This window comes from Phyllostomus hastatus, unplaced genomic scaffold (assembly GCF_019186645.2).
Source record: "Phyllostomus hastatus isolate PE091 unplaced genomic scaffold, TTU_PhHast_1.1 phas_contig_38, whole genome shotgun sequence".
NCBI lineage: Eukaryota > Metazoa > Chordata > Mammalia > Chiroptera > Phyllostomidae > Phyllostomus > Phyllostomus hastatus.
The window spans coordinates 26,131,043-26,270,500 of record NW_025333869.1 but is presented as its reverse complement, the minus strand read 5'-3'; the positions used below and the strand labels follow the sequence as shown (position 1 = coordinate 26,270,500).

The window sequence follows — 139,458 nt, the reverse complement described above, 5'->3', positions numbered from 1 at the left end:
CCATGTCAAAAGTGCTCTCTCTGGTTGGAGCTCAAGCTATTAAAACCAGGCACATGCCACTGCATGCAGTGTGGCCTTAAGCATACTGTCCACTTTCACCTTGCAGGCCAGAGGTAATATAGGGAGGGCTGTACCCTATGAAGAATCTTCTACTAAATATTGGGATGTGGAGAAAGAGAGACAGACAGACACAAAGGTGTTGAATTGTAGTAAACAGGCAGATAATAAATTGGCTTCAATGGAGGACTTTATGATGCCTAAGGAATTTTGAAGAAACCACTCCTTGTTTTCTGAAATCTACAACTACAGACTTTTGCCGGCATCACCTGACAAGAATAACAAAGGAGAAAATGCTGAGACTGAAGCACCGTCCCCTCTGGCACACATGCTGCTTTCCTACCTGGTCCTCTTCTCCCAGCCTCATGGCCATTGGCACCTTCCTGGACCTGATTGGTGCCTAACCACCATTCCCATCAGCCCGACCATAGCTGGGTCTGATATTTAGTCCTCTGGAGAGCACTCTGTAAATGAGAGGTTCCTTCTTTTATTTTTCAGGTGTGAGAACACGTTCAGAGCTCACAGTCATACAGCAGGCAGGTGGAGAGCAAGTATTTGACCCAAGGCATGTCTGATGTCGAACTCTGTGCACAGTGCACTGTTTCCGACCACAGTGAGGGGCTAGAGAATTTCTAGAGATACAGCAGGTGACCTTGGGCAAACTAGCTTCTCTGAGGCTACTTCCTCATCTGTAAATAGGCATAACACCTATCCTTTTATGGCAGTTAGGAGTATTAGAGATAAGATCTCTAGAAGGCCTAGTAAAGCACCTGACTCAGCCTAAATGCCTATATGTTATCTATAATTATCACCACCTTTTGAACATGTTCTGTCTCTTATGATTTAGGAGCTCAGGAAATGGATTCTGCTCATCCCCCAATGAGTTCAGTAGATGTGACAATAAAGAGCGGGTGCCCAGGGAGCATCTTGTCCTCTTTTTAATGCAGGAGGCCAGCAGGTGCAGGAGAAAGAGCAAAGGATGGCCAGCCAGAAGCTTGAGCACAAGTCCCAGCTGTATGGGTCCTGGCTGTGTGACGTCATAAAAGTCATAACCTCTTTGAGCCTCAGTTTATCTACGGAAGATAGATAAGAATAATAAGGTACTTGCTTCCATCACAGAGCTGTGGCTCAGCTTAACTTGAGATAATGGTCTGAAAGTGCTTTGGAAAAGTGTTATCCAAAGGTAATGGGCTATTTATGATGATACAGATCTAGTGTGGGTGGCCTTATTATAGAGGGTGGGGAACAGCCTTCCTCTGCCCCTGGGAAAGACAGAACCAGAGAGAATAGAGCACAAGGTGACTACAGGGGAGTCGGAAAGAGTGAGTTTTGGGAAGCCAAGGGGGTTAAATAGTGGGATAACAGACTATAGAAAGAGCACGCCTGGGCTGGAGACACTCAGGCCACTTTCATTTTTTAAAACTCAAGTTATACTAATAAATGTTCAAAGTTCCAAGAAAGGGCTGCTCCGATATGATATATTTTACATGTTCAATCCTAGCAGTACATCAGTTATGGATCTAGGGGGACTGTGTCTGTGAGGTCCCAATTGTATCGGCAGCTTCCCAGTCCCCAAAGACCCAGATAACATTCAAAGATAAGATTCTTCTCCCAGTTCCAATGTGTGGGTTTTTTCCTCACCACCAAGCGAGTCTGCAACACCAGCTGGGTGTCCTACAATTCAACTCAATTCTGACACTAACTACCTGGAGACAGTGTCAGATCCCACAGGTTATGGACTCAGTCCTACAAGACTGTGCTCTGCTCCCTCACTTCAGATGCCAATTACAAGCCCAAGTTGTCACCTATGCTTTTGATAGAATGGCTGTAGATTGGAGATTCCAATTACTCCGCCCTTTGGTTTAATTACTTTGCTAGAGTGACTTGCAGAACTCAGAAAACATTCTACTTACTAGATTATAAAAGGATATAACTTAGTTTATTATAAAAGGATACAACTTAGGAACTGCCAGATGGAAGAGATGCATAGGTCAAGATACCAGGTAAGGGTGCAGAGCTTTCACTCTCTCTCTGGGTGTGCCCCCTCTCCAAATCTCCAAGTGTTCATCAACCTGGAAGTTCTCCAGACTCCTCTCCCAGCCTCCAGTCCTTTTTGGTTTTTATGGAGTCTTCATGACAAAGGCATGATTGATGAATCATGGGCCATTGGTGATCTCAATCTCCAGTCCCTTTGCCCTCCCCAGAGATCAGGGGTGTGGGACTGAAAGTTTCAACCCTCTGCTCACATGGTCAGTTTGGCTCTCTGAGAAGTGAAGGAGTTGCTGTTTTACTTGGGTTGAACACATGTCTCAGCCTCCATTTCCTCCTTCACAAAATGGGAAAATAGCTATGTTGAAGGTGCCCATAACTATCTTTCCAATTCTGTCTTGGGCACATTGTGGGCAGAGCCAATGCTGCTTAGAGCAGCAGTTCCCAAAGCGTGGTCTGGAGAACCCTTGTGGTGAGGAGGTCCCTGAGACCTTGTCTAGAAACCTGTGAGCATACCTCTTTTTCAACTACATACCTGTATAAGTCTGGGTTTTCTCCATATACCTGAATCAATACATCACAACAGACTGAACGCAGAAAGAGATGTGAGACTCCAGTTGTCTTCTACCAAGCAGACATTAAAATGTTTGCAAACATGTAAAACAATGCCACTTTTCTCACTTATTTGGGGGGGGATATAAATTTAAAAATAAAATATATTAACATATAGTGGCATTTTATAAATTAAAGAACATTTTTAAATTCTGTTTTAATTTTAATACAGTAAATAGATATAATCCACACAAACAAAAGCTCTTTGGGATCCTTAATAATTTTTAAGAATGTAAACTTTGAGGCCAAACTTTCAGACTAAAAAAGGATTCCTTCCTGGAGGAAAGAATAGGGTCTCAGATCTAGATTTTTTTCAGGTACCTCGTGGTCCTAACCTTTCCCTGTGTTCAGTTTATCTCTAACTCAATACTCATCCTTGTGACATGGATCGTGATTACCGGTTATCTCTTTCTTTTCTTAATGCTTCTTTGTTGCATTATGTGTGTATATAGAGGCTGGCTCCAGAAGGATACACAATAAACTGGTACTAGTGTTTCCCCCTGGAAAAAGGTATTGGGAAACTGGGAGGCTGTGACTCCGTAAATCTTTCTGCTCTGAGTTTTTAATACATCATGCATGCATTGCCTATATTTATTATTCAGCAGTTAGAAGTAAAACTACACTTTTGTTTAGATGGTTAGGAAGCAGAAGTCGGCTCGAGTAAAGTACTGCTGATTGACAAAAACGAAAAACCAGTAAAGTTTTTTGTGCCTAACTTCACGGGACTCACAAAAGCTACGCGCAGGTCCCCCCCCGTTAGCCTCTGGCGGGCTGGGAGCAGAGGTGGGGAGGAACGGTCTTCTCCGCCCACGGCCCCACCCCTCGTAGCTGGGGTCCCGCCCACAAACGTCACTTCCGGCAGAACCCCTTCCCCGAACTCCCTCTGGCTCCCGCCTTCGCCCGCTTCCGGTTGTCGTCGTCGCCGCTGCTGCCGCTGCTGCTGCTGCTGCTGCTGCTGCTGCTGAAGCTGCAGGCGGAGGCCGGAGGATCGGGCGGCGGCGGCGGCGGCGGCTGAGAGGGCGGCGGCGGGAGCGAAGCGGGACGAAGGAGCTAGAGGAAGCCTGAGAGGAACGAGCGGAGCGCGCTCAGCTCCGCCTGCTGTCCCGCGCGCCTGAGGATCCCGGAGTAGCCCGGGCCCCCAGCCGCCGCCGCCGCCGCCGCCGCCCCCCGCTTGCCTGCTCTCCTGCCTGCCCGCCGGACAAAGCCCGAGAGCCCGCGCCCAGAGCCATGTCCTCGTCCGCCGGCAGCGGCCACCAGCCCAGCCAGAGCCGCGCCATCCCCACCCGCACGGTTCCCATCAGCGACGCCGCGCAGCTACCTCATGACTATTGCACCACGCCTGGGGGGACGCTCTTCTCCACCACACCGGGAGGTGAGCGCTCGCCGCGGCGCCCGGCACCGTGCGGTCCACACCGCGGAGCCTGCAGCCGGCTGCCTCCTCTGTCCCACTAGTCTCCCGCTGCGGTCCTTTAACTTAGGGCGTGCCCACGCTGGGCCTCTCCCTTGGGCCAACTCTCCCGACCCAACCCTGCCCAGCTCCACCAAAGCCCCGTGGGACTGCTTTCGGGTACCTTCGCATTCTCTCTTGCCCGAAACTCGATTGGGCGCGCGTCCATTCTGGAAGAGTGGCTGTCCTGTCGCGGGTGGGAAAAGGGCCCCTGTTCCCGCTTCGTGGCAGATTTATGCACTCGACCTAGTTTTCTCCCCCCTCTCCTCCTCCTCCCGGGCAAATACGTCTACACTTGGCCTTGCACTCCCTCCTCATTACTTCTGCTGCTTACATGCTGTGCGTTTGTGCACGTTAATGCTTGATTTTGGAGCTGTCTCCTAGGCCTTTTTAGAAAGGAAGTTGGGAAGAGTAATTCGCTCGTGGGACCTTGCGATGGCTTGTTTTGCTGCTTTCAGAACACGAGGAGGCTGGAATGCGGAGTGTGGAAGCCTCGCCCAGCGCTATCCTGCTTTGACAGCATTGTTTACTTGGCGGGCGAGGCCTCACGGGGTTGGGGCGGGTGAGGCGGGGGCAGTCCCCAGGCTGACGGAGAAAGTGATAAAGTAATGCTCAAGTGATAGCCAAAGGAAAGGAAATGGGGGCGGTAGAGCGCGGCAGACTTAGGGTAGGATTTTGGTAGCGGCGCGTTTGGAGATAGATCGAAGAGGCCGTTATCAAGAAGGACACCCTGGTCAGTAGGATTGCCTGATTTTGAGGAAGGGGCAGTGCAGAGGGAGGTTCCTGGCCATTGCTTTCCGAGTACGACCAGGAGCTGTTTACAAGGAAGCACACTGGGGTAGAGGTGAAGTTTTGAATTGGTCACGGGAAAAGGGAGCTCAAAGGTTGTGTGTTCTCTGCCTGGGCTGTTCTCCAAAGGGAGGAAACTGGAAAGAGGGACCTTATTGAAGGGAATGGTGCTTCATTTTTAACTTCAGAACTTTGCCTTCTTTTGGTGATGGGGTGCCCGGTCACCAGAGGGCTGGGACTGCAGTGGCAGCCCCTGCATTCTCCGAGGTTGCTAGATCGTTCCTGTGGTCTGAGCTCGCCAGTCGTGCTGCAAACAATCCTGTGCAGTTAGACCTTGGCGATCCTTGAATCCCTTGCACAATTGCAAGGAACCTTAGAGTAAGAAGACCTCCTTGCCAACAAGGGATAAAAATCTGAGTGCTCCATAGAGGAATCTAGCCAGGCCATTCTAGGGAAGGGGTGGCTGGCTCGGGAGACTTTAAAGTGACCCAGGCAGGATAAGTTCATAATGTGTATGGAGAGCTGTGTTTAAGGAAGGTTGAACTGCAGAACAGTGGAGTTTTTAGTGAGGTGGCTTACCTCATTGGAGAAACCTCCCTCCTAACCTGATCTATTCAAGGCCCACCCCTGAGCATGTTTTTAATCATGAAAGAGTTTGGCAGACCAGAATCTGCTCCAGATAGTGTTGCCTTGAACTTGAACTGACAGTTTTAAGAAATGGATATTGTTTTCTGAGGTGATGGAAAGGAATTTATAACTTTCAGAATTCTTTGTGGTCAGTAAATGTCTGTGCTTCCAACAGACATTTCTGTGCTTACCATATGTCATAGTAACATTTGCAACTGAGCTATGTATTTGGGGAAGGGATTAAACTTTTAGCTATATAGTAGTGATTTTTCAACCTTTTTCACCTCATGGCACACATAATCACTAAAATTCCGCTGCACACCAAAAATATTTTTTGCTGATCTAACAACAACAAAAACATATAATTTTGGTTCATTCACACCAGATGGCTATTGTTGTGTTGGCTGTTGTCATTTTTTTGACAATCTAAGGGAAAAGAGGTCAGTGCCCCTGACTAAATAGTCAGGTATTGCATATTGCATGCTTTAAAAGTTCTTGCAGCACACCAGTTGTCGAAAATTGCTGCTAAATAGTAATCATTATTCCCCTGAGGGAAGAGACACAGAGGGGCATCCTTTTGGCATATTTCTTTTAAAATAAAGGCATAGTCCTTAAGCTTTACTTTAAAGATGGAATCCAGTCTAATGGTCTGGATTGGTTCTGAAAATGCTTAGAAGACACCTGCCAGAACTACTGATTCAGTTATCCTTCCTCCCAACACACACCACTGCTTTCTCAAATATCACTTAACCTGTCTCCGGATAGTTTCTACACTGTTTTTTGTTTGTTTGTTTGTTTCAGATTTAAATACTTGTCATGTTAGCTCATATATTATTACATTAAGCCTGTATTTATTGGTAGAATACATTGTGCTCTTTGGATTTTTAACACAAAGACTTACTTAATGTGTGTAGAGAGTATAGCACTGTTGCAATTGGATTTAACCACTATTTTATAACAGTTAACACAGTGCTGTTTAGCTGTTCAATAACTTACTGATTTAATTTTCCCCTTATGATTTGTTCATTTCTCTTGCTACATTCTTCTTCCCTGTCCCCATGTAATTTTATTTCCCAGAACCAAGGTAGGATAGTTTGTTGTTATTCCATTTCCTCCAGACAACTGAATTAATGCTGTTAGATGTCTTAAGTGAGCCTTGTGGGCCCAATGCAGAGCAGTGCACAGAAGGGATTCACAGACATTAAAGTAGGATATGCAGTCCTTGCTCTGAATGGTCTTCATTTTCTTGATGAGTGTTGAGGATGGATAAGATTATTAGTTTTAGAACAAAAAAATTGAATAGAGTTAAGTGCTAGCTTATGTATTTCAGACTTGAAAACGTTTAGAAAAATGAGTCAGTAGACTTGTGTTGGAAATCTCTATTTACTGGTAAGGAAGGGAATTAGCATTTCCTGTCTCAGGAGTATGCTACACGTGTCAGAGCATTCCAGAGTAACAGTTGGTGTGCTGAATGCCCAAAATCACAGGCGGTAAACCCAAGGCCCGCGGGCCGAATCTGGCCCTCCACCTTGTTTTATCCGGCCTGGCACCTTGTTTCTACCCAGCGGCAGTGCCGAGCTCTCGCTTAACAGTTAAGGAATAGTTACATTTACACAGTCCTAACATTATATTTGGCCCTTTGAAGGCAACCTCGAAGCTGATGCAGCCCCCAGTGAAAATGAGTTTGACACTCCTGCCCTAAATGATCACACTGGGCAAGGACATTTGATTCCCCCTCCCCCCCACCACCACCACCTTTAGTTCTTTATTCATTAGGGACCAGAGAATATAGTCTACCCTTGAAAAGGTTTCTCAAAGTTGCCTTCCTGCGGTTTGAGAAACGAGAAGTGGGTGAAAACACACTTGCTGTAACCTCTTAAATTTCTCATGTTACTTTTCTAATTATTAGGGAAGAGGAAAATTTTTGTTACAATAAATTCCAGGCCAAAAAAAATGCCCTTTGATTTTACTTTAATTTTGGTTCTTTGAGAAGCTATTCCTAGCCTCAGTGGAAGGTAAAGTTATTATAGTTCGCTTCACTTTAATGACACTCTGGTTAGCTGAGAGAAACTGAGGCTCAGAAAAATTAAATAGCTTGTTAGCGAGTGTCAGACTGCTAATTAATAGCAGCAGGTAGCCTCAAATTTAGTGTCCTCTCCTATCCCAGTTTCCTCCTTCACTATCATAAGACATTTATTTTACTGAGAAAGGACGTTTTCCAAATATTTAAAGAGACTTTTCTGTCTCTTGAATGCTAGCTAATGTGATTCTTTCTGCTACCTTATTCTTTTCGTAAATTCTCAACTGTCCTTCATGGAGACTTGTGCTCTGGGGAATTAGCAGAAACATAGAGACCTCTTTTAGCCTTTCTTGCTGCCCTTTTCCCGCCTTGCATAAGAGCATCATCAGCTGTGGAAAAGTATGCTGTTGCCATAACAAGAGCACCAGAGGGGAACTAACAGTGATGCTCTGAACTCTTGTTCATGCCTTTATTTTTTCTCTCTGCCAGCTGGAAAGTTGCTGTGGTTGGTTCACTGGGCCAGAATTACCTGAGGCCATTGAAAAAGTCTGTAAATAAAGGAGAAGACAAGAAGAAGGGGAAAAGAATCTGTTTGGATTATTAGTAAAATAAGTACTTTTGGGGGAGTCCTGAGTTTTAATCTGGTTCATTTCTTAGAGATTAATAGAGCTCTTTGTGTAGATATGAGAAAGGAGGTCAGTTTCTTGTTGTTGTAAAATTTCTAACTCAATGACCTTGGGCTGAGTTTATTCTAGGGCAAAAACTTCTGAACAGACATGTACTATTTGGCTCTCTAGCTTTAGTTAGTTAACCAAAGGGCTTCATTATTACATGTGAGAAGTGCATGAAAAACATAATGAAAGGTGTTCAGTCATTTTGCTTTGTGTTCAAGGAAGGTGGTATTTACTTATCTCAGAGTAACACAAATTAACATGTGTTTTCATTCCATGGGAGTGTCAGCTTCAGTCTCATATTCATCAGCTGCCAAAGTGTATATCAAGGAAGACATAGTTCATTTTTTTATGTTGGGGGAGTTTTTCTGATGTGAAACTGAAGTCTGAGCCTGGGGAAGGCAGCAGCCCTCATCTCCTGGCTCAGGGCAGCGCTTTAAGTCAGGTGCAGATTGTCAAGTAGGTGGCAGCATGCACAACAGACCTGTGCACGGCTGTCTTCCGCTCTCCTGAGGCCGGTGATGAAATAGGAAGGATGAAAAGTAGCAGATTGTAGACTAGCACTCCTGGGGTTAGTTAGCAGATGTTGAGGGCTGGAGTCTTAGAGACATTTTTATAGGAGGGAGTCTTGCGTGGTTTACAGACACTGTAGGCTTGGTCACTTATGTGTGTAAAGGTTTGCAGATCAGACAGGGTAAAGTTAATGTGCAGAAAACTAGTTCATCTGGTTGGAGAGGAAGAGAGCCTGAGCAGAACAGTTTGTTGGTGAATGGCAGAACTTCGTCTTGACTCCCAAGACTTCAGATGAACAGATTAATATTTAAAAGATTTTTGTTTCCCTGGCTGGTGTGGCTCAGTGGATTGAGCGCCCACCTGTGAACCAAAGGGTCACCAGTTTGATTCCTAGTCAGGGTATATGCCTGGGTTGCAGGCCAGGTTTCTGGATGGGGATGAACGAGGGGCAACCACACACTGACGTTTCTCTCCCTCTCTTTCTCCTTCCCTTCCCCTTTCTCTAAAAATAAATAAATAAAATCTTTTTTTCACAGAAGATTTTTGTTGCTCCATTTATACTAGGATAAAAGTCATTTGAGACTTGCAGTCATTCAATTTACTGAATAGGTGAAGCCTAGGTTATCATTTTCAAATATTTTTTGTCATGCAACTTTGTTTTGTGAAGGTCCCTTAAAACCTGTATGCTCCTTACCACCCAGCAGCTTTTATCCAAAATGTGGCTAATGTTTAAAGATCCTCTTCACCTGGTTCTCAGGTCAGAGCTTCAGGCCAAAAGCACAGAATTCTTTGAGTGCTGACAGATAAATAAATTATCTTTCACATCTATAGGACAGCTAGCCTGACAAATAGAAGCTGTTCATTTCATTGAGTAGTTTAAAAAAGTAAAAAATCTTAAGAAGAAGCAAGGGTATTAACTGGAAAATATTGGGTTAACTGGAAAAGTTTGTTTTTTTTCCTAGGATGGCTCTAGTAGCACTTAGTTGTCTTTAACTTCATTTGAAACAATTTTGTTAGATTGTGTTGTGACAGCTGTCATATCAGCCTGCATGTAAAAAAACTTAACAAAATGGGTAAATTTTTGTGCAGCCATTTTAATACTGAAGATGAAAGAAAATACGTAACATTTTCAGCATATTATGCTTTATTATTTCAAAAAGTAAAAACACAACTGAAATGCAAAAAAAAATTGTGCAGTGTATGAAGAAAGCACTGTGTAGATGTTAGCTGTGGATTTTTAAGATACTTTTTATCAGGTTGAAGATGTTCTCTTTCCACTCCTGATGTGTTCAAAGGGGGTTGGTTTTGTCAAGTGCATTTTTTTGTGTGCATCTTTTGAGGTGATTGTGTGATTTTTATTCTGTTGATACAGTGGTATTACATTAATTGATTTTTGGATGTTGAACCAGCCTTGCATTCCTGTGATGAATCCCACTTGGTCATTGTATATAATTATTTTTATGTGTTGCTGAATTGGGTTTGCTAATATTTGGTTGAGGATTTTTGCATTTGTACTCATGAGGAATATTAGTCTGTATTTTTCTTGTGTTGTCTTTGTTCAGAGTGTCAAGGTAACACACCTCATTCAATGTTAAATTTTTAAGAACTAGCCTGCCATTTTATAGCAGGAGTGCTGACAATTTACTGGTGAGAACAGACCATGGCTCTCTACGTTCTAAGAGGTATGTATCAGAAAGTGTGAGAGGCTTGTGATTCATCATTTTAAGATGTTACAGTTAGTTATTTGAGCCTTAGAAAGGAGCTCATCTCATCACCAGAGACCGTTTGTGTTGAGTTGGGCTGCTTTTACATTGAAGTGAAAATGCTCTCAGATTTGAGAAGTCCCTCAACTATTAGGTATCAGATAAGAACAGTGACCTAGTCCAGTGATCTTCTAGTAGGCTTTTGTCTCTTATAAACTTTGTTGATAGAGTCCAAGTTCTTTACTGCAAGTAAAAGTTGGTGTTGATAGATACGCATTGTTTTCTTATTTTTAAAATAAGTACCCATGAGGACTGAACTTATGAGGAAAGCACATAGTTGGAATGAAAGCCAGATTTGAATCTGTGTGCTTTCCCCTTACCAATAGAATGATTCTTCATTAATTATTAGCATTATAGACAGAGGCTGAGCCGTATCTGTGAAATCTAGTCCACAGAGAATGGATGCAGGATGCAGTCAGGTCCAGTTGGATCCTGGGAGATCAAACCAGGATTTCTTGGAACTTGGGCCTGGCTTTTCTTGTGGAGAAAAAATATTTCCAGATGAATGTTCAGGCCCAAACAGAAGAGGACATATTTGGTATACTTTATTTTGATCCAGATTTTCTGATGGCCAAGGTTAGACAGACTTAAAATCAGATGGCATTTATTTGAGATTGGTTTGTGATTTACATGCCATTTTGGATCTGGTGCTACCTTAAAAGATCACTTGTTTCAACTCATTTTGCAGTCAAGACTCAAGAGAACCATACTTGTTTAGAGGACTTTGCTTATTTGTATTGATTTCCAAACTCCTGGGTCACTGTGTGATCTTTCACAAACACTGTTAACTTCTTGGACATTAGTATCTTCATCTGTAAAATAACAGGCTTCCTGCATGCAAGATGCTTTTTAAGTCCTTTTTCAACACTGGACCTTCCGAATAGGAGCATAGTCATCATCAACTTTCCTTTTATCCTAGGAGTGTCTTCTGTGATAGCAGTGTCCTAAGTGATTGGGCAGGGAGCCATCATTCTCCTTAATATCTTGGAAATCTTGATCCTGGAAGTTATTGGTACATGGAGTTAGTCTAAGGACAGTAGGGTTGGCTTTGCACAGTCCTTGAATATCTTCCATTCACCACAATAATTTAATCATGCTAAGTTATTAGGTCACGAGGCTCCAGTTGTACCTTTTGTTGATATAAAAATTGTCCCTTTTTTGGTTTTATTAGCACTTTAGGGATTTAATGGTTGCACACACTGAACGTAGGTCAGCCACCACCCACCTCCCTGGAGGGTACTGAGTTAGGCAGCAGCTTTGAGATTCCTCTGGGTTCTCTGGCTTGAAGCTTTCAAGAGTCTGTCTTTTCATCCAGAGCCTGCGTGAAGAACAGATGCTGAGAACCAGAGTTTGTTCAGCAGTGAGTGTTCTTTAGTCCAGTCAGTCAGACACGAACTCTTATCACCTTCCCAAGTTGGAAGAATAAAAAGCAAAGGAAACTACTTTCTTTATAGTTCTGTCTGCATTTTTACTTATTTTCTTTTTCTTTAAGATTTTGTTTGTTTATTTTTAGAGAGACTGGAAGGGAGGGAGAAAGAGAGGGAAAGAAGCTGTGCGAGAGAAACATTGATCAGTTGCATCTCACACACTCCAACTGGGGACCTGGCCTGCAAATTAGGCTTGTGCCCTGACTGAGAATAGGACCGGAGACCTTTGGGGTCACAGGCTGGTGCTCAATCCATTCAGCCACACCAGCCAGGTCTTCTTATTTTTCCCTTAAGAGGGAGTGTGGCAGGAAGAAGCTGACTTCCTTTCAATAGAAGCACTTTGCTGCTTGTTCATCTTCTATTTCTTTCTTTTTTTAAAATATATATATGTTTATTTTTAGAGACAGGGAAAGAGAAGGAGAGAAACATCAAAGGGCAACAGAAACATCGATTGGTTGCCTCTCACACGCCCCCAACCAGGACCTGGCCCACAACACAGACATGTGCCCTGAGGGGGAATTCAAACCACAGATCTTTCAGCAGGAGGACACCCAACCCCCTGAGCCACACCAGTCAGGGCTGTTTTTCTTTTAATCCTCACTCAAGGGCATATTCATTGATTTCAGACAGATAGACAGACAGACAGACAGACAGACAGACAGACATCAGTGTGAGAGAGAAATACCACTCTGTTGCCTCCCATACGCACTCCAACTGGGGATTGAACCTGCAACCTTTTAGTGTCCAAGATGATGCTCCAGTCAACTGAGCCACCCAGTCAGGGCCATCTTCCTTCTGTTTCTGATCACTTGGTGGGCTCTTACATGAGGCATAGATGCAGAAATCTCCAGACTTCCTAATGGAATACTGAGGTTACTTGCCAAGTGCTTTGTTTCTTTTAAATTCATTTTCTAGTTTTGAAGGATACCTTCCTTCCTCGTGGCCCCTGCTGCCAGTAGGTCTATTATGTATATATATTCACAAGTACTTTGGGGTCACCTTTTTAAAAATTCCTTGTGATTTTTAAAAAATGTTTTATATATTTACTTTTAGAGATGGGAGAAGGGAGGGAGATACAGAGGGAGAAGAAAAACATCAATGCAAGAAAGAATCATCAGTCGGTTGCCTCTTGTATGTGCCCCTACTGGGGATCGAACCCACAACCCAGGCATGTGCCCTGACTGGGAATCAAACTGGCAACTTTTCATCTTACAGGAGGATGCCCAGACAACTGAGCCATTCTGATCAGGACCCTTGTAATTATTTTTTTCCACTGTCCCTTGATCTTAAAAAAATTTGTAGGGGAGAGGCTTTAAACAATGGAAATTTATGCTCGCATTTTTGGAGGCTGGAAGTCTGAAATCAAGTTTATTTTTTATAGTATTAAAATATACATAACATAAAATTTACCATTTTAATCTTTTTTTTTCAATCCTCACCCCAAGACATGCTCATTGATTGAGGGGAAGGGAGGGAAAGAAGGAGGAGAGAAACATTTATGCAAGTGTCGCTGCCTCTTGGGCCCTTCCCGACCTGGGATCGAACCTGCAATCCAGGCATGTGCCCTGAGCACTGGGAATGGAACCCTTAACCTTTTGGTTCACGGGACAACGCTCCAACTAACTGAGCCACACCAGCCAGGGCCATTTGAACCAGTTTTAAGTGTACATTTTAATGGCATTAATTACATTCACACATTGTTTTGTAACCATCTCCACCATGTACCTCCAGGACTATTTTATCTTCCCAAACTGAAATTTCATATCCATTAAACAATAACTCACCATCACCCAGCCCTCTCAGCCCCTGGCAGCCACCATTCTACTATCTGTGTGAATTTGACTACTCTAGGTCCCTACATAAATGAAATCATTCAATAATTGTCCTTTTGTGACTGACTTCTTTGATGCAGCATAATATCTCCAGGATTCATGTAATCTCCCTTTTCTCTTTCTTTTGCATTTATTTTTTTAATACCTATGAAAGTAAGGTTTAAAAGTGGTAGTAACATTAGGCTAATAACAAAAAGCAACATTCTCATGCCCCATGCACCCCCTCTAATCTTCATTTCTACTCTTTAAACTCTTTTAGCTGTTTCTTTTAGTGTTTACCTCTGGATTTCTGAGTAACATGATTTAATGCTATTTCTCTGTTTTTGATATTAACAATTAGCTTTCTGTGAAAGATGAGTGTTTACTTACTATATACATCCTCCCAATACAGGAGGTCTGTCCAGAAAGTATCCAGCCAGGCGCTATGAAAAAGAGACACTTATTGAAGAAGATACAAGAAACATTGTACATAGGACAATAACGCCTCAGTCCCCTTCAAAGTAGGCATCTTGGGACCTCACACAGTTCTCCCAGTCACCATCAGCTGCCCCATCATATTTTCTTGAATCTCATCTATGGTCTGAAATCTCTTCCCTTTCAAAGGTGATTTTAGTTTTGGGAAAAGCCAGAAGTCACAGGGCGGCAAATCTGGGCTGTAGTAGGGCTGTGTCACCTAGGTGATTTGATGTTTCCCCCCAAAACTGCAGGATATGTCATGCACAAGTGGGTACATTGTTGTGATGAAACTGCCAATCACCAGTTGCCCAAAGCTGTGGCATTCTGAATCATCCAAATAGTTTTCACAGAGTAATGTACAAGCTTAATGCAAAATTTGATGGAGAGTTATTGTTCTACTCACTGAGTCATTTTGAATGGGGTGGCCACACAGTACACATGCTCACTCAACAGCGTCTACCACCCCCACTGACTAGTCTAGTGAAGTCTTCATTGTTCATGCATGCGCATTCCAGTCCTCTCGCCTTGGCTGCCCGATTGCATCAATGTCATGCAAACCATTCTTGTTATATTAACAATGGTTGGACTTTTTCCAGACAGGCCTCATACATACTTCTACCTCCAAACTTGCTAATTTAATTTTTAACCCATTTTGGTTAAAATAATAATTATTAAATTTAGGTAAATATTAAACAGATGTGGCTGACACTGTTGGTTTCCAGCCCAATAGTTATTCCACCTTCTTCCGTGCTACCCCAGATTTCCTTTTTTTTTTTTAAGTGATGGTATGCCAGGACCCAGGTGTACACCATGACTACTCTGGCTTCCCCAGTGTCCATTCTGGTGGGCATCTGACCCAGTTCTGGCCAAATTAGATGGGGGGAGAAGTTGCCTAGGGTTTTCAGAGAAAGAGTTTTCTCTTCAGTGGAAAAAGCCCCTTAGGGAAGTCCCATTTGATTCCACACTCTCCCTGCCTGCCTGGGACACTGTTATGTAAGGGTGTAGATCCATCTCAGTTTTGTCACCATGTTATTTAAGCTCTACAATTGGGCGAGTTATGTTTCTGTTCCTAGCTGTGTGTTTGCATGAGTGTATGCTTAATTCTGATTCTGAAAGCAGCCTTAGTTAAACAGAATTTTATGATGGGGTCCCTGTGAAAATAGGATAACTCCCACCTTGTTCATTAGTTTTACTCTTGTGCTTGCTAGTCATGTCGGCACCAAGAACATGCTGGCTCAAGGTGGTAGATTTACCCTAATATCTAGTCACCAAGGGATGAAGAAAATTTGTCAATATATGATAGTAACCCTAGCTTTAAAGGTTTTTATTTGTTCTGATATCCAAACATGAAGACTAAAGTAATAAGTGCATATGTTAAAAACAGAATAGGAAAAGAAATATTGAACAGAAGTGCATAAAATGCAAAGTAAAGTGTCAGTAAACAACTATGTTTAATAGTTTCTGTTTATAGTGCTTTTACTGATTACCATGGTTGCTGTAATTAATGTGAGTATACTACAATTTCTTAACATTAGATAATACCGTTGACTTTCTGTTATGAAAGATGAGGGATCCAGGATACTTTCATTACTTTCTACTGCATTTCCCCTCTCAATTTACCAATTCCTGTACATTATGTTATCACTTTTGGTTCTTTTGAGTAGTTACCTTTAAAACTCTAAATAATATAGTTAAACCTTTGTGTTTATCAGCTGTAGCTCTCCTCTGCATACAATTATACTGCCATCTGTCCTACCTGTCCTTTGCCAGTAGGCAAAGGACACTTTCCATTTTAACTTCTCAACACAAAACCAAGGGGTATGATTATTTTCATAGAAAGGGAAATGGAAAATTCACTGGAAGGAAAAAAGTTTCTCTAGTCAAGGTCAAATGATTTTTTTTTAAACATTCCACCAATTGATCATAATCATGCCCTATTTTATCTTGTGTTATATGCAAGCTGTGGGTTTCTTATGTGGTCTTTTGATTTCCCTTAAGGTAACTTGTTTCTAACTATAGAGGTGATGGCTGACATTAAGTCAGGAGGACATAAACATGACAGGCAGTTTGGAAGAAAAGTGAATTACTGGGAGGTCTTTGCTTCAGAAAATATGTCTCTGTGCATGTGTATAAGAGACACTGAGTGTTTTAGGTTTTCTAATTGGTTGTCTTGGATTTATGCAATTTCACAGTAAAAACAATATTTAACAAAGGAAATAAAGGGTTTTTTTCCTGGCATTTTATTCATAGTTGAGTCTTAATGTTTTTCATTGAATAGTTTTGGTTTTTTGAATGTCATATGTTTCTGAATTACCCCATAGACTCTTCAGTCACTGAGAGGTTGACTCCTCTTTTATTGCTAATTGTCTGCTACAATTAATTGTTTTTAACTTGCAGTGATCTAAAATTCAAACACGTAAAATACCATGCTTTTGTAATCATATTTTCCCTGGCTGTATTTGAGACCATTAACAGCATCATTTAAGACTAGTTCTTCAGGGTGTCTTCCTTTCTAAATAGTTTATTTTTTTTGCATTCAAATCCATGTATCCTAGGAATCCACTAAAAAAATTATTAGAAGAACTATTGAGTGAATTTAGCAAGGTTACAGTGTAAAAGATTGGTGTACAGAAATGAATTGCATTTCTACACACTTGCAATGAGCAATACAAAAACAAAACCAGGAAAAACAATTCCATTTGTATTGGCATAAAAATAATAGAATACATGGGAGTAAATTTAACCAAAAAAGCTAAAAACTTATACTATGGGAACTGTAAAACATTGCTAAAAAAAAACTTTAAAAACCCTAAATAAATAGAAAGGCATTCCATGTTAATGGATTGGATGGTTTAATATTGTTAGGATGGTAAAAGTTTCCAAATTTATCTATACATTTAGCACAATCCCCATGAAAATCCCAGTTGACTTCTTTTGCCAAAGTTCACAGGCTAACTCTAAAATTCATGTGGAGCTTTTAGAGACCTTAAAATAGCCCCAAAAATCTCAAAAAGAAAAACAAAGTTGGAGTATTCACACTTCCTTATTTCAAAAGTTATTACAAATCAAGACACTGTAGTATCAGGTACTGTCATAAAGATAGATATAATAGAGGAATGGCAGACCAAAAATAAACCCTCATGGTTATGGCCAGTTGATCTCTGACAAAGGTACCAAGACAATTAAATGGTGGGGGTGGGGGGGGGGGTTCCTTTCAACAAATGATACTGGTGTATTTGGATATCCACATGCAAAAACTGAAGCTGGAGCCCTGCCAGGTGGCTCAGTTAGAACATTGCGCTGTGCACCCAAAAGTTGGGAGTTCAGTTCCTGGTCAGGACACATACCTTAGGTGGTGGGTTTAATTCCCGGCTGGAGTGCTTACAGGAGGCAAGGGATTGATGTTTCTGTTGCACATATGTCTCTCCCCACCCTCCACCTCCTCGTCTCTCTCTAAAATCAATAAACATATCCTCTGGTGAGGATTTAAAAAAAAACAACTGAAGCTGGATCCCCATGGTTGAAAGACTTAGCTGTAAAAGCTAAAACTATACAACTTTCAGAAGAAAATGGGCACAAATCTTTATGACCTTGGTTAGGCAATAGTTTCTTAGAAATGACACCAAAAGTTCAAGCAACAAAAGAAAAGATGTAAATTGAACTTCATCAAAATTAAAAACGTTTTCCCTTCAGAGAACACTGTCACTGAAAAGTGAAAAGGTAACCCACAGAATAGGAGAAAATATTTGCAAATTGTATATGAATAAGGGACTTGTATTCATCATATGTGAAGAACTCGTAACTGTGGTAAATAGACAGCCTGTTAAAAAATGGGTAAAGGACCTGAATAGGCATTTCTTCAAAGAAGATATGTGTTGGAATGGTCAATAGGTTTGTGAAAAGATGTTCAAGACCATTAGCCATCAGGGAAATGCAAATTAAAATTAAACCACAATGAGATAACCACATCACACCCACTAGAATGGCTATAATTAAAAAAAGGTAAGTGTTGGCTACAATGTGTATGAATTGGAACCCTCACACACTGCTGTTAAAAATGTAAAATAGCCCTGGCTGATGTGGCTCAGTAGATTGAGTGCTGACCTGTGAACCAAAGGGTTACTGGTTCGATTCCCCATCAGGGCACATGCCTGGGTTGCCGGCCAGGTCCCCAGTGGAGGGTACACAAGAGGCAACCACACATTGATGTTTCTCTCTCTCTCTCTGTCTCCCTTCCCCCCTCTAAAAATAAGTAAATAAAATCTTTTAAAAAATGTAAAATGTCTGGTCACTTGGAAAGCAATCTGGTAGTTCCTCAAAAGGTTAAGAACAGTTACCATATGATCCAACAATCCTACTCTTAGGTTATAGGAGTAATATCCAAAAGAAATGAAAATACACAGAGTGGGGCAAAAGGAGGTTTACAGTTGTGAGTATGCAAAGCAGTTTATTCTTGTTATTGATTATTGTATTTTTAAAATTATTTTAAGATTTTATTTTTTTTTATTCTTTAGAGAGGAGGAGGGAGAGGGAAAGAGAAACATCAGTGTGTGGTTGCCTCTTGCGCACCCCCCCACTGGAGACCTGGCAGGCAACCCAGGCATGTGCCCTGACTGGGTATCGAACAGGCGACCCCTTGATTTGCAGGCTGGCACTCAACCACTGAGCCACATCAGCCAGGGCTACTATTGTATTTTTTATATAAACAACTGTAAACCTACTTTTGCCCCACCCTGTACAAAAACTTGTCCACACAAAAACTTGTACATGAATGTTTAAAGCAGCATTATTCAAAGTGGAAACAACCCAGATGTCTGTCTACGATTAATGGATAGAATGTGATATATTCCTACAATGGAATATTTGGCAATAAAAGAGAAATGAAGTACTGATAAGTGCTAAACACATATGAAACTTGAAAATATTACTTAAGTGAAAGAGGCAGACCATAGTATATAATTCCATTTATATGAAATGTCCAGCATAGGCAAATCTAGAGACAGAAAACAGATTAGTGGGTTTCCTGGGGCTGGAAGAGGTTGGAGGAGAAGGAGAAGGGACTGCTAAATGTACGCAGGTTATCTCTGTTGATGACAGTGTTCTAAAAACTGATTATGGTAATGGTTGTACATTTCTGTAGATATACTAAAAACTATTGAGTTCTACACTTTGAGTGAATGAATTATATCTCAACAAAGCTGCAAAAAAGTACCCTATCACCTCTGCAATCAGAAGTTCTTCAAAGTTTCTCTTATATCATCTCACACATATAGATAGTTCTATTACTTCCTAGTTATTTCAATTAGTTTTTTTTTTAATCCTCACCATAGGACATGGTTTGTTTGTTTGTTTGTTTGTTTGTTTGTTTGTTTAGAGAGGAAGGGAGGTGGGACGAGAGACAGTGAAAACATTGGTTACCTGCTGTATGCACCCCAACCGGGGATCAAACCTGCCACCTTTTGGTGTATGAGACACACTACGACCGAGGTAGCCTCCCAGCCAGGGCCCACTTACAGTTTTTTAGTGCATGTGTTATTGCTAAATTTAATTTAGAAATAGAAAGCTTTTATCTTGTGCATTTTTCCACCACTCATCTCCAGTTTCCAAGCTTGGTGTATTGCAGAAATGAGAATAATCTTGGTCTGACTTGCAAGTTGAATGTTACAGCATTTCACAGTGAAACCTCGCCCTTCTGAAACCTAAGGATAACATCAAAAGTGTGTGTGTGGAGGGGTAATAGCAGATGTGCAAAGTCCATCCACTAACCCCCCTTCTCTCTGTTCATTGGAAAGCCATCAGGCCCCCTCTCAGCCCACTTGCTCTTATTTTACATATCCTTCTAGAAAGCAGACCACTGATTTCCAAACCCAACAGATTAGGGGTTTTAAGTTTCAGTGGGTGAATGGTGTGCTATTAATAGAATCATCCCCCTCCCCATTCATATGTTGAAGCCCTAGCCCCCTAGGTGAGGGTATTTGGAGATGGGGCTTTTGAGAAGTAATTAGGTTTAGAATAGGTCTTGAGGGTGGAGCCCTCCTGATGGGATTAATGTTCCTGTAAGAAGAGACTCTGGAGAGCTTGTTCCCCCTCTTCTCCTTTTGAGAGTGCGGTGAGGTGGCTGGCTGCATGCCCACAGGGGAACTCTCAGCAGAAACCGTTGATGCCGGCCACCTTGGATCTTGGATTGCTCAAGAACTGTAAGAGAATACACGTGTGGTTCTGTTTAAGCTATGCTGTCTATGGCGTTTTGTTATGGCAGCCCACACTGACTAAGGCTTGGGCAAAAGGCAGTTCTTAGCCTAAGAGTAAGGGAGGAGACAAACTGCGGAGGGAGGGGTACGAGCACAACCCTGGCAATCTGAATTCTGTGCAATGTAAGGAAAATAAAGAGCATCAATTGAATAGGCCCTGAGACTTTCTAAGTGACAACATAGTATTAAAAAATGATTTTCCAACCTGGCTGGTATGGCTCAGTGGATTGAGTCCAAGCCTGTGAACCAAAGGGTTGCTGGTTTGATTCCCAGTGAGAACACAAGCCTGGGTTGCAGGCCAGGTTCCCAATAGGGGGCACGTGAGAGGCAACAACTCTGATGTTTCTCTCCCCCTTTTTTTCCTTCCCTTCCCCGCTCTCTAAAAGTAAATGAATAAAATCTTTTTAAAAAAGTGATTTTCAAAATCATAACCCGATTCATCAAGAAAGCATTGAATAGTTTTCTGTTTAAGGTAGTAAAATATTTTAAATCCATATTAGAAAATTTTTTATCTAAACTACTTAGAATTATTCACTTTTTGAAAGTTGAACTGTTCTCTGCCATCTAAAATGACTCATAATTTCCAGGTGCCTTTTTGAGTTGTTACAATTCTTATTTTTCAAAGCAAAGAGGTTGGAGGTAAATTTCTGCATTCCTTCTCCTAAAATTATATTTGAAACAAGATATAAGACTTGTGTCTTTTTTAAATAAGGAGCAAATGATTTCCAGTTTTTCTGAGTGTTCTAAGGCATTGGAGGGAGGCATACAAAACTGTTCCGCTAAGGTTAGGATCATGGTCCGTCACAAATGGACTACAGGCCTGTATGTGTAAATATTTCTAACAGTCAAACTAGGAAGCTAATTCTAGCCCACTCTCAGAAGACCTAGAGATGTCCTTTGTGAAGTTTTGTCCTTTTTCTGTATCCTTTAGCCTTATAGGTGAAGAAGCCCCGCTAACAGCAGTTAGAGCTGTTAGCCTGGTTTGCGCCATGCCGTCCTTCAGAGATCAGCATCTCTACCAGCATCTTCTTTTATTACCAAAGTTCGTGATGCTCCTTTAGTATTCTGAAATAAATTTCTTAGGTTATATAACCTACCTATTCACATAATTTTTAAAATTGTGTATTTCTCTTTCATGTAAGAAGAAATACAGAGATTAAGTAATTTCTAAAATGTATAGAAAAACAAAAACACCCTCCATCACTTCCCTTCACCTGATCTTGAAAAGTGGTGTGTTAGGGCAGATGACTGGTGGTCTGTGTTACATAAACTGCCTGCCACACCTGTGCTTGTTTACCCTGTTATTTATGCTGAGTGGTATACCCCTCCACTTCTGACAGCTCGCTTCCACTCTTGGAGATCATAGTGACTGAGGCGCACGGGAAAGGGGCTGGACTGGGAGTCAGGAGACCTCAGCGTCAGTTCAGATTGTGCCCTGGTTGGCTTTGTGGCCTTGATTAAGCCACTTTTCTGAGTCTCAGCATCATCCATCAAAGTGATCTCTATTGCCCCTTCCATCACTGTCTTACTGATTCTGTCATATTTCATCTAGTCTCAAAGTACTGTTTCTAGGGTTTGGGAAGAAGGATGAAGCTGGGTTCCTAACTTTAAGGAACACTACAAGACTGGGGAACCTGAAAAAAATATTAATTTCCTGGTTCTAATGCCAAGGATTTGAATTCAATTTGAATGTTTTTAACAAGCATCCCTGTTGATGCTCATACAGATAGCTGCAAAAATGCTATCTTGGTAGATTCTAAATATGGTACCGTATTTTTCTTAATTTATTATAGAGAGGGTGAGAGCCAAATATTTTATTTTCACATCTTATAAACTATAACTATGACTGTGTGCAGTGTAGTTACAATAGAACTAGACAGTAAAAAAGAAAGTTGATAACCTGTGGAGTTGGTTTGAAAGTCTTAAAGATTTTTATTTTAAAATGCCTTCATATGCTAATAGATTCCCATCTGAATCTGAGACTTAGTGATTCTTTCCTGGGACAGATTTGCAGTATTAGTGAGAAGAGAGTGTGGCTAGTACTTAATTTTGATTGTTAAAGCAAGGCTGGTCGGGGGTGGAGGGTAGTGTCTCTGTTGGCCATTTCCTCACCTAGTTTGACACTTTTCCATCTCATGGAGAGGAAATTATTTACTGGCATTTGCATAAAGTATCACGGCACCACTGCAGCTGTTACTCCCAGGAAAATTACTGAGTTTATAGCTCATTTCCCAACTGTTTATTTAATGTTGGTATTATTTATTTAGATTAAATATTCATTTCCTTCCTTTCTGGGGAAGACCCCAGAGTTGTCATTCCTCTGGTAGTAAATGCCTTGCTTTTTCCCACTTGCTTACTCACATTTCAGCTAGATTAGCTGGCTGTTGTGCTTATTCTTCTGTTTCCTGGGCTATAGCTGTCACCTGTTATTTGAGGAAATCTGCCTGAGCCAGACTCTCCTTGTTATAGTATGACAGGATTCTTTCTTTTTACTTGGAATCTAAAAGCATTGATCAGCAGATAATATTTATATTCTGCCTCTTTAAACTATGTAACTTTGTACACAATTTTATTTTCATTCTCTTTAGCCTAAACCCTTAAATCAGGTTTTTCTTCCCTAGATTTAAGCCTAGTATGAGCAAGATGCCTTCACATGACTACCTCCCTTTGTTATTTGGCCAGGGATGGCTAGCGTTCTGGTCCGCCACTGCCCCTCCCTCCTCCCCTGTTTGACAGACACCACCTCATGGTCCCCACATTCTCTCCTCCTGAGCTTACTGGAGTCTGAGAGTGGGCAGCGGAGCTCCAGGCATCCACTGCATTAGGCCATCATCAAGCATCTCTAAATTGTCACTTAGTTTTTTGTCTTATTTGTAGCCATTACTACCTTGGGAAGACCAGGAAAGAAGAAATAGATAGCAGCAGTTTTTCTTAACTGTTTATCAGGTAAAGTGCACTCCAGAACTGTTACAAAATATTTTGGTAGCACTTACTTGTAAGCAGACCCCTTTGTGAAATAGGGGACTGGCTGCCAATTTCATGTTCTACTACCGCTCTGTCTGGGAAGAATGTCAATCTCAGTGCTTTTAACCTAAAGGTGGCTATCTGCCAACTTTATTTCAAACTCTGTTGGAGATCTACTGAATGAGTGGGACCTGCATCAGACATAAACAAGCCCTGGCCCTGACATAAGGAACTCACAGTCTTTAGAGGGGCAAACAGATAAACCACCGTCCTGCAATAGGTCATGTGCACTGAGTAAGATGGGGGGAAGAATGATTTTCTAGAGCTGTGTAGAGGAAGCGATGTTGGGGCTGAGGCTCGAAGGATAAGCAGGGAGTTTCCCCAGAAGGCGAGGAGGAAAAGGTATTCCAGATGGCAAAGGGGCCAGGGTGGTTAGAGCCAGCCCTATTTCCTCGATTTGCAAAATAACCCCTTAATTTATTTAAAACTCTTTCCAATGATGTTTTCCAGGAACCCGAATCATTTATGATCGGAAGTTCCTGTTGGATCGTCGCAATTCTCCCATGGCTCAGACGCCACCCTGCCGTCTACCCAACATCCCAGGAGTCACCAGCCCCGGCACCTTAATCGAAGACTCCAAAGTAGAAGTAAACAATTTGAACAACTTGAACAATCATGATAGGAAGCATGCAGTTGGTAAGAGAATGCCGGAACTGGGAACCAAGGAGGGGGCCCTGGAAATTTGAATGCCAGTCAGCTGTAGTTGAAAAATGCCGAAGCCTCAGTTATAACTAATGTTCAGTTATATGTCTCTAAGATTCCCACCTCCCCCTAGTCCCCTCACCAAGGTGAATTGAAATGTTCTGGAAACCTTAAGTTTAAATCAGACTTCATCTACTGGGTGCAAAGGAAAAATCCAAAATCAGGGAGTGGTACATTCCAAAGATGACTCCTTGAACTTAGGCTTTATGGGACTAGGGAGAACACATACCAAACACCTCAAAACCGTTCAGTAGTCCCCATTTTCATCGTTTTTATGGTGTGGGGAAAAGCAGTATGTTTTTTCCCCTCTTTTCTAAGATTGCCTACAATATTTAAATAGCCCCTACACACACACATTTAGTGATGAGTCCTCACTGTCTCTGGCAGCAGGAGCGGGAGGTGGAAACAACAGCCGGCCCCTGAAGTCCACTGCAGGTTGCACTCCGTGACCCACGTACATGAGCCAGCACGCTGCCTCCCCAAATTCCAGATGAGTTTTTAATGGACAATTTGTCAATTCAAAGCAGGGCCAAAGTTCAAAGCCTCCAGCAGAGTGTGCCAGTGTGATAGATGGCATGCCCTGGAGCTCCTGCTTTGCCAGCCTGTGGAGAAAGGGACACTGAGGAAATTTTCACTAGCATCCTTTTCTTCAGATGCTCCTTCCCATTGGAGATTTAAAAGCTGTTCTTTCTTTCTTCCCCCAGATTAAAAAACCCAGCCAAAGTGAAGCAGGATAATTGTTTTAAGGTAGCAGAAAAAAGGGACAGTTTGAATTAATTTTTGACCCTCATGCAGAGGAATGACAATTAAAGCTGTTCTGCTTTTCCTTTTTGTCTTCTTCTTATCTTTTTCATTTGAAAAGATAAAACCTCTTATCTTTTTCATTCTAACCAGGAGATGATGCTCAGTTTGAGATGGACATCTAACTGTCCTGCAAGGATCAGAAGAACAGCAGCAACACTGATACCTGTGTAAACCTGATGTGGCCCGTAGGATCAACAACGAAAACACAGAGGAGGCGGTACCAGCGGTGCCCGTTGCAGTCTCCACCTCCTCTTCCTCTGGGTGCCAAATGATGCGAAGATGAGCTTCATCTGACCATTTCCTCTCCCTGTTTCCTGTTCCCCTTCCCCATTAGATTAGATGGAAGGCCCATGGCATGTTTATGTAGAACTAAGCAGTCCACAAAGGAAAAGAGTTGAATTCTGACTTCCCTAAGTCATTTTCATATTGAGAAATACACCACCCACCCCCCCAAATTTTTTTAATCCCAAATCAAATACCAACCTATCAACAAATGCCAGCAGGGAAGTCTGGGTTCAGCATTGTTTGTGTTCTTACCCTGTGTCTCTCCTCCTTGTCTCCAGCCCACGGTTCAGTGCTACAAGAGTCTGGGTTTGGGGTCTTCAAAACAAGAGGGGGAAAAACAAGAAGAGAGATACTGTCCCTCTTACCCTGAGGTGTTTGTCCTTGGGGCCAGCACAGGTTGAGCAGCTCTTGGTAGTACTACCCCGTGACTCTGTTCGGAGCTCTGCTTCCCCTCCACCTTCTGTCTTTGGTGTTACAGTTCATCTTCCCACTCCTTTCCTTAGCACAGGTGTGCAAAAAATTCTAAGCCCTCTGCATGAGAAGGGGGTTGTCGATAACCAGCTATTCTTTCCTCTCCTTTCATTCCCCCCTGCTTACATCATGTTGCTTGCCGTCCTGGTGTGCTCTGAGCATCCAGGTGATTTCACTGCTCCCAGAGCAGGTCCATACCAAGTGACAGGCATTTTGGATAAGGCCTGATCAAGTATCCTGAAGATGATACTTAAAAATGATTTTGGAAGAGCATTGACTCATTTAAATGACTAGTCTCAGTGGTCATTTTTCAATCCAATGACTATTGTAATGCTTATCTCAGGTTGTAGTTTTTTCTATTTTGAGTTTAGGAAAGAACTAACCTTTTTTCCTTTGTGGACCTACTTTATTTGGCTGCTGAAGTAGATAAGCATGGGCTTCAAAATGTGTTCCTCCCCGTTTTCTTGCCTTTCCCATTGTACTCCGAATTTTTCCTTTCTTTTCCTTCCTCCCTGCCTCCTTCCCTTCCTCTTCTTTCCTTCCCCTTTCTCTGCCAGCCATTTTTCAAATACACATCAAAGATACCTCACATGTTGGTATCTGATAATATCTGTCACTTCTCTTATCTGAGGAGTGACGTTTTATTTTTTAAGATGACTACAGACCTATTTTTAGATATGTTTTCAGTACAGTTTTGAACAGCAACTTTTTAATCACATCTTCCAGTGTCAGGAAGGTGAGGAATGTCTGTAGGCGAGTCTGCTGTCCCCTTTGACCAGCCTTTGTCTCCTGCAGCTCTCTCCTCCCTCTAGTTTTGGGTGTGCATGTTTGGCATTTGTAGTGTGTGGCTTGTACAGCTGGACCATTCTGCTTTGTCGTGGGTTGTACATGAACACCTCCTTCTTGTCCCTTACCCTGCGCTCTGTCATTCCCCCTCCCTGGCCGCTCCCCTGACTATGGACTGGCACAGTAATCCTGGGAGAGTGACTCCCCGCTCAGAAAGACTAATGCCTCTGTCCCCTCATAGAAAGACAAGTAGCCTGGCAATTCCTATTTGGATTCAATGCCCTGAACCCTCGTATTAAGAGATCACAACCCAGGGTGAGGGTAGTAGGCCAACTGGCTAAGAAAGAAAGCTGTTTTTCTTTTGAACTCTGAAAAGATTCTGTTTGCAAATACATTTTAGATGAGAGAGAGGGTGTGAGAGGGACTTTGTTCTGTTTTCTGCTATGAAATGTGAATAGTTCAGAGTAAGACCTTTTGTGATGGTTGATGTCTCTCAGGAATAAGCTGGACCTCCAAAGTTTTGGAGATGCTTTCAGTCTCAAAAATTAATGATCAGAAAAGTACGTTATGTCTATTTGTTTACTGTATTCCTATTCTGATTATTATTAAACTCCAAATTTGGCTTTACATTCTCTTGGAAAATCTCAAATGGCACTATATTTTGCATAAGAAGCTTGCTCAGGACCTCTTTGTCCCCTGGGAGCATGATCCTGTGGGAATGGAGCTTTTTATTCCCCACCCCCTAGCCTTGGCGTCCTGTGGAGTCTGGCTCCTGCAGCCAGTGGGTCTGTCAGTGAGCCAGGAGAGCATCCCCTTCCTGATCTTCATCGTTGCGCACGAAAATTCAGCTCCCTCACCAAACAGTGGGGAGTGGAATTAAAACATGACAGCATGAGTAGTATTAAGACACCATTTTTTTTTATTTTTTCTTTTTTGGCCATCTTGAGCAAGCTACACATGGCCGCCTAATCAGAAGCTACGTTTCTAGGGCTCTTGGGAGTGTCGGCTGCATGGTACAGCAGCAGCCCAGCCCCTTCGCCTTCCGTGCAAGGGCTTCCTTCTTGCTCAGTGCGCTTCCTGGAGGCCGTTTCTGCCCGAGATACTTTGACTTCATATGTTGATGTTTTAAAGATGATTTCACAAGGCAAAAGATAAACTTTCAGCAGATGACACCTTTGGCCATGCCTCAGAATTGTTTCCAGGGCAAGCCAGAATCCAGTAGGTGGTTTACTTCTGGATGTTTGGAAGGAAATTGAGATAAAGCCCAAAATGAGTTGTCTATCCTGGCTTTTTCTTGGGGAGGAAACACCCTTAGGGTACCATTTGAGTGAGATGGTTCTTAAAATCTTAGCGTTTTTTTTTTTGTTTTTTTTTTAATGAGGAAACCATGTTTCTGTATTTCTGGGGACAGTACATCTTCAGCTAAATGACATCTTCCTCTAAATTCCAGCAGGCGACATGCATTGTCATGGTTCTGCCTTCTTTATAGTGTGGCTTCCTGAGCTCACCACTTCCTCGTTCTGATTAAAAAGCTACCACATTCTCAAGGGCACAGTTGTAGGGAAACTGGCTTGTAGGTATTAGGCTTCCAAGCCTAGAGTTTTGCCCTTCTGCCTCTGTTATCTATTGCTGTGTACCTACCCCCGACCTTACAATCTCAAAGGAACAAATATCATCTCTCAGTTTCTATAGGTTAGGAATGCAGAAGCAGCTTAGCGTTGTGGTTCTGGCACTGCAGTCTCAAAGTTGCAGTCAAGATATTGTCAGGGTCTGCAGTCAGTCCCTTTCTAAGCTCGTGGTTGTTGGCAGGATGCCTCAGTTTCTCCCCATGTGGGTCTCTGTAGGGCATTGTGCGTGTTCACACACCATGGCCGCTGGCTTCCCCTGAGTGAGTGATCTGGGGGGAGGGAGGATGAGGGGGAATTTGCAGTGCCTTTTATTGACATTCTGAAAGTACACACCTTTACTTCCTTATTTTATTCCTAAGAAGCAAACCACTAAGCCCAGCCTGCACTCAAGGGCGGAATTAGGCCCCACCTACTGAATGGAGCATATCAGAGAATTTGTGGATACCGCTTCATCCCTAACAGGATGAAACCAAGCCAATGGCAGTAGGGGTTAGGTTTAAACTAGATGATATGTTGAGAGAGACATTGCTACTGGAAACAGTTCTCGAAGGTGTGTGTCACCAAACTGGGATAGAAGATAGACTTTCTTTCCTGAAAGCTCCCTGCTGATTTTGAGAGGAGTGGCTGGATATGGCAGTTCCCAGAACATAATACCTGTACACTTGCCTGACTACCAGCAGCCCGTAGATGCTGCTTTGTAAGTTCTAGGCTTGGTGTCTCTAAGACTCGATACCACTTACATGCTCTCACTCCTGGCCAGGAATTGACAAAGGGAAGTGGATCCTTGTAGCCGATCCACTAAAGCTGACCTAATCGGAGTCAGGGTTGCCCAGCAAAGGGCGCAAACCCGAATTAGATGTTGAGTTGCTGAGCTGAAGGGAGGCTGTACAGGAACGCATCTTGAGTGGATTTACACTCTGCCTCTTAGCAGCACTTTCTTGTCTGTAGCCCTGTTTTCTGCAGAGTTCAGATTCAGGGTGGAAGAGATGGGAGCGTCTAGACCAGATCCACCAGAGTTGATGCCTGACACCTGTTCTTCAGCTACCCCAGCCGAAACCGTCTTGGGTCAGGTTTCACCCGAGAAGCTACTTGTCAAAGTAGGGAACATCTGGGAATTAGGAATGGCTGTGCTTCATGGTTCCTTTAAGTCCAGTGCACAGGTTAACTCTGGGCTTCCTGGTGGAAGTGGGTTTTCAAAAAACCGGTCTTGTCTTCACCCCTGAGAGAAACTTAGGGGTGAGGCTCGTCAGTTCGGCACATACATTCTCAGTGACTGCTGTGTGGCTGGGCTCCCACACCCGCCAAGTCTTTAGAGAGTTCCGACATCTCAAATATGTAGGCTCTTGTGTGGATTTACACTCTGCTGCTCACCAGCACTTCCTTGTCTGTAGCCCTGCTTGCTTGAGAGTAGGCTTGAATGAAAGCATCGCTACTGAGGCAGCTGTGAGTAAAAAGCTATCTCTTCCAGAAGTAAGGAACTCATCTTTAAAGCACCTTCAAATGAATCTTGCTTTCCTCCTGATTTTAAAGTGGAGTCAACATAGACAGTGATTTATTTTTGCCGTTTGAGTTCCCAGCTCTTTGGGATTGTTAGTACTGACCTTCCCAGTTCAGACATTTCCATTTCAGTGCAGCCTGCTAAACTGCGTAGGTGTCGCCCCCAGAGCCCAGCACTCAGCCAGTGTGTATTGAGCGCCTGCTTTGACTCAAGACCACTGGTGTAAGGGCTCGTATTGACAGCAATATCCCAGAAATTGCACCTTTTTCCCTTCTCCCATCTTGGATCCTCAGTGGGGCATTGAGCGTCTTGGCTGCTGAAGCCCAAGCCCTCAGCCCGTTGCAGTTTCCTTCAAAGAGGAGGCCCAGTGCCTTTATGTGAGTCAGAGCTTTCCCTTGGCATGTTTCTGGCCTACATGCATACAGGCAGCTATTTATTAATCTGCGAAACCCAATCACCCACCCATGGCCTCTGGCATGGGGCACTAGTTGTTTTGTTTTAAAGAAGCGTTGTTTCTTTGGGAGGGCAGTTTCTGTCTGTGCTTGGGCAGGGGACATGGTTACCACACATACGCCCCTGCCCCCGGGCCTGTCCCCCCATCCCTCTCAGCTTTTAATGGAAGAAGTCCTAGTTTGACGCATTGGCTCTCAGTCCTTTAGAATGCTTGGACCCTGGGGGCGTTTCCTGATCTAGTAAGGGCTTTCCAGTTTAGTATTGGAGTTTCCATGGGGCTAGGTTGCAAAAATTTTTACTGAAGACTAAAGATGATGGATGTGTATTTTTTCAAACAATCATTTACGTCACCTTTCTCATGCTCTAGAATTCTATTTACATTTCTTTGGGTTATTCCTGGCAGTTGATACATTTTGGCAAAGCTTAGATTCAGAAGTCTTACAAGGCCCTCTTCGGATGGTCGGTGGTTTCTCTCTGCTTAACCTCTGCGTGCGGCCTAGCAGACCACACTGTGTGGACGCCTGATGGGAAAGACTATCGTGACGAAGACACATTCTGGGGTACTTAAACCCCAACCCTGCCACCTTTCTATCAGCAAGAGGTGCTGCAGAATCATTTGGCTACGTTGAAATTTGCAAAGGGAGCTCTTGTCGGTTCTTAAAACCAGAATTCTTAAATCCTTCAAACTTAGAGAATTCCATGAATCTAGCACAGAATATCCATTTTTGCCCCATTATAATCCTGTTCATCTTAATCGTAAGAGGGGCGGGGAGCAAAAACCAAGTCCCGGCCAAGGGTAATTTTCCCTTGGAACTGGGAGAGCAGGGAGGAACCCTGCAGAGACGAGGGGTGCGCTGTGCAGGGAGCCGGCACCATGCCTGCGCCTGAGGGTGGAGGGGTGGGGCCCATCTCTTCCCACCGCGGTGAGGAGACCCTGCTACCCAAGGGTAAACCTTAGAGAACGTGGCTTGGAGGGCCTGGTGGACATACATATTCAGATGTCCATTTTAATCATCTTTAAAATGTTTTATATGTTAAAAAATGCCCTTCCCAGTCTTAGTGACACCAGTGGCCCAGCTCCAGCCCCAGCCGTTCTGTTCTGAATGGAAAAGCGGAGACCGCCAGTTCCTGCATCTTCCCTCCGTCCCGATCCCTCCTGTCCGCTTCCCTGCCCTGGACGGTGGCAGAGGGCACCCGTGGCAGAGGGCACCGTGCAGCCCTGAGGCAGTCCTGTGTGATTCTGTGATCAGTTGTTTTGGGGGTTTTGTTTGTTTCGTTTTTGTCTAACTGTCCTTCCAAACCAGCAGGTGTTTGGAAAATTAGGGGAAAAAATAAATTCTCACCAATGGTTGCTGTTACAGTTAAATCAATAAAGATCTTGAATATTAACTTGGTGTTCTATGTAATTTTTTTAAACTACAGGTGAAGTCCTGTTGGTTTCACATTCTGAGGGTCTTGGCTGGTGAGGTGGGTGAAAGCAGTTGGCCACTTCATGTGTCTGCTCTCGACACTTGGGGAGCACTGGCTGTCCCCTGGGCCCTGTATGTGCAAGAAGGTGATGTGTCCCCTCGGGAGCTTGGAGGTGAAGGTGTATATGCTGGGGCCAGGCGGACAAGAAAACTGGGGGCCGGGCTCAAGGGGGCCCTAACAGCTTTTCCTGAGGAGGGCTGCCGCTGCCTCTCAGGAGCACTTGCTAGAAATCCATCCTACCTGATGACTTAAACCGGGCTGTGCTGCGTGAGCTTCAGATTCCTTGCTGTTATTAATGTAGTGAGACTCGCATATTAGTATTGAGAACAAGAATTCTATCCTTCCGTGTTTTAGATGCAGTAAACAAGTCCACAGAATAAAACTGGACTTGGGAAGTGTTCCCGTTGGGACAGCCTTGACGTGAACAGCCTTTGGATGATAGGCTGCTCCCAGCTCTGCTGCGAAGTAGCCGCATCCTTACCAACGGCAGTCTCTCGGCCTTGTCTTTCCTAGGTGGTTGTGAGGCTCAGGTAAGATCATGGAAGCACTTAGCCCAGTGCCTTGTACATTGAGTTTATTCAAGGGCTCAAGCACAACTCAGCTGGTGCGACACCAGAGCTTGGTCAGCTGGGTCTCCTTTTTCCTCTAGTGCAAGTTTGGGAGTGGAGCAGGCTTGCGGACAGTAGCCCCCATCTGGTGGTGGGACCTCCAGAAGGACTGAAGAATCTCTTTAGGAAACATGGGGCTCGATAATTTTGAAAGCACTTTCATACATCCTTTACTCTGCCCCAGAGGCAAATAGGATATTAACCTCAAAGGCAACTTTGAATAGAGGGATAATGGTTTTGCTGCTAATAAAAAGGGGGCTTTACAAGATTGATTTAAACCCTGAGAGTGCTGTAACAACTGCCTCCCAACTGCTGTATGTCCTATTTCTGTTTGTTCGTTTTTCCGTTTCTCCACTCCTTCCTGCTGCCAAGCCACCACCCACTTCCCCAGCCAAGGAGAGTCATGCACACTTCTCCCACTGACCTACTGACTTGGCACTGCTGTAGAAACAATGGAAGACCTTTGCCTTCAGAGCAAGGAAAAATACAGGTACCTCTGACATCTATAAAAGCCCCCTTGGCCCCCTGGCCAGGGCAGGACTGTTCTGAGGCAATATTCCTTCTGACTTACAAAGCATTTACCAGCACACCCGGTCCAGACCACGGAGCTGCGTTCCTAGGTTTGGCCCCAAATGCCTCCACCAGGCAGCAGACCCAAGCTTTCAGCAGGGGTCAGCAAAGTAGTTTCTTGGCTTGGTAGGAGGCAGTGCCTTGTCAGGGAGGTCTGTGCTGTCAGAGCCGCCAACTGAGCACTCCCACAAGCTGTAGCCACAAATAGCCTGACCTTTTGCTGTCCTGGCCCCAACTGTAGAACTGTTTGGCACCTACTTAATAAAGATGCCCTGAGACTCTAGGATGGGATTTTCTCTCCCAAGAAATTCAGTTTGGTGGTGGAATTGAGATTCACATCTGATTCCAAAGGCTACAGCCTTGACCCAAAACTAGGGGGCAAAGACCTCTAAGAACTAGTAAGGACAGTGTCCCTGAGGCTCCAGAGACCAGAGCCACTCCTAGCTGGGTGGTCAGGCCCCTGGGCCTCTCGGTGGCCTCATTTAGGAAAGAGAGTAGGACGGAAGCTGACCTCACCAGGCCTCCCCAGCTCCACTGTTTTCTGAGCAGAGTCAGATGCAGAATCCTATCATGACCCTGAAGTGTAGTTAGGGCAGGTCTAGTTCCACTCCAGGAAGTGAGCAGCTGGATCAGCTGTTTTGCAGAATCAGAGCATTGTAGTTTCTCAGGTCCAGTCCTCGCTCCAGCCTAGCCAACCCTCCTGGGCAACCAAGGCTGCAGTTGAATCATGTCTAAACTCAGCAAGTGTCCTCACTCGAGATCATGTTCCAAGGGCTGGGTGGAGCACAAGTCAGGGGGCTTCTTGGGAAAGCAGGGGCAGATTTACTGTGGATTTGCACTCCCGACAAGATGGCCCTCTGGCCCTGGCACACACACCATATATATATATATATAATCTCTCTCCTATTCTGGCAATGCTGGTAAGAGAAATGCAGAATTTCTGCCTTTAGGGTCTTTTCAGCCAGAAGACAGATTTGTGTGTTTGATGGGAGAGCCTCCTGTAAGAGAACTTGGGTCCCTTTGCTGTGCTATGAGGAATTTGAAATTAAGCTAGTCTTCGGACCCTGAGCAGCAAAAGCTGATAAAGGGTGGGGCGGGACTGGGTTAGCAGGCTTTATAGGGAGATGTGGATAAAGCCCAGAGGGCAGTCTTCTGAGCCTGCCAACAGACATTTCACTGGCATGCATTCAGGTCCACCTGCTTTCGTGTCTCAGGATGAGGATGTGCAGTGAATTATCACCTGAGGGATGAGGGTCACACAGCTTAGTGGCGGAGCTGTGACTGTAACTCAAATCTGCCATGCAGGGCAGGGCCTTCACCCCTACAGACAGGAAGCTGAGGGGCCTCGCGCACAGTGAGCACTAAGAGGGAGGTAAACCGTCACCAGGCTTACGAGACTCGACTGTGTCTGCTGAAGCAGACCATCTGGAGGGTGGCTGAGGGCTCTGGCTTCTGCAGTGCAGTGTGGCCAGTTCTCATGGAAGCATTCCTGCCTCTCCCTTCAAAGGCACCAGCTGGCCTAGAAGGACTAGACAATAGCTTTATTGTTTGTACAACTCATTAGCAGAGACACACTTCAGGGAGCCTGGACAAGGCCGACAGAGCCCAACTGGCCAGCCAGAAGGGTGTGGGGCCCCTCACCCAGCCTGAGGCAGCGAGAGCGCCGAACTTGTCCATGTAACACGGTGATGCTTAATCTTTGGGGGTCGGGGTGTCAAAGACCACTTTGTAGAATACATAAAAGTTATAGACAGTCTTATCCCATCTCAAAAATACACATATGCCCCAACTTTGGCATACAACTTCTGGAGGCTCACAGGTTTAAAAAACTCAGGTAAAGAACTCTCACATTAGTGCTTTTACTTGCCACTGTCTGTTCAGTAAAGAGAAAACCCAGCGAGGCTGCTGCACAGGCTTCCTCCTCCCTCTCCCGGCGGCCTCTGTGTTTAGCCAGACTCCACAGGGCCTTCACTTACAGGCTGGGCAGCCCGTCCTCCTCCGGTCCGGTGGACAGAGCAGCTTTCCCCTGTTATTTCTCCTCTTGGGATCAGATGGTTGTCATGCCTTCAGGAGCTTCCCAACCTCCCAGGGTACAGGCAAACCCGGCACCGCTCCAGGACCTCCTCAAAGGCACCCACATTCTTCCACAATCATGTCTCTGTGATGGTCCAGAAGGACTCTGCCGTTGTCCACATACAGCATGCTCAGCGGCCTGGTCTTCACGGGGGCACAGCAGGTGGAGGGGACTCGGTGGGGCTGGTACCGTTTCAGCAGACTCTGTGAAAGGGGCGAGAGGGGGGGTCAGTCCGCACCCCAACGGGCAGGTCAGAATAGTGTCGTTTCTGGGTAGAGGGTAAAAGATAGAATCTAAATCACTCTCTGGGTGTAAACATAGAGGAAAATTGTTTTCAGAAAGAATCAGCATGCCAATACATCATCAACTCTAACTTCTGAATAATTTTCTCTTTTTTTTAAGCATCTTTTAAACAGAAGGTCCTAAAAGCTGTTTCTGGGGAGAATGGTGGCTAACTTATATGTTTTCCTATTGTTATAGTCTAGAGTGAATACCAGTTTTAAAAATATTCTCAGAAACTCCTGGTTTAGTTCCAAGAAAAGAGCCGTGTGGACATTCTTGAAGGATTTTCTTCGTTGCCCAGAGAAGGGCAGACAGAGTCAACGGGAGAGAAGGCAGCCACCCCTCCGAGTTCTGGAACTGGGCTCTGTCCCTGTGATCCAATGACAGGTTGAGTTGGCCACTGGTACTATCTGGGTGTCTGTGGTTCCCTCTGATCTGCTGCAGGCAGGTTAGTTGGGAGAGGTTCGTGAGGGCCTTTGCCCAGGCCAGGTTCCCTGAGGAGCTGGCCCCCACCAGTGCAGGGTCAGCTCACATGCTCCCCAGAGCCTCTGAACCCTGCATGGAGGAGGCACTATAGGACCAAGGGGTTCTCAGCCTAGACTTCTTGGAGCAAATAAACACACATTGGCCCCTTACGACCTTTGAGAGCAGGGCAGGGCGCCTGCAACATCAAGGCCGCTAGATGAGCCTCTGTTCCCTACTTTCTCCATCTTCTCCTCCTTCCACTCCTTTCCCTCCACCGTCTTCTAGGACTTGGGCTGATTGGTGGCACCTGGTGGTGGCCTGCGGCCTTTCTATTTTAGGCAGCAAACGTACAGCAGCTAGAATAGTAGTATCTCAACTACAACCCCATAAATGTGGCCCCCATTTCATGAGTGAACCTCAGGCTTCTAGTAACGATAACATCAGACATGCCTGTTACCTGCCAACTCCTGTACATGTGGTATACATAGCACCTCATTTAACCCTGTGACTTCCCTATGACATATGGCACTGCTGTCCCCATCTCACAGGTGGGGAAACTGAGGACCGGAGAGAGTAAGCATGTTGATCGATATTGCACAGCTAGTAAGTAGGAATCAAACCCAGGCCTCTCTATTTCTAAACTCCAGATGCTGAACTTCCTTTCCTAGAATGTCAGGGCTGGGGAGGAGGTGAGACCCTCTAATCTATACCCTCCACCCCTAATTTTATGAAAGACAAGGACAAAGTCCCAGGAAAGTAATGTGTTCAAAGCCACCCAGGGGGCACGACTGCATGGAGGCTTTCTCAGGATGACATCACTGGTCCTCTCCATATCCCTAGGCCCTGGCCCCTGGCCTGGCCCCTGGAAGGTGCCTGGATAACTGTGCAGGAATGAATGCAGTCATTTAGTAGCAAGGCGGGAGTCCCGTGCCCCTGACCTGGAGTATAGCCCCTTCTCCCCGAGACTGCCAGCCCTCCCCCAGGCTTTGGCACCACACCTGGATGTACGCGTGGTTCGTTGGATGGAACTCCTCCCCCACGGGGTTAGGACACTCGCCCTCACAGCGATAGGCATTGTACTGCTTGGGGTAGATGATCCAGGCGCCCCATCCAATCAGGTTGAAGTCCACCTGGAACTTGACCTTCCGACACAGTTGGCTTCTGTCGGGCAAAGGATGTCGAGGGTGCCTCCTGCCCCTCTCCCGGAGGAGCTGTCCCTCCTGGGCCCTCCAGGAGTTCTCGGCTTCCCGCAGCAAGGTGGGGCCACCCAGCCTCCTCTGCTCAGGAGAGAGGTTGGAGTAGAGCAGGAGCAGCACACTGGTGACAGGTGGCGTTGGAGGCCGCTGCCAGCACTCTCGAGCCAAACTGGACATCTGCTCCTTCAGCTCCCTGGGGTGCTTCAGCCACTTGGAGAGTGGCCTGGTCACCTCTAGGACCATACTTCCAGAGGAAAAGGTAACCTGGGACAGAGTGACAGTGAACAGTTCCATCCGAAGACGTTTCAGGCAGCTGGCTGGGTCCTGATCTGCCTCCAGCTTTGGCTGATGGAAAATCTCAATGGAGAACGGGACGTCAGGGGAAAGGTCTGCAGGGCTGGATAGCTGCAGCCGGAGCTCAGCCCACTCCAAATCCTCTTTTTGGCTCAGGAAGGAGAAGTCAAAAGCAAAGGTCCAGTTCTGTCCGTCCACCTCCACATCTGCGGGGGGGGTGGGGGGGACATAGGAAGGGAGCAGGGTGAGCGGGGTCCTGCCGTCTCAGCGGACATAACAACAGCCACAGCTCCTGTCTGAGCTCTCACCTCCTGCGGATCACCTCCCTGAATCCTCTCCTTCACCCTATGTCTTGGGAGTGTTATTGAACCCACTTAAATGAGGACAATGGAGGCTTAGAAGTTAAATTGCCTGCTTAAGGTTTTATTCTTGGCGGGTGGCAGAGCCAAGAAAATGAACCTGGATTTGTCTAGCTGAAAAGCCCAAACTCCGAATCACTGTTCTGCTACTCCCCCTCAAGACCCTCCGAAGCCAGAGAACGATTGGTAAAAATTGGACAAGTTCATCTCCCCTCCCCTGTACACACACACACACACACACACACACAGCCTAAGGCCATGCCCTGAGCTTCCCACCTAAACCCTGGGCTTGCACAGACCCTCTAACCCTGGCTCAAGCCATCTTCCCAGGCCCTGTTTTCTCATTAGAAGGGTGGCCCACTTCACAGGCACAGTGAAGTTGGTGTGCATGTCGTGGAGAGGCGGGGAGCTCCCAGGGAGGCACAGGCAGCAGAAACCACACACCAGCCACCCCCTTCCCGGCCCGTTCCTCAAGATGGAGGCAGCAACTGCACAGGGTTTTGGCAACCTTACAAAAAGGCTTCTCAAGGCATTCTAAACTTGACTTTGCACTGACCTCGCACTTTACACCCAGTGGTTTCTCCTCTCTACCTGCAGGGCGCTCACCCTCTCCTGCCCCAGGTCACCCACACACCCAGGGCAGACTCAGCAAGGGCACACGCGTGCACGCGCGCACATACACACACATGGCCCTGTTCCCCTCACCCACGGCAATGGAGCCCGAAATGGATGCAAAGGAGCAGGAAGCACATTCCGTTTATTTCAGTCCTGGACTAATTTGGTCTGATGTCTGGGAATGACATAAATTTATAAATGTTCAGGTCACCTAAAAGTGATCTTTAACTTTTTCCAGCCCAATTTCTTCTTCTTTGTAATGGGAATGCCTTACTCATATCTGCATTATTGGACCCAGGGAAATTAAGAGATTTGAGGGTTTATTGCTAAATAAAAGTCAAGCGTTATTCATTAGAAACAAAAACAGTAACCCTTTCTGCATAGGTCCTAAATCTCTGATTTAAGTCCTTCTGGACAGACCACATAACCGTTTTTTGTTTGTTTGTTTGTTTGTTTTGTTGTCTCGCAGGGCGCGCTGGGTCATGGTGAGTGAATTTCTCCGGGAAACCCAGCCTGCATTAGAAGGGCCAATTCCTAGGCTCAGCCTCTGGAAGCTTCTCCTGGCCACTCCCCAGCTGCTCCTTCTCACTTTATTTCCACTTCCCTCCTCATTAGCACCTGCAGGGGGCAATAACCGGCCCCAGACTGGCAGCTCTCCCCAGAGGTGTGGGGAGGAGGGTGACAGTACCTGTTACCCATTGGAGCACCACCTGGCCCCCGGGGGATGAGGTGGGACATGCAGCAACTCCGGGCACACACGCCAGGAGTTAACTAACATCTTATCTCGAGTCTCAAGTATCCACAAATGGCCTTTTACAGGAAGGCCTTCCAGCCAGTGGTTCAGAGCAGGGGCCCTGTTGTCTCCGGTGATGGTTCAAATTCTGCCATTTGCTGTTTCACAGTGGGCTGGTTACTATCTGAGAGTTTCTGGGGCCTCGGTTTCCGTCTTTGTAAACGGGAAGTGGGGACAGCATCCACCGCTGATGTACCGAGACGTGTGTGAAGAACTTTACGGAGCACAGCCACCAGAGTGGGACGCCCGCGGGCCACCGTCGACCATCTCCGTGCAGTCCAGAGTTAGACATGGAGGTAGAGGTGGACAGGGACCTGGCCGGGGCCGGGGCCGAAGCTGAGTGTTACAGGGATGGGCAGTGGAGGGGAGGGCAGGGAAATGACTCCTTCCCGCTGGAAGAGTCTGGGACCCACAACCCCACCCCTGCAAAGGGCCCCCTGGGACACAGCACTGATAGGTTCCCCTGGATCTGGCTCCGGTTCATCTTGGAATAGGGGTGCTAATCTTTTCAGGGGTCACCGATGCCTGACCAAAGCTAAGAAAGCTCTCCCCAGGGAGGGGGGGAAACTGTATCTCCCACTTAAACAATAAATGTGGTTGTGGCTGCCCTCATGGCAAGTGTTCTATAAACACTGTCTCCTTTAACCCTCCACCTGCAGCCCCATCTGCAGGTGAGGAGCAGACCGTCCAAGGTGGAAGTGGTCAAACGGTGACAGACGTAGGTGGGAGGGCACCTGTGCACCCCACCCTGGTGCATGCAGCCTTCCAGTCAGCCCAGAAGAGAAAGGAGCTGCTCGGGTCGCATTGTCCGTCAGTCCATCCGTTTCCGTCTCCCTCCAGCCTGGCTCTTCTGGCTGCTCTCACAAAGTGAAGCCCATTCACAAAAGTGTGAATGCGCTTGATATCACTGGACACTTGAAAATGGGTAAAATGGTCGATTTTTGTTATGTATATGTTTTTCCATACACACACAAATGAGGCAGAAAGAAAGCCAGGTCCCTGTTTTACAAAGGAGGAAACTAGAAAAATCAGCTGAAGTTTCAGGGGCACAAAGGGAATTGGGAAGTAGGGTTTGGCGGGCCGAAGCCCAGTTCTCCAGTCCCAGACTGACTGACTCACCTTGGGGAACTCTCCGGGAAAAGGAACTGGAGAAGTGCGACCCGCTTTGCACAGACGCCCCCTCCCCAACGCCCCTCCCCCACCCCCGCCGCTTTCTGGTGGAGGAGACAAGCACTTTCAAATTGCCCCGCTCCCCGGGGTGTCCCTAGTCTGGCTGGTCCCCGGATGACCCTCACGGAGAGGGTCACAAGCTGTCTGACCCGAGTCTAGGCAGGCCAGGGACCTAGGAAGCCCCACCCACAGACCCCAAGGGCCAGCGGGTGGCAGTCAGATCAGATTATCGGATGTGGATTTCGCCCGGGCCCCGGGGAGGGGCCGTCTAGCCCCGGCCGCGGCGGGAGGCGCGGGGCGGCAGGGCTCCCCTCACCAGTCCAGGATGTGGATTGCGCGGGGTAAGGGGGCCTCGCGGGAAAGGCTCCCTCTGCGCGACACCCCCATGCCCGCCGAGCCCGGCGCCCAGACACGCTCTCCCGTTCCGGAGGGCGAAACTCCCAGGTCAGCACGGTCACTGACTCCCCCAGCCCCCTCTAAATCTGTCCCTGAGCCCGGTGTAACCCGGGACACTGACACCTCCCCAGCCGGGCCTCGAGTACCCAAACTCGCCCCAGTTCTCGACTCTGGGGTGTCCCATCTCCAATCCAGCTCTCTGAACCCTAATGCCGGGTGTTCCACGCTTGAGACCCGGTTTGGAAGCCTGCTCTCCTCCTGAGACACACTCAGCGCCAGACCCGGATACCTGGCCACCCTCATTCGCGAAAAATAAAAAAAGGCGATAAAGTTACTGTAGCAATATTAACGACCTTTTTTTGTCCTTACGAGGTTTTTTGTGCGTTGTCACCTAGATTTACGAGTTTTTTTGTGCTTCGTCACAACAGACTTATGAGGGAGGTTCTGTTAATCCCAGTCTACAGGTGCGCACACCGACGCGCCCCTAATCACGTGATCTAGCAAACCCGCACAGACGGAAAGTGGCACAATCTGGCTCCCCCTTACAGTACCGCGCTTTACCCGCACGACCCGGGACCCAGAGGTCTCAGTCCGTGACACACCCGGAGAGCCGCGACCCCGTCACCCGCCAACCCTGCAGCCGAACCAATGCCGGCGTCGAGACACCCCCAGACCCAGACCCCTCCGGGCCCTCCGAGCTCGTGGGCGCGTCCTCAAACGCGGCGTCCCCGGCACGGACCCGTAGCCCCCAGCCGGCTCCAGCGCCTTCCAGGGGCCGGAGGTAGGATGGGCCCCGAGGCGCCCTGGGAGCTCAGCGGTGTGGGCAGCCTACCTTGCGCCTGCATGCTGCGGATGATGTCCGCCCGGGGCGGGTCGCGGTAGAGGCTCAGCATATACGCCAGAGGGGACGGCGACGAGGGCTGCCCTCTCGCGCGTAGGAGCGCGGGGGCGACTGTAGCGGCGCCCGCCTCGAGGAGGGCCCACCAGATATGCAGAAGGAGGAAGTGGAGCCGGTGGGCGTGCATGGTGGGCTGGCCGAGCCTGAGAGCGGCGCCTCAGTCCTTATATCCTGGGCCTTCCTAGCCGCCCAGCCCCGCCCTTCCTCCTTGGGGGAAGCTTTCAGATCATATACACGCCCCCCCCCCCGCCCCATTCTGGGAGATGTCCCCCAGAGAGACCCCCTACTCGGGGCGGGCGGGGCCTAAGCCTGGTAGGGAGGAGACCCACACTGCCCCCGGAGGAGCCTGAAGGTCCGGGCCTCGTCTAGTTTGTCAGGTGTGGGCATCGCGCCCTTCTAGGTCTTAGTTCTGAAATGGCGCAGGCTTGCAGCTTGCACCCAGGTGGGAGCTGTGGCTTTCTTACTCTACCCTCACCTGGGATCCCAGCCCTTTCCTGTCCCTCCAGCCTCCAAATGTATGTCTGGCTCAACAAGGAGCATGTAGGGGGTGGCGGTGGACCCCAGTGGCTACCAGAGAAGGTGTGGACCCACACTGGCCTGGGATGTTTTAGCCTAGCCTGGCCATCGTGGCCTTCCTGGAAACTGTCCACAATGGCCTCCTGGAGCACCCCCAGCGTTACCTGGCAGGGTCCATCTGGAGGGCTGGCCCCGGGGAGAACACTGGGTACTCAGAGTTGCGGGAACAAAGGTGAGCTCCAGACCAGAGCCCATGGGGTCCTGCTTCAAATATGGAAGTCATCTCCTGGGGAAGATGGAGGTCCAGAGTGACCAGGATTGCCTCATGAAGGCCGGACTTCTTCCTCAGAAAAGGGAAGTGGTCAGCAGAAGCTGGAACCCAGAGCATAGCTGACAGGTGATGCTGGCCCCCATGAGGGGGTCCTGGTGCTGGCACCAGGCTCTTCCCTTCACAGGCGCACATCACCTCAGTGATTTTAGGGGAAGGCGTTGCCCGTGATGTCCGTGCCCACAGCCCCTGCCCCCCTGGCCTGGCAGGAGACCCAGCTTTAGCTCAGGACCTCTCACTCCTGCCTCTCTGGGCCCTGCTTTCCTCACCCGCTCAAGAGGGATCCTTGCCTGGCCTCCCTTCCAGGTGCAAAGGCAGGTCTGTGCTGGAAATACTGTTAAAGAAATGGAAATTCCCCTAGCTGGCGTAGCTCAGTAGATTGAGTGTGGGCTGCGAACCAAAGCATCGCAGGTTCGATTCCCAGTCAGGGTACATTCCTGGGTTGCAGGCCACGGCCCCCAGCAACCACACATTGATGTTTCTCTCTCTCTCTCTTTCTTCCTCCCTTCCCTCTCTAAAAATAAATAAATAAAATCTTAAAAAAGAAAAAGAAATGGAAATTTCTGCCCGTCAGGCTGAACTGCTTTCCTTCACACAGGAGGGCCCCCCTCCACCCCCAGGTCCTGTTCCAGCCAACAAGTGCATCGGCAGTTGATCAGCATTTACTGAGACACTCACTGGGGACCCCGCACGCCTCAGTCCCTTTCACAGGATGCCTCCGGCCCCAAAGAACCACAGGCTCAGCCCTGAGCAAGTGTTAGACTGTGGAAGGAAGCCCAGTGGGCTCCTACCTGCATCCAGCCAGAAGCCAGTCCCACCAGCAGGAAGGGACATTGCCTGGGACAGACCTGGGTGGCAGATCCAGGGACCTGGACAATCTATCTGCTTAGCCGACTGTTGCTCTTCCAGGCTGGGGACTGTCGTGTTCATCATGCTCTCTCCACAGTGGAGACCATAGCTGGGACCCCATAAGCCTTAGCTAAGTAAATAAATCAGTGAATGTGTTTGTTGCACTTGCCCGAAGATAGATAAGTATCGTCAAGGGTGTTTGTTAAACTACTGCTTCTTGAGTCCCGATCCCGACCTTTAGGATTAGAACTGGAAGAGAGGGTTTTTTTTCTACATATGTAACAGGTACCCCATGATTCGTGATTCTTATCAGACAACTTTGAGAACCTGGGTGAGCTGGGGCTCTGGTTGTGGGTCGGAACCCAACTCTCCTGTTCAGGTTCCTCAAGCTTAAAGCATGATACCTCCTTCTGTGCAGATTAAATGAAGTAAATCCTAAAATGCTTTGCACACTCCAAAACCTGGTGTATTTGTAAAGCTTTATGCATTTGTGTATTAGTGGGATTGTCATCCAACTTCCCCAGCCTGGGGGCTTGCTGGCTGGCTGTTGTCAGCCCCAGCCATCTGCAACAGACCCCTCCTCAGAGGCAGAAGGCATCCTAACCCAGGTTATGAATCTATAAATAAAAAACAACGGTAGATCGTGGTTAGTGCTGTGGGGGTCCCGGACAAGGACATGGGAACCAATAATGACAACACAGGGGAGGTGCACACAGCTAGACAGAAGTATAGGAGTCAGCATCCCCAAAACTCCGATCTCACAAGTCCCCTTGCGTCCTAGAATCCAGGTGGTCCCTGTTTAAACGGGGACATTCAGCACAGAGCAGTTTATCCACCACGACTGGGGAAGGAGCAAAAAAGAGGACACATCTGCTTCCCACCCTGGACCAGAAGCTTCCTGGAATTAAGGACAAAGCCTTTGTCATCCTGTGTCCCTTGCACTATGTGGCACATAGTAGGTGCTCAATAACTGTATCAGTTCAAATAAATGCTAATAACAATAATTGATACTGTCTAGAGAAAATGGTTTTAACATACAGAATAAATAAAGCAAATGTAGAATCCCTAAACACGCATCGGACTTCCATTTCCAACTCTGACGTGTGAAGAGCTCATCGATTATCCCTCCTATCCACACCAGAAAAAGTCAGACAGTCTGACAATCAACAATTTTTCTTCCACCCATCAGAGAACAATAGTTAATATTTACTGAGCACCTAATGCAATGGGCATTCTGCTAATCATTGCATAGCTTTTCTCATTGTCCCCTCTTCAGACATGAGGAAACAAGGTAACTTGGCCAAGACCGCAAACTGACAGCAAGGAGTGGCCAGCACGAGACGGGCAGGGCTGCTTGTTAACCAGACTGTGCTTCTAGTCCTATAGCTCCCCTGCAGATGAGAGGGTGAACACGTGCCTTGTACTGAGACCCAAAAAAACTCTCAAATAACAGTCTTGCCTTCCCGGGGCCACAGCCCGGAGCTGCAGACAGAGCTCCTTCCTGATGTGTATTGGCCCAGAGCCGTGCAGAGGCCTGGAATTACTCTGACCAGTGAATTACTCTGACCAGCGAGAGCGACTCTGTCAAAGCCCATCTATCTCTGATTGTTCTCCAGCTCTAGCGCCCTGGAGGAAGCTGAGTGTCCGTCACCTCCTCAGGACAGAGGCTAACAGTCATCTTTCTAACTTTTTAAAAGGTATTTCTTAATTTAGGGTCTGTTTCCTACTAGAAGGACGAGAAGTGCCCTCTTCCCAGGAAGGGAATGACGCCTTCTCACTTCCCCTGCCCCAAACGGACTGACCTGGGAGATAACCACTGAGGGCCATCCCAGCTGGCTGGGGGGTGGGGGGTAAAGTCCCACAGAGTTTTCAAATGCTTTCCATCAGGCCCTCCGTCGGGACCCCCTCTTGACGTGAGCAACACTATGCGGCCAATTCAAGTGCTGGGGCTCTGAGGTTAGGCTTCCTGGAGGCGGGATCTGGAGCCTTCTTTCTCACTACCTGTGCATATTAGGCAGTCTCTTCCCATCTTCAAGCCCTTGCTTCCCCTCTGTAAAATGAAGATAATGGATAGTATCTCCTTGACAGGCACTCGGTAAGTACTGTGTGTGTCAAGCTGTAGGGCATGCAGCATTTGTGTATTCACTCACTGACCAAAGCTGCTTATCTAGTGAGCTGATGACAGTTTAACTCCAAGAGCTATTCTCAGGGAGTCAAGGCAAGAGGCCATTTCAGTTAACTGCACATAGTTAACGAGCATTTCCCATATGCCAGTGTGAGCCCGGCTGTCCTCCCAAATATGTTAACCCTGTAATCCTGTTCGCTCCTCAGTGAAGCTCTGTGAGGTGTGTAAAGCACTCCAGAGATGGGGAGAGTGAGGTACAGAGAAACTAAATGGTATAAACTTCGTTAGGGTGGAGAGTATCTGCTTTATCTTGCCCCCCAGTGCCTAGCACAGCCTCTGGCACCCAGGAGCTTAAGTACCAGTCAAGTGATTGACTGAACCCACGTTCCTGCAGCGGGCCGCAAACACACCTGCGCATTTCACACGTTTCTTCTTCTGCATGCAGCCTCCTGCCATTTCCACTGTATTCTCCTGGGAATTCTCCTGTATTCTCCTACTCATCTATGAAGACACAGCTTAGAAGTCCTATCCCCTACAAACCTATCAGTTACTCCCCAGCAATTTGGCCAAGCCCTCTTTCTAGTAAAGCATCCCAGAGCAGTGGCCCACACTGTCTCCTGTGGCCAACGTCAGACTGTGAGCTCCCTGGAGGCAGGAACTAATCCTGATTCCTTCCTCTTCAAAGCCCAAGCTCCCACTTCATGACTGACCATCGCTTGCTGTGATTTTCAGCCTAAATGGATGAAAGCAATCCTGGAAATGGTCATGGCGGGTCTAAGCACAGACTTCTGGCGTCCACCTTCAGTACTTGTCCACTCTGTTACCCAACCCTGCTGGTCTCAGAGGCCAAACCCAGAGCCGAGAGGGACTGGCTAGAAGCGTCTGCTGGACACATGCGGCTATCTGTGACCTGGAGATAGAGACCACAGCCCTCCCTCATAATCCCCATGTACCCCAAATGCACTCCAGCTCCATGGAAACACCTTCCCCTCCCCATAGTTCTTCCCTCGCCCAGAATGACTCTGCCCTCTCTTCATTCACACAATCCCACTCAAGGGTCTCCTCTTCCACGAAGCCTTCCTCATGGGGTCTCCCCATCCCTGCCTCCCCTCCCCATTCAGGGTCTGATCCCAGCCATTCTTTGTTGAGCAGCTGAGGTCCTTGAGCCCTAGGAGTTTTGCACTGGCAAGCCCGCCGCTCAGCTTGCCCTGCATTCCTCAGAGTGCTGCCCCTCGATGCACGGACGCGGCAAGCCATGCCTACAGCCCGCCCGGGCTGATCCAGTGTTTTCTCCGCCCCCAACAGTACTTTGAAAAGTTTTTATTTAAGTTGCCAATATGGAAAATTCTCAAATTGTGCATAAAATAGCTTTCCTCCCATTATTTGAGAAGTGGAAAGGTCTAGGCCCTTATTTCAGCGTGGCAAGCTTTCCCTGAAGCTGTGCAGTAGCTACTTCCTTTAGGCAGGGTTTGTTCTGTAAGGTGTGCCACTGGTCCCCCACTCCTGACTGACTGTACCCACTCGCCTGGCCCTAAAGACATGTGGGTGTGACCCCCTGCTGTATGTGAGAGGAAGGTACTGTGGAATCAGCCTGGAAACGCAGACTGGGGAGTGTTTGGGTTGGGCCACCCCGCTGTCCTCCACAGGGACTAACCCATGAGTTGTGGGTGCCCGGCCCAGGCTGGAGGAGATGGAAATAATCTATTATTTAACACGTGCTTATCATAATGTGTTGCATTATCTAGTGTAACCCTCCCATCAATCTTATAAAGCAGATTGGATATTTTTTCCCACTTGATAGGTGAGGAAACCAAGGACCAGAGGGGTTAATCAGCTTGTCCAAGGTGGAACACCTAGCAAGTGGTAAAGCTGTGATGGACCCTGAGTCATTGTGGCTTTTCAACCCAGACTGGATGCTACCACGTCCCAATATGGTCATTTATCACCTCCCTGACCAGAGGGGCCGTCCTCCACTCACCCTGTCACACTGATCTCCCGCCCTCTGTCACTCTGTCACACCACCTGCTCACTTCCTCCGCGGCCCTGCCACAGTTGGATATTAACTTGTTTTGTCTGGGGCTGTTTGTTTGTTTTTTGTCTGTTCCTCTCCCCCAGCACTTGGCTATAAGCCAGATTCCCTGTCTGTTCAGCTCACCACCTAACCCCCAGTACTTAGCACAGCCTTTTTTTTTTTTTATTTACTTTCAGAGAGAAAGGGAGGGAGGGAGAAAGAGGGAGAGAAACATCATCAGTGTGAGATGGGGTTGCCTCTTGCACTCCCCCAACAGGGGACCTGGCCCACAACCTAGGCATGTGCCTGACTGGGAATCGAACCAGGGACCTTTCAGTTCACAGGCCGGCAGTCAATCCACTGAGCCAGGGCAGCACAGTTTTTGATACATACACTCAGTGCATATTTGTTGAATGAATGCATTTAACCCAGTCCCTGGACCTGGGGTTTAGGAGGACACAGAGGAAAGAAGGTGAGGACAGGGGACATGCCTTTTGATCTAGTGACCACCAAAAGGCCGTAAACATGGCAGGTGGCCAGCTTCCTGTAGTTTCAGGTTCTTCCACATCACTCTCCTGAGCATGTGGGTACATAGTAGGTGCTTAGTAAATGCTGTTTTGACGTGCTGATGTCGTGACATCAGCAAGAGAATGCCTTCTCAGTGAGGGCTCCCGGCTCCCGCTCTGATGAACACGGTTCACGTCGCTGAGCCTTCTCCGTATTTCACTTATGCCGCACTCCCACATCCGTTCTCTCTCCTGATCCTTGCAGGCGCTGTGCCACCCGAGCAGGGCAGGTGTCACCCTCAGGGAGAGTGACTGGCCCGAGGTGGCACAGCCGTCAGGCCCTGTCTGACTCTGAGCCCCTGCTCTCCCCAGCTGCCATTGTCAGGGTGTCACCCTCAGCCCCTCCCGGTGGAGTCCGGCCCGACTTGCGCTTCCCACAGGGTCAGGAGGTGAAGGCTCAGCCTGGCCTGGGAAACAAACAGAGAGACCACCGGCAGGACGCCCTCTCCTCCCACCCCAGAAGCTTCTCAGAGATTCCCACAGCCCGGCCAGCCACCCCTGCCCCTCCCACCCCCGGCTCCTCTCCACCGACAGACCCCAGTGCTGGCTGATGGTGAGCTGGAGACTGGTGACCCAGTTGAGCCCAGTTGACCCAGTTGCCGTGTCAACTGTACCTTACTCAAGTTGTAAAAATGAATGTAAATTGAATAAACACCAAAATATAAACATTACTCAAAGTCCATAAAGCTAAATAAGCAACAAAGAAATTTGGATAATTAAAATCAGATGTTCTTTGTATGTGTGTAGCATGTCTCCTTGTGAAACGGAAGCAAACTTAACAGACTCTACTTCTACTGAAGTACATGAAGACCTTTGGGATGCCAACCTCTTATTGGTCTATAGACTCACTGGGCCTGGAGTGAGACCCCAAAGTCCCTGCCCTTTCGGGGAGTCTTATTAAGTAACACCACATCATCTCTTTCTCTCTTCTTTTTCTCTCTCTCTCTGGCTTTCCACAAACCCTTGAGGCAGGTGCTTCTGTTGGCTTCTATCGGTGAGATACCTGAAGCTCAGAGAGGCCGGTGGCTTGCTCGGGGCCAGGCAGGCAGTTACAGCAACGCTGCAATTCGGGCTCAGGCAGTCTGGCCCCAACATTGCACTTGGGGTAACTCGGGCAGGGTGCATGGGTGGGGCTGAGATCTCCAAACTCCTTCAGCTGACCACAGGGTTGGCAGGATTCTAGGCTGGTGCACACCCCACTCACACCAAAGGGCCCCAGACTTCAAAGGCAGCTGGAGGGGAGATGCACAAACCTGGCCGGGGAGGCGGGAAGCCCTCCCGACACGATCACCCAGGGAGAGCTAACATGATCACCCAGACACCAGTAGGGCAGCAAGAGTCTGCAGGGAGCAGATAACCCGATGGAGCACATTTCCACCCAACACCTCCCCGCAGAGCCATTCGCTCTGTGACCACTAGCAGATCCTCAGGCACAGGGGAACTGGAGGTGAAGGACGGGCCGAGCCAAATGTGTGCCCGGCTGACAGATGGACAGACATGTTGGAAACCAGCTTTTACTAATTTTATGCCAGGCATAATGCTGAGCGCTTTGGATACATGCCTCACGCACAACTCTAAGGGGCTCCTTTTATGTTGTATTCTGTAGCTGTAATTGTTCCCATTTTACTGGTGAGAAAACTGAGGTTTGGATTGCATAGGTGCTTGCCAGGATCAAGCTGGTGCTGAGCAGCTGAGCTGGATTTGGAGCCCAGGTCTGTTTTGACTCCAACCCTTGTTCTCCACCCCAGAATCGGGAGGGGACAGACAGCTAAGAAGACCCCAGGGTGTTCTGGCCTTTGCTCCACCCTGGTGAGACGGCAGCAGGCTCCGGAGGCAGCACCGTGCCTGCGTGCCCACATCTGCAGGGAACAGGGCCTGGGCAACCCACTGCCGAGATGATGTTCTCATGACTCAAAATGTCATTAAATCACAAGTCCCCCTCACCTCGTCCTGTGTCTCACATCCACCCCTGTACACCAATCACTCTCCCACCCAGTCACCCTCTGACAGCCAGCACCCCTCTGATGCCCCCTTTGCTGTTTCAGAGCCAGGGGACCGGGGTCACGGGGCTGAAGGAGGCTCTGTGCCCTCCGCTCCAGTCTGGGCCACACTGCCGTCCCTCCCGGGTGGGGGGGGGGCGTCCCAGCCCAACCCCCTTCCCAGCCTACTTCTGGCTCCCAGCACCCTTGGCCTCCCCACTCCCACCCCCTTCCACAGCTCCCCTTGTCCATCCTCCCTGTGGACTGCACCCCTCAGAACCCTGTTTCTTTGACACTGGTAGGTTCTAAGATCACGTGACCCTTTTTCTGCTTGTACTTGCCTCAGGTCCCAAGGCGACCTGCACAGGGCTGGAGGGACTGGCAACAGATTGAGGGAGGGGGTCCGGGAGGGACCCCGGCCAAGGAAACGGGCCCCATCCCCACTCAGGGACAGAGGGGGAGAGGGGAGGGGACCAGTTACGCCTGTGGTTTGTGCGTGTGTGGCTGGGGGGTGGCAGGAAGCCAGCCCAAACAGCCCAATCCGCCCCTTCCTTAGGGCCCATACATCATGCCCCCATCACCCACCTCCTCTAAACCTCTGAGCTTGTCTTAAACTCTGAACAGGAGTCTCCTGTGGATCCCTGCACTCAGTGCCCAGGCGTTAACCAGGGGGGCTGAAAGGGTGTGTCTGTTACCACAGAGCTTGCTTTCCTGGGGAAGGTTGGTCGTCGTCACCTACAGGTGGCTGAGGTGGAGGAAAGGAGCACTGGACTTGAAGTCAAGGTCGTGCCCTTCAGCGTGCGAGCCTGCCTCTGGCTCTGCTTTGACGTTTGTGGAGAAAGGTCTTAACCGGATGTGAGTGAGCCGATACCCAGTCCCACCGCCGCACCGGGCACTGCGATAGCACACCCTGGACGCGACGCCCGGGAGGCTTGCGGACTGGCAGGATGACGCCTGCTGCGACGTGAGCTGGCCTGGCTGCTCCGCAGGGCCCTGGCAGAGGCTCAGGCGCCCGCCCCCGTGGGAAAGCGCTCGGACAGCGACCCAGCGACTCTGCCAGCGACCAGGGTGTTCGGCGGGCGGTGCGAGGAGCCGGGTCCGGGATGGGGAGGGGGTGGGGGCGGCGGTGAGTGTCTCCGGGACTGGCTGGCGGGCGGGGGAATTGCCGCGAGTCCACAGGGCGGCGGGGTTGCTCCTCCCAGACCCCACCCGGAGCGCCCTTTGGGTCGTGCCCGACGTGTCTGCCGAGCCCACCGCTTGGCGCTGGCCCGCGGGCAGCTCTCTGGTCCTGCTGTCCAGCCACTGGGTCCCGGACTCCATCCTCCGCACAACAAAAGGTGAGCCCCCGCCTGAGCCGGTTGTCTCAGGGTTCTGGGTTCAGCTGGAATTGTCCCCTTCCTACCCACCCCTTCTTCACTCTGGACCACTGTCCAATAGCCCCATTCTCCTGCTGTTGGTGGGGAGGGGTGGTGTGTGCAAACTGTGTAAATTGTAAACTGTGCGGGCTGGAGGATGAAGTTATAGTTCAAGGCCATCTGCAAAGCCCCCACTTGGTGCCACGCTGGCTCAGGGGTGGGTCACACACACCACCACAGCCTTCTTGTCCTCAATGGTGCTTTGTATACCCAGGACCCCTGGGCTCAGGGAGAGCAAAGGTTCTTTTCCCCCCACCCCACCTGCCGCAGGGGAGCCCAGTCTGCAATAACCACGGCCACAATTTGTCAGCCGGGACCTGGGAGACAGACTGGTCGCACACACTGTACACAGTTATCTCACACAGTGCTTGTGACTCTACAGAGTGGGTACTGAGAGGTGATGTCATTTGTTAGAGGTCTCAGCAACCACAGCTGGAGTTACCTTGAGGCTAATGAAACATGAGCTTCAGACACTTCCAAGGGGCCCTGCCCTAATTTGTATTTGCGTTTTTGTATTCTTTCCTTTAGAAGCCCCATCCCACAACGCGCAACGGTATGAGGCTCAGGCCCCATCGCAAGTGGTCTCCTGAGGACCTGGTCTGTCTGCTGTCCTCTGCCACTCTGCTTGGGGTGGGTGGAGGGAGGGGCTTGCAGGGGGCCTGGCTGTGGGGGCCTGGCAGGGAAGGAAGGGCACCCAGACCAGGTCAAGGGGCCCACACGACCTCAGCACGATCCTCGGCTTCCTGAAACTCCAAACGGCCTGGCACCCCCCACCCCACCAGCCCTTTGCCGGCTATGGCAGGACACAGCTTGGGCAGAGTTCTGGTGTGACCTCAGCTCCTCTCTGGGGTTCAGTTTCCCTCATGGAGGAAGGGCTGGTCATTACAGGGGTGACCACAGAAACCAGGGTAAACGTGGGAAGGAGCAGACAAAAGAGGCTCCGGAAAGCTGCTGGATCCTGCTGTCCTGCTCTGTTTTCCATCCCCCCCACCTCCCCTCGGCCGTCAAGGCAACCTCTGCGCCCTGTGTGCACAGCAGTGCACCCTGGTCCCTGTCCAGCGGCAGCATCCTCACCCTTACGGTGCCTGCAGAGCTGCCTCTTCACTCTCCCCGACCCCCAGTCACTCTTCATGGCCAAGGGCCCTCCCGCAGCTTGGGCTGTGGGACACTCTGTGTTGTCAGATTGGTTTTGGCTTTAACTGACCTCGCAGCAGCCTTGACACAGTATAAACGCTTCCCTACCCCCTTGGCTTTCGAGCCACCAAGCTTTCCTCCCACCTCCTGCCACTGCTGCTCAGTCCTCTGCTCCCTTAGCCTCCTCCCCCTGTCCGGCCCCCCGCCCTGCTCTGAGGGCTGGCCTCCCCTCCCACTGTGTGCTTCTCCTGGAGGGTCTCACCATCTGAGGCTTTAAAATGGCGCCCTGCCTGTCTCTACCCCAGCCTGTTCTTCTGAGCCTGGGCCCCTAATCAACCGCCCCCTGAGCATCTCCTTGCACTCCCCGTGGGCATCTTAGGCTACCCCACCCCAGACAGAGCTCTTTGTGTGTTCCTTGCTCAGTGCTCCCACTTCACTCACGCCCCTCCCTCGACCAGGTACTCAACCTGACGTCCTGGTTTCGTCTTCCCCTCAACACCCAACGTCTAATCCAGCCCTCGCCTGTGGATTCTGCTTCCAAAATCGTTCTCCAGAACACAGCCGCTCCTCTCCATCTCCTCTGTTCCCATCCATCCTGTCTCTCACCTGGACAACCACAATGGTCTCCCTGCTGGCCTCCCAGCCTCCGCCCTGCTTCCTCCCCTTCCATGCACGCCCACAGGAGCTGCTGCCCTGGGTGGGCCTGCGGCGCTTCACCCCCCACTCCCTGGCAGAGCCCTTCAGAGCCTCCCATTGCCTTTGGGATGAGTGCAAGCCCCCGCAGCCCTGCCCTGCCTTCTTTCTGTTCCTGAAGGTTCGTGAGCTTGTTCTCACCTCGTGGCCTTTGTCCTTGCCATCCCCTGTGCCTGGAATGCCCTTCCTCCCACTCTGCCTGGCAAACCCCGAGGAGCTTTAATTCTTCATTAAAATATGATCTCCTTGGAGAGCCCCCCCCCCCCCATTACCCTGTCTAAAGCTTTTACACACCTTCAGAGCACTTATCGTCAGCTGTAGTTCATCTTTCCTTGTGGGGCTACTGGTTCATGTCTGCCTCCTTTATAATTCTATAATGGCTGTCAGGTTTACTGTCTGTGTTGTTCTGCATCCCTGCCCTTACTTAGCAAAGAGTAAGGGGGCAACTCAGGTTGCCAGCTGTGGGGAAGAGGGGGGGCCAGCAGCTGAAGCTGTCCTCCCACATCTGTCCAGCAGGTGGCGCCCCAGGGCAGAACTTCACTAGTCCTCTGCTACCAGGACAACTCCCACCCCCATCCCGGGGCCCTGCTGGAGATCCAAAGGGCAGATGGGGAGCTGGGCTGTCCTCTTTGCCTCCCTGTCCCACAGAACCCCCCACACTTCTCTTGGTTTGTTGGAACTCATGGCTCTGCGTCGTGGTTATTTTTACCAGCATCTACTGCGGAGCTAGTGGCAACTTGAAACCAGAGACCAGAATCTAACCTATTTATTTTTCGCTGGTGCCCATTCAGAGCTCAGAAAACTGAATAAGTAATGGGAAAACAAAGTGACTTCATTCTGTGGAGGGGTTATCCTTCTGGCAGCTAACGTGAAGGCTTTGGAGCCCAATTCCCTGGGTTCTAATCCTGACTCTACTACTTACTAGTTGTGAGACTTTGGACAAGTTCCCAAACCAACAGCCCCTCATTTTCCTCCTCTGTAAAAGTGGGAGCAGGGCCTGCCTCCTAGGGTGGGCATGAGCCTGGAACAAGGAAAGACATGGACGTTATCTAGAAAGGTACCTGGTGGGTAGTAGGTGGTCGGGGAACAGCAGCTTTTATTGTTGAGCGGGAACCCTCAGCCCCAGACGTGGGAGAGACGCCCTCTGCCGGACTGGCTTGAGCATGGCACGCACACGCACGTGCGCACACAGAGCCACAAGTGCAGGAACAACACACAGCTCTCAGCTGCCACTTAGGCAGGCCCAGGGGCCTCCCTCCCCAGAACAGGAGTCTGACAGGTGCCCCGTCACCTTCCTGGCACTGTGTTTTCTGCGCTCAGTGCCATTGACTTGGCAGGACAGGTTTCCATGGCAGCAGGTGACCAAGCCTGCTGGCAGGGAGAGTGGCTGGTCTTGGCTGAGCTCCCTGGCTTTTTAGAAGGGGGTGGCTTCCTGCCAAGGCCCAGGGCCTTCTGCTGCCCAGACATTCAGCTGGCATGGGAAGTCGTGGCCACACCCAGGGCCCAGTGTAGTCCCCTGCCCTGGGAACCGGGAGGCTGGCCCAGCCACTGACTTCTGGGCGTTCCCCTGGCCCTGGGCACATGCGCCTTCTGCCTGTTCCTCACACTCTGCTAGAGAAATCTGGCATGAGCCTTTCTCCTTGTCCCACAGTGAACCCCTCAAGGTTGTACTCAGCACATGGTAGGCCTCTCTCACATGTTTATGGGGTGAATGAGTACATAAAAAGTGAGTCCCCGTCCTGGCCGGGTGGCTCCATCGGTGGGAGCATCGTCCCATACACCAAAAGGTTGCAGGTTTGATCTCTTGTCGGGGCACATACCTGGGTCGTGGTTTGATCCCCAGTTAGGGTGTATGTGGGAGGCAACTGGTCCATGTTTCTCTCCCTCTCTTCCTTGCTCTCCAAAATCAATAAACATATCCTCGGATGAGGATTAAAAAATACCAGTTCCTTCTCATCACCTTCAAGACAGTGAAGTTGTGAGACATACCTGATCTGACCTAGAGATGGCCTGTTCATCTACAGCTGTTTACTTGGCCCCTCCTGTCTGAGAGCCATCGCTCTAGGCGGGGCCCAGAGTTCAGCCCTGACAGACATGCTCCTGCTCTCACAAGCCGACATCTTTCGTCCCTGTTGGGGGAGAAAGACAGTAACAGACAAGCAAACAGAACAGGTTCAATATCAGATCATGACGATGCTGTGCTGAGTATTATGACAAGGTGATGTCATAGCGAGAGAACGAGTAGCTGCCACAGGTGGGGGCAGCCAGGAAAGCCTCTCCAAGGAAGTGACATTTGAACACAGGCCTCAGAGGAAGAAGGACGTGGAGGAGGAGGGACCAGCAAGGGCAAGGATCCTGAGGAGGGACCCCGGCTGGCCAGCTGCAGGAACGGAGAGACTAGGCTGCAACTTGGCAGGTGAAGGGGATGGAGGTATGTGCAGTGAAGGGCGCTCACCTTTAGGTCACAACCTGATGGGTTTTCACAGAGGCAGCCCCTCCCCAGATCCAGGCAGCGCACATCCCCAGCACCCCAGAAGGCGCCCTCAGGCCCCTCCCAGGCAGTGTGACCCCTCACTCAGAGGCGACCACTCTTCTGGCCTTGATCACCACCGGCTGGCGTGTCCTGGGCCTCCATCTGAGTGATGGAAGCTTATCCTGTGTTCTGATCCGTATCTGGCTTTTTCACTCACCAAGTCTGCGATGTTTATCTATGACGCTGCACTTATGTGCTGGTGGAGGGCCAGTTAGTTCGACCCTTTCATTTCACAGGTGGGGAAACAGGCCCAGAGAAAGGAATGGACTTTCCCTCCGGTGACCCAGGCCATCAGTGACTCAGGGGGGACACTGTGTGAGGCAGAGGGAAGAGCAGAGAAAGAATATTTTGGGTACCTACAGCATTTCAGGCCATTTATGGGTATTGTGTCATTTGCTGTAATCCTCAAAAGAACTCCACAAATTATGTATTAATATGGCCATTTTACACATGAGGGGCCTAGTCTAAGAAACGTATTTACAGAGGTGGGGTCAGGACTCAGGCAGGCCTGTCTGATTCTAAAGCCTGACCCCTTCATGACCCGCTGCCCCCCAGGGACAGGTGGAGGCTCCATGTGCCAGGGCTGCAAAGTACAGAACCTGTGGGGACAGGAGATGCTTGAGGGGTCCCTGGGCAGGATGGCGTGCAGCCGGGAGAAGCAGTTTTGAACCCCTGCCAGCCCCGAACTGGCTGGTGTTTCTCTTCTGAGGGCAATGCAGGGTTGGCTCCGCTCATGGGCCTGAACCCCAGCTTCCTGGTTAACTGGCTGTGACCTTGGGCCAGATATTGCCTCTCTGTGCCTCGGGGACCTTCTAGCTCTGACCTTCTCAGTTGGGGCTCAAACTGGGGGGTCTTCTGGCCTCTATTGGCCTGAGGGTACCTCTTGCTCCAGGGCTGCTGCCAGAGAAGGCTGAAGGAAGAGGTGGTTTGGGGACTCCTGGAACAGCCCACGGGACAGTGTGGGGTCTCTGCCTCCCACAAAGTGGCCTTGCTGTGCAGAGCTGGGCCTTGGCCACTTGGGGTTCTTGGGGAGGCTTTGTGTGTATGTGGTGGTGGGGGCGGGTAATTATTTTCTCCCTTCTGTGGGTTGTCTTCTTTTTTCAAACTCGTGATAAAATATACGTAACATAAACCTGACCATTTTAACCACTTGTAAGTAAACAGCCTTTGAACACGTTCACGCAGTGGGGCGGCCGTCACACCTTCCGCTTCCAGAGCTTCTTCATCTCTCCCAGCGGGAAGTCCGCACTCACGAAACACCAGCTAGCAGAGGCGTTTTGAGTGGTGGCCTGGGGAGGGACAGTGGGGCAGCCCCCCCTGAGTGCCCCGGGGGCGGCTATGAGAGGAAGTGAGGGAATGCGGAACACGCTGGAGAGAAAAGGTGAGGATTTACGGGAGAAACCAGGGCCTGGGGCTGCAGAGTCAGCGTGCTCACCTCTAAGACCCTCAGGGCTTTCCTGAAATTCTCCCCACCCCCGCTGGGGGCAGTTTATTTCCTTCCTGCCACCCCCACCCCTCAGCCTGGCCTCTCCCCCTCTCCCTACAAAACAGTGGGCATTTTCACCGCCTCACTGTCTCCTGCCAGCAGCAGCTCCGTGCCCCCCTTCAGAGAGTTGGAGTGGGGGTGACAGGCTGGGGGGTGGTGCGGGGCACATTCCAGGAGACTTGTCCACAGCTTTCTAAATGTCAGATGTCAGCTAGGTGTGAAGTCAGAGCCGAGAGACCAGCTTCTTGGGGGGTAGGTGGGGTGCTGAGTGATGAAAGAAGAGCTTCATGCTCTTCTTGACCCCCTTGAGAAAGAACCCCCCAGGGTGTCTGGTGGCAGAATAAGAGTTACGGCCTCTCTCGTCAGGGAGGTTCCCACAGGCCTTTGAAAGCCCTAGGGATATGGAGCCAGAGAAGAGGTCTGGGGCGGGGCATGAGGCGGTTGTCCTCCAGTATTTGAAAGGAGGAGGCCCACACTTGCGCCTTGGTGGTCCCATGGTGGGGGACAGGACCAGCTGGGGCCTGAGGGGCACACGCATGCGCCCTGGTGGTCCCGTGTGGTTGTCGGGCTCACGTGAGGAGGAGGAAGGACATCCCAACACCCGGGGCCATTCTGCGGGGAAGTCTCCCTGGGGAAGTTAACTCCCGTCCCTGGAGGATTCAAGTTAGGCAGCAGCTTCGAGGCTGAACACGAGAGCTCTGGAGTCAGAGTGGGCTGAGGGGCATGGGGCAAGTTCTCCAGCCTGTCTGTGCCTCAGTTTCTTCATTCATGCAATGAGGACGGTGATGAAATACGCTTTTCAAAAGTGCGGAATGAGACTGTGGATATAAAACCTAACACACTACCTAGCACTAAGAAAACACCCCATAGCCCTGATCAGGTAGCTCAATTGGTTAGAGCGTCGTCCTGATACACCAAGATTGTGAGATGGATCCCCGGTCAGGGCAGGTACAAGAATCAGCCAGTGAACGCATAAATAAGTGGAACAACAAATCGGTGTCTCTCTCTCCCTCTACCCACCTCTCTCCCCCTTCTTCCTCTGTCTCTGTCTAAAATCAATAAATAAAAATAAAATAAAATAAAATAAAATAAAATACTCCATATATAGGACAAGGGTACTTTGGGGTACTGTGGGGAGTCCCTCTTGGGTGAGGTGGGGTGTTGATTAAATCCTTACCAAGATCCCTTCAGCCCCGATGTCCCATGGAAAGAGAGCCATGGGACTCATTCTGACAGCGTCCCTAAGTTGTCTGAAGTTTGTCACCTGCCACTGAATGGGCACTTTGTCTACCTGCCCACCAGGTGGGGTCCAGGCGGAATGCCTTGTGTTTACGTGCAAGGCAGACATTACTCATCCACTTTACAGATGACGAGACTGAGGCCCAGGGGCCCAGGGCCCAGAGAGGTTCCCCGACCTGCCCAGTGCAGACTTGGTAAGGCAGGACCTACATTAGGGCTTGGGCTCTGGAAACCTGGCTGGAAGCTCTGACCACCCAACCCGTCTGCTCACGGCCCTTATAAAGCCTGAGTCCTTGGCTCCCACTTGGTTAGAGAGGCTACCTGACTGTCTTCCCAGGAAGAAGGTGGGCCAGGGGCACCAGGCCAGGTTTTTAAGGAAGCTTCCTTTTTCCAGGGCCAGGTGCGGAGCTCCCTTCCCTGCCTTTACTCCAGAAGGAGCCCCTGCCTGGGGGCTCTTGGGCCTTCGGTAGTAGGCAGAGCACAGTAGGGTTGGCGTCAGGGCAGCCATCCTGGGCGGGCAAGGTCACATCTCTGAGGCTCAGTGCTTCGGGGAGGAGGGCAGGGGCATCTGCTTCCCACATGATAATTTTGAGAAAGCCCTTTGTATTCCAGAAAGCACGTTACAGACCTTGGCTTCAAGCTTTACATATATAGTAGGTACTCAGGACTTGCATTTCGTCCTTGTTTCTCTGCCCGAACCTGCCTCTTAGAGTGGAAGCTGCTACCCTGCTGTGGTTGGAGGGTTGGCCTGGCCAATTACACAAGCATTTTTTAAGCTCCTAGTTTATGCCCTGGGCTGGAGCTCGGAGATGAACAGTGTGCATTGCTCTGGCATCAGGAGCTCATTGCTTAGTGACAGAGGGGCCAGCAAGCCAAGGAATCCTGCCGGTGGTGGCGTTGGGGCGGGGGGTGGGGGTCAGCCTTCAGAGTTGCTGCTTTGAGCTCCCTTCCAGAGAACTTGCTACAGGATGCAGTTAGCTGACTGTCCCCAGCTGCCTCACCTTCAGGAACCACTGCTGCATTCACCACCTCCCTGGGCCAATCCTGGCCAGTGGCTGAGTCCAGTGGGGGGCCTGGAGGCAGGCCAGTGGGGGTGCTAGAGCCAGGCCCCACTTGCCAAATGCAGGACTCCTCTAATGAGCAGTCTTTGCTCGGGTGTCCCATCAGCCAGGCTAAGACATTCTCAAGGCCACACCGGGTCCAGGGCTCTTCCTTCCAAGCCCCTTGCTTCCCCCACCCTTTCACAGGCGTCAGACCTGCAACTCGGTGTGAAGGCTCTCCCCACTCAGCCCTGCCCCGCCTCTCACAGGCATTTCACCAATAAACATCTGGCTCTGCCAACTTTGCCTTGGAGTCCGCTGCCAGAACATTGGAACCAGCACGTGGTGTGACGTGCCACATGCACCGATGGGGCGTTTGGCAATTCTGAGCACACCCTTACCGCCCTCATTTTTGGGGAGCAATGGTAAGGCCAGAGGGGCATCAGATCTTTTGTTTGGTTGCTGGCACAGGGGGGTGCAGCCAAATGTTGAGGGTGAAGAAAGGTGAGCTTTATTAAAAAATTATTTATTTTTAGAGAGAGAGAAAGGAAGGGCGAGAGAGGGGGAAACATTGTTCATTTGCCCCTCTCACACACCCTAACCAGGGACCAGCCCTGCAACCCAGGTGTGTACAATGACTAGGAATTAAACCGGTGACCCTTCACTTTGTGAGACAATGCCCAACCAATTGAGCCACACTGGTCAGGGTGAGAAAAGCGGGCTCTTAAAATTTTTATTTACTTATTATTGATTTGAGAGAGAGGAACATTGATTTGTTGTTCTTTTATTTATGCATTCTTTGGTTGCTTTCTGTATGTGCCCTGACCGGGGATCAAACCCACAACCTTGGTGTATCAGGACAACACTCTAACCAACTGAGCTACCCCACCAGAGCAAGAAAGGTGGGCTTTGATGTCAGGGTGCCTGGTGTGACTCCCAGCTCTGCCTCCTGCTAGCTGTGTGCCCTGGGGCCGGCTGGTCCATCCCCCTGAGCCTCAGTTTCCTCATCTGCTGAAGGAAGACAAGCTGCTTCCTGCCTCCTGGGTGGGCTTGAGGCTTCAGTGAGTTAATTCGCATGGACTACGGCAGAGTAAACACTCAGTGTCTCTTCTTCCTTGGAGGAGGAAGACTGTGGAGGGGAGGGGGCAAGGTACCACCTCTGAGTCCACTGCCTCTGGCCTCAGAAAGCACACTGAACTTGAGGGCCGCATGTGCCTCTCCCGTACTTGGCCAGCGTGCTCTCAACAGCAGGTGGCACCGTCTGGTTCCCTGCCATCCTCAGGTGGGAGCATTGCCCTTCGAGCTGTGGGTGGGAGCGGGTGATAGCCTTGGTACGGGGCAGGTGGCTGAGTTGAGCTGGCCCACTGCAGTTGGAAGAGGACTTCAGAGTCACTTGACCCAGTGGTTCCTGAACACCAGGCACTTGACAGCCGCTTTAGAGCCACCCAGAGGGCTTCCCCGGGCTCCAGCCCTGGAGCTTCTGGCCTAACAGAGCTGGAGCAGAGCCTGGGGATCTGCAGCTGGGCCCTTCCTGCTGGGGATTCAAATGCACACACAGGCAGGCCAGGGAGCAAATGCCCAGCTCTGGCCCAGGGTGTACGTCTGATGGCCATGACAGAGAATGTCTGTCTCAGGTGGCCTGGATGGGGGTGGGAGTGTCTTGAGAGGACTTCCAAACCAGCAGAGACTCAGTGACCTCCAGTTTATGTGAATGTGCATGGTGTGCCTTTATGCTTCTGAGTGTATTTTGGAGAGAAATGGACTCTAATGGGCTGGGCTCTTTCCCTGGTTCTGCCCTCTGCTGGGTGCTTCCAAGATAGCAAAGACAGTGAGGTGGTGCCTAGGGGCGGGAAGCCTAGCTCTAGCCCATTAGGACAAAGACAGAGATGGATCAGATAGTGAATTCCTCATCTCTGGGAGCAATCAAGCAGAGGAAAGGACTACCACTCCTTGAGGATGTTTTTTGCACAGCATTTAAGTATTTTTATTGCATTTTTCTATTATCATTTAGTCCCCTTACATACCCCTCCTCCTGAAGTCCCCACACTGCTGCCCATATCCATGAGTCCTTCTGACTTTTTGCTCAGTCCCTCTACCCCCTAACCTCCCCCACCCAGCTGCCATCCTGCTCTCCATCTATGAGTCTGTCTCTACTTTGCTTGTTAGTTCAGTTTGTTCATTAGATTCCACATATGAGTCAAATCATATGGGATTTGTCTTTCTCTGACTGGCTTATTTCACTTAGCATAATGTTCTCCAGGTCCATCCTTACTGTCACAAAGGGTAAAATTTTCTTCTTTTTTATGGTTGAGTAGTATTCTATTGTGTAAAGGTCCCATAGTTGTTTTATCCACTTATGTACTGATGGACACTTGGGTTGCGTTCATACCTTGGTAATTGTAAATAATGCTTCCAGAATCTTCTCCTGTCTAGGTAGAAGAGTTGCAGCTATGTTTCAACTTGCAAAGAGAATTTTATCCTATAGATCATCAGGAACCCCTGGGCTCCGGCAAAAGTGGGGGCGGAGTAGGCTAGAGGCGCCTGAGGACAGACTGGGTACAGAAGCTTTGGGGAGAGGACCCAGGGAGTCCACACAGGGATCCTGGCGCTGAGTCATCGCCCCTGTGGCAGCAGCCAACCCTCAGGCAGAGCCCCTTGAGGGTGTTGTGCAGAGTGTCCCGCCAGGCCTGGTGGGGTACATGGACTGGTCTCCAGACTTTGTTTCTGCAAACCGCCTTTATTATGTCTGTCACAGTCTGGTGTGGGTAGGGGTGAACTGGTGTGAGGCCCGGGGGTTGCTTTGAAACGCTCCAGCAAGAAAACCAGAAGAAAAAAAGATAATGGACGTGAAACGTGCGTGGCAGAACCTTGATAATGGCCTTATGTGGATGGTGGGTATATAGAAGCAACGATACCGTCCTCTGCCTTTGTGCATATATAAAATGTTCAAAATAAAAATGAAAAGTGGATTATTAGAACAGGTCATAGAGGCACAGGGTAAAAAACCCAGCTGCACGGCAGGTTCGTGAGCGGGAGGCAAGCTTGCTTCCCGCCCTCTGGCCCTCCTCCTGGTGCCTTCCACGCATGGCCTTCTAGAGACTGGCTGTGCGTATACAGCCTGTGAGATCAATTTTTTAATTATTAAAAAAACAGCAGATCCATGTGGAGCAAAATTCAAACGCACAAGAAGGTATACAGTGAAACGTTTCCCTTCTGCCTGAGCCCCACCCACCCAGTTCCCCAGGGGCAACTGAAGTTCCTGGTTCCTTCCCCACCGTTCAGAGACATTCAGTGTGTGTGTGTGTGTGTGTGTGTGTGTGTGTGTGTGTGTGTGTGATACACACATGCCACTTATACGGCCTCTAAAGTGCTGGAGTGTTAGACACTCCATCCTGCGATCTCCTCTCCTGGCCCCTTCTCTCCCTCCCTCCTTCTTTCTTCAGCTGCAGAGCTGAGTGAGTAATTTTCCTTAATCCGTAGCATATCATCATCATCATCATCGTATGTGAGGACTTCTGTCACGTTTTTCTCTTTGTTTTGTTTTCCCTTCATCTTATTTCTTTTTCTCATAGACACCATAGAGGAGTGTTTGATAAACACTTTCACACAATGTACATGCCCTCATTTTTGAAACCCATGGCATTTTTCTGTGTGTGGCGTTGTCGCTCGCACATGGCCGATCCAGCTCTGTTTGTGACTTGACACTTGGGATGCTGTGTTTTCACGCTCCCTCCGCGTCTCCTGGTGTGCCCCTCGGAGGGTGGGTGTCCCTGGGCAGGCTTTCGAGGCTGGAGTCCGTGTGTGTTATCCATTCCCCTGGGGACCCCAGGGTGACTCCACCCTGACGGTCCTTGTCCCTGCCCAGCTCCGCAGATCGTTTGCCGTCAGCCCCGATACGTCTGCCTCGCGTTGGAAACAGGCGCCCGGCGTTTCTGGTTTCCGGGTGTGCCGTCACCTGTCTGGCTGCTGTCTCCCTGTCGACAGACCTTTCAGTTGTTTCCAGATGAACACGGTTCCCGTCTGTCCGTGTGCACCGTCGGTGGGAACGCCGACCGGACCGCCACTCTGGAAAGCAGTATGGGGCTCCTCAGCAAACTGAAAATGGATCCGACTTATGACCCAGCGATTCAGCTGCTGGGTATTTGTCTGAAGAAACCTGAAATGCTCGTTCGAGAGAAACACACACCCTGTGTTCACCGCGGCATCATTTACAGTGGTCCGGAAATGGGAGCAGCCCGGGGGCCCATCAGGAGATGACGGCTGGATGTAAAAGCTGCCGGGCATGTGCACAACGTGTGGTACTTGGCCATAAAAAAGAACGAAGTCTTACCGAGAGCATATTAAGCTCAGTGAAATAAGTCGGCCAGAGGAAAAAAAAAGCCATATGATCTCACTTTTACGTGGAATCTAAAGAACAAAGTAAACCAGCAGGCAAAACTGTAACAGACGCAGACACCGAGGGCAGACTGGTGGTGGCCAGAGGGGAGAGGGTCTGGGGCCCGGATGAAGGAAGGGGTGGGACCGAGGAGTGCGGACCGGCAGTTATAGGGCAGTTGTGGGGTGTAGAGCACAGCGTAGGGAGTACAGTCAGGATATGGTAATGACTATGGATGGTGCCGGGTTGGGGGGGACTGGAGGTATTGGGGCCACTCTGTAAAGTGTGTGATTGTCTAACCACTATGCTGTCCACCTAAAACCAACACAAAATAATATTGAAAACAAAGTGTAACTGAAAAGAAAAAAGAGCACAGGTTCCTGGCCCCGTTTCTGGCATGTGCGTGTACGTGTGTGTGTGTGTGTAGACTTGCTGGGACTCTCGGTGCCAGGATGGTGTCTCAGAATCAGCTCCATTTGACATGCTGCTCTCTGCCCAGAGAGGGAATCACAGTCCACAGGTCAAGGGCTCAGTCCCTCCACGTTAGATGCCAGTCGCCAGCCCAGACTGTTACCTGTGTTTCTGACTGCCCGGCTACGAATCAGAGGTTCCCATGATCACCTCGCCCTCTCAGTTTCGATTAATTTGCTAGCACTGCTCACAGAAGTCAGGAAAACCCCGTTTACTCTCAGTGGATCACTGGTTTACGCAGGAATCAACAGCCACATGGAGAGAGACAGAGGGCAAGATCCAGAATGAAGGAGCTTTTGTCATCCTGGAGCTTGGAGCCCGGCTTGGTGGAAGCTTTCTGGTTCCTCACCACAGAAGCTCTGAAATAAAATGCTGTCCTTTTGGGGGGGGCGGTTTATGGAAGATTCGTTACCTATCCATGATTGAAAAAGTCAATCATTGGCCATGGATTCAACCTCTGGCCCCTCCCCCCTGCCTGGAAATCAGGGGGTGGTGCTGAAAGTTCCAGTCCTCTAACCTCTGGTCGGTGCCTATCAGCTCACCCACCCCCACACCACAGTCACTTCATTAACATCACAAGAGACACCACTGTCACTCTCACCCCTTAGGAAATTCCTGGGGGTTTGGGAGCCCTGAGCCAGGAACTGTGAGGGCGACCAACTATATCTGGTAAATCGCACTGTGGAACCAATCTTTCTCCATTGAAAACTGTGACTAATTTTGGGCTGTCGCCAGTTTGTGCCTGTGCAAGCACGTGACTAGGCTAAGTTCCTAGAAATGGAATTGCTGAGGCCAATAGTCTGTGCATTTGCCATTTGGATGGATACTGTCAAAGAGTGCCAGAGTGTCCCTTTCCCACCCCTCTCCGAAGCTATCTTTTGGCACCAAGGTACTTTGAGGTCCAGAGAGGGTGGGTGACTTGGCTGGGCAGTGAATGTCGACATCCAGACTAGAGCTCAGGAGGCTGAGCCTGGGCCAGTGATCTTTCCAAGGCACTTGGCTGCCTCGTGTTCCAAGCTTCATGGAGTCTGGGACCTTCTCTGTAAATCCGGGGGGCCTCAGCCTCTCCTGGAATGTTTCTGGTCATCAAGCACTGCCACGTGCCCACGGGCTGGGGGAAGGTCCGCCCCGGAGCTCTGTTCCTGGGGACCAGGAGGTTGCCACAGGAAGGCCCTGGGGAGCAGCCGAGTCAGGCCTCTGTAGCTCCCTTGACCCCCCTGTCCTGCCCCTACCTCCCCTGCAGTATCTTCATGAAAGGCCCCGTCAGAATGAGACATCCTTGGGAGCCTGAGTGGTGTTGCTTGGAGACCACTGGGCAACAGATCTAGATTATTTAAAGGAGCGAGGGTGGGAGGGAGAGGGATGACAGCCTGTTTATTCAGGGATGGATGGTCTCCCTGCTGCAGGGTTTGGCAGAACCCCTCCAAACCCCTCCCTCCCCACACCCCATTCTTTCCAGCGTCCGGGGCCTGGGATTGTGCAGTGAGACCCAGCAGAAGGCCACTGGGAGCTCCTTTCCGATAGCAGTGGGGGCAGGGGATTCCCTGCCTGTTCCGGGAGCACCGGGAAAGCGCTGGCTTGGAGCAGGGGAGGGGAGGGCAGCGGGACGAAACCTCAGAGGGGTCTCTAGTGATGATGGAGTCACAGCTACTACTGTGTGCTGAGCATCCTATCCAACAGCTGTTTGTTAAGAGTTTTAAATGTATTCATTCACTTACTCTCAAAATTCTGTCAAGGTAGGTAGGGCTATTCCCATTTTATAGGTGTGGAAACAGAGGCTCAGAGGCTTGTCTGAGGTCATGCAGCTTCTAAGAGGCAGAAGTGAATGAAAACTCATGTCTGTCGATGCCAAGGGAGCAGTGCCCCCGAAGGATGTCCATGTTCACCCTGAGCTGACCTGGGAGGTCGAGTTGAGTCCCCCCCACTTCCAGGGCCCTGGTCTCACCTCCCCACCAGGAAACACATCAACCTGAAGCTCTCAGCTTAGTCTGTCTCTGCCACAGGTCTGTGAGCACCTAGGGCAGGGAACACAGTAGGTGCTTAAAAAATGCCCCAGGGAGCTCAGCTGTTTAAGCGGCTCTCCCTGAAACAGGGGTGCTGGCTCTCTCCCCGACAGCCCTGCCTGGACCAGAGGACAGTGTCCCGCCCTTGACCCTTTTCTGCTCCAGCTGGACAGGCTCAGAGCTCTCAGCATTTCCTCAGGGCTGGGCTTCAGAGCTCTGCCCTCTGCTGTCTAGCTGAGATTCAGTACCATGTGCCTGGGCAGGCCTGGTCTCCTCAGTGGGAGTCCACCGAAGCATGGGCTGGGGTGGGTGGTGAAGGCTGCTGGGTGTGGGGGCATTTGCCCTGGGTGGTCTGGGACACTCACTAGCAGTTCACTAACTCCTCAGTGCCCTAGGTTTTAAAGAGAGGGCACCTCAAACTGGGCTGGGCTGAGCTGTGGGGTGGAGTGGGAGTAGGGAGCTGGGGCAGAAGTGGGAGGACAGGCCAGGAACCCGGGCACAGGGATAAGTCCATCCTTGTCTGGCTTCTGGGCTTGTCCTGGAGTTGGCACTGTCCCCTCACCATCCTCAGGACCTCAGCACTATCTCCTGCTTTGTGAGACTTACCACAGCCTATCTTCAACCATAGTTGTTTATCTGTTAACGATGACAATAAAGGGTGCTGCTTTAAATTCATTGTTGCAGGTAACCCCATAAGCACCTGCTCAGGTCAATGCCATTGTTGCCCCGAGTTAGCTGAGGCTCAGAGACCTCTGTCATTTCTAAAGCAGCCCCACCGGTACACTGCTCTACACCATTCTGTTGTGTTATCTTCTCCATAGCAGGAGTCACTCAGAAATGACCTTGTTTCTGTTTATTACTTGCTTATTATATCCCTCACCCCTCCCCACTGAAATGTCAGCCCCATGAAAGCAGGACCTCATCTGCCTCGTTTATTGCTTGGGGCCCAGAACAGGGCTTGAAATATAGAAGGGACTCTGTTAATGTTTGTTGACTGAATGAATGAATGAACGATTTGTTGAATGAATGAGTCAGGATTCCTTGTCCCTATTTTCCCTTTTGCTGGAGCGCTCTCCCTGCAGTACTTGAGGGATGTTCTGGAGACAGAATCATCCTTCTCCCACATCTCCTGGGTACTCTTGAGTCAGGTGTTGAGTGGTGCTAGGGATGGGAGGGGAGGTCCCCCTGCCCTCAGGGACCTCATCATTCTGCACAGCATTTTCAAACTGCAGGTCACAGGCAAAATCAGTTTTGTGCAATGCAATAATCAAAAATAAAAATAAATAGGACAGTTTAGAAAGTATGAGAATGCATCACACACAGTATAGCTAAGCATGTGTGCGTGTGTGTGAATCACACACGTATTCATTTCTCTGAGGAGCTGGTGATCTGATGTAAAATGCATTGTTTACTTCAAGTCATGGTCAAAAAAGTTTAAACCTAGTGTGTGAACTTGAGAGGTGGGAGATTGCATCCGTGGTCCTGGAAGGCACAACCAATTGAATGAATAATCCTGCTTTTAATTATGATCCAATTATTGAACATATATTCTGTGCCGTGCAGGGGTGCTCAGGTCCAAGACTGCTGCACAGAGGTGATGCGGAAGGAGCCCAAGGGCAGACAGAGATCTTGTGAGCCAGGAAGACTGCCTGGAGGAGGTGAACCTGAACTCAGCTTCAAAGAACCCCTCTGCCCTGGCAGGTTGAGGACCGGTCCGTGTGTGAGCTCAGGTGGCAACGATAGTAACAATGACAAGAGCTGCTGTGTCAGTGAGCTCTGGTCGAGTGCCAGGCACCCCTTTAATCCTCCAGACACTCCCAGGAGGCAGAACTGCTCTTTGTATAATTTTACAAATGAGAAAAATGAGACTTGGAGAAACGTGATGACTTTTAGGGGAGGGGGTTACATGGTGGTAAAGGTGCTGAGGTGAGGTCGGGGGCAGGTGTAGCCTGCTCGAGGCCAGTGTCTGTAAGCCCTGGACTGCGCATGGAGTGGGCCTGGATCCCAGAGACTGGGCAGTGGGACTGCAGGGCGGACGGTCACAGCAGGACCCTGAGGCAGCCAGGGCAGACGGAGATGGGTCTGGGCTGGGACTTGGGCAGTAGGCACACAGGCCTGGGGCTCGGGGATCATCTGCTTCTGGGGAAGACTGAAGGCTCCATGGCACCCACCCTGGAGAGCCTACGTGAGCCGGGTTCTTGACAGTGATGTAGCCACGGGCATCTGGGCCAGATCGGCTCCCTGTGCTGACCCTGTGCATCCCTCCAGCCCAGTGCACCCGCTTGGTGGGAAACAAGGAGCAGAAAAGAGTGGCAGGCCTGTTTCTTATCTTTGTCAAGTCTCATCCTTGCTGGTTCAAACCCAGCTCCTCTGCCTTCCATCGAGGCATTCATGCCTGCCAAGAAATAATTCTGGGCTTGATCACCACCATGAAGGAACTAGGGGGTTCCCACAGCTTGTTTTTCTGTGCAGGAGCTAAACTTGGGAGTTCTCCCCCAAGAGCACCAGCACCTCACTTGCTTGGGCGGAAGGGGCTGTGGACGGCTGCAAGCAGTTCTTCCGGAAGTGTGAGACACGGGGTTGTGCACTGTTCCGTGCCCCAGCAGCCTGGTTTGGGCTGCGGTGGGTTGGTGTGTGCGTGCTGCACATACATACCCATGCATGCTCCTTCGTATGTCCACACTGACATCTATTAGGTGCTTGCATAAACATGTACTTCCTTATGCACATCTTTGCACACGTGAGCTCCCACATGAGCAACGCAAACACATATGTGTGCATACACAAGCACACATTTGTCCACGGGGCTCTGGCGTTCTTTAGACAATAAGGTGGTATCTCGGGTGCTTGTGCGTGTGGAATGTGGGGTGGCAGTTGAGCTGGTAGGGTGCTGGCTGAGTGGGTGGCAGTCCTGTTCTGGGACCATCGATCCTTTCTCAGGTACTTTTGGATTTCTGCCCTGAACTTCTGGGCCTCTTGAGGAGCTTCTGTGATGGTCTGGGCAGATACAGTTGGCTCAGCTTATTCCTCCTTCTGCCTGGGGCTGGGGAGAGTGCCTTCTCTTGGGTATACCTAGGGTGGCTCTGTGTCCCTTCTTTCTTCTCTCCCTCAGGATTCAGCTTCCTCCCCTCCCCAGGCTCCTAGTGGGGTAAATCTGGCCCTGAAGCCTTTCTTGTTGTTGGGGGCAGCCCCGGCCCCTTGGCCAGCAGGCAGCTGGGGACACAGGGCTCCCTGCACTGAGCAGGACTTGGCAGAGCTTCAGGGGCGGGGAGTGGGGGGCGGTCTGATGAGGCTGCACGCTGTGTCTGGATGCAGTCTGTGGGCTTGTCCTGGAGTCGCCTCCAAGACACCAGCCCTCTACTTCTTTCTTTCAGGTTCCAAAGAAGAGTTTCACTGAAAGCACGGTGAGGAACAGGAGGAAGGGAGGACACACTAACGGAGAGCGCGTGTCCCTGAACCGCTGCTGGGGTCTGGTTCTGTACACAGGCACAGAGTAGATTTCGTGCCTTTCCAGGTTCCCACTGTGGCCCAGCCCTCTGATTTTGGGGTCTGCAAGCTGAACCCCAAGTTGTCTGTTAGAGCCAGTAGGGCTGTGATTGTCGGCTCTCCTGGGGACATCTCTGCCCTGGGCTTTTCTGCTTAATTCAACAAAAACACCAGCTGTTGTGTGGTGGACACAAATGAATGAACAATGATGTGGTAGGTACCATACAGGGGACCAGAGGTGGAACTTTGTCCTCCAGGAGCTCAGTCTGGAGAGAGAGCCAGCCACATACTCCAACATCTGCCAGACAGTGAGGGAAGGGGAATAGTGTGTGTGTGTGTGATCGCACATGCTAGTACTACGCACACCCTCCCTTAGTCCTGGCTGCAGTGCAGGATTAGTCTGGAATGTAGCATTCTCAGGATGGCGGGTCATCGTTGGGAAATCTGAGTTGGAGGGTAGGTGATGGGGTTGTGGTGGGAGGAGGGAGGGGGAAGGGAATGGTGTCCAAGGATGGGGCCCACGATGTGACACATGCTATGCCAGGGTGTCTCGTGCCTTTGTTGCCTGGCTCTTCAACACCTCTTTGAAGGGGAGCAGGCCATCTTTTGGATGAGGAACTTGGGGATCAAAGAGCTTATGTCACTTTTCCCAGACCATGCAGCCAGTAAACCATGAGCCAGTCAGAGTGGAGCCGAAAGGCTGATTCTGAGGGTCAGACCTGCTTCTCTGGACTTTCTCTGCTCTTCTCCTCTTGGCGCACTTTGGGCAGAGCAGGATAAACCTGGAGGTGAGGACAAGTCTTTCTCACCCACTAAGTTTCCTTGTCCACTAAAATAGGGATACTAAAAGTACTTATAAAATCATCCAAGTGAAGCACTTGAGACCTCAGTGCCAGAGACTTGGTAAGCACCACAAATGACAGCCATTTCTCTTGTCTCTTTATTCTGAGGACTCACAGGGTTTTGCGGGACTTCAGCACCCCTCTCCTAGCGCAGGGCTTTCTGGCTTGACTTTGGACAGAGGTCAGGCCTGAACTGCCTGCATTGTGGGAGATCTGGGATCCATTCACTCCCTCTCCAGCCCTGATCTAGGGAGAGGCAGGTAGTGACAGGTGGGGAATGAGGATTTCCCCCGCGAGTGTGGAGTGGAAAGAGGAAGTGACTCACCAGCCACAGCAAAGCCCATCTCCTGGAGAGGAAGCCACGGTAGAGAGTGAACGCACAAGGATGCCCGCGGGGGCGTGCGAGCCAAGGGCGAGCCTGGGCTTCTGGGCGTCGGGTAGGCCTGGCTGGGCTGCTGCGCAGGGACAACCTCGCGCCGCGCTGGATGCGGGCGGCAAGCTCCCTTAAGCAGCTGGTATTGTGCGTGTCACCGATGGTAGCCTAGGGGTACAGACACAGGGACCCTCTTTCCTCACAAAGTGTCTTGTCCCTTTTCGCTTCCGAGGCAAAGGGGGCACATTTCCCTGGGTGTTCAGGGCTTGGGAGAAACCCACTATTGAGCGGACAGTCTGCTGTTTAAGGGCTCGCACATTGACACTTGGGGAGGCTGAGGCCCAGAGAAGGCAACCGCCTAGATCAGGTTGCACAGGACAGTACGGCCCGCTTGGCATTAAAAGGCAGAGAGAAGCGACGGAGGCCCAGGCTCGAGGATCTCCCCGGGAGCTGGTGCCTGGCAGGGGGTGTGGCGCCGGCAGCGTTTGCTTCTTTCTTCAGCCAGGAGGGCTGGATGTAGGGTTTGGGTATCTTCCAGAACGAACCAAATTAATGACAAGGGAAGAGGAACCGGCTTTCCAGGCAGTCTCCCCCGCCCCAAACTTTTCCTCCCGAAGCTGGGTGGGCGGACGAAAGGAGGAAGCGGGGCTGGGGAAGGTGGGGCTAGACATTCCCTTCTGACCTCGGAGCCGCGGCTCTGGACGCCTAACCCGACGCGGCTTGGGTGAGTGTGTCTTTAAATCTGAGCCCCCCGCCCCCTCTTCGGCTGGGGCCGGGGCTCAGGCTGGTCGGGCGTTGGCGCGAGCGGTGATTGGAGGCCCAGCCAGGCCCGCCCCTCGCCATTGGGGGCGCGGGGCGCCGGGACCACAGAGGCGCGCTGGGGTTGGGTCGCGCAGCTCCCACCACCGCCGAACGCGGGCTTCTTGCTCTGGTGATCTTGCCTCATAGCGCCCGGCCTGCCCGCCTCCGGAGTCACCTCTGCCCACGGATGGGCTGGGGAAGTTGGGAGGAGCGAGCCGGAGCCCGCGCCGGGCTCGCCCCGCCGCTGCCTGATTCGGCGCCCGCAGTCCCCGCGCAGCGCGCCTACCGCAGGCTGGCAGGTACCGATGCTGGCGAGGGTAGGGCAGGTCCGGGAGTCTTCTGCTCCCCCACTCCTCCCGGCTGCTGCGACTACCCCCTCCCCAGCCCCCGGAGCTAACGCCTCCCTGGGTTCCCGGGAGAGGAGAGGTTCCGGGCCCCCACCCAAAATCACACGGGGTTAGTGCCTGGGAGAGAAGCGGGACATCGCGTACTAAACATTGAGCAGATACTGGGACATTTTGTTTGTCGCGCCCTGGGCTACCCCCTCTCCCGAGGTTTTCCTTGATCTCGGCAGACGTGGCTGGCAAGACTTCCACTCTTCATGGCTAGGGTTGCGGGTGGCCCTTTAGCCGGGCTTCCTAGGGGAAGCGAAGCTGTTTCACGATCCACATTCGGGGTCCCCTGGGCTCATATTTAAGGGGCTTGAGGCCTATGGAAGCGAAAAAGCCCAGAGGTACCAGTGGGCACAAGCTTTGATTCTGGGCCACGTAGGCCTGGGTCTCCCAGGAGAGCCTCCTTTTCCTCTAAAGAGGTTTTTCCTGAAGAGGCAGTGGTCTGTCAGAAAGCAGAGTATTGTGTGTGGGAGACCTGCTGGCCCCACTTACAGCCGCAGGGATGGCTGGAACATGCGCTCCTCTCATGCGGAGTCAGAGACGGAAGAAGGCATCCTGGTTTCATCAGGCTTCTGGGATTATTTACTCTCCCAACCAGAGGCCCAACGACTAACTCCTTGGCTTTTGTGCAGAGCAACCAGACCCAGTGACCAGGTGCCTTGCAAATGCTGGGCCCTGGGCTCTGCCCGGGAGGATGGCAGTGGTGGCAGGAGCTGGAGGGCTTTGTCCTCTGGTGGCTCAGCCCCATGGGGACGACAGGACATAAACACACAAAGTTTGCTGATTTGGGGTTTCCATACCAGTTCTGGTCTAGTAATAATAGTGGGAATGCCAAGAGGCTGCACATGATTAGTTGCTAAATGAGTGACATAGGCTGTGTTGTGGAGGGGGGGAGGGGGCTGGGGTTCAGTACTCATGCAGTCATGCAACTGTGCCTAAGATGTTTCAGCTCCATACCCATCCTTTCTAATTATGCTGCTAGTAACGAGGACCTCCCCCCACCCCCAGGGACAGGGAGCAGCAGGAGAGCTCAGGAAATTCTTCATATATGTGCCCCCAGTCCCGATCCATGTGTTTTTTTCCTGCTGGTAGATTTCTGAAGAAACCCATTTGATTTCTGGGGTCAGGCTGAGCATTGGACTCTCCCAGCTGCCCTGGGGCCCCTGAGGTTTGGGGTCTAGATCCAGCCTTATTGGAGGTTCAGAGGCCAGCAGGGAGGAAGTCCTCACTTCCTTTCTGAAGAACCTCTATTGCTGGTGGCTGGGGATGAGGTTGGGAGCTGGAGGAGGCCCTGGACCAGACAGTTTCCTGTGAGCAAAGACAGGCACTCTCCCATTCTCTGGCCATTGGTGGCGGAGTGGGGGCGTTGGAGGCTGGTGGGCTGGGCAGGGCGGGCTTGAGGTGGGAGGTACCTGGGGCAGCACTGACCTCATGTCTGAGGTTTCTGTTGTGTCTGGGGCTCTGTCCCTCCCCCAACATCCCAGGCAGATTTCTGCTTTTCTGGAGCACTTTGCGGAGGTGGCAGTGTGCTCGCACCATAGCCTTGGGTGCTGTCCTGGGAGTAGGAGTTGCCCAGCTCACCCTGCAGCCCTTGGGCAGTGCCGTGAGCACTTGGGTCAACGCACCCATCCACTTCCAAACAGGTGGCACACACAGGGCCGCCTTGGTACAGGTGGGGAATGCTGTGTGCTCAGAGAGGTGCACGCACTCAGGTTCCTAGTGCTGGATGGAGGCAGACACTGGATGGAGACATGATGAGGCCAGACGGAAAGACAACGGAGGTGGGGGAGGCGTGCGTGTGTGCGTGGGGTGGACTCGGTGAACACGGGGACAGGGGCCGCACACGGGCACAGACGCTGTGTAGACAGGTCTGCACCTTCACGGGGACGTGCACCTCCCCACGTGAGAGGCCGACGTGTAAGTGGGCAGACACGGGAGCTTCTGATGTGGACGTGAGCCGACATTCTCGGGCACAAAACACGGAGTCATATGGAAGTGGCAGACCTGGACTTGGCTGTGGGCTCCCTGGGGACACAGACACATGCACCTGCTGAGCCACCTGGTCGAGGGGCCAGGACACGCACCGAGGTGGGCACTGAGGCGTGGTCTGAGCTGTGTGCTGCTCAGTCACCCGGTGACGCCGAGTGGAGTGGCGGCAGTGCCTGGGAGTGGCCGTGTTTGGGGGATAGTGCGGGTGCTCCGAGGTGCGGCTTCCTTTGTAGACCCTGCTCTGGGGTTCGAAGACCCCCGGGGGTCAGTAGTCTCTGTGTTGCCCTGAGAGTCATTCGACCTCCTCAGTCCCTAGGAGCAGGGCTGGCTGCATGTCGGAAGCACAAGCAGGGGCTCCCTGGACCTTTGAGTCTCATCTTCCCTGAGTCTCCAGAAGTTTCCTGAAGTGCGGCTGTGTGTCCTGGGTAGGGGAGCAATCTGGCGGGGGGACTCTCCTTCTGAGCCCAAGCCTGAGGCTGTCGGGCAGGGAAGGACCCATCCCTGGGGGTAGAGAGAGTGGCCTTGCTGTGGGATCTTTGATGAAACCTTTGTTCTCTGGTGTGGACTGCCTTCTCTGTTACCCTTGGCTTGGGCCCCAAAGGGGCCCCTTTCCTTTGGCTAAAGTTGCCTCTCCTCTGCTTGCCCTGGAGGCTGGGAGCCAGAATCTAGATGCAGCTTGACATCAACTCACTGTGTGAAGCTGGAGAAATTACTTAATGCCTTAACTCACCCACTTAAAATGAAACTCCTCATTTAAAAAATGGGGCCATTAACCCCTGTCCCTTGGGGGTGTTGTGAGGGTGAAATGCTGGAAAACTCATGGAGAGTGTGCGGTCTGGCCCTGCCACAGAGTGAACACTCGGTCAGTGGGACTTCGATCGTGAGCCTGTGGCCAGGGCTCTCCGGAGCTGCTCCAGCAGCCGGGTGGCTGGCCCTGGGAAGTGTGAGAGCTGGAGGGCTTTGTCCTCACCCCGGCCCACCAGCCGCCCCTCAGCTCTGTGGGACTGCCACACAGGGTCAGGAAATGGCAGGCAGGGCATCTGGAAGCTTGGGCCTGCTGCCTTCTGGGCCTCTGGGAGGGGAGCCAGTGGTTTGCTAAGAATAGCCCCAAGTCATGGCTCTGCCTCCCAGTGGGCAGCCGTGCACCTCCCTGGTCCGGGGCCAGGGAGGGAGCTTGCAGATGGGCCTTCTGTGTTTCCTGTAACTGGCACTCGGAATGGGGATGGGCCCGGTCTGGGAGGAAGAAGGCCTTGCTGCACATCCTAGGTCTTCACTGGGACCTGAGGAGAGAGAATTTTCCTCTTCCACTCAGAGCTTGTCCTGACAACTGCCCCCTGATCATCTTGCCTCCATGATGGATCTGGAACCATACCAGTAGGGGCCAGATTTTAGCTCTTTCACTGGCTGTGTGCCCCTGGGCAACTCACTTACCCTCTCTGGGCCTGATTCCCTTATGTAATGGGGTTAATGATAGTAATTCTCTTACAAGAATGTCCAAAGGATGAAAGGAGGTAGTGCATGGAGAGCGCTTGTTAGAGTGTGGCTCATAGTAAATGCTCAATAAACTTTAGGGGCCTCTGTTACCACCATTCTCTCAGCGGAGGGAGGGAGAGACCTGTGAGGCCAGAGACCAGGGTGCTTGCACAGTGCCTAGTGGGGGGAAGGTACCGGGATGCCTTCTGATTCGGGTTCCTGGCCTGGGGTTCAGTACTCGGTGTGGGGGGCGGGAGGTGAGTGACACTCCAGCCCTGCCAGGTGAGAGAGGCAGGTATGTACATCATACCATCCCCCACTGGTACCTTCCCGGGTTCCGTGCTGGCTGTGGGTGGAGGTGGAGGGAGGGAATGGCTCGCCTGGGGGCAGGGTGATGCTTCAGGTGGCCTTCGAAGGGTGGCCAAGAGTTTGCAAGTTGAGGGAAGGCTTCCCTAGCAGAAGGAGAATCCCGTGCAGAGGTGTGACACAGCTTGGCATGCATGGGGGGCACGAACAGGTCCGTGGGTCTGGGGAGGGGGTGACCCCTCAGCACTCCAGGCCTGTTAGGAAAGACCCTGCGTGTTGGGACCTTCTGTCCCTCCCACTCTGGGATCTGAGCTTCCGGGTTAGGACACAGGCTGGAGGCCCCCCAGAATTCCCCCCACTTTCCTTTTAGGACTCACATTCTCTGTCCCCGATTCTTCAGGTTTCCCCCTGCCCACTTATAAATGCTGTCAGCCCTTCCGAGGGCCCCTCATTTTTGAGCTGGGGCCCCAGACTGCCCCTACCCCAAGATCAACATGCCTAGTTTTGCTCTTAGTCAAGATACCCATGGGTTAATAAATCCTTCTCCCCTTTCTTTCAATGAGTTGAAGCCTTTGAAAACTCCTTGGGCTTTCCTAAGGAGTGAATGTCTAATAGTGGAATTTCTGGACTTCAGAAATTATTTTATATATTTCCTGTAACTGATATGTGTACTGGCTTTAGCTCTGAGGGCGTACCCCTGTTTGTTTGGGCTGGGGAGCTCTACGAGGGAGACCTGGGTCATCTGGGGTTACCTACGTGACCACGACAGGCAGTGGGGTGAATCTGAGAACTGGGTGTGTCCCTGATGACCCTGCAGACTCCCAGGGAGCTAGGGCTTTCAGAAATTCCGGGAGGGGAGGGCGTGGGCGTGGTGCTGGGAGGGCTGCGGATCTACCACTGGGTTTCCCCGCCCTCGCCCACCCCCACGAGGCTGGGTCAGTTTGGGGCTGGGAGGAGAGGTGGCTGCCCTCAGATGACCTTGGACAGTGCCAGCCTCTGTAGCCCGCTGAGCCCCAGAGGCCTGCCTGTCTGCAGGTGTGCGGCCTCTCCCGCCACCCCAGGGTGGAGGACAGGAGTGCTTGTGTGTTTTGAAGATTCTGTTTAAAAAGCACAGAGGGAATTTCTGCTGCCCTTTTCCTTTTCCTGGAATTGTAGACCCCATGAGAGAGTTAACCCCTCTCCTGCTGGTCACAAAGTGGCTGGTGGCTATGTCCCCTTTGACCGCTGCCCTGTGGTTACTGAGTCCTTCCTCCTGGGTCCCTGAGGTTGGTGCTGACCTCTTAACTCTCCGGGAGCAGCCCTCTGGGAGAGCCCCAGGGCCCTGTTGGCAGGGCCTAGAAGAGCTCCCCCAGCCTGGATCTGATGGGGCCCCCCTGACACGCATCCTCGCCCGGTGGTGCTTTAGCCTTAGTTTGACCACCTCCTTAGTGGGGGTTCACTCCCTGCCCCCCATGCGGCCCTGTCTGCCGACGGAGCGCATGAACTTTGGGAGTCTCCCGCACGTGCCGCTCTGCTGGCTCACTCCAAGACCTGTTGGGAAGCTCTGGTTTCCAAATGCCGCAGAGACAAGGACCCTCTCTGGGGCCTGGACCCAGCTGCAGAGCCCTTGGGGGAGGTGCAGGGCAGGCCTCTCCCCTCCTGAGCTCCAGACCAGGCTGAGGTGCAGGCAGGTGGGTCTGGGCTGGCAGTGACTGCTTCCTCTGAGGGCACTTTCTCGTCTGCAAAACGGGTGTCATAATTTTTCCTTGTCTGCCTTTAACATTTTTAAAAATTGAGATGACTTTCATTTGACATAAAATTAACCATTTCCAAGTGTACACTTCCGTGGCAGTGAGTACATTTACAAGGCTGCGTGACCACGGCCTCTCCCGATTTCTAACACGTCTCCTTACCCCGAAGGAAAGCCCGCACCCACTGAGCAGTCACGCCCACTCCCTCCTCCACCTGACCGCACATTTCTGTGTTGAGGTTTCTGTACCGTAAAGTCCGCCCGTTCTGAGAATGGAGCTGGGTGGGCGTTGCTGCGTGCCGGGGATGTGTAGCCACCGCCTCGGCCAAGCCTGAGAACACTCCCGTCGCCAAGATGTTCCTCACGGTTTGCCGGGTCGGTCGCCACTCCCACCCTGGTGCCGGGCCCCCTTATTTTCTTCCCGTCACCGTGGTTTGTGTTTCCTAGGGTTCACATAAACGGACTCGCAGGCAGTACTTTATGTGCGGCTTCTTTGCTCCACACGACACCTTGAGACGTGTGCACGGTGCGTTCCTTCTCACTGCCGTGTGCGTGGTGTTCCCATGTGCAGGGGAGCTGCTTACCCAGTTCCCAGCTGACGGACACCTGCCCTGCTTTAGAAAAAAGAATGTCCTTGTTTTTTTTGGGGGGGGGGGTGGAGAGAGAAGTGAAAAGAGAGGGAGAGAAATACCCAAGTGAGAGGGAGACATCGACGGGTTGCGTCTTGTTTGCGTCCTGCCCAGAGACCAAGCCCGCAGCCCAGGCAGGTGCCCCGACGGGGAAGCCAGCTGGTGACCTGTCACTTTGCGGGGTAGCACCCAGCCGAGTGAGCCAGCTGGCCTGGGCCCACCCTGCTTTTGAAAGTGTTTTCAATTAAGAACCATGTGCCTCAGTTACCTTTAGGAAAGATTCAAGCCGTAGCTTCACTGAGAATAAGATGTAAAAAGCCCCCTTTCCTCCTCCTTCCCTCTCTCTTCGCCAGGGGCTCACACTGCCAGCACTTACTGAAAAGCCCGCAGTCTTTCCTGTGCCTCTGTGTGACTGGTGTAGTTTTTAGTTCGGGCGCATCAATGGGATCACACTCGGGCCATGGCTCTGGGACCCACTTTTGCACTTAGCCATGGGCCCCCACCACTGCCACTGGAGTTCTGAGCGCGTTTCCTGGGAACCATCCCCCTGAGCTGAGGGCTGGGGGAGGGGGGTCCGTCCCCCCCGCTCTGAGCTGGCGCCAGGTGAGTCTTCTGGGAGACAGGACGAAGCCTCCTTGGAGGTGCCAGTTCAAAGCAGGCTTCTGGAGGAGGCAGGCACAGGAGTGAAAGGGGTCATCCCGTTGTGCGGGCAGACAGGTTGGTGTGCGAGTGGACGTATACTCTGCCACTGTCTCCCGCCCAGCAGCCAGCAGCCAGCAGCCAGAAGCTGGGGCTTCCTCTTCCTGTCTCCGTGAAGTGTCTCTGGAGGGAGCAGGCCTGGGGAGAGGGTGATTGGGTGGGGTGACGTAGGGCAGACCCTAAGGCCTCTCTTCTGGCCACAGTGGCGCTGGCTCTCGTGGAGGCAGACCTGGGAAATCGCTTGGGGTCCTCCTGATGGGACCCTGTCTCGAGAGGCAGGCTGTGCCTGGTGTGTGTGCAGGGGGTGTCACCAGCCCCCTGAGGAAAGGGTTGGCGGTGCTCAGATTTGCACACCCCTGGCCCGACCCTGACCCCAGCAACTGGGTCATGGAGACTCTGACTCCATACTTGTGCTCCTGTCTTCGACATGGCCACCGTGTGTAAATGGTTCACAATTCCTGCACACTTACTGACACTGGTGATTTTCATCCTTTTAAGATGTTCTTAGTTTAACAATTCAAAGTGGTGTCTTACTACGGCTGTACGGAGTGAGTCCAGGAGTTCCAGGGCGGCCCCCGCCCGCCCGGGACAGCCTTGTCTCAGGACTTGGGGTGTCACCTTAGCCTCCTGCTCCGAGCCCTCGGGGGTGGTGTGAGGGGCGGAGGGGGTGGGTGGGCCTGGGAGAGAAACCGTCAATAGGTGGGTGTGTCTTCTGTGATTTCTCTGGCTTAGTGCTACTCAAACCTGAGTAATATGTCACCCCCCCCTTCTAAAAATGGATTTATTGAGCTAGAATTCACATGCCATGTAAAGCAGAAGTTCAGTAGCTATCAGGAGGCTCAGAGCGTGCATCTGTCACCACAGTCTAATTTCACGGCACTGTCGTCGACCCAAAAAGATAACCTGTCCCCTCAGCTGTCACTCCCCGCCCCCAGCCCACTCTCCACTCGCTGTCTCCCAAGCCTCATTTAAGTTTTCTTATTGGAATATAAGTTAAATGTGCACAAATATAAACTGGATACAGTGTCTTGGATTTACATTGTTTTTATGTAACCGTAAAATAAACATGAACTATTGATAAAACCAGGGAGACCACCCATTTCAAATGAATAATGTTAGTTTACTGGGAGGGTGTGACTGGCAGCGACACTGCCAGTGTTGGGTGGACAGCAGGAGTGGTGCTCCCGGGCCCCTCTCTCCCTGTGCCTGTTGCGTGACCCTGCTGTGCAGGGTGACGCTGACAGTACTGGGCTGGCTGGACAGTCCGGGCTAATTCTGACATCTCTCACTTGAGCCCAAACTGCAGCGTGTAACCCCAAATGTCTGCTTCATTAGGGCGCCACTTGGCACCTGGCGAGCTGGCTCGTGTGATGGAAGATGAGGGTGGAACAGTGGCGTGACTGGTTCTGTGTGGGGGAGACCGTGAACCACTTCTTGTGGGAACCAGGACTTTGGCACAAACAGAGACGGGCTTTGCCAGTTCACACCGAGGGTCCTGACGTGAACATGGTCCCGACGGCTAAGAGGCTGAGCCTTGAACTGGGTGCATCCGGGCTGCACGGGCTCTCTCGGTGGCTCAGTTCTCTGCCCCGCCCCCTCTTCCACTCGAACCACGACCTTTGTGCTGTGTGCAGTGATGTCATCTGGCCTGAGCGGAGAGGGACCTGGGTGGTGGACACAGGACCCGAGCCCCAACCCGCAGGCAGCGCAGCGCGCAGATGGCCCAGGCGGTGCCCTCCTTCCCTTTTCCTTTACATCGAGGTGAACTCACAGAACGTAAAAACGAACTCTTTTAAAGTGTGCGGTTCAGTGGTAATCGGTACACTCACGATATTGGGCAGCCAGCCATCACCTCTGGCTAATTCCAAAACATTAAAAAACTTTGTTGTGGTAAGAACACTTACCCTGAGATCTACCTTCCTGACACATTTTTAAAGGGCACAGCCCTTGACTTGCCCACAGGGACAGCGCTGCCCAGCACGTCTCCAGAGCCCACTCGTCTTCGACTGACGCTTCATTCCCTCTGATTAGCAGCAATCATGTGCTCGCCCCCAACCGCCCCCCTCCCCCGCCCGCCCTGGCAGCCACCTCTCCGTCCTTTGTGTCTGTACAAATTTGACTACTTTAGATTTCTCATATAAATGGCATCTTGCAGTGTTTGTCTTTCCGTGACTGGCTTATTTCACGTACTGCAGTGATTTCCAAGTGGTGTTCCTCGGCACGCAGGTGCGCTGCAAGAATTTCTACAACATGCAGTACCCGGTTGTTTAGTCAGGGGCACTGACCTCTTTTTCCTTAGCTTTTATCAAATAAAAAAATGACAACAGCCAACACAGTAGCCATCCTGTGTGAATGAATCAAAATTACACCAATGTTTTTGTCAGATCAGAAAAAGATACATTTTGGTGTGCCACAGAATTTTAGTAACTAGCTTACGTGTACCGTGAGATGAACAAGGTTGCAAATCGCTGTCTTGGCATAATGTCCCCAGGGTTCGTCTGTGTTGTAGCATACTGCAGACTCTCCTTGCATAAGACTGAATAATGCTCCACTGGGTGTGTATCTGTGGGTAAGGAAAATGTGGCATATGTGTGATATATATAAACACAACCGTAAATCTACTTTTACATACATATACCTGGTCCGGCAGAAGTAAGGCCTGTTTGTGTGTGGTTGGCAGGGTAATAATACTATGGGTGTAATAATTTATAATTTTAATTTGAACATTTTACCTAAAATGTCATATGTGTGCTTGAGTGTGATATTGTTATGTTACAGAATTATATGCTTATGATTTTGTAATAAAAAAGGGGTGTTATTTTTGCTGGAATATATTTATACATATAGGTATATATATGTGTGTATGTGTGTATACGTGTGTGTGACTATATATATATATATAGTGTCCACTGCTTGCCCGTTGTGAACAGTGCTGCAAGGAATGCGGGTGTACTAGTATCTCTTTGAGTTTCCGATTTCAAAGTGGATAAATACCCAGAAGTGGGATTGCTGCATCACGTGGTAGTTCTATTTTAAGTTTCTTGAGGAACTTTCATGCTATTTTTCATGGTGGCTGCACCATTTTCCATCTTGCCGACAGTGTGTAAGGGTTCCACTTTCTTTACGTACTTGCCAACACTTGCTCTTTTTTTTTCCTGACAATAGCCATGACAAGCAGGAGGTTATATCACTTTGTAGTTTTGATTTGTATTTCCTTGATTAGTGATGTTGAACATCCAAACATTTTTATCGCCTCCAAAGGAAACCCTGTATCATCTATTAAGCGGCCACTCCAGATCCCCCCAGCTCCACCCTCCTTCCTAGCTCCTGGTAACCACTCATCTGTACTGTGGTCTCTGGATTTACCTGGCCTGGGTATTTCATATAAATAAATTACACAATGTGTGACTTACTGTGTCTGGCTTCTTTCAGCTGGAATAGTGTTTCCAAGGTTCATCTACATCGTAGCATGTAGCAAGCTTTGCTTTGTTACTTTTTATAGCTGAGTACTGAATAATGATCCATTGTATGCACACACCAAATTTTATCCATTTATCAGTGGTGGACCTTTGGATTGTTTCTACCCTTGGCTTTGTGAATGGTGCTACTATGAACATGGGTGTACGAGGGGGGACCCCAAAAAATGCCAGAATTACCTTCTGGAGGGCAGGCCCCTTGTAGTTCAGGCTTCCCCCACTACGTGAGTGTTCTAGGAACCCATCCGTATCAGTGTACCAGATGGCATTGTTGTGAGAGGCTGTGTTTGGCTTCAGTGAATTTTTTGGAAGACTTTCAACATGTTTGCCTGTTTCATAATGGGTGGTTTGTGAGCACACCTGCCCACACTGTGCTGAGTGTTGAACAGTTTTTGACCAAAAACAGCACGATCTCCATGCTCACCCTCCTTATTCACCTCATCTCTCCCTGAGTGAGTTTTTTTTGTTTGCCCAGATGAAGAAAGTCCTCAAAGGGAAAGGTTTTGCCTGTGTGGAAGAAGTGAAACAAAAAACGGCAGAAGCACTAAAAGGCATCCAAATTGACAAGTTCCAAAACTGCTTGGAGCAGTGGAAAAACGTCCTGATGGGTGCAGTGCATCAAATGGCGAGTAATTGGAAGGTGACTGAAGTTTAAACATGTAAGAATAAATACACTATTTTTTATAAATAAATTCTGTTTTTTGAGGTCCCCCCTCATACAAGTATTTGTTTGGAAACCTGTTTTTAATTCTCCTGGATACATACCTGGAGGTGGAATTGCTGGGTCATACAGTGGTTTTATGTTGAACTTTTTGGAGGTTGCTCTTCCGGAGGTTGAAGTGGTGGTCACACAGCACTGTGAATGTACTAGAGGCCACTGAATTGTGTACCTTATTATTTTGTTAATTTTACTTTTCCCATTACTTTTTATCCGCCTGATACCCTCTTGCACCTCTATCCGTGCCCCTCCCCACAATCGCCATGCTGTCGTCTGTGTTATGAGTTCTTTTTTGCTTGACCCCTCTACCTCCGGACCCACCCCCTGAATTGTATACTGTAAAAGGGTGAATTTTACGGTATGTGAATTTTTAAAAAAGAGCTTACAGATACCAAAGCAGACATCCATGGAGTCTGGGCTGAGCCATGTTCTTGGCTCTGGAAAACCCAAAGCCCTGAATCACCCCTTGGGACTCTGCAGACTTCCTGGGTGCTGGGGGCGCTGGGCCCCAGCCCCACGGCCCTTGTTTGGGGTGGGGGCTGTAGGAACCAAGTGGGCTGGTTGGCTGCCTTCCCTGCTCACCCCCTTAGCTCATTCTGGCCCTTCCTGGCTGCTAAGTGAGAGGTGATCACTGTGGCAGTCAGGGCCCTCAGTTCTGCACCTGTGACGCAGGCCTGTGGGCAGCAGCCCTGACTGGGTCCTGTGGCCAGCAAAGCTCCTGTGGGTTGAACGTACCGTGCCGACTTGCCCTCTGGACCCAATTCTCCCTTCCTGTGTTGTGTGCTCTGACAACCTGCACCGGCCTTGTTGTTGGAGGTCTCTAGGGGCTGCCACCGTCTTCTGAGGTCCTAGCCAGGGCCGTGGCCCTCTGTCTGTCTGTCTGTCCAGGCCTCGATGCATACTCCCCCTCAGTCTGCCCTGTCTCGGGTGGTGGCAGCCCCATCCCTCTGGTTGCTCAGGCTCAGCACCTACGTCATCCATGGTTCCTCTGTGTCTCCCAGTCTGCAGAAGGGACGTTGGCTTCACCTTCAGAGTAGATGGGTCCCGGGTGAGCCCTCCTTCGCTTCCCCGCACCGCTGGCCCAGGCCTCCGCATCCCGTGCACGAGTGCAGCAGACTCCTGGCAGCTTTGTGGGCTTCTTCCCTGTTCCCGTACAGACTCTCCTAACACAGCTGCCTAGGGTGACCTTGTTAGAATGTGAAAGTCAGATCAAGGCTGCCAGTGGCTCCCCATTACCTCACAGTGACACCCCTGTGGCCTCGAGGACACCCCCATCTAATGCCGACCACCTCATTCTCCTTGTTCCACCCAAACCAGCCACCTCATGGCTCCTTGGACTCACCGGGAAGACCCTACCTCAGGGCCTTTGCACAGGCTGTTCCCTCAACCTGTATGCTTTTCCTCCAGGGAGCCACATGCTCACCATGTCACTTCCTTCAGGTCTCTGCTCAAATGTGAAGCTTCCTTCGGGGACCCTGTCTAACATCTCATACCTCATCTCCACAACCCTCTTTTTATCATGTATAGCCTCCTGATAGACTCTGTGTTTGACTAATTTGTATAGTTTGTTTCTGCTTCTCCAGCGGGCGTGTACGAGGCAGGAATTTTTGTTCTGTATTGTCAGCTCCTAGAATAAGGTCTCGCACGTAGTAGGTGCCCCAGACATGTTTGCCCCAGAATGGCTGCTTGAAGAGGAAATGAATTAGCCCATTTCATAGATGAGGAAACCGAGTTCCCAAAAGTTGACTTGAACCTAATCTCGTGACTCCCAGCCTTCTCTTCCGCCGAGAGCACTTCTCTTACGCTGAGCCAGCTTCCACCTCCTTCTCCCTGCTGTCCCTGTGTCTGGGGACAGCCATGCTAAACCTGTGCGTCTGAGCCTTCAGAGGCCCCCTGGGGAGTCCCCCGGTTAGCCTGGTAGTGACGGAATTGGCAGTTGCCTCCTGGCTCACGCACAGAACTGACGATAGCAGCCTGCTCCCACTTGTTGAGCATCCACTCTGTGCTAAGCGCGGGCGCAGCAGGGTCAATGGTTTATTACTCACTCAAAGCTCATAGCCTCCTGAGGGGGAGGAACTGTCGCTTACCCCACTCTGCGGACAGGGACGTGGAGAGATTTCCTATGTGCAAGATGAAAAAGCTTGATAATTACTTGAACCCATGAGGATATGGGGAAATCGGCCCTCTTAAGCAATTCTGGTTTCTGTGTGAAATGCTACGACCTTTTGGAAAAGTAACATAGCAGTATTTTCTATAGTTTTTAAAAGGTACATGCCTTTTTATCTAAGCAACCCACATTTTGGTAGCTTGTCCTAAAGAAGTAAAACTGTCAGGATATAAAGCCCTGTGCACAGGATTCTGGGGGGTGGGCAGTGGAGACCACACTGTCTTGCTTCAGTTCCAAGTTCTTCCCCACCTCAGAGCTTTTGCCCTCGGTGTTCCCTGTGCCTGGTGCGCATTTTCCTTCGGCCAACACCTCCCTGCTCTTCGAGGTCAGCACAGGCCTTCTGGGACTATCGTATCCAACGTGTCCTTTTCAACTACCTTCTGCGTTTCTTAACCTCAGCATCCCGGCCCTTTGTAGCCTATTTCACAATGTAGAGAACATGTCTCATTGTATTTTGTCTTCTTTTTTCTTTATATTTTTAAATGAAAAATATTTTTTATTGATTAATTTGAGAGAGAGAGAAACATCCCTTTGTTGTCATTCATTGGTTGATTCTCATATGTGCCCTGACCAGGGATTGAACCTGCAACTTTGGCATACTGGGGCAATGCTCTAACCAACTGAGCTACCCAGCTAGGGCCTGTCTCTACTGTATTTCTTGTTGATTCTTCCTCCTTTTTCTTTCTCTTGTTGGAATGTATTTCATGAAGGGCTAGGACTGTGCCTGTCTGGTTGGCATGATGGATACTTAGTGTCTGTTGGTTGAATGAGTAGTGATACAGTGACCTGGCCACCATTAGACAGACAGGGTCAGAGCTGTATGCACCCACCGGGAGGGGTGTTCGTGTTTTCTGTTAAGGGAAAAAAACTTGTAGAAGGAAGCTTAAGAGGTGGGCTTGGAGGGGAGTGGGAAGCACATAAAGTTTTTATTCATCTTTGACTTGTGACAATAAGTACCAATTACTTCTGTTATAAAAAATCCAGTCAACAACAACCAAAAATCAAAACTGAAAAAAATGTATCCAGTCAGTGGAGCATCAGGATTGGAACCCTGGTCCTTCTGACTCACAGCCCATGCACCCCACCCCGTCTGTGGCTTTTCTGCACACAGCCTGTCTGTATCACCTCATTGCATTCCTCAGAGAAAGGCGGAGTATGAGTTACCAGCTGTTTGTAAACTGAAATAAAATTTACAGACAGTAAATCAGGATGTAGTTTGAGGAATTGTTACTGGTGAATCACCTGTGTGACCCCTGCCCAGATAAAACTACCAGACGTTTCCCGTGGCCTGGAATGTCCCCGGGGGCCCAGCCAGTTACCCGGCCTTCCCACAGTCTCGGGTGGCCGTGCTGTTGAGCGACTTCCCAAGGGTTAGTCTTGCTTGTCCTTGGGGTTTACGTAAATGGAGCCACACAGTATAGGCTGTTTTTAATCTGGCGCTTCTGGCTCCTTTCTCCCAACACAGATTCTGTAAGGTCCATGTGTGATACCGTCGGCCTCGGCAGTTTGCGCCTTTTCGTTGCTGCGCAGTGTTCATTGTGAGGGGGTGCCACAGCGTGTTTCTGCCCCCGTGGGTGGGCTTCGGCCTTGTTTCCAGTTGTGGTGATTATGAAAAAGCCGATGAACACGCTCGCCTGCCCCTGGGTGCACTCCCACACTTCCTTCTCTAGGACTGGTACCTGGGAGTGCTTGCTGGGCCCTGGGACGGAATCCTGGTTTTACCAAGAAGGAAACAAAGGAGGCCTCAGGCGATCCTGAAGGGGAAGTGACTGCCTGGTGCACATCGTGACTGACTCACGGTGCAATCTAGGCCAGGGGTCCCCAGCCCCGGTCTCCAGCCTGGGCGCTAGCAGAGCTCACTGGAGCTCCACCTCCTGTCTCCTGCCCAGCCACAGCCGGCAGTGGAGCTCACCTGAGCTCAGCCTCCAGTGCCCCCACCGTCTCCCACAAAACTGGTCCTGGCGCTGAAAAGTTTGGAGACCGCTGATAGGCCATTCCTCAGGCCCTCTCACCTCCAGTTTCACCCACCTCCCACCCCAGGCTTCGGCCTGCTGCTTCTCACCCCAGCCCGTGGGGAGGGTGGTCAGGCGGGGGTCTCTAGGGATGGCATTTTCTCTGTGTCTCCTTGCACCGGGAGTGCCCTCTCCTGGCCCTGGAGAGGGCGGGCAGACCACACTTTGCCTTCCGTGGTGGCGGGCGCTGGGAGAGATGGGAGGCATTATTTTTTGTTGGATGTTAGTTCCTGGGCTGGCCAGGCAGGGGCCAGGATTGGCATGTGGGGCTGAACCGGCATTTTCGGCCTGAGACGCTGTGCGGGTGAGTGGGGCCTGTCTGTCTCACACTCACGGTGCTCCTGGTCGGTGCAGGAGCCCGGAGCCGCTCACTCAGACTGCCTTGTACTGGAAGGAGCCTGGGTAGGGGCTCCGTCTGGGGCTGGGGCACGCCTGCCTTGGGGCCACCTCCTCTCGCAGCGTCCCCAGGCCCCCGGAGGCAGCACATGGGTCTCAGCTCCCACCACCGGGTTCTCCGCTGGTGCCGACCCCCCGGGAGTCGGGGCCTGCAGCCCGCCTGCCTCGCCTCTGGACCCTGCACTGCCCAAGGGCAGGGGCAGAAACGAACGTGGGCAAATAAAAACCCTTTTTTTGAGTTGGCCCCTGATTTTTTTATTGAGGTAAATATACGGGCCATAAATTTGACTCCTTTAGCCACTTTTAAGTGCACAGTTCAGTGGCATCAAGCACGTTCACGTGGCCGTGCCGCTGTCACCGCTGCCGCCCGAACTCTTTCATGCTCCGCACCTGGAAGGGGGGGACAGGGGGGCGGTCAAGCCCTGGCTCCCCACCCCGCTCCTGCCCCCGCCCTGGCAACCACCCTCACTGTGTGTCTCTGAAGCCCACCCCTGCGGGCTCCTCGTATAAGAGGAACCACACAGCATCTGTCCTTTTGTGTCTGGCTCCTTTAAACACTTGGCATGACGTCTTCAAGGTCCATCCATGCTGCAGCGTGTGTCAGTTTTGTTCCTTTTTAAGGCCGTCACGGTTCTTCTGAGCGCATTTTAAAGCCCCTCCGATCCTGAGGATTGAGTGAGGAGGTCCGCTGGATGGTGGGAGTGGGGACAAACACTGCTTATCTGCATTTACCAGGCGCCAGCCTTTCCCCTCGGCTGTCTGTCTCCTGGAACCCTCGTCACATCCTTATGAAGAAGTTCCGGCAGTGTCCCCGTTATCCAGATAGGGGAGCTGGGCCCAGAGAATTTCAGTAACTTGGCCAAGGTCGCGCAGCGAGCCCTCGGTCGGTCGGCCAGGACCGGTGCCGGGTCTGCCCGACGTGCAGCGCACTCCGTGTCCCCAGCCCCAGCACAGTGCCTGGCCCGGCCCAGACTCCTTTCCTTGAATCCTTCTCAGAACCCTTCTTGTCGCCTCTTCGGCCAATCAGAGCTGAGTGTGCGGCTGATCGGCACCACCTGGCTCCGAGGAGACAGACCCTGGCAGCAGCCCCACCTCCCTGGCTCAGGCCCTCCTTCCTGGGCCCGGCTTCGGTTGAAAGCTCCCTTTATGAAGCAGGCTCCCCGGTTCAGGCAGGGGCCTGGGGGCATGTGGGCCTCAGGGCCTCCCCACCCCAACACAAGGCCGGTAGGGGCTGCCTGGTCCAGGCCGGCCCATGGCAGGATGTCGCTGTTGGCAGAACTCGCCCTGAACAAACAGCTAGCTACTAGGAGCGTTGGGATCCAGAGGATAGATAAACAGGAAGAGGGAAAAACATGAAAATGTTTTTCTTCCCCTCCTGTGCCCTGGTGTTCTCTTCCTGCTCTTCCCTGTGCCCCAGGGGGCTTGAGGTGGGGAGCTCGTGGCAGCCAGAAGCCACTAGGTTTTGTTTGCCTGATGGGCTGGGATAAGTCTGGGCACTGGGGCCAGATAGGTTGTGTTTTAAAAAAAAGTTTTTATTTGTTTACTTTTGGGGGGGGGGAGAGGGAGAGAAACCTTTGCTTCTCGAACGCTCCCCTGTCCAGGAACCTGGCCCGCCACCCTGGCGTGTGCCCTGCCGGTCTGCAGGCTGGCGCGCAGTGCCCTAAGCCACACCAGCCAGAGCTTGGCTCTGCTACTTCTTTGCCAGAACGCCTTTCTTGCCCGTCAAATGTTGCTCATCCTTAAACGCCCAGCTAGTTGGGCTCCTCTTCCAGGAAGCCTTTCCCGAGTTGACATCTCCCTCCTCTATGCAACTTTGTGTAGTGGGAAAGGTCGTGGAGTTCCTGCCCCGTTGTCTGCTCTCTGAGCGCCAGTCTCTTAGTGGGTTGGTTGCAACAGGAGTGGGGAGAGGGGAGAGCCTGGATTCTCTTGCCCTGGCCTGTGTGGAGTTAGCCGGGGCCGGGGAAGCACGGCTCTCTCAGGGTTAACTCCCTCCCATGCCAGGGGCGGAAGCGAGGAGGACAGAGTGTGCATGAAGTCACTTCCCTGCCTGGGGGTCTCCATGTGCCTGGCCTTCCTCAGTAAATCCTGTTTCCGCCCTGGCCTCTGCATGCCTACCCACTCCTGGCTCCCATGACCCTGAAGGTCACCAGCAGGTGGGGCTCCTGATGGAATGTTGGCCTGTCATTCATCCTCTGAGGTCACTTCCTTTCTGGAGGAACCATCTACCTTTCCTGCCACAGCCTTCCACATGGGGGTTTCATGGGAATGATGGGTGTGGGGTTTGAGGGAGGCCACCAGAGGTCAAGTTCAATGTCTAGCCAGCTCTTTGCTTTGGGGGCATTGCAGCCCAGGGAGGGCCGGGCACTTCCTGAGGTCAGGACCAGGAGGCAGGCCTCCGGGTCGCACTCCAGTTGTGGGAGCTTGATGGGCGTCCCCCGGAGTCACAGGCTGGTGGTGTGAGGAAGCCGCTCAGCCTCCCCGGGCCGCCGTTTCCTCTGTGGGCCCGGGGCCCTGAGTGTCGGCACTTTCCTCAGCACTGTCAGGCCCGGGCTGCGTGACCTCGTTGAACCCTCACTCCACTGTGGGGAAACCGAGACCTAGAGCGGCCCAGGAGCCAGCCTGGGCTTCCGGCGGGGGACTGTGCTGGGGTCTACCCAGGTCTCTCTGACTCCAGTAGACTAGTTCCTTCCATGGGAGGGTGTTAGCTTCCCGTCAGCGGCAGCCCAGGAATACCCTCAGGCTTCGGACCTTTTCCTGTGGGGTCAGGGGCGCTTGGGGGCTGTGAGGGGGATACGGAGCCTGACTGGCATCAGAGGCCATACTGTGGAGGTTTTTAATTCTTTTTTTCTATAAGTAGTGTAGGTTCATTTTAGGAAAATCAGCGAAAATGAAGAAATGCAGGAAGATTAGAAATCTTATCTGTGATCCCACTTCCCAGCGATGACCACTGTTCCATTACCGTTTTGAGATCTAGCCTTCCAGGCATCTTCCTTGTGTGTGTGTGCACTTGTATACAAGAGGCCTCACTCCTTCTTAAGGGGGCAAAACTCTGAAAAACTGTTTGGTATCTTTTATTTTATTTTTTTTAAAGTTTTATTAATGATTTTTTAAGATTTTATTTATTTGTGTTTTTAGAGAGGGAAGGGAGGGAGAAAGAGAGAGAGAGAGAGAAACATCAATGTGCAGTTGCTGGGGCCGTGGCCTGCAACCCAGGCATGTGCCCTGACTGGGAATTGAACCTGCGATGCTTTGGTTCGCAGCCCACGCTCAATCTACTGAGCTACGCCAGCCAGGGCGGAATCTTTTATTTAAAAAAATTTTTATTTACTTATTTTTAGAAAGGGGAAAGGGAGGGAGAAAGTGAGGGACAGAAACATTGATTTTGGAGAGAAACATCACGCCCCCCGCTGGGGACCTGGCCCACAACCCAGGCACGTGCCCTGATGGGGAATTGAACCGGTGACCTTTTGGTTGCAGGATGACACCCAGCTCACTGAGCCACACAGTCAGGGCTGTTTGGTGTCTGTAAAAAACTACATACAGTACATATGTTTGTGTGTCAGCAGATACACTGTTACTTCTTTCTTCCGGAACTTGCACATCGAAGTTCTGCACGCACAGAAGAGCGCACACGTCCCAAGTGTGCGGCCTGGGCCTGGGCACAGCGAGCACGGCCTTTGCAGCCGCTCCCAGGCCAGGGGCGGACTGGCCCAGGAGCCCGACTCCTGTGCCCCGTCAGCCGCCCTCCTCCCTGCTCCAGAGGGGGCTTCTCGTCTGACTTGTAACAAACACCACGGGCTAGTTTGGCCTGTTTGTGAGTTTTAATCAGTGGACTCACAGCACTCTTTTATGCTGACTTCCTTCCCTCTGCGTTCTGTTAGCGATGGTCCTCTGGCGTCCTGTGCGTTTTAATGACCACACGAGGACATCCATGATCCCCTGCCTTCGACCACTGTTGGTATGCAGGGCGTTTCTAGTCTTCGGCCAATATAAATAGAGCTGCGCCCAACACCCTTCTGGCCATGTCTTTGACTATTTCCTTTGAAATCAATGGATAGAAGAATTGCTGAGTCAGAGGGCTGTATGGTTTTCAGGTGTTGAAAATTACTCCCAGGGGCAGAGCTGGCTCGTACCGCCGTGGTGCCGGGGAGGGGCCGGCCTGGCATGCATGTGGCACGGGGCCCTCGTCCTGCAGTGCCTGTGCTGCCACGGCAGGTGGGTGGGCGGGTGTCTCCTCGTTTCCAGTGTTTAAATGACAAACGAGGGTGGACTTTTTCTCATGCTTATTGGCCATTTGAATTTCTTTACTGTTTTTTTTTGGTATATCTCAAGATATACTTGTTTTTTCATTTTTTTAAACGAAAGACTATATTGAATATGATAAATAATAAAAATATGTTAAATATATTTTTACCCAGTTTGCCATTTGGCTTTTAACTTTGTGGTTTTTTGTGCAGTCTGACCTATTGGTATTTAACTGTTTGTGTTTGGCATTTTGCGTATAAATTTCTTTACCACCCCAAGATCATGCCGGTGTTTGCTTACATTCTCCTCTTTCACCTCTGTGGTCTTCTTTGTGGCATGCTATTGTTCATCTCTCTGCTCTTCCTTTGGGAGCATAATGCGGTGGATGGGGTGAGGGTCACGGGCGTGCACTGGGAAGCGCCCGGCCGCCCGTGTGCCCTTGGGCAGGCTGCTCAGACTCTCTCTGCCTCAGTGTCTGCTCCTGCAAAATGGAAATAATGCTGGTGCATGAACCCAAAGGCTTACTGTGGGGGTTAAATCACAGGCATGTGCAAACCTTTAGTCTCGGGACTCCTTCCTTTATCCTCCTAAATTTTGGAGGCCCCAGAGAGCTTTTGTAATGTGGGTTATATATATATAAATTGATATTCACAATTTTAGAAATTAAAGCTGAGTATATTTAAACACATATTTATACGTTTCTTTAAAAATGACAATAGAATACTCATTATGTTAATATAAATACATTTTTTCCTGAAGGATAACTATGTTTTCCAAAACACAAAATATAGTGGGAAGAGTGGCATTGTTTTGCAGTTTTAAAATCTCTTTAATATCTTGTTTAGTAGAAGTCGGATTCTCATATGTGGTCCTGCTTTCACTCTGTTGTGATATGTTGTTTCGATTAAAAGTATATGAAGAAAATTCAGCTTCACACAGGTAAGTGGTTGAAAAGGGAAAAGTATTTTATTAGCCTATAGATGTTTTTCTTTGATACTGTATAAAAATTTGACAGGTGATAATTATTTTTAACTGTACTTCTTAGCTTCTTTTTTTTTTTTTAAACTGATTTTAAAGAGACAGAGGGAGGGAGAGAGAGGAGCGTCGGTTTGCTGTTCCACGTCTTCGTGCGTTCACTGGCTGCCACCTGCGTGTGCCCTGACGGGGGATCGAACCCGCACCTTGGCGTGTCAGGACGGGACGACACTCTAACCAGCTGAGCTACCTGGCTGGGCATGACAGGCGATACTTTTTTTAAGTTTAGTTGAAATATAGAATCTGAAAACGTATTGATGAACTTTGCACGTTTTGTTAGGTTAAAATCCGTTGTCCTGTCTCACACTGTGAATGGATCTTCGCCTCAGACGTGATCTGGTAACACCGAATGTTGGAGGTTGGGGAAATGCCGGTTCGCTGGGTCATACAGATCTTCCAGATGTGGGCACATTTCACTTCATCATGTCCAAAAGCTACATACAAGGTGGGGCAAAAGTAGGTTTCCAGTTGTTCTTACAGAAAATAATACAATAATTAACAAGTAACAGTATAAGAATAAACTCTGTGTCTTGCATACTCACAGCATAAACCCAATCTCGCCCCCCTCTGTATATGGACATCACCCATGTCGCAAATCCTTCATGTGTTGGGGAGCCATCCAGCTCACAGTGGCTGATGCCGGTTTTCCAGAATTCTGTTTTTTCCCTTGAAAACTCAGACTTTACCATTGGCAACAAATGCTGTCCGTGGTTTTCCAGGAAGAGGCAGGCTCACTCTGTTCATTTTTGAGAAAGTGTCTGCCTGATCCCCTGTTCTGGGTAACCGACCACCTTTTGTCAGTCGGCGTTCTTTGAAGCAGACTGGCGGTGGGTCGGTCGGGGACGGAGCGGCTGCTCAGCCGCAGCCCGGGCTCCCAGCGCCTTTGGTCAGGCACCTGTGGTGCCGGGGAGCCCGCCCGAGGCCGCTTCCCAGGTCACCGCACAGAATGTTAAACAGGTGTACGCAAGGGCTGGGATTTGGTGAAATTAATCAGCTGTACTGCTTCCTCAAAGGACACTCTTAGGTGACACTGGCATATTTTGTCACCGCGAGGGATGACCAGCCCAGTCAGGGTCCGAGCTGTGCCTCCTGCCAAGCCTCTGGCGGACTCCGTGCTCCCACAGTGAAAAGAGGGGGCAGTGATTCCTGTCGGTGTCCTGAGAGCAGGGTTGGCCCCGCAGACCCTGAAGGTGGTCTCAGACCCTGAAGTGCTGTCAGAACTGCAGGCAGGGCAACAGATGAGTGGACGGGGCACGGGCCTGGGCCCCCCTCTGGGTCTGCGATGGTTTGCCTGCTGCCATTGTTTTCCTCTGCCCCTAACACACCTGCCAGGGGCAACCTGGGGAGTGGAGAAGTGAGCCATTCGGGGTTAAACACTCATCATTTGTGATTTCAAATCCTACTCAAGCTGAATGTGTTTGGCTGTCAGGAGTAAGTGAAGAGCTCAGGGCACTTTTTAGGTGCCCCACTTGTCTTGCCCCCCCGCCCCGCATAGGGAGGGTGTGACTCAACAGGGGACCCTCAGAATCACCCTCCCCGCTTCCCGGCCCAGAAGGGGCCTCCATAGCCTCTGGCCTCCGCATCCCTTCCTCATTAACCTTCCCTACTGTGTGGGGTCCCGGGGTTGGCATCTGCCTAAACTTTCTATAAAGCGGTCGAGACTGGGCTGCATTTATGGAGTGCTTATTGTGTGCTGGGCCCTGGACTACGGCCCCACCTGTATTGTTTCATTTATGCTCTGAACATGGATACCCGTAGAGTTGATCTTTTTGTTGTCGTTCTTTAAAAATCTTCCAGTTTTGTTCATTCAAGTGGTTATTTTGTGCCAAGCACCAGGATGCCAGGGAAGGCCAGCCCCAGGCCCTGCCTGCTGGGCCCTGTGGGGGCGACATCGTGGGGGCCACATTGTGGGGCAAGGTGGCTTGGGGCAGGTTAAGGAGGGCGTCCTGGTGCCCGGGGTTGGAGTGAGCTGGGTGGAGGGGGCAGGGCAGGAAGATGTGGAAGGAATGTGTCTTAGGCTGCAGTGGCCCCCAAACTTGATCTGCCACTTGCTGAAGAAGCAGTGGCATCTGCTCTGTCGCCGGAGGAAACTGACGAGGGGGACCAACAGAGAGCTGGCCCAGCCTTGTCCTCCATGGGCTACAGGATTTCCAGGGACACAGTTTTGGCCTTACGTAGACTGTAGGATGCCCTACCCCCAGCTCCCTGGCCTGGTAAGATACACCTCTGCTTTATTATTATTTTTCTTACTGTTGTGATTTGCAAAGGCCTGTTGAGATACTGTCTGTTCCAGGGATGGTAAGAAGTTCCCTTTGGCTGGGGTCCAGAGCCCAAAGGTGGGAGCTGGGGGGCGATGTGCCTGAGAGGGCGGCTGGGCTTGGGAGTCATGGGTCGCCATGTGGTTCCTCTTTGAGTCTAACTGGAGTCCTTTACGAACTCTGTCTCCTCTGCTTGGTGTGCGTCGTGCCGTGGAGCAGGAGAGCTCTTCCTGGTTGGGGTGTTCCGTGGCCCTGGGGGGACCTGCTCTGTGAAGCAGTGGCAACATGGCTTGGTACAGGGGAGATGGGTAGGAGAGCCCTGGCTGGCCCTGCTGTCCACGGTCTCCGAGACTGTGGGCGGGTCTCCACCCTGGTCGGGACCTCAGTGTTCTCTTCTGTACAGTGAGAAGAAGCCTAGGGTCTCCAAGGTGCCTGTGATTCTAAGATACATGGTGGTGCCTGGGGGGGGATTTAGACTTCACTGTGTGTGTGTGTGTGTGTGTGAGAGAGAGAGAGAGAGAGAGAGAGAGAGAGAGAGAGAGAGAGAGAGAGAGAGAGGAGTTGGGGGGCAAGGCCCAGGGCAGGTGGTGGGCTGGTCTGAGCCCCGTGTCCTGAGACCTGAAAGTTGTAGTGACACCTCACCCCCCAGCTCTCCCCTGGCCTCGGAGGAGGGAGCCTGCAGCTCGGCGACTTCCTCCGTGTTTGTTCTGCAGCTGAGGCAGATGTTTCCTGCAGCTGGTCACTCAGCCTTCTGCCCTATTTTTAGCTCCATTGTTACCCACCCTGGGCATCTGGCTGCCAGGGGTGTGTGAGAGGCTGTGGTCCTGGGAGGGACACTCTTCTCTGGGTCCAGCTTGTTCTCTTTCCTCTACCAGGTCCCCTGTGGAAGCTTCCCAGTGTCTTTTGGGAGAGCGAGGGTGGTTCCAGAGGCACTGGGAGAGTGGTGGCCAGGTGACGCAGCAGAAAGAGCCCAGGTGGCAACACCAGAGGCCTGGCTCTGTTGTGGCATCACATGGGGAACTCTCTGAGCCTCGGTTGTTTCCATCTGCCAAATGACACAATAGTCTGTGCTGTGTTTCTCGTAGGACTGTTCTGGAGCTGGAATGAGATAGTGAATGTGAAATTCATTCACAAAACAACATTTGGAACCTACAACTATTGTGGTAGCCCGATACCACAAAGCATATGATAAAATTTCTGCCTTATGTTGAAAGGCAGAAATTACACCTTTCTACCTTTCTAGTTGATGACATTGGGAGACTCTGTCATCAACTTTGTGGGGGCCCCAGGGGAGCATCAGATCCAAAGTTGGGCAATAATGCATGTGCTTACGAAACACCAGGCCAGGGACTCAAGGCCAGGCTTGTGTGGGGTATAGGCTGTGCTGGAAGGCTTGGAGGGGGAGGGGCGTTTCTACAGGATGCGGATGGATGGGGTGGAAGGGTGAGGACGGCGATGGTGTTCCTCCTGGTTGTGGGACCAGGGCAGGCAGAGGCGTGGAGGCCGGGAAGGCCGGGAAGGCTGGGGTGTGTCCTGGGGTGTCCAAGCAGGGAGGGCCTTGGACATCTCTGGCCTCGTCTCCCCAGTGGATGGAGCAGGGCCTCCCTAAGGGAGGCGTCATGGTGGGGTTCGGGGCGGGACACTCCGCAGCCCCCTTCCTGAGCTGGCAGTCGGCACAGAAGCTCTGCTTCTGGCTGCTTCACACACTGAACTTTCGTGAAAGATTGCAGGGTGATGAGGGTGGGGAAGCGGGTCTCGCATGTTAGGTGAGGGGGCCTAGACTGGAGGCAGTAGGGGTGGAAAGGGATGGGAGTAGACCCCAGAATTTGGTCATAGTTCTCCGCATCTCTTTGCCCTGACGCTTCAGGCCCCTGTGAGGTTGCTGGAGGTGGGAAGTGGAGTTCAAGCAGAAGTCCCCACTGGTCCTTTGGGCACAGCCCCTGGAAGCTGCCAGGAGAGTGTCGGCAGGGCCGGGGGGCTCTGGGCGGGGTTTCAGGAGACTCTAGGTTTCTCCTGGCCCAGAAAGAACCAAATGCCCAGCTTCCTGGAGCTGAGCAGGCAAGCATGTCTAGGTACTCTTACCCCTGTTCTCCCCAGGGTCCGAGCCCCCTCCAGGCTGCCTGGAACCTGGCGATGGGCAGGAGCTTCTGGCTCTTTCAGGAGCAGAGTGGCTGCCCTTCCAGGGTGGACTGGCACCTTCACTGGGGCTGTCTACACTCCCCTCCTCCTGCTCCTCGCTGGAAGAACCCAGCAGGCAGGGTCCCTCCCATCCAGGTGACACCTGCTTGTTTCCTAGGGAGCTCCCCTGCTTGGAAAGGCCCAAGAGGGACAGGGACAGACGGAGAAACCCCAGATGGAAAGACTGTTCTCTCTCTGCCTTTTTGGAGCAGTGGAGGCCAAGCGTCCGTCTGTAGTGTGAAGCAGATTACCACAGCTGCTTGGAACTTCCTAAATCTCTGCAGCTGACTCAGGGAGAGCTGCGGCTCCACGCCGCTCCCGTGGTCACTGCGTGCATCTCCCGTGGGCCCTGGTGGCTGGGGATGATGCCTCTTGTATTCTGTGAGCCCCCGGCCCCTGTGTGGGCTGGGCTCCCGGGACCCTGGCGTTGCTCTGCCTGGGCACGGAACCGCCGGCCCCCAGCACGGCTCCACATTCACGGTGGTGGTGGGGGGAGCGTGAGGGCGTCCCGCAGGAGGGGAAGCAGGGTCCGTCCTGTCCTGCTGCCTCATGGTGGGTGACCTTAGGGGGAAACCTAAAAATAACGGAGTGCGTTAGTCAGGATCAGATTTGGCTGTGAGCAATAAAAGCCAAACGACAGTGGTTTACACAAGATGGAAGTTTATTTCAAGGTCCTTTCCGAGCCAGAGCTTTGTGGCTCAAGGATTCCTCAGGGAACTCGATCTTCACCATTCCCGGGGTGTGGCCTCGCGAGCTCATGGTTCCAGATGGCTCTGGAACTCCAGCCATCACATCTGTGCTGCAGGCAGCAGGGTGGAGGAAGGGAGGGAAGGGACAGGGAGGGCTCTGGAACTTGCCGTGGGACATGCCACGTATGTGCCATTGGCTAGAATTTGCCAGAAGGCCCCAGGTGGCTGCGAGGGACACAGGGAGTGTATTCTTGACTCTGGGCAGCCACGAGCTCAGCTAGCTGCCCCCCATCTGGTTTGTTTAATACAAACAGTGGGGAGGGGGCGGGGCGAAGGCACTGTGGGCGTTTGGATAGAACCTGAGGATGTTCGCAGGCTGAGCAGCTGGGCCAGCCCTTTAGGGACTGCAGAGCCTCGCCCCGGGCAGTTGCCCAGGTGGGAGGTCAGCCGTCCTGCCTTGGAACCAGGGAGCCGCACGACCCAGCCAGCAAGGGGGCCAGAAAGGCTTTCGAGGGCCAGGAACCAGCCCGGGGGCAGTGGTCAGAAGAAGGGAGTGAGGCAACCTCTTCTCAGGGGCTGAGCATGTGGCCTGTGTCTGGACTGCTGGGGCTGAGGGAGGGGACAAGCTCACTCACAGGAGAGTGGCCGGAGGAACTGCAGGTGCTGTGACACGAAAGGACAGGATGCCCCAGGATGAGGGTTAGAGCCACGCCTGTCAGACCTCCAGAGGCCGGAGGAGGCCCGGGAGGACTGCAGGGGCCCTGCAGGAGGGCACCACTTGGTTTTTAAGTGCTGGTGGCTAAGCAGGCTGGAAAGTGGCAAAGCTGCGTGGCCCAGGCTGCTGGCACATGTGGCCCATTTCGGCCTGTGGATGACAGACTCTCCGCCTCCAGATGGGACGCGTTCTCAGGCTGCATGGGGGTCGGGGGGAGGGGGGAGCCGGGGCGGGGGATGAGCCAGGGGGGTTGTGTGTGCAGGAAGCTGGCTTCTCGTTAGACAGCTTCAACTTTTTCAAAAGAATAGTTGAAGAAGTAGTTTTGGCCCCAGTTTTTTATTTTGAAAAATTTCAAGCCCACAAAAAAGTTGGAAGAATTCGCCCTCACCACCCGCCGAATTTCCTCCGTGTGTGTTTCTGCCCCACTCCCAGCCATGGGAAGATTGCAGATGTCGTGATGCTTCTCTTCCAAACACGGCCTTTGTCTCCAAAGAACAGGGATGTCCTCCGAGTGCCCACAGCATCGTCACACCCGAGGAAGTTAACGTGTTCACTGTCCAACATGCAGTTCACACTCAGATTTTCCCACGTCCTCAAAATGTCCATCACAGCCTCTGGCCCTCCCCAGTCTAAGATGCCGTGCCGACGGAGCTTTCTGTCAGGCAGGGCTGACCCACGTGGGGGGCTCCGGGGGTGGGGGGCTTCCCAGGCCTGGAGGTGGACTCCTAGGTGCTTGAAAGGGCCCTTTTCCTTCCTGAGGGTCCCAAACTCCAAGGGCCTTCAGGCCCGTGTGTGCCACGTGCCATGGCCTTTGCTGGCCTTCGGGTGAGCGGCAGCCCCGCTCTGCCCTCCTCTGCCTGTGAGGGGCTGGGAGGGGGTCTCGTTCCCCCTACCAAGGGCAGGGCTGGCCTCCCGCAGCTCCTTCCGGCTCAGGGGCCCATCTGCCCTTTGACCCCCCGCCTCCATCTCTGCTGCTGGCCTGTGCCAGCCCCCAGTTGCCGTGGCTACTCAGCCAGCCAGCCAGTCACTCTGCCCGCCCTTGTCCATTCCTGGCCCCAGGCCCACCTCGAGGTGTCACTTCAATGTGTGACAATTGTGACACGTCCCTGCCAGAACCAAGACCTCCAGAGGCTCGCCCTCGTTTGCAGGCCGAGGCCCTGTACTCAAGGCCCCCCCTCCTGGCAGCCCCCTTGCAGAACACGCGGCAGCGTTTCCAAGCATTCCTCTGCCTTCCGTTTTTAATTCTTATATTTATTGTAGTAGAAAAAAGTAAAACGTCCCAGAAACACATAATTCAGTGGGCAAAGGTCTCCTGTGACCCCAGGCCCCGGGTGGTTTATCTTTTAAATTGCTCTCACCCTTGTGTTGAAGAGACGGAGGCTGAGGGGCAGAGGTCGTGAAGGGGCAGGTCTGGGGGCCCCCAAACCAGTGAGGAGACGGACCGCGCAGCCGAACCCAGGCCTCTGCCGCCCCTGAGCCACGCGGGCTGGGTGGCTCCGGTTCCCGGGCAGCTGCCGCTTCCTCTTCTGTGCGGTGGGCGCACTCACCTGGCTCCCGTTCCTCGAGGGCCGTTGTCCGTAGCAACAGCAGACGAGCCACGAAGACAAAGACCCCACCAGGCGGCACGAATGGCGTGCTTATCGTGGGGACACGGGCGACAGTAGGCAGAGGGCAGTGGGGACAAAAGCACAGAGAAGGGGGAGCCCAGGGGCTCCGGGCTGTGGGGTGGGGGACACCCGGGGTGAGGAGCTCTGACCTTTGTCCAACTTCAAGACTATTACAGATAACAACAGTTCTTTTTTAACATTCATTCCCAAAGTAATTATGTTCATGGTGGGAAATCTAGAAGTGATGGATAAGCAAAAAGGAAAAATAGCATAATCAGTCCCCCATTGGGAATAAGTGCCGCAATGTCGAAACATCCTTCCTGTCTTTTGTGCCTACTCCTCGAGTGCCTACTCGTCAAGTGCCGTCCTTGGTCCCATCAACGAGGAGCCAGGCAAGGTGCAGAGTCAAACTGATGGAGGCAATTTGTGCCATCAGCAATTCTGCGTCCAGCTCCTCCTCTGAGCCAGGCTGCTGACAGCCAGGAAGGATATAGGATGACCCCTGCCAGGAACAGTGTGCAGTGGAAGGAATGTCCCATTTTGTGATGCTGACAGTGGGCTCTGGGAGCTGAGAAGTGGGGGTGGGTGTGTAATCAGGGAGGGCTTCCTGGCGGAGCTGGGCTTTAACCTCCAAGAGTGGGTAGACTGTGGGAGGGCTAGGAAGGAGGGCAGGCTGGGTGAGGGAAGTGTGGGGCAGGGACAGCTTGCCCCGCCCTGCCCTGTGGAGGGCTGAGACCTGCTTTTTGGTCAGGGCATGAACTCGCTCCTGTGAGTCCTGGAAGCCACAGATGCCCTGCAGTTAGCCATCTGTTCCTCTCATAGTCCCTGAGCATCTACTGGGCCCCAGGTGCTGTTCTGAATCTGGAGTCACGCATGGACACGTCAGACACTGTCTTGCTCTTTGGGAGTCAGGGAGACATGCTATACACAGTATAATCCCGTCAGTGACTGGGCTAGGAAAGAAAAGGCACTGAGAGGCTGGAGAAGGACTGTGGGGGTGCGGTGGGCAGGCCACATTGCCAGCTTTGTCACCCCGGTCTGTGGGCAGGGGACCCAGGTCTGGTGATCACTGCGGTTTGAAAGGAATGACGAGGGCGAGCCACGCTGCCGATGCCTCACAGCTGCGGCGCGATGTGAAATGTCCGTGAGCTCTGGGGTGACTGCGCCCCGAAATCTGTCCTGTGGTAGGGCGGCCTTCGCTGTGATTGAAGGAAATGCTTGCTTTTAGTTAGAAGGTAGGGAAGTAACGCCAGAATTGTTTACAGGTCATCCAGTCTTGTGAGACCCCTTAGCCTGGTCACATCCAAACCCACCCTCCCCACTCCCCCCGGCAGAGGCTGGAGCGCTAGGGACCCCGACACTCCCACCCTTGCTGACCACTGCCCCGGTGGTGGACGGCAGTGGTGTGACCCCTGGGACTGCCCGTCTTAGGAGCCAGATCCGTCTGAGACCGAAAGGGCCTTCCAGACCACGCCACCCCTCACTAAGGCCCAGGGAGAGGAAGGAGGTCGCTCAAGGCCCCACAGCCTGTGGCCGGCGGGATGAAGGCCTGTGCCCGAGACACTCTCTCCGGGAATCCCAGGGCTTCACCCTCCTGGAGGCAGTTTGGAGGCAGGTCAGCTTTCAGAGGATACGGTTCTTCCCCCACCCCTGCGACTGCAGCTGTGCACATCTGTGCTGTCTCCTGGCTGCCCTCGTAGGCCCTGGCTGGGGCCTGTCCTTGCTTGTGGAGCCAGTGGGAGATCAGGTGGCTGCAGCTGGAGCTCTGGGGGCGCGAGGGAGGAGGGATGGAGGTGTCACGCCCAGCCCAGACCAATGGGAGCAGGGCCTGGCCTTGGCCTGACCGCTGTCGCCAGCTGTTGCCTCTGTCTGTCATGCCTCCTTCAGGACAGCCACCTGTGCTCTTGGAGGAGGCTGTTCCCACCCATGCCTTCGGGGCCCCGACTGCTGAGAGGGGTCTGGGAAAGTCGGGTGAACTCTGTCGGGAGCCTGTCACGCAGGCAGAGTGGAGAGAAGTGGAGAGAGGTGGCAGGCTCTGCTGTAGGCCAGCAGGGGACCCACTGGGGAGCTCCGTACTCTCTCTGCGCCACCTGCCTTTTGGTTTAGGAACAGACACTCATTCCCTCCACATGTGCCCCCCCCGCCCCCAAAAGACAGAGAGAAATTGGACCTGGTGTGGAGTCAGGATGGGGCTCTTGTAAACACAGGTGTGCGTGTTAACACAGCTGTCATGCAGCTTCTGGGAGTTTTCACAGATGACAGGGCTGGGCAGGGAGCCCTTCCCACGCTGGAGGGGGAAGTCGGTGGCGCTGTGGGAGGGTCCCGGGAGGGACAGCCAGAGGCTGGCATTCTGTGTGGGTGGCTCTGGGGAGGGGGCCTCAGCACGTGGCCGTGGGGAGGCCTGGGCAGCCCCTGACTCAGGGTCTGGGGAAGAGTGGGTACAGCGAGCCCGGCCTCCAGACGGAGCTGCCGGGCACTTGGTCCAGAGTCCACTTCCTGAGGTGCTGCTGCGGTTTTTGGGAGGGCTGGGGCGTGGCAGGGCGTGGGGGTGGTCGGGGCAGCTGGTGCCCAGCCGGAGGTGTCCAGGGGGGTCATCGTGTTCTGAGGACTCCGTTGTCCCTGCACTTCTGCAGGGTTGGGCCATGTCAGGGCGCGGGTGGGGCTGGGGGGCAGGGCAGGCTGGCCCCTCCTTCTCCTGATCCTGGACTGTTGATGTCAGAGGGACTGGCCACCGCTGGGCCCTGGGAGTTCTGTCTTCTGTGTCTGCACCCTGGTCAGCCCTGCCTACAGCCTGGCGTCCATGTGGCCTGATCCAGGCACCAAGAACCCTCAGTCTACACCTGGTATGGCAGGTTAACCCTTCCCTCTCTTATTTTCACCAGAGGAGTGTAAACTCGAATGGGTCACGGCTCCGTCTTTGTGTCTCTGCGTCCATAACCCCCGCAGTGCCGGCAGTGGGCCAGGCACCCGGGAGGCCCTCCGTGTCCATGTGGTGGGCAGTTCCCATGCTCTCTGGGCCTCAGACGTTGGCCTGCACGACGGCAGAGGTGAGGGGTGAGCGAGGTCTCTTCCCGTCCGGGTTTTCCTGCCGCCCCTTGACCGCATACCCTGTCCCCCCACAGGCCTTGGCTCTGAGATCACCGGCTGACGATGGGCACCACGGCCAGCACGGCCCAGCAGACGGTCTCTGCCAGCACGTCCCCCGAGGGCCTGCAGAGCGGCAGCACCCTGGATGGGCGGCACGCGCTTGGCGCCCACCCCTTCCAGACTGTGGGCCTGCACAGCAGTAAGGCCAAGTCCGTCATCCCCAACAAGGTGGCCCCCGTCGTGATCACGTGAGTGGCGGGGGAGCTGATGGTGTCCCTGGGAGGCACGGCTGTGGAGGCGGCCTGGCGGGGTGGTGGCATGCGGGACTTAATGTCTAGATGAAGACACGGAGGCCCGAGAGTTAGGCAGTCCATCCGGAGCCACACAACATGCAGGAGGCAGAGACCCTGTGGCAGGTCTCCAGCCGACGGGACCTGCTGTGCCTGCTGGGCCAGGGAGCGTGGAGGAAGGACTGGCTGGGGGGACACTCTTGAGAAAGTGATTTTTTGCTGAACGTTTTCAAAGGATATGTATATACTTAGATGCATAAAATTTAGACCCCCCCCCCCCACAACCCACAATTATGGTTGGAAACTGAGGTGAACACCAGACCACTGAAGGGCCGTGGGCTGGAGAAGCTGGAAGCTGTTGGCCGACTGTCCGAATTAGGTTCCCCAGGGACATTCCTGCAGGAGGCCTCGGGTTTGCTCTGAGACCACATTTCGGGAGAGACTTGGATGTCCAGAGGAAGTGGGTCAGGAAGGGGCCCTGAAGCCCTGTCTGCCCCGTGGGGCACAAGGAAGGAGTGGGTGCTGGGGAGCCCCGAGGCCGGAAGACGGAAGGGGCACCGGCTCCGTCTCCTGGGGCGGCAGAGAGCCGTGTCTGACCCTGAATCTGCCCGCTGTGCTCCCCCGCCTCTGGCCCCCCCAGGAGGCAGGAAGTAGGACAGGGCGAGCTAAGCATCGGACGTGTCCCACACGTGGAGGTTTGACAGGGACCTGGCAGATGGGCCTTCCGTGCAAGGAAACCTGAGGGTGGGAATGATGAATTCAGCCTGCTGGCTTTGGGGCCCGGCTGGAAAGTTATAATCATGACACATCATGGGGTTCACGGTGAGGGGGCAACAGAGACGTTACATGAAGACGACTGGACACACAGTCTCTCTCCCAGGGCTGCCAGCACCGTCTGTCCGGGCCCCCAGGGGTGTGTTGGGGCGCATGTCCGGGTCCTGCTCCATGACCTGGGGCAATCCTATTCCTTCCTGGACCTCAATTTCTTTGTCCGGATATGTGGGGGTGATGTTCACCATATTTAATCCAGGGGTGTGGCTCAGAGCAGGCGCCAGCCTGCTGTGAAAACCCACTGTCATGGGACTGTGCGCGCCTCCCAGAGCCAGCTGCGTGCACGGCACCCCTCGGGCTGCAGGTGTTTGAGGTGGGAGGGGCCTTGGAGACCATCTGGCACAGGGGTAGGCGAACTACTGATGTAGCTTGCAGGCCGAGTCTAGCCCAGCATCTTTTTGTAAATGAAGTTTCTCGGGAACACTGCCTTGTCACGCATTTGTGTGTTGTCTGGGGATGCTTAGCACTTCAGCCGCAGAGGCAAGAAGTGCAACAGAGGCTTTGAATGGCCCACAAAGCATAAAATACTTACTTTCCGGTCCTTGACATAAAAGGTTTGTTGACTCCTGATCTGATAATACCTTTCAGATAAGATGTGAACAGTGACTTGGATACGCAGTTTGGGGAGGCAGAGAGAGCTGCCCACCGCGGGTGCTGTGGTGAGAGGGGGCGGAACCGGCAGCAGGACCCGAGTCTCTGGACTCCTCTCCTGGTGCCCCACCCCCCGCCCCCTGGGGCTGTGTCTTCCTCGGATTACTATCAGCAGCACAGGTGCTTTTTGTGTCTCGAGGGCACAGACCTCATGTGGCGTCTGCAGAAACCTGGCTTTGTACCTGTGGGGAATTTTTGAAATGGCCCTCTGTGGAGGTAGAACTACCAGTAGTAACAATAGTTTTATTAGTAAACGCTCGTTGTGCCCGAGGCACTGGGCTAAACAGGCGCATTCAGGAATGCGCTGATTTCTCAGAGCAGCCCTAGGAGGTGGGGGTCACGGAAGCGGAGCTCCGGGGAGGGAGTAACTCCAAAGTCACGGGGTCGTGATGCAGCGGAGGTGGGTTAATGCTCAGGGCGCACAGCCCCAAAGCCCGTGTCCTGAACCACCTCCCTGTGCTGTGGGATGGTCGGTGTGGAGGTTGTTCCCAGAGACAGTCTGACGGAGGGGACCATCCAGGACCGAGGTAGCTCCGGAACAGAAGCCTTCTTCGAGACAGGAGCTGCTCTCACACAGGAGTCCTGGAGATGCATGGGGCTCCCTGATCAGCCAGGCTCCTCCTCTCTTGCTGCCCTGCCGTCTCCAACAGGGGCATCCTGCCCTCACTTCCAGATGCTAGCCAAGGAGGAGGAGAGCAAAGTGGAAGACCCACACCTTCCCTTTGAGAGAATGGCCCAGAAGTTGTACCAATCACCGCTCCTCACACCCCGTTGGCCAGCATTTAATCACGTGACCACACTAGTTATAAGGAAGGCTGGGGAATGTAGTCTTCATATGGATGGCCCAGTTCCCATTCCAGGGTTCTGTTGCTGACAAGGGGCAGAGTGGATATTATGGTATAATGGGCTGTCTCTGCCACAGAGGGGTTCAATCACTTGGGTCGGGGTGGGGTGGCCCTGCTGTGAGGTCTGGTGAGGATGGAGTGGACCCGGGCCATGGAGGTTGCCTGATTTGGTGTCCATCTGCCCCATTAGGTACAACTGCAAGGAGGAGTTCCAGATCCATGATGAGTTGCTCAAGGCCCATTACACGCTGGGCCGGCTCTCGGATGCCACCCCTGAGCACTACCTGGTGCAGGTGAGTTGGGCCCTGCCCTTCCCTCCCCCTTCCAGCCTCTGTCCACTCCTCCTGTCCTCCCTTCTTATGGGTTTCCTTCCTAATCTTGTCTTTTTCCCCCTGCCCCCTTCTCTGTTTTCACCACCTCATCCCCTCCTCTGGTCCCAGTCCCTCTTCCTCTCACCTCCTGGTTTTCTGGGGCCCGTTCCTCCTGCCCAGGGGAGCCCCTGTTCTTCTCTCCATCCTTCCCTTGCCTGACCCCAGCCTGCTGATACCCCGTCTCTCGGAGCCCCAGGGGGAATGTAGACGAGGGCAGAAGGGCCCCAGGTCCCAGACTGCTTCCCCAGGCTGGGGGCCTCCCTCCCCTTCTCTTTCGAAGTTTCAGAACTTGTCTGGCTTAGCGCTCTCTCTCTCTCTCTCTCTCTCTCTTTCTCTGGGCTTGAATACCCCCTAGAAAGTAAAGCCCACAAGGACAGATGACTTTTCATCTCTCTCGTTCGCTGCTGTAGCCCTGTCCCTCAGAACGGTGCGTGGGCGTGTTGTAGGTCCCCAGTAAACAGTGAACGAGTGGCAGTGAATGATGATGACAAACTGTACTCACTGAAAGGGTAGCTGAGAGCTTCTGGCGTCTGGAAGAACTGGTCCCACTCACCTGTCAGCAGTGCGGGCGCTCAGGGAGGTAGAGGGGACGACCACAGGGTTTCTTTGTGCCCAGGAATGAATTCTTCTGGTTCTCCCTACTTGCCCCTGGCCCCAAGTACCATTTTCCTCCTTTCTCTGTAGTCATGGCATCTTCACCCCCATTGGGGAGGGGAGAGACCTGCCCGTCCTCCGGACTGCAGGACCCCGGGAAGGGGCAGGTGCAGTCTCCCTAGCTGACTCCTGCCACCCCAGCTGGGACTCCTGGCTCTGGCCTTTCTCCATACCCTTCCCCCAGCGAGCTGCGGGCCCACCCCAGAGCCAGCTTCGGTTTCCTGCCCTGGAGTACCTTTCCCCACTGTCCTTCTTTAGCGCCTGGCTCAGATGCCAACACCTACGTGAAGCATTCTCAGATTCCCACGCCGAAGGGGCTGTCTTTTCTTTCTTCTCACTCTGTGATCCCCTTCCTGGGATCATAGATGATCACGTGTTTTGTCTGTTTGTTCTGTGAGCGTGCAGACAACTCGAGGACCATGTCCCCTACCCCAGTTTCCCCGATCCCCATCGCCTGGGGCCTGGGACAGAGCACTGCCTGTAGGAGATGTCCCGGAGTCATCTCAGTGGCCCCCTGTGGCTCTCCCACTGCCAGGGACGCTACTTCTTGGTGCGGGATGTTGCTGAGAAGATGGACCTGCTGGGTACTCTGCGGAGCTGTGGGGCCCCCAACTTCCGGCAAGCGCGGGGCGAGCTCGCTGTGTTTGGCATGGGACAGCCCAGCCTCTCAGGGTTCCGGCAAGCCCTCCAGAAACTCCAGAAGGATGGACACAAGGTGAGCATGGCCACTTCTCAGGCTGGGGCCAGCCCCTCAGATCCGGGGAAAGGGGGCCCGAGAAGAGGCAACTTCATGGGCTTTGGACGGTCCTTGGCCACGTGATCGGGAGCGTGGCTGGCGACCTTGGCCAAACCCTGCCAGGCCTTGAATACCAAGGTGGTCTTTGTGGTCAGCATGGTTGGAAATTCTGGGCCAATGTTATTGCATTGTCCTGTGTGGACACGGGAGTCTCGAGGTCAGAGTCCCTCTCACCCCCCACTCCAAGAACCTCCTGAGAGGAAGTGGGGATGACGGAAGGTGCCACAGCGAGAGAGCCACTGGGTGATGATGGCAGCTGACCCTTACAGGCTCACCTCAACCCTGTGTGTGTGTGGGGCAGTTACTCTCGCATTTCACAGAGGAGGAAACCTGGATTCAGAGAGGGGAGGTAACAGCTCGTGAGTGTGTCCCAGGACCCAAGCCCAGACATCCGCATTCTAAGTGCTGGCTTTCAATGCCCCTCCTCCCCTGCCTGTAGTCGAGGGGGGGTTTGCCTGCAGGACGGAGGCCGAGTGCCCACTGTGATTGCAGGCTCATGGTGGGCTCCCTGTAGGCATGCAGACCAGACATTTGACCTGGGGTTGAGACAGAGAGTTGCTGAGTGACCCGAGTGGGGTGCGGGCAGATCCCCTCTCCCAGTGTGACTGCCGGTTCCTCTGGGTGGGGCCTGCCCACACCTCTCCCTCTGTCTGCACGACGCACAGTGAATGATCGATTGCATTGTGGTCATGGGCCTTCATTTCTGATGAGTTACCAAGTGCTGATTTACCCAGGGCTCTGCACTAGGGATGGCGGAGACGTGAAAGCACGCAGGAGATGGTTCCCCGTGAGGAACCTGTAACCCAGTTGCGGGGGAAGGATGTGTTCCCAGGCAGTGTTGCTATGGAGGGGGGTCATGAGGTGCAGATGAAGGACTATTGGCCCAAGGGAGGGTGTCCGGAGCAGGTGGCGTTGGGTCTGCGCTTTGATTCTGGGGCAGGATCCGGGTCTCAGGGATGGGGTGGGGTGGCGAGCCTGTGAGGAGGGGGGACAGCGAGCTTGGGGCAGGAGCAGCGGCTGGGAGTCCGTGCCCTGAGGTGGTGATGGCGCCGTCCCTCCTTGGGCTCCGGCAGGAGTGCGTCATCTTCTGCGTGCGGGAGGAGCCCGTGCTGTTCCTGCGGGCTGACGAGGACTTTGTGTCGTACACGCCTCGGGACAAGCAGAGCCTGCACGAGAACCTGCAGGGCCTCGGGCCTGGGGTCCAGGCGGAGAGCTTAGAGCTGGCTATCCGGAGAGAGGTGAGGGCCCCTGGGGTGGGTGGGGGCCTCCTCCCTGGTAGGCCTCGGGCAGCTGAGTTGAGACCCCAGCCCACAGCTCAGCTGTGCTCTCGCTGGCCCCTACTCACCCACTTCCCTGCCCTGCGTGGGCCAGTGGCTGGTGACGAGGCCAGCTCACGGGCAGCCAGGGGACGGACTGCTTGTTCCCAGCACTGCTTGCCTCTGCCCCTTTCCCACCCTGCCTCTCCCCTCCACACTCAGCACCCTGCATGGAAGGAGGTCTTGGGGGTGAAAAGGACACTAGGCTAAGAGTCTGAGAGTGAAGTCCAGCCCCCGTGAACTGTGAGGCCTGGGGGAGTCACGGCCCTTGTGGCCTCTGTTGGTGTCTGAGGTTCCTCTGTGCTCCACCGTTCATGATTTGTCAAGGTCTCTGAGGCTGCTGACACACCACAAAGGTGTATAAATAATGGGGTCACAGTGCCCTCCAGGACTTCTATGGACAGGAACCGAGGCCGCTGTGGCCCCTGGTCATCTCCCCACCTCCCTTCCTGGCCTCCTCTCCAGCTCCCAGCTGACGGAGTCTAGCCCCATTCTTCAGTCTGGCGGCTTAGCTGCCTCCCGCTACCCACCGGGCAGAGCCTTCCGACCCTACCCCAAGGCGTAGGTGGCTGCCTTTAGGACACCAGTCATAGACAGCACCCTCGGCCATGTAGTTCCCTCTGGGGGAAAAGCAACTTTTCCATCGCCTCCGTGTGGCCCGTCACTCCGGAGCTCAGCTGGGAAGACCGGGAGGGACCTGATGGCCTGCCATGGCCCTCTGGCCCCCACACGTCCACACAGATCCACGACTTTGCCCAGCTGAGCGAGAACACGTACCACGTGTACCACAACACCGAGGACCTGCAGGGGGAGCCCCATGCCGTGGCCATCCGGGGCGAGGACGATGTGCACGTGACCGAGGGGGTGTACAAGCGGCCCCTGTTCCTGCAGCCCACCTACAGGTACTGAGGGCCAGTCCCAAGCGGGACCCCAGGGTGCAGGGTGTGGTGATCTCGGGGCCTGCTCTCCAGCTGTGGCCTCAGTCTCACCAGCTGCAGGTGGGGCGCAGGGGTGGAGGGATGCCCAGGGTATGTGGCCTGGCTGATGGGCTGCTCCCCTCACCGGGCAGGTACCACCGCCTGCCCCTGCCAGAGCAGGGGGCCCCCCTGGAATCCCAGTTTGATGCCTTTGTCAGTGTCATCCGGGTAAGTGCGGGGGAGGGGGAGCAAGGGCCTGGAGGGTGGGCCTGTGTATAGGCCCTGACTCCGTGGAGATGCTCAGGGTGGGCTTGGCCTCTGGATTTCCTCAGAAGGAGCCCTCATTCTGTGTTGTGTGGGGAGTCCAGTATGTTGGGGATGTGTGCCTGTGTGTGAGGGGTTGTGTGTGTGCACGTCTGCATGTATGGGCTGTGTGTGTCCAGGTGTCCCGTTTGGGGCGTGTGTCTCTACACTCCCACGGACGGAGCCCAGCGCCGGCCGTCTGGAGGACCGGACTTGGGGTGCCCGGGCTGCTAACTTGCCGTGTGGTCTCGGGCACGTCCGATCCCTCCAGGCCTCAAGTGCCTCGTTTCCTCACTGGAGCTGAAATGTTAGCCTCCGGGCTCTTCTGCTGTTACTTCCCGAGTCCTGGCCGTGGTGCTCGCTCGGCCCCTTCAGGAGGCTGCCTCGTTTAAGCTGCGTCTCACGTCTCACGGGGCGCGTTAGATGTGGCCTTGGCCCTGTCCCTCTGAGTAGTTCTTATGTCCAGAGCCAGTGCCTCTGTTGCCCCAGGGCCTGGGGAGGGGCCGGGCCTGGGCTCCTGGGGCGGGTGGAGTGGATCGGGCTGTGGATTTGGGCAAGAGAGGCTGAACTGCCTGTCTGGCCCCACCTTGCTGTAGACTGTGGGGTGGGGGCGGGCTGTGTCGTGACCCCCCTCCCCAGTTGCTCCTCAGCTGAGGGGTTTCTGGGTCATGCCGCCAGCTGATACTTGCGCTCCTTCCCCAGGAGACCCCCAGCCTGCTGCCGCTTCGAGACTCCCACGGGCCTGCCCCTGCTCTCCTCTTCAGCTGCCAGACAGGCGTGGGCAGGACCAACCTGGGCATGGTCCTGGGCACCCTTGTCCTCTTTCACCACAGCGGGGCTGCCTCCAGGCCAGAGTGAGTGGTGTGGGGCCCGGTGCCCCGAGGGACTGCCCCAGTGTGCCAGCGACACAGTGGGAGCTCGGAGCCAGAGCTGAAAGTTGGGCATCTGGGGGTTCATTTCCCGGTTTACCACAGACTTGCAGGGTGACCTGGAGAAAGTCACTTGACCTTTCGGGGGAAAAGTGCCCCTTGCTCCCCGCTGCCTGATTTGAAAGGCAGACCTGGAGCCCGTAGTCAGGTGCCTGTCAGTGGCCGGATAAATGGGAGAGTGTCCACAGCGGGGCCACCTAGAGTGCTGATTATGCTCCCGCCCCCTTCCTTGCCAGGGCTGTCCCTGCGAAGACCAAGCCTTTGCCCCTGGAGCAGCTCCAGGTGGTCCAGAGCTTTCTCTGCGTGGTGCCCCAGGGGAGGAAGATGGTGGAGGAGGTGAGCAGGGGCTGGGCAAAGTGCTGGGCATTCCCTCCACTCAGGGTGGCATCTGCTCCACCCCTGACGAGCCCTGCTCTCATTCTCGGCCAGCCGTTCTCTTTACCTCTTCTCTTCTTTTCTACCCCCCACCACCTTTCCTGGGCTCTGCTCCTCCTGCCCCCGCGTCCCTGGTCCCTGGCACCAGGTGGACAGAGCCATCACTGCCTGTGCCGAGTTGTACGACCTCAAGGAAGTGGTGCTGGAAAACCAGAGGAAGCTGGCGCGCGTCCGGCCGGGGAGCCCAGCCCAGGTGAGGCGCCAAGAGCACCTGCATCATCAGGAGGAACCTGCAGCCTCGTTTCGTTAGGCCTGTTGCCTGGTCTCCTTCAGACCGACTTTCCTGGGGGCTTCTCCTCCCATTAGCAGTGCGGCTCTCAGAGGAAGGGGAGGAGGGGAGCTGCGTGTGCAGGCAGCACGGACGGAGGAAGAGGGGAAGTTTACTTTCCCTGACCAGGCCCCCTGGCTGCAGGATAAACAGGATGGAGGAAGGAGCTGCTGGCGGGGTGCTGGGGGCCTCCGGATCCAGATACTTCCCAGACTGCCCCTGGCCCCCACACCTGCCCGCCCAGGGCGTCCCTTCGGGAAGGCCGGGTTTGGTCCAGCCCGCCGCCTGCGGAAGCCGGTGGGCTCTGGGCTGTCTCAGCAGGCCGGTCCCCACACCCTGGGGGGAGGTCTGCGGAAGGAATGTAAAGCCTGCAGAGCCTTTTTATGTTTTAACACTTTAAAACCATCTTTGAAAAGCAATATTGTATGATGGAAAGTGAGAAGTGGGAGAAGGAAACTGGTCCTCCTCATCCCGGTGTAGCTGCCGCGGGCATTTCGGGCCAGCTCCCTTCACTGCTCGAGTCCCGGATGTTCTTGAGTCGGCCGCCCGGCCCGGGGCGCGCGTCCTGCTCCCTTTGTTCTGTGTTTGTCCCCTTTCGCACCTGGCTGTCGTACCGAGGATTTTCCCGGCTGCGTAGCGTAAGGTCACGGCCAGATTCAGCCACCATCGGCCTGATGGGTCCAGAGTGCGACGGCCCAGGCTCCGGCCCTGGCCCTGCCACAGGCAGCAGTGGCTGTGGGCGGCCGCGGAGCTGCTCTGTGCCTCCAGTGTCCCCACCTGCAGCCCGGGGCCACCGACGACAGTGACCCCGAAGGGCTGCTGTGGAGAGAAGGTTGGAGGAGGTCCACAAGGCACCCGGAAGGGGCCTGACGCGGAGCAGGTGTCCTGGCTGCCGCCTGCCATGGCTTATTCATGGGCCCCTCTGGTCAGGCGGCTGTCGCTTGCAGTTCCGTGCCAGTGTAAACACTTTCGCGTTAAGCACCTTCGTGAAAATGAGACTTTTCTGGAATTTAGGAATTTTCACCATGGTCTAGATTAGGGGCTGGCACTCTGCGGCCCGCGGGCCTGGCCCAGCCACCCCTGCTTCCGTGGGTCAGTCAGCTCTATCGGGATGTGGTGTTGCTACAGAACAGGCCCAAGGGGGCGCTGTATGATGTACTGCTACTGAAATGACCCCCCACTAGGTTCTCTGTGCCCGCTGCCAGAGGAAGGACATCTCTCAATGCCAGAGATTTGTGAAAAGGAAAGGAAATGTTTATTTAAAACTATACAGACTTAGAGTAGTGACTTAATGTCTTCATTAAAATACTAAAGTCCTTTAGAATACCCACAGATGCACACAGTCCTTCCTTCCTTCCCCCTTTACTCAGTCCGGGGTACCGTGTCTCTGGAAAAGAAGTAGAAGTCTGTGATTCAGGCTGCTGGCATCATCAGCTGTGTCGCCACCATGATCTCCAGTTAATCCAAAGCCATGTGGCACCTTCTCATGGCTCACTAGCAAGAGTTCTTTCACCCCTTTTCTTCCAGGCAAAGCCTCTCCTGCTTCCTAAGCCACATAGCAAAAGGGAGCACCCCAAAGCCACGTGGTCCTCACTCTCGCCAAAGCTGTGGGGTCCCTACTCTGCCAAAGCCTCATGATTCTCCCCTCACATGGCTGCCGTGCCTGGGTTTAAATCCCAGTGCCAAGCTTCCTCTGCAGCCCCATTTCCAACTCCTCCCACACTCAGTTACACCTGCCAGCATTCCTGTATTCTTCCAGCTTTACTGGGCTGCCATCATGAGTCTGGGCAGGCGTGGCCCCGTGGCGTGGAGCCAATCATCTCCAAGTTCTCATGCAGGTTCTGTAACGAGGGGGGGTTGCCTCCCAGTTATGTCTTGGGTGGAAGTCACTTCCATCCCCCTGGCTCAAAGCAGGGCCACAGCTATTTAACATATCTATGAAACCAGTTAAAGGTTATAGATATGTTAAATGACCATGCCAGAGGATAGCTGCAAAGCTGTGGCTGTACCAAATAGCTCTGGCATGGTTCTGCTCCCTGTGTCCCCTCAACTCACACCTGTGGGGAGGAGGGGTGAGGACATCCTATATATTTTTCTGACATTTTCTGGACATCTTGAGTTCTGGACCCCATTCCAAATCCCTATCTGGGGCCCCCCGCTTGGCTGCACCCTGCTGCAGTGTCGCTGGTCCGTTGCGTACTGTCCCGGGCTGTCTCACGCTGCAGCGGCGGAGTTGAAACAGACGCTGGGCGGCCCACAAATCTAGAGTACTCACCGTTTGGCCTTTTATAGAAATGAAAGTTTACTGGCCTCTGGCCTAGATTCCCAAAGTTGGAATTAAGCTTCATCAAAGGGCATGAACTTTCTTTCGGCTTGCGCCCACCTCCCTTGCCCTGCACAGGGTTTACCGACCCAGCAGGAGAACCCCGATATCTGAAGGCCAAGAGAGGGACTCCGGGGACCAATCCAGTACCCTCTCTGACAAACCCTCAGCCAGAGGAGCTGGGCTGGGGTTCGAACCCGTGTTTGGGGACCCCACTGTGTGGCTTTGAGCGGCCACTTCATTTCTCTGAAGCTCGGGTTCCCCTCTGTAGAGCAAGGGTGCTGATTGTGGCCCTCTGGGGCGCTGTCGGGAGGGTCTTTTTGTTTTCTCACAGGGAGGGCCACAGGCTCAGGGGGTGAGGGCCTCTGGCTCAGGGGAGGGCGCTGATACATTTGCTGCTTCAACACAGACGGTGAGTGTGCGTCCTGCCCGGTGGGTGGCGCTGGAGCGTACCGGGCGCCGCAGCCTGTGTCGAGGCTCAGAGCCCATGAGCGAGGCGGGCCCTGCACCGAGAACTGTAGAACCTGCTGTAGTCCCCATTGCTGTCGCTGTGCCACGGGTTACCTGCTGCAAATGGGTAGAACTGTGTTAAGAAGGGAGAGGTAGATCGTCTTCTGGGGATTTCTGAGGCTTAACTCCTGCCCTTCCCGGGATGGGGACTGTGTGGCCGGGGTTGCCCAGTCTTGACCTCCCCACCCGCTCCTCTCAGGGAAGCAGCAGCCAGCACAGTGTCCGGCAGAGGGCGCTGCGGAGCCTGGAGCGATACTTCTACCTGATCCTCTTTAACTACTATCTGCATGAGCAGGTGGGGCCTGGGGGTGAGTGGACTCATGCCCCTTCCCCTGGGGCCCCTCCAGTCTCCCCACCACAGTGACAGGCATGGGGTCAACAAGGACCTCTGCGGAACTGGGGAGCAGAGTGGGACACCTGTGTTGGTTTCAGAAGAAGGAGAGACCCAGATGGTGGTGGGGTTGGGGGGGTATACCTGAGTAGTTCAGGCAAAGGGAGGCCCTACCGCTCTCCCCTGGCCCCTGCCCCATCTCTGTACCCTTAGCTAGGACATCGGTGCCCAGAAAGATCTTGCTTTGGACGTCCTGGTCCTTGCTCCCTACCCTCTCACCCGTGCCCTGGGCCATCTTGGATGCCTCCTGGGGCTCCCCCACCCTGGGGCAGGCAGGGAGAGAGCAGGGTGGCCCTGCGCCCCTGAGCTCCCGTCTCTCTGCCTCGGGCTGCAGTACCCGCTGGCCTTTGCCCTCAGTTTCAGCCGCTGGCTCTGTGCCCACCCTGAGCTGTACCGCCTGCCTGTGACCCTGAGCTCAGCTGGGCCCCTGGCCCCAGGGGACCTCATCGCCAAGGGCTGCCTGGTGAGTGTGGCTGGCTGGCTGGCTGGGGAAGTGTGACGTGTGGGCACTGGCCCTTAACCCCTGTGGGGTCGGTTAGGCACTGCCTCACACGAGGCAGAGGGGAGATAGCCTCTGGGGTGGCAGAGTCTTCTTGTGAGTGTAATGGGGCCATTTTCAGGCCGAAGAAGCAGGTGCAGCTTTGGCCACTGGTCTAGTCCCCTCTCCTGCATTTCACACTGAAGTGCTCTGGGCAGGGAGTCAGGAGCCCTAATTGTAGAGTCTTTGTCGCTGGCTTCTCATCCTGGAGCCTCAGCTCCCTTATCTGAAAGTGGGCACCGTCGGCCGTCCTCTCACTGGGGCCCTGCTGGAGATCTGAGTGCGACCTGCCGGTCTCGCCCTTTCGTTGTCCCCTGGGGCTGGTCCTGATGACCTCCCGGGGGCTGCTGCTCTCCCCACAGGGTGCAGATGATCTCATTTCCCTCGACGCACTCAGCACTATCAGAGAGATGGATGTGGCCAACTTCCGGCGGGTGTCCCGGATGCCCATCTATGGCACGGCCCAGCCTAGCGCCAAGGTGACCACCCCAGCAGGAAGGGGCCCCCTTGCCGGGCGGCGGGAGGGGAGGGTTGAGCACTTTGCTGACCCCCTGCTGCCCCACCAGGCCCTGGGGAGCATCCTGGCCTACCTGACCGACGCCAAGAGGAAGCTGCAGCAGGTCATGTGGGTCAACCTGAGGGAGGAGGCTGTGCTGGAGTGTGACGGGCGCACCCACAGCCTGTGGGGGCCTGCGCCGCCCGGGACCGCTGACCGACTGGAGGTGAGGCCCCCTGCCTCCTGCACACCCCAGCACGCCTGCGAAGGCCTGGGGACTTGGCCTGGGGGGTCTTTAGGAGGTCTTGTGTTCGTGTCGTACAGATGGGGAAACCAAGGCCCCCGGGAGGAGCAGTGTCAGGGGTGGATGACTCGGGACCCCTGCCACGTCCCTTGCCCAATGCTGGGTCTGGTGTGTGTCCTGCGAGGCTTGGGAAGGGGCAGGCATGGGTCTGGGAGCCAGGGCTGGTCCTGGATGTGGCAGGCTCTGGTCCTTCAGGGCTGCTTCAGTGGTGCTCCGCCCACCTTCCCCTAGGACCTGGAGACCCAGCTGAAGGCCCACCTGAGTGTGCCTCCCCCAGGCGCGGAGGGCCCACGGACCCACAGGTTCCAGACGTGCCTCACCATGCAGGAGGTCTTCAGCCAGCTCAGCGGGGCCCACCCCGGCCTCACCTACCACCGTATCCCTGTGCCAGACTTCTGTGCACCCCGCGAGGAGGTGAGGGGCCAGGGAGGCAAAGCCTCTGGGGAGGGAGGGCAGCCCCCCCGTCTGGCCTGGGCCTTGGCTGTGGGCACGGCTCTGCTGAGGGCTGGGAGGGCCCCGGTCCACAAGGTTTTACGTTTGGCCCAGGTGGGTTTATTTGCATCCCTTTCAAGCTCAGTATTTGCCTGCGTGTGTACACGTGTGTCCATTATGTGTTGTAGGTGTGTCGGGGCGAGAGTGTCCCTGCTGTTTGTGGTGTGTGTGTCTGTTGGGGACTGTCTGCAGTGGTGTGGGTGCCGTCGGGAGTGTGTGTGTGTGTGGGGGGGGTGTGCATTTTAGTGGGGCCTGTGTTGGACATCTCGTCTTTACTGGGCACAGGTGTGCAGAGTGTCTTTCGTAGAGCTGTGCGCCATGGAGTGTGCATGGGGCTTGGGGGAGGGTGTGTGGGATGCTGCGTGTGGCGCAGGGTGTTGGTGTGCACACGTCTGTGGACGTCTGTGGTATGTACCTAGTATGTATCGTGTGAGGGTCCGTGCACCTGTGTGACACAGCAGTCGTTTGGGTGCTGTGTCCCTGCGGGTCAGTGTGGTGCGCCCCGGGCCTATGACAGGCTCCCTGTGACAGGTGGTGATGGGCTTGGATTTCCTGTCACCCTGTCCTCTGTGCTCCGGTTGTTTGCAGTTTTTCACCCCCTGGTGGCCATGCACTGCAGTGAGCCCTTGAGTCTAGACTCTGCCCATAAGCTGAGACTTGGGTTGGGTCCATCTTAGGTGGACAGTAGAGCAGGGGGTCCGTGAAGGCCGGGGACACAGCACGTCGAAGTGCATGCACATGTGCACGTCCTGCCTGGCACACGGCAGGCACCAGGAGCCCTAGGACTGTGCGTGTGTCAGTTCAAGGGTCAGGCCCTGTCCCGGGGCGAGGACTGTGCGGTACGAGGGGCTGGTTGTGCGCACCTGGTCTCATGTGCACGGCGGTGAGTTGAATGTGTGTGTGGGCTGTGAGCCTGACAGAGCCTGGCACGGGGTGAGCACTGCCTTTGGGGCTGGGCCACCTCGAACGGACTGGTCTCCCCACACAGGATTTCGACCAGCTACTGGGAGTCCTGCAGGCCGCCCTGGCCAAGGACCCCGGCACCGGCTTCGTGTTCAGCTGTCTCAGCGGCCAGGGCCGGACCACGACGGCCATGGTGGTGGCTGTGCTCGCCTTCTGGCATATCCGAGTATGTGCGGGAGGCCCCTCGTGTATGTGGGGGGGGCGGCCTGCCTGGGGGGAGCACTTGGTCCCTAGGGATGCTGGCTCTGCCAGGAGGGTGTGGGAGCAGAGATGGTGCCTGGTGCACCCCGAGGTCCTGGGCAGAGGGCCAGTGGCAGGGTGGGCCGATCCCTGGCAAGGGGCTCCCGGCGGGAGGGAGAGGCGCAGCCGGGGTGGGAGCGCTCCCCGCCCCAGCTCCCGTCCCCCCTCAGGGCTTCCCCGACGTGGTGGAGGAGGAACTCGTGAGTGTGCCTGACGCCAAATTCACCAAGGGGGAGTTTGAGGTGAGCATGCCTGTGGGGTCCCTGGGGGACACCTGGGGGACACCCTGGGAGAGGGCAAGGGGGAGTGTTGCGGGCAGGGCTGGGGGGTGGCTTTCAGAGCTCTCAGTGCCATAGCCTCTCCCATCTCATCACAGTGGTGCCTTTGTTGCCATTTCACAGATGGGCAGAGCGAGGCCCGGGCACTTGGCTCTGGGGCCCTGGCAGATGAGCGTGGGTTGCCTTTCTACACTGTTGATGGTGCTCTCTTTTTATTGCAAAAGCTTTAAATTTTGATGTTCAGTTTGTCCATCTTTTCTTTTGTTGCCTATCCTTATGTGTCATATCCAAGAAGTCATTGTCAGATGCAGTGTCGTGAAGGTTTTCGTCTGTGTTTTCTTCTAAGAATTTTATAGTTTTAGCTCTTATATTTAGATCTTTGAGCCATTTTGAGTTAATTTTTGTATATGGTGAAGGTAAGGGTTCAAGTTCATTCTTTTGCATGTGATATCCAGTTTTCTCAGCACCGTTTGTTGAAAAGAATGTCCTTTCCCCACTGAGTGGTCTTGCATCCGTGTCAGAACCACATGCCCGGCCCCGGCCAGGCGGCTCAGCTGGCTGGCGCGCCGCCCTGAGCACCAGGAGGCTGCGGGTTGGACCCCTGCTCCGGGCATGTATGAGAGGCAACTGACCAGTGAATGCTCTCCCACATCAGTGTTTCCTCTCTCTCTCCGCCTTTCTGTCTCTCTGTGATTAATGAATATATCCTTGGGTGAGGATTAGAAAAAGCATTTGACCATATGCCAGGGCTTATTTCCAAGTCGAATCCTTAGTCTTCATGCATCCCTCAGACGTGATACTCAGAAGTCTCTCTGTGCACCCCCGGCAGTTTGCTAGGGGCTCCGTGTGCACTCGCTTCTTCACCCTCCGTAGCCCCCAAGAGTTACAGTAGGTGCCTTTGCTACTCCCAGTTGACAGATGAGGAAACCGAGGCAAGGGAGCTAGGCTTGTCACCCTAGAGCCGTGTGAGAGAGGATGGGGCTGGGGTGCAAGCCATGTGGTGGACCTCAGAGCCTATGTTCCAAAATCACATCATTTGACCCTGAGATGCCCCTCTACCCCTGTCCTCACCCATCCCAAGATGGTGAGCATGCCCAGCCCTGGACTCTCCTGTCTAGACCGGTTTCCTTTGCAATTAGTTTGCCCACAATCCCGTGGGGTGGTTCTAATAGAATGCGAAGAGGGCTGGGATAGACATGGGTTCTGAGGGCTGAGGGTGCAGCAGGGGAAGCCCAGGAGGACTTCACGGAGGAGGTTACATTAGAGTGTGTTTTAGAAAGTTGACTGAGTTCGCTGGGTGAGAGGAGTAGTGTGCAGAGGAGATCAAGTGTGCAGAAGACGGAGTCTAAAAAGGCCAGGAGCTGTTTAAGGCTGTGATTAGCAAGAACGAAAGAAACTGGGCTGCAGTGGGGGGAACCTTGATTGTGAGGACCCTGGAGGGCCACATTATGTGTTTGACCTTGCCCTTGAGGCTAGCAGGGAGGCAGAGAAGTCATGATCAGACTCTCATTCTGGAGGGCCGGTTGCCTGGAGGAGGCGGTGGAGAGGAGAGGCAGGGCCTGAGTGAGGAGGGGCTTTGGGACAAGCAGGAAAAACTAGTTCTCTTCGGGAGGTCTTGGGGCAAAGAAGCACCCAGGATGACCTTGGCTTTCTGGCCGGTGGTGGTGACAGCCAAGGAGGTGGAGAATTCATGGGGAACAACAATTTAGGATAGAGGCTAGGAGTTCTGTGCACTGAGTTTCTGCTGGGGGAGCTCCGAGTGGGACCCACTCCCGACCTGTGCCCTTGAGGACCCGCCCATGCTGTGCACTCCCCAAGCAGTGTGCTGACCCGGAGCCCGGACCGGGGTAGGGGCTGGGCCTCTCCCTGCAGCCCGGGCCAGGTGAGCAGAGTCCTCCCAGGCTATGGGTCCTCCCCTCCCAGTCCTGGCTGCAGCTCCATCCCTGGACCTGCCAGCCCTGGGCCTGTCCTTTCTGAGAAAGCTGGAGGCGGGGCCCAGTCATGGAGGTGGGACGATGGGCCTGTGTGCCAGCAGTGGGCAGGTGGAGGAAGAGTCGGGTCAGGTTTCTGTCCTTTCCTTCAAGGTTAGCAGCTGCCCCGGGGCCCTCCTAGAGGGAGAGGCCTCGCTCTCAGGGGTCAGGGAGCTCCTGGTCTGGGGGGGCGAGGGTGCGGAACAAGTGGGCGCAGGAGCAGGTGTCTCGAGTGTGGGGCGTGATGGGGGTGCACCGAGGGGCTCCACGAAGGCAACGTGCTGTGAGGAGGGTTACGTGTGAGGTAGGCAGGCAGGCGGGTCAGGGGCCTTGCCGATCTGGGGAGTGCGAGTGCAGGGGAGCCCTGGACGGATCGAAGCTGCGGAGCCCACAGGTGGGACAGGCTCCCATTTATAGTCTCATAAGCCCTCTCTGGCTCCAGGGAGCAGGCGGGGCTGCCACAGTGGGATGAGAGGTGCTGGGGGCTGGATTGGTGCTGGCCGGGTGCGGACAGTGCCAGGCTGACAGATTTACGGGGCAGGGAGATCCACAGGGGAGGTGCTGGGAGGGACAGCTGGAGGGAAGAGTGTGCCCTGTGGAGCGGCCTTCCTAGGAGTAACGGGGTTACATCAGATGAGGGGTGTCCATGAGGGGTTCCCTATAGCCGGGTGTCCCCGCAGGGCCTGGTGGCTGTGGTGGGGTACAAGCAGAGCCAGCTGGGCCCCAGCACAGGCTTGTCCTGTACCCTGCCCTACCCACCAGCACGTTACACCGAAAAACCCTTTTGTAGATTAGAGTCTGGATATGGGTTTGTTTGAAGCAAGGGTTCAACTGCTTAGAAAAACAAGCGCCTTGGGAGCCCTGGCCTCAGAGACGCCCAGGAGCCCCTTGTGCCCATCCCGTCTGAGAACCAGGGACAGGCGGGGCTCCGTGGTCAGCGCCTGGGCCTCGGGGCCAGGGTGGCCCCTGGCGTGGAGAGAGCCTGTGGTAGGGGCAGGAGGCCCCACCTGCCCACTTTGGTTTTCTCTCTGCTCAGCCCCCTCCTCTGGCCCCAGGTGGTGATGAAGGTGGTACAGCTGCTGCCCGACGGGCACCGAGTGAAGAAGGAGGTGGACGCGGCGCTGGACACAGTCAGTGAGACCATGACGCCCATGCACTACCACCTGCGGGAGATCATTATCTGCACCTACCGCCAGGTGAGCCCCACCCTGAGCCCGAGTGCGCAGCCCAGGGTATGCTGCTGTGGGTGCGAGGTGGCTAGGGCTCCCTGGGGACCTCATGGGCTCTTGGTCACTTCTTTACCTTTTGCAAGTGGAGGCGATCCCTGAAGTGGATCGTGCCTGGACCCAATGCCCCGGCCCAACTCCAGAGCACCTGGTGGGGTGTGTGCAGGGGCGCTGCCCAGAGTACTCTGCAGCTGCTGTGGCCTTGGGAGCCTGGCCAGGATGCCCTGGTTCCCTGTGGTGCCAGGCGCCAGCCCTCCAGTTCCTGGTGTGGGGACCGGGGGCCTGGCGAGAGTCAGGTGGTGGCCGGGCCCTCTGCAGTCCTGGAGAGGGCTGTTTGGTAGCCGGCAGGATAGAGGTTAATAGCTGATACTGCTCAGGGACTGGAGGTTTCCAAAAAGTCCAGATTTCATGTGAAGATTCAGATTTTAGGCCTATGTAGAAAAACTGTGTCCCCTTGTTGGCCCGGCCCCCAGCACTCTGTCATGCATGGCCCCCAGCCCAGTCACGTAACCTGCCAGGCAGCCCTGGGCACCGGGCCTTGTGGCCTCTGGCCTGTGTGTGGGGTGTGCTGACCTGCCCAATTCTGCTCTTCGCTGGCCCAGGAAACTCGGAGGGTGGCCGGGGCAGAGTGGGCTCTGGAGCGGGAAGGGGCAGCTGTGGGGGGTTGTAAGTTTCACGAAGATTGCTCCTGAAGTGAGTGGGCGTCCCCCAGTGCCAGCCTGTGTTGTCTGCCGCTGGCCAGCAGTCCCAAGGACAGCGTCTGTGGCGGCCCTGCTCCGCCTGCACCCCGCACACCTTGGTGAAATGGCTGATCCAGGCCAACCTCTACTCAGGGGTCATGGCCCATTCTGTGACTGGGGCACTGGGGGTTGCTTGGCTGGATGCAGGGTGCCTGGGGTCAGGCTCTGCTCAAGGTCAGAGGTCAGTTGGAAGAGCTGCCAAATGTGGAGGTGGGGAGTGGTTAAGGAGTTTCAGAAAACGGACTTTGCTGAACTTTGGAAGATGGACTGACTAACTTTCCCCCAAGGCTCCAGCTAGATTGTACTCCTATTTTTTGGGGGTTTTGCAGTGGTATGGCAGGCTGCCACCAGGTGGCAGCCGTGAGCTAAGAGCCCGAACTCCACTGGCTTTCAGGGGAGACAGAGGGTGCAGAACTGAAGCTTCCAGTTCCCTCTGTAGCTGGAGGCTCCAGTGGTTGAAAGGGGTCTTCAGCCCTGCTTCAAAGCGTCAGAGGTCCCCACCCTGCACTGGCCACACTCTGTCAGAGCTCCCCCTGTCCTTTCCAACTCTGCTAGTTCTTAAGTGCCTTTAGGCATTCTTGTATCCCACCACACCCCGCCCCAACCCCCACAGCTGCCAGGCCCTCCCCTCTCTGAGCTCTGCAACCCCCAGAGGGTGGAGCAGGAGCACCAAGGGGAGAGAGGAGCCGTTTCACAGAGTTCACCTTGAACAATCCCAATATAATGAGAGCTGGGGAAGGCACTTCAAGGGTGCAAAGTAAGTTCAGAGGCAGTGAAGGTGCTTTGGTGTTTACCAATACGGTTGTGTCAGAACCTGTCAGAGACGAGGTTGGATGCGTAAATTGGCTCTAACCCTGTTGGCATTGCGGAGGGGAGGGTGGTGTGGTTGGGGCTGTGTTCAGCAGTGGATGCCCTTGCTGCCTTTGGGGTGGTGGGTGTTTTAATGAGAGAGGAGGAAGCAGAGCCAGTAAGGATGGTTGGTGGTAGTGGCTTCTGCAGGCTGGTGGTACCAAAACAAAATGTAGAGTTACTTCTCAGTGTGACCACCAGGTGGCCCCAGTGATCTGAATTTGGGCCAAACTCACAAGAGGCTGAAAAACAGAGGAGCCCGAGAACCCTTCTAACGCAGTCCTTCTCATCCTGGCTGCGTAATCAGTTCACCTGGGAGCTTTAGAAATACCGTGCCTGAGCTCCATCCCCAGAGTCTGATTTAGTTGGTCTGCTGGGGAGCCAGAGTATGGATCTTTAAAAAAAAAAATTCCCTCGGTGATGCCAATGTACAGTCAAGGTTGAGAAACACCACATCCTCTAAGCAGGGCCCCTACCCGAGTCAGCGTCAGGGTCATCAGGGTCGCCTGGAAGCTCATTAAAATGCCTGCCGCTGGGCCCCGCTTCTGAGGCTCTGATACTGCAGGGCGGGACCTCTAGCGGGCTCCCGGTCAGGCACCACCCTGGGCAGACTCTGCAGGGAGGCCCGCCCAGATTTTGATCGGGGTTGCCTTGAATGTGTCAGTCGGTTTGGGGAGAATTGCCGTCTTAGCAACCGTTACTTTTTTGATTCTTGAACATGAGATGTTTTCCATTTATTTAGGCCTTCTTTAATTTCTTACGGGGTGTTATTTATATTACTGTTCCCAGAGTGTAAGTTTTGTGCTTCTTTTGTTAACTTTATTCCCATTTTACTACATTTATGCTATTATAAATAGAATTGACTTCCTTATTTCACTTTTTAGCATGTGTGTTGCTATGGTAAAGAAACACAACTGCTATTTGTATATTAACCTTCTATCTTGCAACCTTGTTAAACTTGTTTGTTAGTTCTAATGCTTGTTTGTTTTAGTGAATTCCTTAGAATTTTCTACATACATGTTCATGTCACCTACAAACAGAGATAGTTTTATTACTTCCTCTCCAGTCCAGGTGCCTTTTATTTAATTTTCTTGTCTAAGTGCTGTAGCACGACCTCTCACTGCAGTGCTGAATAGCAGCGCGAAGAGCAGGCGTCCCCCTCCTGTGCCTGGCCTTCAGGGGGCTGCCACTGGCAGTTTTATCACAGACACCCCTTGTCAGGCTGGGGAGGTTCCCTTCCATTCCTAGTTTGAGTGGTGTTTTTCATAATTAAATGTTAAATATTTTAAAATGCTTTTTCAATGTCTATTGAGATGATTGTTTGTTTTTTGCCCTTTATTTTATTGGTATAATGTATTGTGTTAATTGACCTTTGGATTTTAATCTAACCCAGCATTCCTGGACTAAAGCCTACTTGGTGATGGCAGGTGATCTTTATATGTTTCTGCATTTGGTTGTTGAAGAATTTTTGCGTCAGACTCATGAGAGATACTGATCTGTAGTATTTTTCTTAAATGATGTCTTTAGTTGGTATTAGGGTGGTATTAGCCTCCGAATGGTACCCTTTCGCGTTTACAGATGGGGAGACGGAAGCATGGACAGGAAGCGAGGTCATCACAAGTATATTGGTCATCTTGGGCTTAGACTGCGTGGCTTCAACAACAGAAGTTTGTTTTCCCACAGTTCTGGAGGCTGAAAAGTCCAAGCCTGAGGCTCTGGCTGATTCGGCTTCTAGTGAGGGCTCTCACTGGGGCTCGCAGACTGCTGCCTTCTCACTGTGGCCTTCCCTCAGCGCACGGGTGGGGGGTGGGGGGCTGGGGAAGGGAGGGGGGCTCTCTGGCGTCTCTTCTTATAAGGGCGCTAGTCTTAGAGGTCATCCAGTCACGGACTCCTGGAAGTGCTGTGACAGAGCAGAGGACTGAAAGTGACCTCAGTCCCATTGGGATTTCACAGACTGGTTTCGAAAAAGGAAGGACTGTTCTAGGGTCGGCAATGTGTGATGTTGTTACATGTGTCCATTTTAAAGAAAGGAAGGAAAACAAGAAAGAAGCAAAAACTTTAAAAGTCCACCTACCATCTAATGTGGTTGGCATTTCCTAAAAGAAAAGATATTTTGGTCCCAGAAAAGTAGAGTAGGTGTGATCTCAGACTAGAGGACAGTCCTCAAAAAGATTGCATTTCTGAATTCCTGTGGACCCGGAAACTGGCCGTGGACCTGTGTTTGGGAGTCATAACCTTTGGTGCTAGGCCGCTGTCTCCTTTAATCAGAAAGGCCAGTGCCCCTCCCCCCGCCCCCTGCCGCCTGGCTGGACCCAGAGCCCATGTCCTGCCTGAGGTCAGGGAATCTCAGCTGTCCCAGCTGCGTTCAGATTAGAAGGGGCATCTGGCAGCTTGGCGCTTGTGTGTGAGTGTGTGTACCGTGTAAGGGACTTTATTACGGTTCACACGGCCTGGTGTCAGCCCCTGTGTAGATGGGAGGGAAACCATTTAGATTGTTCCAGGCTGATTGGCAGAAGGAACATGGGTGTGGGAGTTGGAGGGAGCTGGGTTCCCTCAGGGTTGTCTCCATCCCCTCTGACCGCTGGGTCCCCACCGGCTGGGCCGGACTAATGCTGCGTCCCTGGCAGGGTGTGTGTGGGAAGGACACGAGGAACAATGGGGAGCACAGGGCTGGGTGGGCACTTAGTGCCCAACACATGGAGGGGTGCTCCTAGGGTCACTGGAGGGCTGTGGTGTCCCAAGGTCTTCCTCTGAGCTTAACCTCCCATAGACCAGAGATTTTAATGCTAAAGGGTTTAGAGAGCACATGACCCCTCCATTGACAGATGAGTGGGAGATCAGGTTTCCCAGTCCCCCTGTGAGTTGATGGCTGAGCGGGTGTCAGAAGCAAAGACCCTCACTTCCAGCCCTGAGCCGCTCCCCTGACCACGCTGCCCTTGACCCGAGGTCCCTGCTGCTCCGGTGAGCTGCGAGGGCTTGCTGAGGCCCCAGAAGGCAGCTGTCTCCTCCACACTTCCCCTCTGATGGACCGGCCCCTCTGGGACTCAGCAGCTGTGTCTCAGCCCTGGCATCTGGCTGTTTGTTGGTTAAACCCCTGCCCTCTGCCTTCAACCTGGGAGTCCCCAGGGGATCCCCTGGAGCCTGCAGTTGTCTGCCTGGAGCAGGCCCGTGTCCTACATGTGCTGGTTGGCCTGGTCAGACCCCTGGAACCACTGAGTGGAACTGGACCTGAGCCCAGGCTCGGGTGGGGATTGTCACCTGCACCACTTCCATTTGCCTGGGAACATTCTAGATCTAGCCACATCCCACCCATCTGAAGTTTCCCCCAGGAGCTAGTTCACAGCCTTGGGGTTCTGAAAGCTTCAACAGCTCACAGCTCCTCTGGGGAATGAACCCACAGCCCAGCATGCACCCTGACTGGGTCTCAAACCTTTGACCTTTCGGTTTATGGGATAATGCTCCAACCAAGTGAGCCAAACTGGTCAGGGCAGAATTTACTTATTTTTAAATTATTTTGGAAAATGTCCAGCAGTGAATTTGAAGTAGGGAGAATAATCTCACGAACCCTTGCCCACCTCCCCGCTTCAGGAGTGACCAGTCAAGGCCGGTCTTACTTCATCTGAAGCCGTTCCATTTGTGGCCCCCTCCCCCTTCCTCCACCCCTCCCCAACTGGATTATTTTGAAGCAAGTCCCAGACCTCGTGTTTCTTCTGAAAATATCTCAGCACATAACCTAGAGACAGGGTATCTTTGGCAAAGAACATCATAATGCCATCGTCACGCTGTTGTCACACCTCAAACAGCAGCACTTCTGCACACTGTCAGTGCCGATGTCGGCCAGTGTTTGCAGGTTCTCGCTGGCCCCACGGCCTTTCTGCCTTTGCATCAGGACCCAGGAAATACTCACAACCTGTGTCAGGCCGGTGTGGCCCTTGGGTTGTGTTGAGTCTGGAGCCACTCTCCTTTCTTCCCTGGGAGTGTGTCTGCTGAGACAACTGCTCTATCTTACTGGCTGTGCAGTCCCTGGAGCTCCTGATGACACCCGGGCGTCTCCCAGCCTGTGTGGAAGGCCCTGCGCTCCCTGTAACAGATGCGTAGGCCTCATCAGGGAAGCTCCAATTTTGTCTGAACAGTCCCGGGTGGTGCCTTGTGCTCCTGGGCAGCTGGGAAGGGCCCGTGGTCTCTGTCGCCACCTGGCAGATGTGGGTGCTCTTGCCCCAAATTCCTCATTTCCTTGGGGGTTTGCACAGCGGCCATGCTGACGCTCTCGTTCCCTCTGCATTCACTAAGGGCGGTACTCCCTAGAAGAGAGACCTCCCCAAGGTGCATGGGCAGGAGGAAGGCCCAGAGCTGGCTCTTCCCTTGATCTGGCCACCTTCCCAGGGGTTTGGGGGGTGCTTCCCTGATGCCCGGGGAGGGTGTTGGATTCAGTGAGCCCTGGTGCTCCTGTAGATGAGGAACCAGAGCAGCTGAGTGGGTCCTGGGGGGTGACTGGGGCAGGGGTGGGGTGGGATGGGAAGATGGAGGGGCTCCTGATGGGAGGCTGGAAGTTGTTAGAGGCCCATGCAGGGCCCCCAGCCCCCAGGTGTCCTACTGCCCCCTCGACCACCCCAGAACCAGCGGGAGAGTGCAGACACCAGGCTGACTGGAGGGGAGGAGATGCCAGACCCCGACTCCCAGATCGGGCCCTCTTTGGCGGCCACACTGCCTCCCGGCCAGGAGGGGGCGCAGCTGCACCTCCCTGCCTACCTCAGCCCCACTGGGCATAAAAATAAGAACTAGAAGCCGTGACACTTGCCCTTGTTTTTCCAGCCTGAGGAATGGAGAGAGGGCCAGAGGGGAAGAATGCATTTCAGACGTGGATTGTGGGCACGGCTTGGAGGGGGGTTTTGAGGAAGGGGTATGGGACCAAACCCACACACACATTTTCCGTGTTGAGAGAGCTTGCCTGGAGGAACAGCCTGGGCCTCCTGGAGGCCGCCCGGCCCCTGGGGGCTGCAGCCTGGTGAGCGAGCCTCCCTCGTTCTGTGGGGTGTTGGTGAGACCGGGCCAGGGCCTGGCCACGCTGTGTGTGCGGGGCCACAGTGCTCAGGGCATTTAAAAAAGGAAACAAAAAAAGAGCAGCCCCTTTGAACTAAGCGCGTCCACGGGTTTGGGGCAGAGGTGAGAAGGCTGGGCCCCTGGCGGAGGGGAATCCGGAGGGGAATCCGAAGGGGACTGCGGCCCGAGTGCTGGCGCCATCTGGTGGATTAGTTGTTTCCTGCAGGGCCTGGAAAGGGAAAATCCTTGTAACAGCAAAGCTCTGGGCTCCTGGAGGAAGCCCTGCTGGAGTCATTAATGTCGGGGCCTTTTTCCCCTTGGCCTTGGCTGGTGACATTAATCTCAGTGTTCTGTATCTAAGACAGTCTGATGTGCCGCCCGTCTGTCCCTTCAGGAGTTTGCAGGAAAGCCAAGGTGAAGGTAGCCACACAGAAGTAAAGTGTCCTCTGTTCTCAAATGGAGATTTATTTTACAAAGATAGTAGTGCTTTACCTTTGAGCAGTGCTTTTTGAGTGTTTAAGGAGTTTCTTTCGTCTTCTCTGGTCCTCATCCTCAGAGCGCTTGGTGAGGAGATGGTCAGCCTGCAGGCCCGAGTGGCCGAGGAAGACACAGGCCCAAGGGGGTTTTGGGATCAGCCAGAGGCAGACCCAAACCCGCCTCCCAGCTCCTCCCCCCACACCGATGGCCACCACCGTGCAGGGGGCAGCTTTGCTGCAGTGGGAAAAGGAAGGGTCGGCAAGAATCCTCAGCCCCTGCTCGTGCGCTGCCCTGGGTCGCTGCAGAGGTGCTGAGAACTCAGAGAGGCCCAGCTCAGTTCCCAGGGATGGAGGCTATTATCTTAAGAGAAACATGCCACGAGACAGCTCTGGCTCTGAGCCCCAGGTGCGGTCTCCCTCTGTCTGTCCCTCTGTCTGTCCAAGATTCTGGCTTGGCCACAGTGGTCCCTGGAGACCTCATCCCAGCCGGTGGTGTGTCTCCGGGGTGCCGGCCGTGCCGCTGGGGCAGCTCTGGAGTGCTGTGAGCTGGCACACACAGTATGACAAAGGGAGGGGCTGCTTCCCAGGACTCTTGCGTACCCGGCCTGAGATAGAGCCAGTGGGTCGGTCAGCGGCTCCCAAAACAGAGCTGGGGTGCATGCGTGTGCACGCGCATGTGTGCATGTATGCTTGTGCGGGCGTGTGTAAGGATGCATGTTCTCAGTAGCTGAGGCCCCTTTAGCTTTCCCTTCCTTTATGCTGTATGGCTGAGCTGGGACTGTCTCCGCCCTCGGGGGCTTTCCCAGTGTTTTCAACAGCAAGCACCCCCGAGCACCTGCAGTGTGCCCGCTTGGTTCCTAAGGGGCGTTAGGCTGGGGACTTCCAGAGGCTTGGGAAGGGTTTCAGTCTCAGCCTGCGCCTCCCCCAGCACAGCCCCCACTGACTGGGCCTGGCCTCTGTGCTCATGGCTCCCGGCCTCGCCCAGTGCAGGCTGGGCGGGCACCACACGTGTCTGTAGGGGAGCGGGCAGGTGGGTGGAAGGTTGGATAAGTCATAGTGTGATTGGATGGATAGGAAGCCTGACCCTGACCCCCTTTATATCTTTTGGTTCTTTGTCCACATTATCGGTCTTCCAAGAGAGGGTGCTCTTTTCCAGCAACTGAGAGAGCCCTGGGTCAGGGAGGCAAACCCAGGTACTGGCCCGGCTTTGCCAGCAACTCCCCGTGCAGCCTCGGGCCAGTCACCTTGGTCTGCCGGGGCCTCTGCTTCTCCGTCTGCTGCCCGGGGTCACTACCGCTGCTCCATCTGCCTTGAAGGATGGTGGCGAGCACCATCCTGGGTATGGTAGGAGGCGGGAGTGGGGTATGTAGGGTGCAGTGGTGGGAGCTGGTAGGCAGGGCTGGGACACCAGGCTGACTCGCTGGGCTGCGTGCAGGGTTGGCAGGCTCCTGAGGGCTGGGACGTGTCCTGTAGGTGCTGAATCCCAGAGCCTAGCCTGGGGGTGCGTGCGGAATGTTTGTTGAATGAACGGCATGCAGAGAAGTGCACTGTTCCAGCTTTAGCCCCTTCGCACTTTGAAAGTGCTGAACAAAATATGACATCTTTGGAAAACTAGTTACCTGCCAGTGGGCTGAGGACTTTATTGTGCTCCAGGCCCCATGGCCTCACATGCCTGAGGGGACAGCCCGGGAAGCAGCTGTTGCTGACTGTTTAGGGGCCAGTGTCTGCCAAGGAGAGGGGTGGCCTTGAACTTTGAGAAGAAGGGTGGGGTCTGAGCTGGGAGCTCTCCCTTAAAGACACCTTTGAGGGCTGCCTTCTGCGGCCTGCAGCCTGGGCCCCACCTCAGCTGGAGGGCAGTGGTCACCTGGCTCTGGCTGTTCTGTTCAGGGGCTGGGGTGAGCTCGGAGGGGACGCTCCAGTAGTGGGGTGCCATCTGGCTTGGTTAACGCAGGCCCTGAGCCTCTCCTTGTTTCTCCTCTGGGGTGCTGTTTTCCTGTGCTGCTCCCACCTCTGCGTGCGACCCGGCAGGCTGGCTCCCCTTTCTCACCGCAGTCCCCCTGTCTGGGACGCAAACAGGTTGATCTAGGTCACCCCAGGCAGTCCGATGCAGGGCCGAGCGAAAATGCAGGATGCCAGCAGTGGTCGCTGATGGACCCGACAAACATTTACTGAGCCCCTCCTGAATGCCAGGCGCTGTGCGGGGGCCAGAGAGGCCTCGTGACAGAACAGGAAGGCGCCTGGAACCCGCAGTCCAGTGGGGCAGGTGGACACCCAGGAAACACTGCACAAGCCCAACTGATGGGGTGTGTTACACAGGGTCTGGGGCAGGGCGGGGCTCCCTGAGAAGGCAGTGTTTGCATGCACACCTGAAGGAGGGGAGGCGGCGGCCGTGCTGACATCCAGGCGGGGAATGCGGCCAGTGCAAAGGCCCTGAGGCGGGAGCTGCCCGCTTTGTTTGCGGAGCAGGGATGGGCCGGGCAGGAGGGCAGCGGTGACGGGGCAGGAAGGGCGGACCGAATGGGGCCTTGCGTGGGGTCACAAGGACTTCGGCTTCCACTCTGCCGGGGGCTGCAGGGGCCAGTGCAGGGTGTCGAGCAGAGGGGCCGACTGGCTGTTCTAGCAGAGCCGCTGTGGTGTGGTGTTGACAACAGGCGGTGGGGGGTGGGGGTGGGGGTGGTGCCAGGGAGGCTAGCCGGGCACTGTCACGGCCGTGAGGGGGCTGGAATCAGGGCCGTGCGGGGTGGGCAGCTGCCGGGAGCGTTTGGAGTAGAGTGGACCAGATTCCCTGACTGGTTGGACACAGGGCTGAGGGAGGGAGAAGCCAAGGAGGGCTGCCAGGTTTGGGCCTGAGCCTCGGAAAGGACAGAGGTGCCACTGAGATGGGCCGGCCCATGGGTGGGGCCGCTCTGGGGAGAGAGAGCTCGGCAGGTCCATCTGGGGCACGTCTGGTGCCTCTGAGAAGCGCCGCACGGGCCGTCGCATGTCCAGGTCTGGAGTCCTGGGGACACAGGTGGGAGTCCCCAGTGTCCCGCCTGGAACCTGGACTCTGGGTGGCAGTGGAGGCCACCATGAGACGGGAGGAGGTGCCCTGCGGACAGTGCTCAGCGACCCACCGGGCACTAGCCGCGTGCCGGCCCTGTCCCGCTCTCGGGGCGGCAGGGAGACAGAGAGACGGGCCGGTTTATAATCTGGTGCTTGTCCCCTGGTTTACGTGGCAGAGGCCGGTCATGTCTTGGGGAGCAGAGGAAGCCGAGAAGGGGGCGCTGTGGGGCTGGAGTTCACACTACTGGCGTCAGGAGAGGGGCTTGTCCTGGGCGGGGGGTGGGGGGGGGGTGGGGGGGTGGGGGGGGGGATCTGCTCACCTAGTCATCCTGGCAGGCAGGAGGGCATTCCACGCTGGAGGAGAGGGGGGTAGGAGTACCAAGGCAAGAGCGAGGCGGGGAGTGGCTGACCTTGACTGTGAAGAAGGGCCAGGGTGATAGGAGAGCTGGGATTTTGGAGTTTGTGTCCCAGCTTGGAGCTCTGTGCCGTTGGTCAGTTACCTAACCCTGCAGAGCCTCACCAGCGAAATGGGATGTTCCTCTTCCTGAGTGGAGTTACTGGAGAGTGGAGCAGAGTCCAATAATCCGATCTGGGTGTAACGTGCTCCCCCCAGCACGCGGCGTGCGGTGCGCCCCGGACACCCCTGCAGAGGCTTGCTGGCCCTGCCTCCTTACCAGCAAAAGGCAGAGCTTCAGCGGACCCCCTGCTGGCATGCTGGGCTGACTCGGTGCTGGGCTGACTTGGTGCCGGGCAGACTGCGGGCTGGAGAGGCCTGAAGTGCCCGGTGCCCTGTGCCCTGGCCACCTTTCCTGAGCCCCTTCTATTTCAGGGCTCAGTCCCAGGGGACAGAAGGCCTTGCCCGAGGCACCATGGCTAATGACAGCCTCGCCTGCTGGGCCATTTAAAAACAGCTGCACTATTTTTGTCAGCGGGAGGTGGCTGCCTGTCCTCTTCCCCAGACAGTGGCGTGATGGGGGGATATTCAGGAAGCCAGGGCCTTCATAGGAAGATGGGTCGTTCCTCAGTCACAGACTTGGGTCGGGCAGGATGTGCCCGCAGAACCTTCTGGGGAGTGGCAGGCGTCACCCTCACCCAGTGGTCTGAATTTAGAAATAATTCCCCCCTACCTTGCCAGCAGGGCTCTGAAGGCATGCCCCGGCCTCTCCACCCTGAATGTGGCTCAGGCCCCTCCTTGTTGGTGTCTGGGGGCGGCAGGCCTGAGTCCCCACGGGGCGGGGCCCCGAGAGAGGGGGCGGGGCCCCGAGAGAGAGAGAGGGCGGGGCTGGTGTGGCTGTGCCCAGGCGCCGGGCCCAGGGCTGTGGGCTGCGGGCTTTGCACACCCTCTGGACCTTTCTCCTGAGTTGATCCACGCTGAGCAGTTTACGGCTTTTGCCTGGAGGGACCACGGCTGATTTCCTTCCTTTATTCTAAGGAAAGGGTTTTGGACCGGCTGTGGGCCTCTGGCTGGAGTGCGGGAAGCGGCGTAGGGGACGGGGAGGAGGTCCCAGCGCAGTGCAGCATGACAAAGCCGCTCGTAAAGCTACTAGAGCTGCATCAGACTGGCCACAGTTTGTATTCAGGGAAAACCTTTTTTCTTGGTATGCTGTCTAATTCTGAACAAAAACTGGTTGATCGTTAAAAACCATAGGCATTCTGACTTGACCCCACTCCACACCCCCAGCAGCAACCATGCGGCCACTCCCCAGCGCCGGTCCACCGGAAGCCATCCTGGCCCCTTCGTCGGAAGGGTCAGGCCTTGGCCTGGTCTCTGGGTGCTGCCTCCATCGTCTCCCCGTCTACCGTCCCCCCACCATCCCGCCACTGCTGCCCTGAGCTCCTCCCCCTCTGTCTACCCGGCGACACCTCGCTCCTTAACCCCCTTTCTGCCCTTCTCAGGGCACTTTTCGGCCCCTCTTTCTCCTAACTCACCTTAAATGTCGCCTCCTCTTTGATGCCTGCCCCAGTCCAGCTACTTGCCTGCCTTGATCATATGGTCTGACCTCTCTGGGTGCTTCATGTCTGTCTTCTGTTCCCCCCACCACATCCCCACCCCACCAGCGTCTCTGTGGGCAGGGCCTGTGCGTGTGTGCTAGCCCTCCGCCCTGTTCTTGAATGAATGGACTTGTATGGCTCCTCCTGGTTCCCAGGTGCTTCCTCACACCTTGCTGTACTGAGCAGCCCCACCCCCAGAAATGGCGGTGGGGAGATGACAGTTTAAATGGCAGAAGCAGGCCCGGAACCTAGCTCGTGTCTCCTTGTTCACCTTCCACCCTTGCTCTACCCCCACGGCCTCAAAGCTCCTCACGGACGGTGGGGGTGGGCTGGGCGTGTAATCACTGTCCACTCAGGCAGCCTGGGAGCAAAGATGGCAGAGGCCCTGGGAGCTGAGTTACTGGAGGCAGAAGTGGGAGGTGGGGGACCACAGGCCCCCAGAGAAGGCCCACTGTGGCTCCTAGTTGGTGGGACTGTGGCTGAGTCAGTTTCTCCCTCTTCCCAGGCGGGGATGAACTCACTCTCGTGAGCAGCTGGAGGCCGCAGAGCCCAGGCCGGGGGAGGGCAGAGGGTTCACGCTGCATCACCCAGTCAGAGCCCTGAGCGCGAAGATTTGCTGACTGCTGTCCTGGCCACTTCCCAGGCCACTGGTCAGAGACCTCACACCCAGCTGCCCGCCCTGAGCGAGGCCCGAGGGCTCAGGGAGAGAGGAGCCAAGAGTCTTTCCTCCAGTCCTGGGAGGGTTGGGGGCCGGAGGAGGAGGTGGCCCCACTCAGGGCTCACAGGAGCTGGCAGAAAGGGTCCTCCCGAGTGGTTAGAGCTGGGCGTCGTCTCGGGCCTCTGGGGCCTGCCCTGGGAGGGCCTCTCCACGCCTCAGGCAGGACGGAGGGTGCCTGAACGGGGCTTTCCCTGGGCAGCCTGTCCTCGTCTGGTAGCCCCTCAGAACAGGACGGGGGTTGCATTTCACGAAGAGGAAGTAGGGATTGAGGGAGGCCAGATGACATATCTGCACATCCCAGTAGGAAGTGGACTTTTGATGCCCTTGGCCTTGCCGTCTGAATCCTTTCCTCCCGTCCCCACCCTGGTGTTGAGGGCAGGAGAGGATGTGTCTGAGTGTGTATGGTGTGAGAGTAGTATGTGTGGTGGGGAGTGGGTATGATGGCTGTGTGGGGGGTGTATGTGGTATGTGTGGGGGTGGGAGTATGCGTGGTGCATGTGAGGTGTGTGTGGCGTGTACCTGTGTGCTAGGTGGGGATGCACCCCTGTGCTGATGCCCGCCCTGCGCTGCCCTGCAGGTGAAGGCCGCCAAATCGGAGCAGGAGGCCCGGAGGCTGCGGCTGCGGAGCCTGCAGTACCTGGAGCGCTACGTCTACCTGGTGCTCTTCAACGCCTATTTGCACCTGGAGAAGGCGGACTCCTGGCAGAGGCCTTTCAGCACCTGGATGAGGGAGGTGAGAGGTGGGCGGCCGAGGCTGCCTGGACAGGCCCCCATTGAGCGGAAAGCATTCCCATCTCTCATTCTTCTGTTTGGCTGGGATTTGTCCTCTTGACCTTGGGCCCCCGGCACAGCGCCTGTGCTTGGCAGGCAGAAAAAGCTTGGTGAGCAAATGAGTGAGTGAGTGAATGAATGAAAGAGGAGGAGGGAGATGAGGCGTGTGGGGAACAGAACAGGGTGTGTGTCAGGCTGGGCCCCCGCTCTGTGTGTCCCCAAGGCCAACACTGCCCGGCCTCTTCATGCCCGCCGCGTGTTCAGCCCTCACCTGCTCTGCGAGGGGCGAGACGGCGTGGTGGCCCAGGTCCCTGCCTCCTGCCGTATGACCTCCCACGAGTTAGTTAACTGTCCCGCTGCCCACAACATTAAAAGGGACGTAATGTCCACACTGTCGTCACCACCTCGGAGGGTTGTGGTGGCATTCTATGTGACACGGGTTCCCCCTGCCGGACACTGCGCTAAGCAGTCTCCGTACAAGGAGACTCTATGCTCCCATTCCACAGAGGAGGAGACTAGCCCAGAGAGGTCTGCACGGCCCTAGCACGGGCCGTGTACCTTGTTCACGATCAGCATTAAAGTACTAGAGCAGCTGGTTGGCGGAGTCCACCACGTCCGGCCCAGGACACCGCCCTCGAGTTCTGCCGCTGTGCTTGGCCTCCCAGCTCCTCCTGGTTCTTCCTGTGTCTCAGCCCGTTTTAGAGGCAGAGCTGGCGCCTTGTTCCCTCTAGGCCAGCAGGGTGGCCGGCTCCTTCTCTCCTTGGCAAAGTGGCCTGTGATTACTCCTCCGCCAGGACATGGGCCCCTCCTGACCTTCCCACCTGTGCTGGTGATTCTAATGTGGATCAAGCCCGCATTAGCTCCTGAGGGGCAGGCGGGTGGGAGGGCAGGAAGCCGGGACCCCACAGAGTGGATGAGGAAGGCCTTGGGCCTAGGCAGGGTTGCGGGTGGGGCCGGAGCTGTGGGGACAGAGGCAGGGCGGCCACTGAGGTGCCCCATGGCAGGGACAGTGGCTGCCGGGCCATCGAGCTGAAGGAAAAGCCTCGCACAAGGCCCTGGGGTGGCTGAGTGTGGAGTCAGGACACCTGTGGGTGGGGGGTCCCACCATGGCTGAGCTGGAGCCCTGCTCCTGAGGAGGCTTTGGCTCTGCTTCCTGTCTGAGACCCTGGGTGGAGGTGGGGTGGGGGACCTAGGACACTTCCACTAGGGCTTTGCTTGGAGAGAGGACATCAGGGCAGCTGAGGGCTGGGAAGGAGCTGAACCCCTCTCCAGCCGAACCTGGGTGGTGCGTGTGGGGGGTCAAGGAAGGAGGGGAGTGCAGTCCGGTTAGGAGTTTGGGGTTCCAGCCGCAGGGCCCGGCTCCTGGGTGTCAGTGGCAAGTAGGGGTGAGGGCTGCTTGGGGGCCTTCGTTCTGGTGGGCCCTGCTCTTCCCCACCCCCAGGATGGCGGGGTGGGAAGGGGGCCGCTTGCTGGATGGCTTGGGCCTGGTGTCAGGGCTCGGGCCACTGGGCAACAGCTGCATGGAGGGCACCCAGGGCAGCCCCAGTAGCCCACCCGAGTGGAGGCCCACAGCCAGAAGTCAGAGCCAGAGGCTCCTGCTGGCTCCCGAGTTCATGCCGCCACTGACCCTAGCCTCCCTGTGGCCTGGCTGTCCCGGTGCGGGACTGGGCCGCACGGGCTCAGAGCCAGCCGGTCTTCGGCACGGCTCTCTCTCACCTGCTGGGTGCTTCTGGGGCTGACGACCATCCACCAGGTAGAGGCTGTTATCCACATTACGAGGAAATGAAAGCTCAGAGTAGTGTGTGGTGGTCAAAACACACACTCTGGTTCAGTTTGCTGAGCTGGTAGGAGGTGGCCCCAGGCCTCAGGCTCAGCTGTGCACTTTGGACGGGGCCCAGGGAGGGAAGGAAGGCGTGCAGTGGGGTGGGTGACCCCGAATGGCACCGCTCCACCAAATGCAGCCCCATCCACGCTGTCCTCTCCAGGTGGCGTCGAAGGCTGGAGTCTACGAGATCCTCAATCAGCTGGGCTTCCCAGAGCTGGAGAGCACGGAGGACCAGCCCTTCTCGAGGCTGCGCTGCCGGTGGCAGGAGCAGAGCCACAGCCCTGCGCCCGCCGCTGCTGGGGACTTCCTGTAGGCTGTGCGTCCCCAAGCCCCGTCCCCTCCCGCAGGGCCCCACGAAAGCTTGGGGTGTCTGAGGTGCTCTTCACGGAAGTGGCCCTGAGTTAACAGTTCCCCTGCTTCCCAGAGGACCTGGGGCTGGGTCGGGACCCCTGTATTGAAAGAGCTTTTTCTAGGACAGCCAGCACACAGTCGCGTCTTGCAAGTGACAGGTGTGCACAAGCAGCCTTCAGGGGAGCCCGGTGGGTATGCCTTGCAGGCGGGCTGGCATCAGCCCTCCAAGGAGTTTGCTCCTCAAGTTGCTACACAAAGCTACTTGCCACTTCCACTGCCACCCCTCCTTCTTCCTGGCTCTCGGAGCAGGCCTGATGGCCCCGGGCGCAGAGCAGCGGGCCAGTGCTGGTTCCCTCTCTCTCATTCTTTCGCCGCTCTCCCTCTCGGCTCCTCCCCTCTAGCTGCCTGAGCACTGCACTAGCACTCAGGGCCCCTGGCTCGCTGGGGAGTGGACAGCACCCTGGGTGGCTTTGTTACTTTAAAGGCAGCTTTACCTAATGTTCTTGCCGCTCGTGCCCCGTCTCCACCCTGGAGACTTCCAGAAGTACAACCACACGGCTTGGTGGGTTCAGCAGAGACCTCCGCCTCTCTCCCTTACCCCTCTCCCCTCCCATGGGGCTGGCAGGACTGTGGAGTTTCCCACGGAGCTGGAAACACCAGGGAACCCTTCTCAGAGGAAGAGAGAGCTTCCAGAAGGTGGACGTGCCCTGTGGGAGAAGCCAGCTCCTTTTGCCTGGGAGCCCGGGTGGGTGGTGCTGAGGAAGTGAAGGCAGCCAGCCTCGGGTCCCTCAGTACCTCTGCCCCGTGCCCACAGCCCGATGTCCCTGTGCCCCCACCTGCTGCAGCAGCGGCTCTCAGGGGCACCACACCTGAGTGAGTGGTGGAGTGTGTGAGAGTGGGCCAAGGGCGGCCTGAGGGGTCACCTGGATGCCAGTCCATTCTTGCTGAGGCCCACTGAGCTGCCTCCCAGTAGGAGCGGAAGGGGCCAAGCACGGCTGACCTAGAGGCCTCCAGGCTCTGCTGTGTCCAGACGGTGGGAAAGCTGCTCGGAAGAGGCAGGAGAGGCGGGTGGTGCTGAGTTGAGCCTTGCAGCTCTTCCTCTGGGGGCCGGTGTCTGCTGAAAACCAGGGGCTGCACAGTGGGGGAGGCCGTCCACCTGGCTTGGCTTGTTGGGGCCAGGGGGCCTCTCTTTGGTTGAGCCCATGCACTTCTGTGGAAGAACAGTGGTCGTGTCCCTAGTCATAACATTTGAAAAGGGGGCAAGAGGCTGAAGTTGTTCATGTCTGCCTACTGTTGGAAAATGTTTGACCATCTTGGCTGATTTCTTTTTGCAAAACTACTGTATGTCTGTTCACTACCTTTCCAGATTTACTGTTTTTATTATTTTTGCATGTATTAAAAAGTTTTACTTTCTTTGCAGACAAGATCTAGGTGAGGGGTCAGAGATCAGGGCTGCACTGGGAGGGGGCCTTTGCGTCCTTGTGGTTGGCCCTGACTTTCATGTGCTGGGATCACTGGCCTGTCATGTCACCGCTCTGCCTCAGTATCCCCATCTGCAAAATGGGAGAATAATACTTACCTACCTACCTCACAGGGGTGTTGTGAGGATTCATTTGTGATTTTTTTGTACAGAGCTTTTGAGCATTAAAAACAGCTAAATGTGACATGCGCTTGGCTGCTGATTTGTCTTTAGTGTGGGGTAGGTGTTACAGAACCGATGTGAGCTGGGGTCCCTGCTCCTTCAGAGTAAGGGTCAGTGGGCAGGGTGAGTCGAGTGTGTCTACCTTTAGTGCTCCCTAGTCTTAGAAAAGGCAGGGTTTTTCCAGACATTTCTTCTTTCACATTTCCAGTCATGCCTTACCATTTCACTCAGGATGCTAAGGGCTGTCATGCTAAGTCCCTCCTTGAAGAAAGCATTATACCAGGCTAATTCACACTAAAGTGTGAAAGACTGCTA

General features: G+C 53.4%; 3 protein-coding genes across 8 annotated transcripts; 2 read left to right on the top strand and 1 right to left on the bottom strand.

Annotated features, from left to right (window-relative positions):
- The first annotated feature begins 3,548 nt into the window (after positions 1-3,548).
- Positions 3,549-31,494, top strand: EIF4EBP2 (eukaryotic translation initiation factor 4E binding protein 2). Its single transcript, XM_045842257.1, has 3 exons — positions 3,549-4,030; positions 23,929-24,114; positions 25,075-31,494. The coding sequence occupies exons 1-3, from the start codon at positions 3,886-3,888 to the stop codon at positions 25,104-25,106; spliced, it is 363 nt and encodes a 120-aa protein (XP_045698213.1). The 5' UTR covers positions 3,549-3,885; the 3' UTR covers positions 25,107-31,494.
- A 2,639-nt stretch (positions 31,495-34,133) lies between these two features.
- NODAL (nodal growth differentiation factor) lies at positions 34,134-41,422 on the bottom strand. The gene is made up of 3 exons (XM_045842304.1): positions 41,230-41,422; positions 36,573-37,270; positions 34,134-35,030 (listed from the first exon to the last, which is right to left on the bottom strand). The coding sequence occupies exons 1-3, from the start codon at positions 41,420-41,422 to the stop codon at positions 34,878-34,880; spliced, it is 1,044 nt and encodes a 347-aa protein (XP_045698260.1). The 3' UTR covers positions 34,134-34,877.
- Positions 41,423-70,887: 29,465 nt separating this feature from the next.
- PALD1 (phosphatase domain containing paladin 1) lies at positions 70,888-139,165 on the top strand. Of its 6 annotated transcripts, XM_045842275.1 has the most exons (21): positions 102,638-102,774; positions 103,156-103,320; positions 103,396-103,608; positions 106,168-106,270; positions 107,538-107,717; positions 108,872-109,036; positions 109,856-110,016; positions 110,184-110,259; positions 111,037-111,188; positions 111,500-111,599; positions 111,787-111,891; positions 114,999-115,094; positions 115,525-115,653; positions 116,091-116,207; positions 116,295-116,450; positions 116,760-116,942; positions 118,009-118,149; positions 118,394-118,465; positions 121,527-121,667; positions 135,132-135,287; positions 137,311-139,165. In XM_045842275.1, exons 3-21 carry the CDS (start codon positions 103,424-103,426, stop codon positions 137,461-137,463), a joined length of 2,571 nt encoding a protein of 856 aa, XP_045698231.1. In that variant the 5' UTR covers positions 102,638-102,774; positions 103,156-103,320; positions 103,396-103,423; the 3' UTR covers positions 137,464-139,165. The 6 variants fall into 6 exon arrangements, with proteins under 6 accessions (XP_045698234.1, XP_045698229.1, XP_045698228.1 ...); XM_045842278.1 differs by lacking the exons at positions 102,638-102,774; positions 103,156-103,320 and adding an exon at positions 70,888-70,906; XM_045842273.1 differs by lacking the exons at positions 102,638-102,774; positions 103,156-103,320 and adding an exon at positions 71,344-71,483.
- The last annotated feature ends 293 nt before the right edge of the window (positions 139,166-139,458 follow it).

Coding starts and splice junctions, on each gene's coding strand:
- PALD1 (XM_045842278.1), top strand. CDS start 103,424: ATGGGCACCACGGCCAGCACGGCCCAGCAGACGGTCTCTGCCAGCACG. Junction 103,609..106,167: donor GTGGCCCCCGTCGTGATCAC/GTGAGTGGCGGG, acceptor CTGCCCCATTAG/GTACAACTGCAAGGAGGAGT. Junction 116,208..116,294: donor CGGCCCAGCCTAGCGCCAAG/GTGACCACCCCA, acceptor CTGCCCCACCAG/GCCCTGGGGAGCATCCTGGC.
- NODAL (XM_045842304.1), bottom strand. CDS start 41,422: ATGCACGCCCACCGGCTCCACTTCCTCCTTCTGCATATCTGGTGGGCC. Junction 37,271..41,229: donor CCGCAGCATGCAGGCGCAAG/GTAGGCTGCCCA, acceptor CCCCCCCCGCAG/ATGTGGAGGTGGACGGACAG. Junction 35,031..36,572: donor CGAACCACGCGTACATCCAG/GTGTGGTGCCAA, acceptor CCCCTTTCACAG/AGTCTGCTGAAACGGTACCA.
- EIF4EBP2 (XM_045842257.1), top strand. CDS start 3,886: ATGTCCTCGTCCGCCGGCAGCGGCCACCAGCCCAGCCAGAGCCGCGCC. Junction 4,031..23,928: donor CTTCTCCACCACACCGGGAG/GTGAGCGCTCGC, acceptor GATGTTTTCCAG/GAACCCGAATCATTTATGAT. Junction 24,115..25,074: donor TGATAGGAAGCATGCAGTTG/GTAAGAGAATGC, acceptor CATTCTAACCAG/GAGATGATGCTCAGTTTGAG.